This window comes from Perca fluviatilis, chromosome 11 (assembly GCF_010015445.1).
Source record: "Perca fluviatilis chromosome 11, GENO_Pfluv_1.0, whole genome shotgun sequence".
Taxonomy (NCBI): domain Eukaryota; kingdom Metazoa; phylum Chordata; class Actinopteri; order Perciformes; family Percidae; genus Perca; species Perca fluviatilis.
Window position 1 is genome coordinate 31,894,933 of NC_053122.1, and position 121,896 is coordinate 32,016,828.

The 121,896-nt window shown below is 40.9% G+C and overlaps 3 protein-coding genes across 4 annotated transcripts in view; all 3 read left to right on the top strand.

Moving 5' to 3' along the window:
- The window catches only part of pip4p1a (phosphatidylinositol-4,5-bisphosphate 4-phosphatase 1a), a 25,668-nt gene extending 6,025 nt beyond the window's left edge, over positions 1–19,643 (top strand). Inside the window, exons 3-8 of the mRNA XM_039814662.1 lie at positions 2,377–2,483; positions 4,493–4,598; positions 9,288–9,340; positions 12,463–12,553; positions 17,602–17,694; positions 19,626–19,643. Coding sequence (XP_039670596.1) covers positions 2,377–2,483; positions 4,493–4,598; positions 9,288–9,340; positions 12,463–12,553; positions 17,602–17,694; positions 19,626–19,643 — 468 coding nt within the window. The remainder of the gene's footprint in view (positions 1–2,376; positions 2,484–4,492; positions 4,599–9,287; positions 9,341–12,462; positions 12,554–17,601; positions 17,695–19,625) is intronic.
- Positions 19,644–34,212: 14,569 nt separating this feature from the next.
- On the top strand, positions 34,213–44,546 carry LOC120568893 (ETS domain-containing transcription factor ERF-like). Its single transcript, XM_039816640.1, has 5 exons — positions 34,213–34,270; positions 38,724–38,955; positions 40,178–40,322; positions 41,320–41,410; positions 43,976–44,546. Exons 1-5 carry the CDS (start codon positions 34,213–34,215, stop codon positions 44,290–44,292), a joined length of 843 nt encoding a protein of 280 aa, XP_039672574.1. The 3' UTR covers positions 44,293–44,546.
- Positions 44,547–47,270: 2,724 nt separating this feature from the next.
- On the top strand, positions 47,271–121,420 carry lig1 (ligase I, DNA, ATP-dependent). 2 transcript variants are annotated; one of them, XM_039816638.1, is made up of 27 exons: positions 47,271–47,441; positions 48,150–48,218; positions 54,369–54,552; positions 64,165–64,330; positions 65,855–65,992; positions 70,916–71,299; positions 71,469–71,577; positions 74,045–74,131; positions 79,814–79,870; positions 80,652–80,710; positions 81,192–81,305; positions 81,418–81,584; positions 81,976–82,052; positions 82,266–82,357; positions 84,736–84,835; positions 85,049–85,134; positions 86,029–86,144; positions 88,668–88,763; positions 96,684–96,794; positions 99,466–99,537; positions 100,793–100,937; positions 101,471–101,553; positions 102,653–102,805; positions 108,468–108,521; positions 115,555–115,698; positions 116,910–117,002; positions 121,227–121,420. In XM_039816638.1, the coding sequence occupies exons 1-27, from the start codon at positions 47,425–47,427 to the stop codon at positions 121,299–121,301; spliced, it is 3,048 nt and encodes a 1,015-aa protein (XP_039672572.1). In that variant the 5' UTR covers positions 47,271–47,424; the 3' UTR covers positions 121,302–121,420. The 2 variants fall into 2 exon arrangements, with proteins under 2 accessions (XP_039672572.1, XP_039672573.1); XM_039816639.1 differs by having other exon boundaries at positions 64,168–64,330.
- Positions 121,421–121,896: the final 476 nt, after the last annotated feature.

Sequence of the window (121,896 nt, forward strand, 5' to 3'; positions counted from 1 at the left end):
ACTATCACAGAGCAGGTGCATTTATACGGAGACTTGATTACACACAGCTGGATTCTATTTATCATCATTAGTCATTTAGGTCAACATTGGATCATTCAGAGATCCTCACTGAACTTCTGGAGAGAGTTTGCTGCACTGAAAGTAAAGGGGCTGAATAATTTTGCACGCCCACTTTTTCAGTTTTTTATTTGTTAAAAAAGTTTGAAATAGCCAATGAATTTCGTTCCACTTCATAATTGGGACCCACTTGTTGTTGATTCTTCACAAAAAATTACAGTTTTATATCTTTATGTTTGAGGCCTGAAATGTGGCAAAAGGTCGAAACGTTCAAGGGGGCCGAATACTTTCGCAAGGCACTGTATATCGATAGACACTCAGAAATTTTGTGTTAGTTGAAAGAAAATGCACTTCAAAATGGAACCGTCCTTTTTAGCGTTGCCTTTTAAATTCAATTCAATGTTCAATTTGTTCAATAAAAGGTTGTTTTTAATTCAACCAGCAGTTTGTTGTATTATAGCAGAATACTGAAAGCAGCAGAACTGAGAACACTTTAAGATCTGTTTGTTTATCGCAAGTAATATCGTTATCGCGATATTCAGCGTTATCGCATATCTCATATTCTCCTCATATTGTGCAGGCCTAATGCATACCTGGTCGTTAAAAGAATACACTCATTCAGTATGTCTATGACTTAAATTGGAGGATTGGGCTTAAATCAAGTCAGGCTTCTAGAAATATTATGTAACTAATGTAGAGTCTACATACAGCAACAAAAATCTTCTAATGTACCGTACTGTAGGAGCCTGCTGTACAGGATCAAGTCTTATCATACGGAAGTCACATGTTTGAAGCCTTTGTCTATATTTCCCTCTATATTGATATTAATGTTATAGGCAGTGCTAGATAAATCTATTGCTTTGCAGAAAGCCTCTAGAAGACTTTTACCAAAAAATGGGCTTTTGATTGTAAAGAGTGAGTGCTTGACTTAATTATTTGACAAAATAATTGTATGAACAGCAACAAGCAGCTCCTGAACAGTTAGGCTGGCCACACACTGCCTGCGTGGCGTGAACGTGTCTGACTGCTGCTGCTGCTAGCCTTGTCTGTACACATGGTTTCCCATTGATTTACTGCACTCAAGCAGTAGTATACTTCATGTTAAACATGAATATATGCTGATCTGATTACAGCAAAGACAACGTCGGCGGTATTGACAGCAAAATAGGCTACAGAATATTTCGTTCTGTATTGACAGGTGCAATATTTTAAAATCTTATTATTTTTTAATTACATTTATATCTGCATTTATGTCAAAACCTAGGGACTTTCAAACATGAACATGTCATTTATTATATGTGTTCGTTTCAAAATGACATAAACATCTTTTCCTATTCTATTTCGCCTGGAAACACTTCCAACACGCTTGCGCGTCGCATGAAAAATGGGCGTCGGTTCTATTTCTAGCATGCATGCGTTTTCGGCACAGCTCAAGCCGTGCCTGAGACGTGCGTGTCATGCTGGCAGTGTGCAAGCTTTAACCTGTTAACATGGGAGTCAAAATAAAAACGCTCACTCCACGCACCCAGTGTGAAGCCGGCCTTAAGGACATTGAAGCGCCAACAGTATCGCGATGTAGCATGAATGCCGTTCCTTGGTGCTTTACCCTGCAACTCCAAATAGAGCTGTAATCGGGCCTTAAAAGTACGGCCCGAAAACGCCCGAGCCCGACAGAGTTCGGCCCGAGCCCGACCCGTACATTTTGATTGACAGCTTTTTAAAAGCCCGAACCCGTTTACAGCCCGACTGTAAAGGCCGTCTATCAGCATCATTAGAGTGTCGGACACGCGCTTCGCACCGCGAGCGGGCTCACGCACCACTCGGCGGAAAAGGGAGAGAAAGAAAAAAGAGACTGCGCCGCACGCACAAAGCTCCTTTGTCTTTCGTAAAAAATGAGTCATTTATACATTTTTTAACATCATTTATTCATGAATAACGGAGGCTACAGGCCACTTGGAAGTTGGAACATAGAAATTAATTAAGTCCTCCAGAGACCAGCCTCCGTTTCACCTCCTCAGGATCCATTTTCACGCTAATCGAAACGCATCAGCTGACCGCTCATATAACATGCAGCCCGAAGTGCAAGCCCGAGCCCGGCCCGAGCCCGTGAAAAATAATTGAAATTAAGCCCGAACCCATCGGGTTCGGGCAAAGATCTTCAGCTCTAACTCCAAATATCTCCCAGAAAGCCTCTCTCCCCCACGTAGTGTTGGTTAATTCTCATCCATCAAGAATAATTGGCTTGTTATCTACTCCTATTGTAATCCGTTGTTCTACCGTCTTCTTATTTCTCCGTGTGTGCTCTGCCTCCCTCTGCAGCCCATTAAGAATGCCCCAGCAGGGAAGAAGTATGTCCGCTGCCCCTGCAACTGTCTGCTCATCTGCAAAGTTACTTCCCAGCGAATCGCCTGTCCTCGGCCATATTGGTGAGGTGTGTGTGTGTGTGGGGGTGTGTGTGTGGGTGTGGGTGGGGGGTGAGTGAAGCAGAGGAAACCAGGTGCATTGGGAGCAGCTGTCCCTCAATTAAGGCTCCCAGCGCAGTTTACATGCCGAGCTCAGCGAGCCGGATGAGGAAATAACAGCCTCATTAGAACAGCCTCATCATGTGTTTCACTTCTGCATATCTTCTGTATGGGTAATTTACAGTATGTATTGTGTGTTACATTGGGCCAGATTTCATTCAGGAATGGGGATTATGTTGAGGTTTAATTTTCAATCTGCACCTTGCAGCTGAAAAACATTCATTCAGCATAGCTGCTTCAATTATGCACTAAATTCCTGCAGAGTAGCTACTAACCCATAGAAATAAAATGGATTCAATTCAACAAAATCCACTTTATTTCTGTGTACTAACCAAATGCACACTAAGCGAATTCATTCATATTATAATATCAGGGAGCAAAATGAGCACACGTCTCACCAAAACAGCTTAAAGTAAACTGGAAAAGTTCCATGAGTTATAGTTAAAGGTCTCATGGCATGAGCATTTCACTTTATGAGGTTTTTTAACATTAATATGAGCAGTTGGTCAAGGCCATACCCCCACCATCCACCATGCCCCCCCCCCCTCTCTCCTCCTGAATAGCTACAGACACAGAAATGGCACATCCTAAGGAAAGCTCATTGTGGGACTGGCTCTAGTGGCTGTAATTCTGCACTAAGGCGGAATTTAAGGGAAAGAGACTTCAGATACAGTATTAGGGGACCACTAAGGTCTATATAAAAGCATCCAAAGAGCACCATGTCATGGGACCTTTTAATGTCACTTTTTTATTTTATTTTCTGTGCATAAAGAAAACATTACTGGGTTGCTGAAAGCTCCATTACAGTTACGGAAGGAAAAAGTTTCAGTTGCTTTCTGTCAGGGAATAACCTGAACAAAAAGCCGTTAAACATTTTCTACAGGTCAAATAGATGCCAGTGTGTTGGAATTTTTATTGTAAAAAAAAAACCGAAGGCTTATTTCAGTCTCTGTAAATGAACGGCTCTGGCAGCACTTCTGAACACCGTGCTGCTGCAGCTTAGTGTAATTGGTTAGTTAGATAAGATGCCTTTTTTAATGCCTGAGGCGTAAAATGTGCAAGAGCCACATTTTTAGCCATGCTGCTATATAAATATGTATAATTTTAAACTGTCCATCACAAAATAAAGATCTGAAACACATAATCCATCTGTCAGCCTCAGTGCAGATCATAAAGTAAGGCAGAAGGCTAATTAGAGTGTGCAGGTTTAAATATTTTGTCATGAATGCACAAGGAAAAACGTCCAACCAAATTGACATGACTTTTTGAGACTTACTCATTAACCAGTATTTTGCTTTCACATTATTGCACATTATTGCTCCTCAGTTACAAAGGAGAAAACCAGTTCCCGAAACGAGTCTCAGTTTGAACTTTCTTTGAACTGGAAATTTTGTTTCACAGACATGGTTAAAATTAGAAGAGATGACATTTGTAACATTTGTCAGAAAAACAAATTTGGGATTCTCAATGTTTTATGATGAAATTGTTCACATTCCTGGTTTTATTACAGTTGACCAGAAGTAACCAGTTTTATCTTAAGTGATGCATAAAGGTTGTATATATTCCTAAGAGGCCACTTTTCCTGCATTAATTGCTCTGGAGAGTTTACCTCCACGGTTACTGTTTTGCATTCAAACCAGTTATGCTGACTAAAGCAGGCACGTCTCTGTGCTGCTGTGTGATCCGTGATTCTGAGTGACTATAGTTGTCTGAGGAAGTTGGTTGGTTGTAGAAAAGCAGTGTTAGTGCTAATGAGAGGATTTGCCGCTGATGGATCCCAAAAAAGTCAAACTGTCGCCAGCCTTTTCCACACCGTCAGTGAGACGCCTGCTCAGGCAGGGATTATAATATCTGCAATATCTTGAGTAATTTGTGGCATGAATGTTGACTTTGTGTTTCTGTCCCTTTTCCAGTAAGAGGATAATTAATCTGGGTCCAGTTCATCCTGGTCCAGCCAGTCCTGACCCCCAGCCATCCGGGGCCCGAGTCTCCTGTGGACACTGCAGCAACACCTTCCTGGTAAGCACTCTCTCTGTTTTAAAAAAACAAACATACAACATAAACTTAAATGCCATTTTGTTTTTTAAGAAATACCCACAGGAGTTTTTTATTTTTACACAAATTTGCTTTTATGCTGAGAGTTAGAAGAGAAGATTCATTCCGCTCACATGCCCGTCTGTCTGCAGCTGGCTAGCTTAGCATAGCACCTTTAAAGCTCACTAGTTAACACATTATATCTTGTTTGTTTAATCCATACAAAAACTGCAGTGTAAAAACAACACAGGGTTTTGTTCCAGACTATTTCATAGCCAGGGGGCAGTGGCTTCCTGAATACTCTGCTTTTCTGTATTTTAGCAGTACATCTTGAAAACGGCAAAGTACTATCATTTTCTGAGCATAGGTTAGTAACAATTGCATCTGTAGCGTAGGATTTATTTAAAAAACCATTAATTGATTATTATTATCAGCCTCGATGACAATTGTCAAGCACTGTTTATTAAGTCTCTGGCACAGGTCCCCAACTCTTCGATCTCTTTTGAATGACATGTATCTGAAAAAGAGATGGGAAGTAACATACAAATACTTCGTTACTGTACTCAAGTAGATTTTTCAGATATTTTTACTTTACTATTTATTTTTGTGGCGACTTTTTACTTTTACTCCTTACATTTTAACAAGAATATTGGTACTTTCTACTCCTTACATTTTAGAAAATTGGCTCGTTTAGTTTTGTGCAAAAGGTCGTCTATCAGGAGTGATTGTGAGTGCATGTTGGAAAATAGCGCGGACACGCGCCTTACACTGCGAGCGGGTGCGCGCGCCACACAGAAAAAAGTGAGACAAGAGGATAAATCAATTGAGATCGTGTGTGTGCGTCCTTGAGAACTGTAAATCGTAAAACTTACAGTGCCTTGCGAAAGTATTCGGCCCCCTTGAACGTTTCGACCTTTTGCCACATTTCAGGCCTCAAACATAAAGATATAAAACTGTAATTTTTTGTGAAGAATCAACAACAAGTGGGTCCCAATTATGAAGTGGAACGAAATTCATTGGCTATTTCAAACTTTTTTAACAAATAAAAAACTGAAAAAGTAGCGTGCAGCAAAATTATTCAGCCCCTTTACTTTCAGTGCAGCAAACTCTCTCCAGAAGTTCAGTGAGGATCTCTGAATGATCCAATGTTGACCTAAATGACTAATGATGATAAATAGAATCCAGCTGTGTGTAATCAAGTCTCCGTATAAATGCACCTTCTCTGTGATAGTCTCAGAGGTCCGTTTAAAGCGCAGAGAGCATCATGAAGAACAAGGAACACACCAGGCAGGTCCGAGATACTGTTGTGGAGAAGTTTAAAGCCGGATTTGGATACAAAAAGATTTCCCAAGCTTTAAACATCCCAAGGAGCACTGTGCAAGCGATAATATTGAAATGGAAGGAGTATCAGACCAATACAAATCTACGAAGACCCGTCGCCTCTAAACTTTCAGCTCATACAATGAGAAGACTGATCAGAGATGCAGCCAAGAGGCCCATGATCACTCTGGATGAACTGCAGAGATCTACAGCTGAGGTGGGAGACTCTGTCCATAGGACAACAATCAGTCGTATACTGCACAAATCTGGCCTTTATGGAAGAGTGGCAAGAAGAAAGCCATTTCTTAAAGATATCCATAAAAAGTGTCGTTTAAAAGTTTGCCAAAAGCCACCTGGGAGACACACCAAACATGTGGAAGAAGGTGCTGTGGTCAGATGAAACCAAAATCGAACTTTTTGGCAACAATGCAAAACGTTATGTTTGGCGAAAAGCAACACAGCTCATCACCCTGAACACACCATCCCCACTGTCAAACATGGTGGTGGCAGCATCATGGTTTGGGCCTGCTTTTCTTCAGCAGGGACAGGGAAGATGGTTAAAATTGATGGGAAGATGGATAGAGCCAAATACAGGACCATTCTGGAAGAAAACCTGATGGAGTCTGCAAAAGACCTGAGACTGGGACGGAGATTTGTCTTCCAACAAGACAATGATCCAAAACATAAAGCAAAATCTACAATGGAATGGTTCACAAATAAACATATCCAGGTGTTAGAATGGCCAAGTCAAAGTCCAGACCTGAATCCAATCGAGAATCTGTGGAAAGAACTGAAAACTGCTGTTCACAAACGCTCTCCATCCAACCTCACTGAGCTCGAGCTGTTTTGCAAGGAGGAATGGGCAAAAATGTCAGTCTCGATGTGCAAAACTGATAGAGACATACCCCGCGTTAATTTAGCGCTTACCGCACAGCAAAAGGTGTGCTTACAAAGTATTAACTTAAGGGGGCTGAATAATTTTGCACGCCCAATATTTCAGTTTTTTATTTGTTTAAAAGGTTTGAAATATCCAATAAATTTCGTTCCACTTCATGATTGTGTCCCACTTGTTCTTGATTCTTCACAAAAAATTACAGTTTTATATCTTTATGTTTGAGGCCTGAAATGTGGCAAAAGGTCGAAAAGTTCAAGGGGGCCGAATACTTTCGCAAGGCACTGTATGTTGTCAGTTAATTTAAGCCTGTTGTTGTGTTGGTCTATATTTCTTGCAAACTTAAAGTAAGTTAGCTAGTGATTTTGTTGTTTGTGTTCTTCACCTGTTAGCTAGGTTGCACATTGCTTGATCTTATTAAAGCATCAAAAGAGAGAAGTTGTCTCCACCCGTGTTTTAACAGACACACCTGGGACAAAGTTGGAAACCAGAATCAGCTTTAAATACAGTCCTAATCTAGTCCTAACTAACAAGTTTCAAATAATTTCACTGGAGTTACCGTTATTATTTTTCGCGTCATCAATACCGATTGGATATCAATCTAATTGGATGGGAATATACTGTACGTTGCACTTGATGCAGCGACTCGACAGATTCAGTGGCATTCATTTGCGGCAAATCATTGTGGCTTGATGGTGGTAATGTTAGCACTATTAGTATGGATGTTTGTTTGTTGTCTATTGTTGTTTATGTTATTTGTTTAGTAATTCATATTGAATCCTTTATTTTCCTTCCAGAAGCCATATTTGAGCACACACACACAAACATACATGTAGATTCCTTTAAATGTTAAGGGGAAGATTAAAAAAGAGAAACTGGATCTGTGAATTCTGTCTTACTACTCAGTCAGAATCTTATTAACCTGGAGTCCCAGTCTCTGTCACAATGTTTTAGGCCTATTGGCAGACATCCATTTGAAATGTAGGCAATGGCATAAAAAGAGTTTACTGAAGTTTCTCAGGTACCACTCTAGTTATATTTGTGTGGTCCAGGCAGCTTTTCATAAAAAATGGTATTCATTCGCAAGGCTACTTTTACTTTTATACTTTAAATAAATTTCCAAGCCTGTACTTTGTTAATTTTACTTGACTAAAGAAGTTAAATCAGTACTTCTACTTTTACCAGAGTATTTTTTTAACAAAAATATATGTACTTCTACTTGAGTACGGGAAGTGAGTACTTTTGCCATCTCTGCTCTGAAAGAGACACAACCGATAAAATCACATTCTCTATAGGGAGCCAATATCCACTAGAAGTGTTTATGAAGAGGTGATGCATTACTATGCACAATAGTTGAATAATAAAACTGCTTTTGTATTTTCTTTTTTTGGCTTTTCTTGTGGAGCATTTATCATTTGTAGCTGAAGTATCTTGACAGTTAAAGTAGGCCTGCAAAGTTTCTGTTTTGAAACGTACTGTAGCACAGCCAGAGCAGTTAATTATCAAGAAGCCAAAACATCTTCGCACCAGGCCAAGTAAATGTTAAGTTATTGGTGTAGATAATAACCCCATCAAGTCTGTGCTGATGTATGCAGGCCATTTTGTGCTAAAAGGGGAAGTAGAATTTGAACTCACTGGTCTTTAACAATGCATGGGACAGGTAAAGATGGTTTGGATATACGGTGAAAGAGAGGAGGGCGGCCAAGTCAGATAAAGAGAAGAATAAGAGTTAGACGTTAGATGGATGATTCAGGGTGTTTAGCATTCAGTCGGATCTTTCCAACCTGCTTAAAGACATGAAAATACAAATCTTTGCCCTGGGTGGCGGTGCAGTGATCCTTTTGTCGCAGATCTAGTGATAATGTTCTCTGTGCTTCCAATACAGAGTGTTTTTTTTCTTCTTCTTCTTCTTCTTCTTCTTCTTCTTCAGAACAAGACGAATGCACAGTGTATTCTGCTCTGCAGGGTTTATGAATGTATCACACCCCAACGTTATTAGATAAATTTTTTAACTTAAGTTCTGATATTGCATCTACTTACTTTCCATTTAAAGTACTAGCCCCATCAGTGCATTTGTATTGATTTGAAATTAGTATTGGTAGAAATGTATCAACAGTAGATCATTTAAGTCATTTATCAAGCAGGTATGCCAAACATGCCATTTTCAGCTTGTGTGTGAGGTTTGTTGCTTTTTTCAATTTTCTATCATTGTAAATTGAATCTTTGTGTTTTGGATTGTTGACCAGAAGATGAAAAAATGACATCACCTTCAACTCAGGGAATGTGTGATGGGTATTTTATTTCTTCTTGTTCCTGGCATTTGACAAACGTCATAGACAATTAATTTGTCCCTTTTTAATGCAGTATCCATGTTTGATCTCTACACCCATTCTGTTCTATACAGAATGGGTTGGTTTTTGGCTGAAGCTGAAGGTGACATGTCTTTCTCTTTGTGATTTCAGTGGACAGAGTTCACAGACCGGACGCTGGCCAGGTGCCCACACTGCAGGAAAGTGTAAGTAGCCGTAAGCATCCATCCATCACGTCCCTTCCTTCTCACTGTACTTTTACACTGTAGATTTACATCCTTTGGCATTTAGCGGAAGCTTTTTACTAAGTTAAACCTACACAAGAGGGAGCAGGTAGTGGCTTCAGAGTCTGCAACACATTTTCCTAGTGGTGGAAGAAGTATTCAGATCCTTTACTTATGTAAAAGTACCACACTGTAAAAATACTCTGTTACAAGTAAAAGTCCAGCAATGAAAATGTTACTTAAAGAGTTATGATGGAGTTCGAAAATTAACTTTGTTCTTGCAACCATGACCTCGAGCCAAACACCATCCCAGAAACTTTTACCTGGTCTACATTTGGGAGTAGCTAGAGTAGTAGTTATCAGCTGAATAGATTAAGTTGCGCGGACCCATCGCTAGAGTCTGTGAATATTCCCACTAATAATGCCCAAATGATACCAAGCGTCTACAGTAGTACAAATAGGTTATGCACTCAACGATGCTGGATTGTAAAGTTTGTAGTACACCAGAAGTTTATGTAAATAACACTTGCCTGCTGGCTTCTGCTCTCTGTCATACATTGTTGCAGTAGCAGGGGTCAGGCCTTACAAATTACAACAACCAAAAGAGATGCAATAAAAATATTTATTAATTTAACTTTTTTTAAAGTAAGTGCTGTAGTATAACTAGCAGGAGACACGTAATAATTGAGGTAAGTTTGGAGACATTACCTTATTTAATCATTAAATTAATAAATATTTTTGTTGTAACTCTTTTCGGTGTAGTAATTTGTAGACGGCCCTAAGCACTCGTCTAACTGCAGGTAGCAGCAGCAGCAACAGAGAGCAGAAGCCAGCAGGCAAGTGTTCATAAACTTCTGGTGTACTTACAAACTTTACAATCCATCGTTTTATGAGAGCATAACCTATTTGTACTACTTGTAGACGTTTGGTATAATTTCAGGCATTATTAGTGGGGTAACTTACAAGATACAAACGTGGGTCCATTAGCCCCTGCGCTAAGCTATTCAGCTGATAACGCTAGTCTAGCTAACTCTCCCAATGTTAGGCCCAGGTGAAAAAAGCTTCTGGGGGGGTGTTTGGCTCGAGGTCATGGTGCAAAGGACCCTAGGGTGAATTACTCCGAACCATCACTTTAAGTAAAAGTATGTAAGTATCATCAGGAAAATGTACTTAAAGTATTAAAAGTAAATTGTACTCCTACAGAAACATCCTTACATTTTAGAAACTGGAAATGATCCAAACAGTTGTGTTTAACGGTCTAATCATTTCAGCTGGACTTACTGTACTGTATATTGTTGGGTAGTTTAATTTATAATAAAGCATCAGATTTTATAAACTACATGTGTTTTGTGTGTGAAAAGCTTAATTTGTAAAGTAACTAGTAACTAAAGCTGTCAGATGAATGTAGTGCAGTAAAAAGTACAATATGTCTCTCTGAAATGTTGCAGAGTAGAAGTACAAAGTGTCATGAAAAGAAAAGACTCAAGTAAAGTACAAGTATCTTAAATGTGTACTTAAGTACAATACTTGAGTAAATGTACTTAGTTACATTCCACCACTGCATATTCCTCACTGGCCTCAGAGTGTCTCATGACATCATGAGGTTTGTGATCTGTTGGATTTAGCTGTATGTATGTTTTTTGTACCTCATGAGTTTCATTATAACTTACTACAAACCACATTCCTATATCTCTATCTGCATACAGTAAGCTTCTTAACATGGTGAGCAAAGTTCATTGGACTTTGGGGACGGGAATTAGCAGGCATGTGATGTATTATCAATGCTTGAGATGCTAAAATGTATTGCAAATATGGCAAATCTGTGATATTGCAGTTTGATATTGCAGTTGTTTTTAAAAATTTTGGTTACACCTAGAATTATGAACAGAACCATGTAAAAGGTGAAAGTTTAACGTTTTTGGCTGTACATTTACGAATAATCAGAACAGAGTTTAGAGACTTGTTTCTGGAATCTGTCAAGCGCACAAAGGTTTGTCCTGGAACCTGGACAGGTATCACCATCATCATACTTTGTGTTATTTCAGCCCTGCACTTCCAGCAAAGAGTTTACCTGCTTTGGCAGCAGTGATAAAAAGGTTCTACATTCCCATTGATCCTGGAGTAGTGTTCTTGATTCAATGTCAAATTTTAACCCCCATCCTTATTTATTAAAAAGGACTAGCTGCTTCAGTTTCAGCATTCTGGTAGTGTTGGTGCTGACTCATTGTATCTTACTGGGACACTTGAAAAGAATTCAATTTAATTCATAGTGTCAAATCATAACTTATTATTTAATTAACTTAATTATCTCAAGACACTTTTTTTTAGATAGAGTGGGTCTAGACCACACTATAATTTACAGATACCCAGAAATTCCCCACAAGAGCAAGCATTTGGTGAGACGGCAGTGAGGAAAAACTTCCCTTTTAACGGGCAGAAAACCTCAGCCAGAACCTGGCTCTTGGTGGGCGATCATCGGCTGCTGCCGGTTGGGAGAGAGAGACACCGATGTACAGAAATATGATTCATAATAATTATTGCAGTCAGTATGATGAACAGTAGCAATTAAAGTGACAATAAAGATAATTGAACTATGACTAGAACTAATAGTAGATAATTGAACTATGACTAGAACTAATAGTAGCAGTGCAGGGCGTCAAGCAGGACCACAGCAGCAGCTGCAAGCTCAATCCAGGTGCCACCACAATCCAAGGAAAACTGCGAGGCGAGAAAACATAAGGACTCTGGGGAATAAGCTCCCCAGAACTAAGTTAGTAACTTGCATTAAAGAGACATTAATGCACACAGATGGAAAGAGAGATGAGCTCAGTGTGGCATAGGAAGTCATACAAACTATAGCAGCATTGCTAAGAGCTGGTCCAAGGCAAACCTGGGCCAGCCCTAACTGTAAGCTTTATCAAAGAGGAACAGAGACAACAGAACAGAGCCTGTGCAAAGCCTGTGCTTTTCCTACTATGACAAGTCAAAATGCCCGCTGTGAAAACAAGGTTTATACTTCAAACACAGGGTTATATCATTGTGTTGTATGTCATTTAATATCCCGATCAAATTAATTTCACCCTCTCTCCTCTGTTGGCCTGCAGCTCCTCCATTGGTCAGAGGTATCCCCGGAGGCGGAGCTTGTGGTGTTTTCTACTCTGCTTGCTATTCAGCATCTCCACTGCCGGGCTGATGGTGAGTGGACGCCAGCACCTCTTGTTCCTAATTAATCAAAGATTAGCAATAGCTGGCGTGTTGGTGTCAACCTTTTTAGCAGGCTAGAAATGAAAAAAAAATCTTCTAATCTTTTCTAAATTTGTCCTCCTTTTTTTTTTTTTTTTTTTTTTTTTATATCGCTGGGTATTGTTCAAATATTTTCAATATCGGTACCAATACCAATACTGGGACTTCGATACCAGTTCCTGAACGATACTTTTTTCGATTCTTATTTTATAAAATCCATTTTAACAAAAAGAAATTACAATATTACACATTAACATTACGTCAAAAATCCTTTATTCGTTTTTCAGCTCCTGCTACGTGAGCCCCGTCTCTCTGTGTAACGTGTCTCCACATCGTGTAATGTTAGACAGCCAATCAGCAGCTTTATTAGATCTTGGTAGAAGCATCTTGCATGCTTATTGGCTCACTGATGTTGATTAGATTTGCTCCTTAGGTATTGAAATTGGGTATTGAATGACAAGGCCTTTTGTGATACTACAGGGGCAATTTGGTCGGTGCCTAAAAAGTATTGAATTATGTACCCAGCCCTACTCTTTTTTTATTTTTATTTTTTTTATTTTATAATGTAAAAACGTTACAATTGCAGATAAAACAAAGGTAGTAGGAGGAAGCAGTAGGATTACAATCTCTCCTTTTGTCATTGCTTGTTTAACATGGAGTGGGTGCACATCGCAGCTGCTCTCCAGACACAATGTGACAGGCCTCTATTTGTCAGTGAGATCCAGTACAAACAAAACCTAGTCCCCCTGTAAGCAGTGTTCAGGTTGTGACACCCACTGAATAGCAGAGCAGATTCTATTATTCCTGGCTAGTATTCTGTGTTCCCTTTTCTTATTTCTCAGGTATATATGCATAGAACCAAGGCTCACAATGCTTTTTTTTTTTTTTTTTAAATGGTTAAAACAAGAGTGCAATAGAGAACAGTAGAATTATCTCCCAATTATAGATCACAATCAGTAGAATAAAAGACATGGATCCATAGAGAGAAGTAGATAGTCGATACATTGTGCTTTATGAACAGTAGAGGGCGCAAGATGAGAATGAAACAGCGCCCCACAGTATAGACCCACTGAGCACAGGATGCATACTTGCCTGCCAGCACGGAGAGCAGTTAGTAATGTGCAGACAATAAATATGCTGTATTGACAACATTGCATAATGCTGGTGTAGTCGCAATAAATGCAGCACTGTGAGATCAGGCTGTGTTTAATCAAAAAGGTTGTTTACAGTTTAAATAAAGAATGGCACAAGAGCACAGGTTTTGACAGTTACATTTCTACACCGCGTCAATAAACTTTATCGGCAACAACCCATCAAGCTTTATTTCCAGACTGCATTTAAATAGAAATAAGGAAACAGTGGTTTTGCAGTACATTAAGGTATTTAAGAATTGAGGGTAGTTAAGAAGATTCATCACCATAACAGCTGTAACTTAATGGAGCATTGGTGTATCCCTGCGTCAGCCACATGAGCCAAGAGTAGAGTTGGGCCGATGTAAAAATTTTCAAGCTGTTTTAATACTAAGCCAAACACCAGACTGGTATGCCAAATTTTACCACTAGGTGTTGCACTTTACTCAGCAGCCGCTCCCGAGTGGATTGAGACTGAAGGTGCATCTCACTTCCCTTAAATTGCATCCCCAGCTCCGCCACTTGCTTCCCTTCCCTCACATCTTAGTCCGTCCCACAGAGGAAATCATGGCAGAGATGCGAGGAAACGAGGAACTGTGTTTTAGAGGGATGAGACGTCCTTTCCACTGAAGCGACACGTGAATTCGTCAGCTGTATGGGCGGAGTAAGCAAGGGCTTTCAGCCACACGGCTTCTAGGAAGGCTGCTCTCTCTATCCTCGCTCATAGCTCCTTAGAGAGCCCTCCTCCATGCTCGTTCCCCTGGGCAGGAATAATATACTGTAGATAATAAGAGCTTTGACACGGCCTTCACGAAGGAGGGCTAGAACAACTTCCGGTTCAACCGAGGAGCAAGGAGATATCAAATAAGAAAAGTGAGATGCACCTTGAGAGACCCCATGAATGCACTTCTACGCTGGTTTGCCAACCGCCATTAAACACTAAAGAAGAAGTAGCAGATTGTTTACACGTAACTAGGGCTACACGATATGAGGAAAATATGCAATAACTTTAAGTATGGCGATAACCATATTACTTGCGATAAATAGATATTAAAGTGTATTCAGTTCTGCTGCTTTCAATATTCTGCTAAAATACAACAAATTGCTTGTTGAATTTCAAATAAATGAAAGGAAATCATTTCCAAAAACTTTTTATTGAACATTGAATTGAATATAAAGCAGCACTAAAGAAAGTGATATTTCCTACTGCCTAACACCTACTGCCTAACACAAAAAAACATATCCTGAGTGTCTATCAGGATATGTCGCAGCCTTTCACGATTTGTATATTGTGCCTGTTGATATTGCAATAATGATAAAAAAATATATATATATATATTGTGCAGCCCTACACATTAGTAAGTAAGTAAAGTTTATTTCTATAGCACATTTAAAAACAGCTTGCGCTGACCAAAGTGCTGTACATAGCGCATTAGCCACAAGGTAATAAAATAAAAATAAAACACACGTACAAATCAGTGATTTAGGCTAAAAAGGACATCGAAAGACAAGCACTTAATTACAAACATAGCAGGATAAGAGCATTAAAATGCCGGGAAGGCCAATGTAAAAAGATGAGTTTTGAGCCTGGCTTTGAATATCACAATTTGAAGGGTCATTTCTGATGTCCGGTGTCAGTCGGTTCCACAGCTGAAGGCCAGCAACAGAAAAGGCTCTGTCACCTTTTTGCTTAAGCCGGGACTGTGGGTCATGAAGGAGGCCTTGGCTGGAGGATCTGACCTGGGAGCTACGTGAAGATGAATGACAGCTATGTAGCTGGGGGCCAGGGCATGAAGAGCTTTAAAAACCATCAACAGTATTTTAAATTGTATCCTAGGCTGGAGAGTAGGACAGGTGTAATGTGTTCACGCTTTTTGTGTTACCTTCTCTATGTTTTTCAGCTCACCTCTTTTGCCAGCTTTGGATCCAAAATGTTGCCATATTGGTGCAGTTTTAGGCTACATTTACATTGCTGCATTTTGGTTTTTAAGCGGAGTTTTGAGCCAAAAGTGATCTCTGTGCACACAAGTGTTTTTAGATCCAGTAGAAGAACTAATCTCCGTTAAAACTAACCCACCCAAACCGCATGGTAATGTTAGTAGCTTAATCTCAGAGACGAGACGTCATGACCCAATCAGGCGGCGAAACGTTGGTGTCCGTGTTGCCAAAGGTCTCCGTTTGCGGCCGTTGAGACTGCAAAACAACCCTGCAGATTCCAAACTAAAATCGTTTCCAAATGTCTCCGGTTCAGAGGCTCTGAAACGCCAGAGCAGCGTGAATGCGAGGTGTAAACATAGCAAAAGACACTAGTTTTTAAACCAAAACGTAGCGATGTAAATGTAGCCTTAGTTTTTCTTTGAGACTAACTCTGCCATGTCTCATCTCATCACCCCAATAAAACGCATGAACTTTCTAGTGAACAAACATGCGCCGTTCCACCTCCCACCCCGACTGAAGTTTGATTGATTTGATTTCCAGCCTTGGCGCGGCAGTAAATTACGCACGTCCTGTCAGCCACTAGTGGCTCAGTTAGTAAGTTTTTAAACAGACCTATTTTTTTATAAAATATATAATCACGTTGACAGGTTTATTACAAGTTGGATTTAGCGCTGTGACGCCGTCAGCACAGGTTGCAGATGTTTTTAATTTGCCATTATAAATAAATGCCGTTTTGCATCAAATCAAACCGGTTTAAGCTTGTTCATCACCAGAGTGGTAAAACCGGAAATCGAGAAACTACTCAAACTTAGAGATCCCATTTCGGGAATCATTAAAACCTTACACGTCGTTTACAGGAGAAGAGGGAAAACATTCATTTAAGGCAGAGGCATACATTTCTTTTAAGCATATTTGATCTTTTTTTTTTAGCCTGCATGAGCTGTTTTGATGACCTCATGGTTAGATAGGACTGCCAGTCGCGCCCTCTTTAGATAATGATAAAGAGCATCTGCCTGACAGTGTAACCAACCACACAGACACCTACCTACTATAACATACACAAAACCTTAGCTGGATTCCTAGTCCTGTGCTTAAACATGCTCGGTGGTTTATTCTAGATAACTGTAATCATCTGAGCCAGGGGTGTGTATCAGGAGATCTCTGGGTGTCAAAACTGGAAAGAATATTATTTATTACAGGAATTAAATTATATTCCTGAGAGCAGTGCAATATATATGAAAAAAATGCCTCCTAAATCAAGTTTCATCATTTTATTTTGACTCTCTCTACCCATATTAGCTTTGCTCTAGTGTTGTGACTTTGAAACAGGAATTCATGTTTCAATATTCTCAGAAACTCCCTGTGGGTTCTCTCAAAGTCACTTTAACCATCTTCATTAAATAGTTTTCTTCTGAGCAGCTGCACACTCAATACTTGATGGGAAAGCTATTTTCTCTCTTACCCCCTCAGTCACTCTGGAGTATTAAATACTTCCATGAAAAATGTGTGCATTTAAAACCCTACAATTCAGTGTCCCTGCATTAGTCTGGTGCAGGTGGATTAATCACAGACTATGGATGCATAATTAGTAGTTAGAGTAAGTGAATTTGTGTCAGATAAAAAAAAGAAATACTGTAATGCTGTCATAATGAACCACTGCTTCATCTTTGAACTGTAAAAATCACTGGATACTTGGCTGGAATTTTGTACAATTTGCGATCAACATAAATGCATAATAAATGCTTGGAACATTTTCAAGTGTAATTGTAGCTTTAGCTCTCTGGTGCATGGTTCCTTGTTGCCTGATTGGACTGGAGCTGGCTCATTATAATCACCATACTCGGAATGTGCTTAGAATTCACTTTTTTTCAAAAGGCTTATTGAGCAACATCTGATTTTCTACCACTTCCTCGGTTGTGTTGTCGTCTTCAGGCTGGAACGTGGGCGAAGGCTCAGACCTACCAGGGGATCTACGCCTCGTGGGCCACGCTGCTGCTCCTGGTTCCGCCGCCCCGGGGGGGGGGGGCCTGGGGGGGGGGGGGGAGGGGGGGCCCCCCCCCCCAAAACTAAACAAAACCCCCTCCAACCCTGCCGCTCCCTCTTCCCAACCCGCCAGGCCGGAGGAGAAGATGGCTTTAAAGAAAAACACACCCACTATAAAACAGAATATTTATTTAAACCCAACCCCAGAAAGAGAAAGTTCTCCTCCTCCTGTCCCCTCCCTTTTAGTCAAATGTGTTTCTAAAACTGGATGGCTGCGACTGCTATATATCTAACGGTAACTATGATGATACGTATAGCCTAATGTACTGTTTATCTGTTCTAATCTCGTGGCAAGGGTGGGGTTCGTTTTAACACTGTAACAATTCTAACAATTATTTCTTCTTCTCTTTCCCCCCTGCGCTGTTTATACATTTCGGCTTCAGTCTGTGGCACATCGGTTGCACTCTCGCAACTTCTAAGATGGGGGCTTAAAGCTAAGTCTAAGATGTGAATATTGCCCTTGTTTTTGTTCAGGGGGGAACGCTCCCTCTTCAATCCTAATTTGACGTTAGGTTTAGTATTATTTGAACATTTAACATTTTTTAAATTGCTAAAAACAAATGATTTTGCGAAAGCAGCGATGAAGTCAGATGAAGCTAACAAATCGATGCCAGTCGAAGACGAGTGGCTGGAGGGACATCAGTTCCCTTTTTTGTGAAGCAAAAGATCAAGTAGGTGTTGAAATGTGTCTGAAAGATTGAATTCAGCAGTACGTCAGTGTTTCTGCTGAATTATCCCCTGGGACTGACTTTGATCCAAAGCAGCTTGAAAGCCTTAAAAGGTTGTGTGGTAGAAGGATTCAACACACACACACACACAGACACACACACACACACACACACACACACACACACACACACACACACACACACACACACGTGGCTGTTCTAATGAGGCTGTTATTTCCTCATCTGGCTCACTGAGCTCGGCATGTAAACTGCGCTGGGAGCACAGCCTTAATTGAGGGACTGCTGCTCCCAATGCACCTTGTTTCCTCTGCCACACACACACACACACACACACACACACGCAAGCCACATAAATGCAAACCGGCTCACAACAAAAGGAGGGTGCTCTTTTAGAGTTGCAACGGCTCACAAACCAGTTTGTCGAAGGCACCCCAGCCTCTCTTTTCAAAGACAGACCAGAAAACCGATTTTCTCCATAACGTTGTCCTCATTCTGGTCCTCTAAAGAGTGTAACCACACATGTATCTACAGCTTTCCTTTCTGTCAACTATAGCCAACAGGTTTACTTTGTCAAACGTTCATCTTTTTATTATTTTTATTTTCCTGTCATACCTAAATGCTCACTTCAATCGCATATCTCCAATTGACATTAAAAGCCAAATGTGGCATAATCCTCCCTCCCTTTTTCAAGAGACAGGTTTACTTTTAAACTTACTTTTAAACATATCTATATGACCTCGGTTCTGCTTGGCCTTCCAAAACACACCAAAATATGAAACCTGAAGAGCTATTTGCTGTTACAAAGTCGATATTTGCCACCTTTTACCCACAAAACCCTGAAAGTATGAGATGTTTTTTGGAATAGCTTTCAGTTGTTGGTTGTATGCTTTAATGCTTGCAAACCACACTACACATTTGTCTTGGGAGAGGGCTTTTAAGGGCCTCTCTGTATGTTTTGCTCTCAAGTTGAATCTGTGAAAACAAAAACAAAACGGTGAGCCCTTAAAAATACAGTGCTTCAGGCTTTGAGAGCTCCTGATAGCAACTTTGGATGTATATCTAAATGCATCAGAGCTCAAATAACAAAGTGCAATCAGTATGTAAGCACCATGTCGCTAAACTCAGTCAGTGTATTGCAGTTGGGACCATTCATGGTGAAAATATGTCCAGCTTTTGTCATTGAAGATTGAGGCTGTGTCTGAGCTTCTTTTTGGTCGGTTCCAGATTGAGCATCCACCTTAAGGCCAGTGGAATATCTGTAAAAGAGGAAAGCTCTACCTACCACACAAAGCCTAATGCCAGTCAGAATAGGTCAGTAACCTAAACACACACTACATTCTCACTCAGTTTAATCATGACTTCTCTGTCTGTGGTTCTGAATGTGGTAACATTTCTTCTGTTATGAATTATGTATTTTTTCTGTTTTGATTGTAAATATATATGTTGTTTATGTACAATGGAAGTGACTAAGCGAATTACGTTGCTCCGAGCTTAACACTAAATGCTGTGATCGCTGTGGACGTTTTTATTTGTTGTTTTTAAGAAGGTTATTTTTGCAACTCTTCACCTGTTACATATTTAATGATTTGATGAACTACTAACCTAATAAGCCTCTGGATATAAAGTCCAAATCTTTTACCACAAACACAACCTACTCGCACCAACAAAACATGACCCAGTCACATTTCGCACACACACACACACACACACACACACACACACACACACACACACACACACACACACACACACACACACACACACACACACACACACACACACACCTTATACAATAGTAAGAAACACTGCATACACAAAGTAAGATGAGAAGAAGCTACCACGTAGACTGAGGTCGCAAACCGTTCATATGTACCGTTCTATACGCTGCAAAAAGGCCACAAATAAGTCATTTATCCAGTCCTAAAATCATATTTATTGTGGAAAAGTCTGTTATGGAGTGAGATTATTTCACTTTCTTTTAAGACTGTACCAAGGACGTGTTTCCTTTTTGAAATCAATACAATGATCTGCCAGTTTCAAGTTATGGTCAGAGCATTACTTTTTAAGACTGTGATGGGGGGGGGGGGGAAATAAGGTTGAAGGACAGAATTAATATGACTTGTTTAAGGAAGACCTTTTTCTTTTTAGCAGTGGAGTGATCATGTTTTATCCATGACTGCAAAAGAAATCAATCATGTTAATGCCAATAATCAAGAACCTGGCTGATGCTCTTTTCAGAGTTTGTTTACACACAAATAAAGACATAATGTACAAAACAGCTAATGTGAGTTTTTTTTATTTACCCACACAATTTATTTGATGTTTTATTGAAGATAATGCCACTAATCTCAGTTTATTTGACTTTGTTCCATTTTATTTATTTGAAAAAAGCTGGTCCAATTTAGGCTTAAAGTAGCGGTACCTCAAATAATGTTTAAAAACTAACTTTTATGATGCAGTGTTTTGAATTAAACCTACCTGCCGAAGGTCTTGAAAGTCAAACTGTTGCATCATAAATATTTTGGTAGCTTGCATATTTTGGGAGCTTGCAATATTCAGTATTCAATATTGACTTTTTTTTATTTGTATACTGCTTTTGTCCTGCACCTGTGCAATGTTATTGGATTTGGCTTTTAGCCATTTATCTGTTGCTTTACCTGTTTCATCGTTTATCCATTACTTTTAGCTAACTGTTTACGGTTTATCTGTTACTTTTAGCTAACAGTTTTAACTGTTTATCCAGTACTTTTAGCTCACGTTAACTCTTTAAACAGTATATCTGTTGATTTTAGCTAGCTGTTTATCTGTTACTCTTAGCTAACTGTTAATCCATTACTTTTAGCTAACTATTTTCCACGTATCCATTATTTTTAGCTAATTGTTTACTGTTTATCTGTTACTTTTAGCTAACTGTTTAAACAGCTTATCTGTTACTTTTTGCTAACTATTTCAACTTCTCTGCTTGCTAATTAACTAGTTTTCATGCTGTCAATTGAAAAAAGGCAGGGGTTTTAATGTTATATAACTGAAGTTATTGGCGTGTACTGTGATATATTTTTTAATCTTCCCATTTTTTTTTTCCAATTAGTTTAGCTTCCCCACAATAATAATAAAAAAAATCTGCGTACAGAGTATAGGTGTGAAGATAGTGTTGGTTCCTGATTCCCACGATTACAACTGTCGTGCCCTCTTAATTGGGATAATTCAGAGTTATTAAAATGTGTGAAATCAAACCATTATGCTTTTATGCTGAACCTGAAGGACTCCAGTTTTAGAACCACTAATTTAAAGCTTTGTGATGTTCTTTAAAAATAAGCCCAATTTGTTTAGCTTTAATTACAAAGTAAAAAGAGCTTCTTTCTCCTATTCCCACAAAATGTTGGAAAGAAAGCTCATCTTTTTTTCTCACACGACTTGGCCCCTGTCGGCCTCTTGAGTTTCATGCGGATATATTTTTTGCCTGGACACAAAGAGATTGAGGGATTAAGGACATTGAGAAACCTTTCAGAAACCACAGCTCCCCTGAGAGCAGCACAAACCAGGGAGGCTGAGAGACCAGAAAGTGGAGGGGGAAAACAAAAAAAGCCCTAGGAAGTGAGGAAGACAATTGGTCCCATAACCTTCTGGTTTTAAGTGAGAGGGCATTAGCTTTCTTTTATTCTGAAACACAGAAAACACACACTCAGCCACTCTCTCACATGGACACATTGCTACTCAAAGTGCCTCAGGTCCATTTTATTGACTTAATTTTTCATTCATGATATCATACCGCTTTACCTCTTCAGGGAATGTTTCTGTTTCTGTCTCTGCTCTCCACTTTTGTTCTCTCTTCCATCTTGATAGTTCTCCCTGGTGAGTTACTTTAGTGACAATTCAGCTGATGTGGGAGTCATAAGATAGTGTCAGGCGGGAAGGAGAAAGGAAATCGAATTTGCTGTAAATCTTCTTATTTGTGCCCGTCTTACATTATATCACCACCAAATGTATGTGTGTACTGCAATATAAAACTGCCATGCTTTTTGCACATCACTTCACAGATGAGGAACATTTTGTATTGCTATTGGCTAACCCAATCTTTAGAAAAAAAAACTGTTTTTAATGAGAATAATTCTTCCAACAGCATGACTCGGGCCTTTGAAAATGCAGCAATACAACAAATCCAGTGTTTGAACGGTAATGGCTTTTGCATCATCCACATGTGACAAAGCTCTTTGTGTTTTATATGTGTTTCTGATGCCATAATTCAGAGAGAACATGGTATTAAGAGAAATCACAGCCTACACTAATATGTGACAAAATATTAGGTTAAATCACAGCCGGGCAAAAATGCTGCAATTACATTATGTTTTTAATAAATATTTTTCTTTATTACTTCACCCTCAATTTATTTATTACCTACTTAGCTATTTCTTTGTTATTCCTTTCGTCATTGATGCACACATTTTCTCATACAACATGCACATAACTTACATAGAAACAAAGAAACAAACGTGGTCTTTGCGTTAACATATACAGCAATTCCCCTCAAAATCTCCCTTTCCTTCCTTTATCATATAAGTGCCAGCATAATTTGTTGTTGTTTTTGGCTCCTTCTATGACATCTTGTACTTCTCCCATTCTTATTTCATTTGCAAAGTAAATGGGGGGGCGTGGGGGAGAGGAGGGGAGAGTTAGGAGAGAGGAGAGAGAGAGAGAGAGAGAGAGACCCCAGTAGTGGGATGTAACATTTACTCAGGTACTGTGTTCAAAGATTTTAAGCATATGCACTGTACTTGAATATTTTCATTTAATGCTTTTTTTTAAATTACTTACTTTACATTATGTTTATGTTACTTTGGAGATTAAGATTTCTTTTGTACAAAACCTAAAATCATTTTGCACCTCACAAACAGCTGAATCGAGCCTGCACACTAAATCTCTGTTCACATCTTTATTAGTCCTCAAATAACACCTAGAAGATTCAAAGTTGTTCGTCCTCAGATTTCCAACTTTCTTTTATAATGTTTGGTCACATGATTACAGCGTATGAACGTACGTACATATTTTATATGCTTGTAATTGCCTAATAATCTGTAACGTGCCACAATCGATACAAATTCATGCCATTTGTGCAGACATCACACTTAAGTACAATTTTGAGGTACTTGTACTTTACTTGAGAAGGTTCCATTTTTATGTCCATTACATTTCAGAGGCAAATATTGTACTTTTACTCCCCTTTGTTTAATTGACCGCTATAGTTACTTACTTTGCAGATTCAGATGAATGCAAAAATATACAAACAACTAATAAATGATAGATATATGTATATGAAGTAGTTTAAATTAGCCCCAGCTTTACCATCCGCAATATCAATAATTATAATCCAATAATATAATATTCCATTCTGCATGATGAGTATATTCTGATGTTAATACTGTACTTTTACTTAAGTAAGAATTTGTATGCAGGACTTACTGTATATTTGTAGTTTTCTACACTGTGGTATTCCTACTGTCACTTAAGTAAAACATCTGAATGCTTCTTCCACCCCTGTTTAAGAGGTTTATCCTGATACAATAAATGCTTCATTTATTTTATGTTGTATTAAATTGCCTTGTGTGTGTTTTTGATCTTATGTTATTACTGCTTTCATTGTTGTACAACCAATCCGAGTAGTGAAGTACTTCTACATGATCGTCTGCCTCTTTTTTATTGCTTATATTTTAACTGAGCTCGATTTAAATCAAAGTTGACACAGTTACATTGTAACAATTTATGTAAGTCCACTCGAAGGAAATAATTTACAAGGACATAAATATTATAGATGCAGATCATGGGGCATTGGCATGCAGCATGTCTTCATAATATTACAGTGTTTGCCGATTGCATACACACTGAAGTCAAAAGCATTACACAGTTATCAAAACCTTACACTCAAGGAACAAAACATTGGCCCAGATGTGCACCACTATAAGCACAATGTCAGCCTCACACATTTTGCAAAACTATACACACAGTGATTTGCAAAACACTAAACACACTTGCATACATTAGACACAGAAGTATATCATGATGTCACTTTCTTGCAGTTCCAAAGTGCTGACTGTCAAATTACCACACCTACAGTGCCTTGCGAAAGTATTCGGCCCCCTTGAACGTTTCGACCTTTTGCCACATTTCAGGCCTCAAACATAAAGATATAAAACTGTAATTTTTTGTGAAGAATCAACAACAAGTGGGTCCCAATTATGAAGTGGAACGAAATTCATTGGCTATTTCAAACTTTTTTAACAAATAAAAAACTGAAAAAGTGGGCGTGCAAAATTATTCAGCCCCTTTACTTTCAGTGCAGCAAACTCTCTCCAGAAGTTCAGTGAGGATCTCTGAATGATGCAATGTTGACCTAAATGACTAATGATGATAAATAGAATCCAGCTGTGTGTAATCAAGTCTCCTATAAATGCACCTGCTCTGTGATAGTCTCAGAGGTCCGTAAGCGCAGAGAGCATCATGAAGAACAAGGAACACACCAGGCAGGTCCGAGATACTGTTGTGGAGAAGTTTAAAGCCGGATTTGGATACAAAAAAGATTTCCCAAGCTTTAAACATCCCAAGGAGCACTGTGCAAGCGATAATATTGAAATGGAAGGAGTATCAGACCACTACAAATCCAAACGAAGACCCCCGCCCCGCCCGCCCCTCTAAACTTTCAGCTCATACAATGAGAAGACTGATCTGAGATGCAGCCAAGAGGCCCATGATCACTCTGGATGAACTGCAGAGATCTACAGCTGAGGTGGGAGACTCTGTCCATAGGACAACAATCAGTCGTATACTGCACAAATCTGGCCTTTATAGAAGAGTGGCAAGAAGAAAGCCATTTCTTAAAGATATCCATAAAAGTGTCGTTTAAAGTTTGCCACAAAGCCACCTGGGAGACACACCAAACATGTGGAAGAAGGTGCTGTGGTCAGATGAAACCAAAATCGAACTTTTTGGCAACAATGCAAAACGTTATGTTTGGCGTAAAAGCAACACAGCTCATCACCCTGAACACACCATCCCCACTGTCAAACATGGTGGTGGCAGCATCATGGTTTGGGCCTGCTTTTCTTCAGCAGGGACAGGGAAGATGGTTAAAATTGATGGGAAGATGGATGGAGCCAAATACAGGACCATTCTGGAAGAAAACCTGATGGAGTCTGCAAAAGACCTGAGACTGGGACGGAGATTTGTCTTCCAACAAGACAATGATCCAAAACATAAAGCAAAATCTACAATGGAATGGTTCACAAATAAACATATCCAGGTGTTAGAATGGCCAAGTCAAAGTCCAGACCTGAATCCAATCGAGAATCTGTGGAAAGAACTGAAAACTGCTGTTCAAACGCTCTCCATCCAACCTCACTGAGCTCGAGCTGTTTGCAGTGCGAAGTGGGGCAAAAATGTCAGTCCTCTCGATGTGCAAAACTGATAGAGACATACCCCAAGCGACTTACAGCTGTAATCGCAGCAAAAGGTGGCGCTACAAAGTATTAACTTAAGGGGCTGAATAATTTTGCACGCCCAATATTTCAGTTTTTTATTTGTTTAAAAGGTTTGAAATATCCAATAAATTTCGTTCCACTTCATGATTGTGTCCCACTTGTTGTTGATTCTTCACAAAAAATTACAGTTTTATATCTTTATGTTTGAGGCCTGAAATGTGGCAAAAGGTCGAAAAGTTCAAGGGGGCCGAATACTTTCGCAAGGCACTGTATGAGCCAATCTGTGAAACACAGCTATCAGGTGCGTAAACACATGATTGCTTAATTGTAGACACACCAGTCAGGCACTATAAAAATGCAGCAGGTAAGTCTAGTATTTTCTGTACTGTAGTTTCAGTTTGTTGTTTTTGTAATTGTAACCTGTACTGGATACAGTATTTTATGTGCGTCTGTCGTTTGCTGAGCTAACAGTGTTATGCACGCTACAGTAGTAGCTGTATGAAAACTGGGACATGTTTTGTTGGGATTCTCCATGTTGACTGATTTGGGTACATGGAGAGAAATAAATAAGTAAATAATAATAAAAAAAAATTGGTCTTGAGTAGTGTCTTATTGTATATTTGCATTTTCTCTGTGTACTTCATTTACAGTACTCTAATCACTGAGAAATAGAATTGCTAAAAGTGTTTTAGGTTAGTAACCGCAGTGTGTAACTGTGTGTAGTGCTCAAGCAATCAAAAAAAACTGTAAGCATATCCCTCTCTTCTTATGGGTATAAGAAACAGCGTCTTCGCCATATAAAGCAGCTGTCTATGATAGCAGACAGAGCACAGTACTTCGCTAGACGTTTAGCCCTCTTTTGGGGCATCCCAAGCTGACCTATCCCTTTTACAACCAGCCAGTGTGTGTGTTTCCTAAGCTGCCAAATATGAAAACAAATAGTCGGCACCTATAGCCTAGCTCTGAGATGGTGTTTAGTAGGGGTGGGAAAAAAATTGATACAGCATAGTATCGCAATATTTTCCATGGCAATACTGTATCAATACACAGACGCCAAGTATCGATCTTTTATTATATATGTGTTGGTCAGTTTGTCAGCTTGACAATCCCATTTTGCAGCAATAAAATTGAAGTGAGATGAGCAAACAGAGAAATGTATCTTTTTAGATAAAACAGATGTTTCGTTTTAGGGACATCGTTTGAAATTGGGAAAAATTTGAAGTTGGAGAAAAGGTAATAAATTGCAATATATCGCTAGACTCGTGAGACCATCCTGATCTCGCGAGCTCCAGTTTTCCACTCGCAGATCAGTCTGGCATCTTGAGATAGAGAAAATTTGGAGCCGTTAGCCAAACGACCGGGCCAATCAGCGTTGGTTTTGAGGTGGGTTAGGTGGTAATAGACAGATGGTTTATCCAATCAGCTAACCAGTATTTTCAGACAGCGGTAGCCCTAATTCTGTTAGCCGCTCGCTAATGCTTTTTTTCTCTTGGATCCTTCTTTTGGAATATGGTCCAGGAACCTGAAATGGTGTCTTTTATTCCTAAATTCTCGTTACACAAACGGCAAATCTCCTTTACCGACATGTTGCTTGCTTGCAGGAGCTAACGAGCTATGCTTTGCCTGCAGCAGCAGGGGCGGGCTTGTGGTTGTATTTTCATACGCTTCGTGGATCTGATTGGTTGATTTGGCCCGTCTATCACCAAAATAGGTGATAGACAGATGGTTCATCCAATCAGCTAACCAGTATTTTCGTCCCTTCCCAAAAGTTCTCCAACGGAAAGTTCCCAGATGGATATGCTGAGCAAATGCGAAGCAATCCATCTGGCGGAGTCAGGTTAATATATTGCAGAATATTGCAATATGTTTAAAATCGCAATAATCTCGTATCGTAACAAAGCATCACGATGATATCGTATGGTGAGGTCTCTGGTGATTCCCACCCCTAGTGTTTACGAGTGGTTGGTATTTATGACCTTGGTCAAAAAAGCATGCAACCTCCCAAACGAACACCTCACTGGGCTCCTCATCGATCACAACAACTGTGATCTGGTGTACAAGAAAGCACATGTGGGTATCAGAGTTACTATTGCAACGCTGAAACATTGATGGTTTTACACAAGAATTTTTGTATATTCTTACTGAGGGTGAGAAGTGGTTTGATGCACACACACACCCTGAATGTCTTACACACACTCGCAGAGGTCCTGTTGCACAGCGTCAGTGAATATTGCAGCAGTAAAAAAAAAAAAGGCAGCGCCTTGCTAAAGCCTTGATCCCTCTTAGTTCTAACAGGATTTGACCCTTAAGTCCTGGAGCATGACCTTCATCTGCTGCAACACCATCATCCTGTTAAACATACACTCACTATTGTCCTGACACACACACACACACACATTTACACATGCACTCACTGTACAGTATGATGTAACACCGCTTAATTTTACGCATAACAAACGACCTGATGGATTCAGTTAAATGTAAATTGCAAACAACCGCTCCTGGCGTCGCAAAGAAAGAGGAGGGAATGAGGAGATGACAAGGGATGAAGGATGAAGAGAGGAGGATGGGGGGGGGTTAAGTTGCTGCTAGAGGATGATACGATTGAGTGAATGAGAAAGAGATGGAGATGAAGGGAATAGAGAAAGGCAGGAAGGATGAGGGGATGCAGGGAGATGAAGGAGTGGAGAGATTGAGTAGTCAGCTAAGCACCAGATTAAACTCCGGGGTCGTCAGCTGTAAAACAAACAGTCCTTTTAGTGGGGATCAAATCCAGACGTAAACCCCCACCCCCCCACCCCCTCCTCATCCTCATCCTCTATCCACATGTAAACACACACACACAAACACACACACACACACACGACCAGAGTTTGTCACAGCGGAGATAATACCGCTCTCTGAAGGAGAGAAAAAAAAAAAAAAAAGAGGATGACAATCTCGGTGGAAAGCCAATTCCCGTCTACCTAAATTGCCCCTCAGGGAATGTGAAGTTTGATTATGCCCAGGCACAAGTCGTTCATTATATTTGTTTGTTTTTTTTCCATCCAAAGCTTCTGTTGGTTGATAGACTGGGCTAATATCTGCCACAGTAAATAAGAAAGAGGAGACGGTTTTCTTCTTCCAACTCTGTGTTTATATTACATCTTTAACAGTAATATTCCCCTGACAACGCTGCTCGCCTCGATATGTGTGTGTGTGTGTCTTTGTGTGGGTGGTGTGTGTGTGTGTTGAATGTGTGCAAAGATATATGTCTGTGTAAACTGATCAACAGCAGTGTTTTTTAAATTTTGTGTGTGTGTGTGTGTGTGTGTGTGTGTGTGTGTGTGTGTGTGTGTGTGTGTGTGTGTGTGTGTGTGTGGCGTCTTGTACTTCTATCTCTGAGAGGACTAATATGAGTTTTGCTAGTAGAGTTTGGGAAAATGTTTTGGACATTTTTGCTGGTCCTCACTGCTTCAAATGGCTGTTTGTTGAAGCATGTGTAAGCAGACATATCAATCTCCACACATGGTCCACATTTTGGAGCATTCAACAGTATCTCACCGTCTTTACCGGCAAGCTTTGCTCAGTTGCCATTAAAATGCAGATTGTCAAACCTCTTATTTTTCTTGTACATGTTGTCTGAGGACAACTGAGAAAACTGAGCATCTAATGATAAAGCGAAGAAAAAATGAATTTGACAAATATGTGAAACTGGACGCCCGGATAGCTCAGTTGGTAGAGCGGGTGCCCATATATAGAGGTTTACTCCTCAACGCGGTGGCCCTGGGTTCAACTCTGGCCTGCGGCCCTTTGCTGCATGTTGTTCCCCCTCTCTCTCACTCCTTTCATTTCTTCAGCTGTCCTGTCAATAAAGGCCTAAAAATGCCCCAAAAATAATCTTAAAAAAATAAATGTGAAACTATTTCTTACAGAAATAGGTTTTCAGGGCTTGGTATCAGGGGCGATTCTAGGATCAAACCTTTAGGGGGGCTCAGCCACTAATGAGAATGTGACACGGATAAAGTGCCTTGCAAAAGTGTTAACCCCCCTGCTAAATCAGTAATTTCATTAGCCGATAATCTCTGAGCTAGCTACTGAACAACAACGTCAGCTAAAGTTTTTTTTTGACACTATTAACACTATTGATGGAACTAAACCAGACACTATAAGTCACAGTAATAACGACCAATTTGACACAATTTTCTAACATTAAGCAATTTTAGTTTCTTATGTTTCAATTTGGGTTGTAATCTGCGCCATGAAATTACCAACTTCTTCTCTGGGGACTACCAACGTTAAACTTCACAACCGCACTCCTGCTCTCCATCTGACAGATCAGATAGAGACTCAGCCAAAGGCGGGAGTCTGGCACAACCACCTCCGACTGGCCAAAACTACATTTCTGTTGACCCATTCCTTGACTGGTTGACTGTTACAAGTGCATAGCATTGGCGACAGCGACACAGGACATTAAACCTGTTTCAAGCCCTTTGAACCTGTAATTGTTTGTCCTCTGTCATTAACACACAAGTTCGCAAACTCTTTTTAGGGCTAAAAAGGGTCTAAAATCGCCCATGCTGGTTATTATGGTTAAGGTTAAAATTAGGCCTATGGGAGGGTAAGGGTTGTAGTTGTAATGGTTAAAGGACCATACCAGTGTTACCATGCATGGATTACATAACTCTAGCAGGTTAGGGTTAGAAAGGAAACATGGTTTGCATAATACATATCAGTGATATATGGTTCTCTTAATACGTAATAAATGGTCTTAAAACACGCAAAAGGAATGCTACAGTCTACTAAGATTAAAGTAAGAGGAATGCATGATATCAATTAGGGTCCTCACAATATACGTCCAAATCTTTGTGTGTGTGTGTGTGTGTGTGTGTGTGTGTGTGTGTGTGTGCGTGTGTGTTTGGTTTCAAGCTTTTTGCATGTGACCCAAGGTCCCCTGGCTGCTAAAAGCACAACATTCAACTCAATTAGTGGCATGCATAATTGATAGCTGTCTGGGAGAGTATTTGTATTTACACTGGAATTAAAAGCCTCCGGTGTCAGCTATCGCATCTGATGGGCGATAAGTAAGTGTGTGTGTGTGTGTGTGTGTGTGTGTGTGTGTGTGTGTGTGTGTGTGTGTGTGTGTGTGTGTGTGTGTGTGTGTGTGTGTGTGTGTGTGTGTATCTTCTAGGGGAGGAATGTATAGGGATGCATTTATATCATGAGCCTAAATGGATTGCTGCTGGGAGCTTCCTAGTCTGTCTCCTTCTCAGCTGCAGTGAAAACTAAATCACAGCTAATCTGATTTGTTCTACAAAATCCTTTAACAAAAGAAGTACTCAAATCTTAAAGGTATAGTTTGTCATTTTGGGAAATACCTGTATTTGCTTTCTTGCCAAGAGTTATATCAATAAGATGTACGGTAAATATTAGCATAATTTGTTTATTAGCATTGAGAATCCAGAGATCTAACCTGGCACATAACCCCTGTATAACTACTACTTGTCATTTTTACACTTTGGTTTTGTATTGATTTGACAAATGAGATATATCATGTTAATTAATAAACTTTAGAGGTGTTGCCAGAGCCAGGCTAGCTGTTTCCCCCTGTTTCCAGTTTTTGTACTAAGCTAGGCTGCTGGTGGTGTAGCTTCATGTGCTTATGTACTGTACAGACATGAGAGTGGTAGCAATCTAACTCTCAAGAAAGTTAATAAGCATATTTCCCAGTCTATTGTTCTGTACTAATACTTCAAAACTTGTCGCCGTACGATAACTTTGCCTAAATAGAATGGTCTGAGCCTTGAGGTATTTTTGACAACTATTTTCTAAAAAAGTTTGTACAACATCAACCCTGTTCTGCACAGTCAATCTATAAACACCAGGATAAACTGGACTATTAGAATATTTGTGCTGCAGTGATCACTAAAAATGTAAAAAAATAAATGTATGGGACCATAAAGACAAATTAATAAAAAAAAAAAATAAAACGGAAATTGAATCTCACAGATATGTATTGATATCACACAGAAAGCAATGCAACTCAAGCATTTCTGCTGTCTAAAAGAGTTCTCCTATGTCTTAGGACTCAAACAGTGAAAGAATAAACATTATAATAATATTATAACATATACAGTGGACAAAATATTTACATTTCTTCAAAAAAAAGTCCAGAGACTTTTGCCCTCATGACATTCACTTATGCCAATACTCAAAATAGTAATGCCATATTTATTGATATAACACACACAGCAATTCTACATCAGCATTTGTGTTGTCTAAAACAGTTCTCCTATGTTGATTAATGGCTTTAATGATAGATAAAACTGAAACAATTAGTGCCTTCATGGATTCATTGATTGAAGACAAACTATTTTGATCATCAATTAATGATTGGGCATTTTTCAAGAAACATGTCAAAACATTTTCGGATATTAATGCCTCAAAAGTGACGATTTGTAAAATATAGTTTTGTAATGCTCTGGGAGATTAAAATGGGTATTTTTCACTATTTACAGATATCAAATCATCAATAATGGGAGAAATCATTAGTTGCAGCTGTAGATATATATATATATATATATATATATATATATATATATATATATATATATATATATATGGATGATGAAAAGGGTTGTTGGTCACATTTCCGTTCCTCAACTAACTGATTGGACCAACAAATTGATTCATCACAACTTTTAAGAAAACAATTATTGGGAGGATTTGTTTGGGCTTTTCTTTCAAGAGTTGAGATTTTCTTTTGTGTGCAGTATTTTTCTCAAAAGGCATCGCTAATAGTCAGCTTAAGAACTGTTATTTTGTTATATGGGGGAGAAAGGGAGGGATGTAGGAAGTGTATGTGGTTGGGGGTGAGATGGGATACAGGGTTTAAGATTCGTCCATCCATCCATCCTTCAGTCCTCCCAGACTCGGAGTGGGCCGGCAGAAACACTGATCATTGTTATTCATCTTACGGAGCTTTTTCCAACTCCTGCTCCAAACCAAGGTAACAGGACCAATTGAACTATAACACTTATACAGGAGTCTTTAATTAGCTCGGTCTTTGTAAACGAGAGGATTGTAAAGGAGAATTCTTGTAAGTGATTATTTGAATTAGACCTGGAATTTGTGTCCTTTAAAAAAAAGAATCTCCTCTCTGTCGACCTTCTGTGCTTGACTGACGTGCTGATTCTTACTCGTTGTTTTTAATTGTAGCATTCAGAGTAATTCTGGCTCATCAATCATTAGATTGATGGGGGGGGGATTTAGATTTTGCATGTTCAGGCATTTAGCTGGCGCTGGTATCCAGTAGAACAAGCTTCAATTTGTAGTTAACCAACAAAACGTCCAATCAAAAGGGAGGAATACAAATCAGTCTGAGCCAAAAATTTGCATAGAATTGCAAAAGAAACACTCAATTTAACTCTCATTTGTTTGCAAGCCTGTTTCAGCGTCATTGCATTTTTATTGTTGTGTCATGTTTTAATTAGTTTTTCGTTTAGGCCTTTTGAAAGCAGAATCTGATTTTGTCTAAATGGCGCCCTAAAAAAAGTAGAATGTCTTTGGCTCAGCTGATAATGTCCCTGTGACCCTGCAATGATCATGTGGGAGTGGATTGCTGCATGGGAAAAGGAAATAAAATAAGCGCTAAGGGGAGACATCGTTTTTTGTTGTTGCTCCAAGATAAGAGGATATTACAGCTGGTGGAAGAGGACTTATAGGAGAGGAGACATCATTCAGTGGGGGAAAAGGGTTATGTGAAGTACTTCTCGGAGAGATTAGTTTTCAGCCTTCCAGGGAAGATGGTGGCTGCCTCGGCTGCTCCAAATCACCAGGGAAGGTCATTGTGTCTGCGGGTGCACCATGTGTGTGTTTATGGGATGAAATTGTAGGAAAAAAAATATAGAAAACACTAAACAGTATCTGCAGGGAAGCGATGCTTTGACAAATTTACTGTTACTGCAAATGAGTCTGATTAGTAAAGTAGTAGATGTGATTTCAAGCACATTATGAGGCGAGATATATAAACCTTATATCTATTCACAATGATGTTGATAGCGATGTAATGTACAGTCTGGAGATCAGGAGACTTTGTTCTTTAGGCTTAGATCTGTCATTACAATGAACGTGTGTGAAGATGATTTCATTTTTTATAAGTGATATTAAGTGCAGAAGTTGCTACAATCAGTCACATCTGCGCCTTGTTGTGATGGCTAATTTAACACTGCATGACAGCTAATTAATATTTCTTTTACTGTAAGTGTTTCTCTTTTTTTCTTTTCTCGCCTCTCTCACTTCACTCTGATGACAATCACAGTGATGAAGATTTTTTTTGTTTGTATTGTGTGCTGTGTTCTCAGATGCAGTACAGCTGTAGCTCTTCAGCAGGACACCTTTCCTCGCCTTACTGGAGTAGAAGTAAGTGTGTGTGTGTGTGTGTGTGTGTGTGTCTTTGTGTGGGTGGTGGGTGTATGTGTGTGTGTGTGTGTGTGTGTTTATGTACCTTCATTCACAGCTATTTACATGTGTGTGGGTTTGTGTGGGATGTCATTTGTGTGGGATATCTTTCATATTTATGTAAGAGTTATTATATATTCATTCTGTGCAGTGTGTATTCGCCTGTAGCACAGGGGCATGATAAAAATAGATATAATCATAAGAAGCAAAGCAACAGTCATCATGTCATCACTGACAAATGATGCCGCCCCCCCTCTTGACCAATCAGCAACCAATATTGTAAGGTGGCCTGTTTCAGTTTTAGCGCCCCACTTTTCTCTACTTTGATTTATGATATAAGTTTATATGGCAGGTATGGTGTCCACTACGGAGGGCCAGAGTGGACATTAATGTTGCATTTCACTGCTGTACATGTTTAAGGTTTAGAGACGGATTAAATGGAAAGATTACACTAGGTATACTACATTTTTTCAGGCTCCCTCCAAATGGATACTTTGTTATTTTATAATATCCACGTTAGGAGATGCATCTATAAGGCCTAGCTCTCGGAATGTCTGATACATGTCCATGTTTGTTCATTTTTCAACATCAACTACAACTTGCAGCAATAACAGAAAACCGAGCCAGTAGACTGCAAGTAGGGTATATTAACTAATCCTACATCAGTATTTCTCTGTTCCGTTTTTTTCCGAAATAAATGTTCCTTAGTTAGGTTACGGTTAGTCTATATCCATGACGTTCCACTTCTGGGATTGCTCCGGTGCCGCCAGAAATTCCGCCAGATGTCCCTCTTTTCGGCCAGATGTCCCTCTTTTCGGCCAGATGTCCGTTACCTTCCTCTTTCTTTGTGTTGGCGTACTAAACTCCGGTGGATTTATGAGGACTATGGTTAACTGCTCCTCAGTTTTCTGTTGCACGAATAAAACAACTTTTGAACGTACACATGTTCCACCAACACAAGTTCCTTCCCGGTGCTATTTTGCAGCGGCACTGTGGCTCTGTCTGGTGCTGAGCACCGCCCAAGACGATCGTGATTGGTTTAAAGAAATGCCAATAAACCAGAGCACGTTTTTCTCCCATCCCAGAATGCTGTGTGCACTGGCCAGACCGTCCTACCTGAAAAGTAACTAAAGCTGTCGGATAAGCACACAGCAGAAGTAGCTTGTAAATGTGCATACAATGGAAATACCGGTACTCAAGTAAAGTACAGTGCCAGTACCTTGCATTTGTACTTAAAGGGGCTGTACTCGAAATACTGAAAAAAACAGCAGGCCTCCACATGGCTCTCACAGACTGTTTTCCAATCGTGAAATACCTACGTTCTTTTAGAGCCACATGCAATGAAGGTCTTTCCACACGGGGAGCGACACTTCACCTGCGTAGTCGCTTGGGTCCGCGGGGTCTCACTGCGCTCCTCATGTGAACAGACAACGCTCCGCGAGGAAACGCCCGGCCATCAAAGCGTGGTAAACATGGAGATTCACTGCACTGCTGTATCCCTGCTGTAGTGGTAGCCTATCATATATCCCTTATCACAGGTCGATTTATACCAAATTGTGGCAATCCTAGTCTTTGCTAACTACAGACTGTTTGAAGCTGAAGTTATCTAAATTAGCATTGTCATAATTCTATAGCCTCATTTCAGTTCAAAATATAGGCCTACGTGATATTACCAGATAAATCCAGTCTTGTGCAGTCTGACAAGCAGAAGCCTCACGCAGGGACGCCACAGTTTCATGGGATTGCGCATGTCCATATACGCGTTGTTTTCACGGATGGGATCGCCCCGCTTCCCAGCCATTCCCAGCATTGCACGCTAGCGGGCTTGCCACCAGTTTCTCTTCAATGACCACTGATAAGCAAAGAAGACAGTCTCCACCCTCCTGCACCCACGATGGCTGCAGCTGATTGGACGAACGCTTCACATGGAGCTGGCTGCTCCCGGCTTGTTCAGAATACGATCTCATATTTAACGAAAATAGTTCACCAAACCGTGTTTCTGAAAACATTTTAAGCGGGAAATAGGCCATGCAGTTGCTGACTCTGTCTTCATTTCAGATCGACAAATGTCAGTTTAAAAGATTTTCATCAGCTTTTGAGAGGCGGCGAGCCTCATTTGCATAAAGTTGGCAGATTTTACTTTATGCAAATGAGGAGCGGGCGACTCGACACCCCGCTACTCCAAAGTCCCTGCGACGCTACCAGAATGCATTGCAGGGCTGCTCCCATAGAAATGAATGGGAAGCAACTGCATGACTTATATACTATATCTTTACATACATATTTCTTTACTGCTATATTGTTGTACTGAATGTCGAGTACAGCCTGTTTAAGTACTGTACTTGAGTAAATGTACTTAGTTACATTCCACCACTGATGCTAGCTAAGCGCAGAGCTAATCACTATTGTAAATCATCAAGTCTTGACCCACACTGAATTTCCAAAAAATATTTGTTATTAACTTAAGACAGGAAATAAGATTATAAGTTCTATGTTTGTTTGAAGAAACAGGATGTGAGGTGCATACACTCCATAAAGGTAAAAAAAAAATGAAGAATTTACAGATATCTGTTTTGCTGCAGAAACTTAGACCTTTGTAACAAATAATCACGTTGTGAACTCAACATAATGAGCTTGAAATTGTTTTCTCGTAATGAAGGAGTGATTAGTTTGTGCTTACAGGAAAACAAAAGCTTCATGATCACAAACAAAAAGATAATGGAAGAAATAATTACACATTCTCTGTGTCCTCGCTGGTACTAGATAAAGTTTTGCATAATTACTCCTTCTTGAGTGGTGAAATGTTTAATTTCCCCATGTTTTAGCGATATCCAAGTAATATGTCATTTGTGACAGATAAAAAAAAAGGACAAACAAAGACTTGATTTGGAATAAGAAGGAAGGAATCTCTGTACATTAGCATCTGAGGCCGGATCTGGAATGATGAGACCTGGAGTACATAGTTATATTCTGAGCTTTTTACTACTAACTAACTAACTCAGCTATTGCCTTTTTGAAAATGCCATAACACTGACGTGCCATGATGGCAAGGGCCTAACTTTGAGTTCAACATTGGGGGTAAAGATCTCCAACTATTTAGGGAGGACGCGGGACATGTCTGCATCTATTAACCCCCCCATCCCCCCCGTAAATTACACATATGCATGGTGGCGTAGGGGCTCCAGGGTTTTCCAAGTTCCCGGTTTGAGTCTGACCTTTGTAAAATGGCATAACATACACCTCAAAGTACAGAAAGGTTCAGTATTTTGGGAAATATGCTTCTTCACTTTGTTATCAAGTAAAGCAGTCAAGTAGCTACAGTAAACAAGAGGATTGATACCACTCTCATTTCTGTGTGGTAAATATGAGTCTACAGCCAGCAGCGGGATAGCTTAGCTTAGCATAAAGACTGGAAACGAGGAAACGGCTCTGCCCAAATGTAAAAAAATCTACCTAGCAGCACCTCTAAAGCTCACTAATTAATTTTTATCGCGTTAGAGTGGTATCAATCTTCTCATCAGACAAATAAGCGTATTTCCCAAAATGTTGAACTAAACCTTTAAAAAAACAGTGATGCATAACCACCCCAAGCTTCATCCAAATCTGATATGTGGTTTTCCAAGACAAACTACACAACTGACAAACACAACTGACAAACAAATGAATAAGCAAACGAACTGGCAGGGACTCATCAGTACAGCAGCGCTTCAACTTGAAGCGATAAGTAGCATTTCAGTGACTTCCCAGCAGAGATGTCGACTTTAGACTTGGTGACTTGCACTCGAATCTACTTGACTCACCGTTTTGATAACAAAAAATAAATGACTTGAGACTCGTCTCAGACTTGTAAATGAATGGCTCGAGACTTGACTTGAGGCATGATGACTCAGATGACTTGCATGTATTCATAAGTTTGAATGTTAGCTGAACTGAATTGTTGAATGCAATACCTGCTAATCAAGAATTTCAGCCAGACTACAACCTCAAACTTTGTTTGTCATTTGTAAACTCATTCTGATCGGTAAGTGTCTGCCACGAGGTCTGATGGGTTAGGGTTAGGGTTAGGGTTAGGGTTAGTTAACGTTAGCCTGATACGATCTGTTCACTCACAACTAACGTTAGCTTGCTAACTAATGTTAGCCTGATATGCAAATATCAGAACTGAATTTGCTGGTTCACATTTAGCGAGGTGCTTTATCTTGGGTGTAAAAATAAGTGACTTGATTTGGGACTTGCCTTAACTAAGGACTCGACTACACTTGACTTGACATAACCTGGGCCTTGACTTGACTTGCCCCAAAAAGAACTCGAGACTTGGACCAAATGACTTGAGACTTACTTGGTACTTGAGCAAAGATGACTTGGTCACAACACTGCTTCCTGTCATTTACAAGACTTCCTGGTGTCTCTACAGCAATGCTCTTCCCTGACTGGGCCTACAAACCAGCCTGGTCACCGGGCTCCAGGCAGGTCCAGCTGTGGCACTTCCTGTTGGAGCTGCTGGGGCGGGGGGAGGGCGGGGCCATCGGCTGGGGAGGGGAGTGGGGCGAGTTCGTCATCCGGGACCCCGAGAGGCTGGCCAGGCTGTGGGGGGAGAGGAAGGGCAAACCACACATGAACTACGACAAGCTCAGCCGGGCGCTCAGGTGATGGACATCAGTCGACGTATTCATAGTGACACGTATACAACACACGCGCGCGCGCACACACACACACACGCCCACATGCGTACTTGCTCACACACGCGCACTCGCTCACACATGCATGCACTAAACCTGTTTGAGTCGTGACTCACTCAGATCTTTCACCCGTGTCTTTAAATGAACCCATGAGTCACGAGTCTCTAGTATCATTAACTTGGATCAGTTGAGTCCTACTACAATTCAATCTAAAATGATAACAGCGCCACACACACGCCACAACATTAGCGACTAGCCTACTAGTCCTAGCCATCTTAGCTGCCAAAAGCTTTATAATTTACAATTTCGTAGACAACCACAACTCCACAAGTCTACTCAAGCGACTGGATGAGCAGAGACAGTCCGAGATTAGGAATTTCCCGCAGAGCCGGAAACATTGCAAGCTCGTAGACCATGGGACTGATGAGTCATAAGCTCTTGAGTCCTTGAGTCAGTCAGTCAGTAGCGAGAATCAGCCGGCTACATTGTCATGAGTGGATCTGTAGTCTCTCCTCGAGTCAGGGTGAAAAAAAGCCATTCTTTCACTTCTGAAATAACATACTTATAGGTTATAGGTTTGGTGTATAGATGTAGCATATCAAAATTAGGTTGATCTATTTAAAAAGAAAATGTATTCACTGCGGGCATTTCTCCGTTCCTGTTTCTATGTCTACATTGAAAGCCTATATATCAGATCTGAAATAGTGTCTGCACCGAGTGAATCCACAGAACTTCCTACAGAACTTCCATTAGAGACAATGGGCTAAGACTGAGTTTCCTTGGCGATTTAGCAATACTGACTCAAGTGACTCACACAACCCGGATCAGTTTAGTGAGTGAATCAGAATAACCCGAATCCTTAAAAGGAATCAAGTTTGCCAGCCCTAGCATGCATGCACGCACGCACATACACACATACACATACACACACACACACACACACACACACACACACTCACCACACACACACACACAATACACACACACACAACACACACACACACACACACACACACACACACACACACACACGTGCGCATGCATGCACACACACAGTTCTTTAACTGTAAATGTGTGGAATCCTCCCTCTCTGTGCAGCTTCTGCCATTTGGGCATCCCATAGACATACTTTCCAGTCCAGTAGACCCAGTCAGAGTGTAGTCTGACACAGAAAACATTTGACTTCCAGATACTACTACAACAAACGCATCCTGCACAAGACCAAAGGGAAAAGATTCACCTACAAGTTCAACTTCAGCAAACTCATCCTGGTCAACTATCCAGGATACCCACCACCTCCACCACCACCACCACCACCACCCCCGAGCCATCAGGTCATCACCACATCTACACATCTCACATAACAATGGACTTCACTGAAAACTAATGATATTAGGTTGCATATCAAAAGATTAAAAGAGCAACTCGTTTGTCTTTAGGAGATACCTGTCATTTTTATTTCTCATCACATAAGCTGCAATTTGATCAGTTTCCCAAAACATGGGTTGAGTCCTTTAAGAAGAGTTTTATTCCAAAACACTATAAATACAATAAAAATGGGCCAACTTTATTGGAAACAATTATTTCAACTTTATCATTTAATATAAAACTGGCTGACTTGAATAGAAATCAGTACTGAAACTTTATCATTTAATATAAAATTGAGTGACTGATCCTCCAATGTAGAGGGGAGTCAGTGTGTTACAGTAATATGTTCACAGGCAAACCAAGGGCTTAGGTTCCCTTCTATCCTTAAGAAAGCACCATTATTCACAATTAAAGTAGAAAAGTGCTGTATAAGTGCAGTCTATTTAAAAATCTACCATTAGTTTTTGTAAATTGAAATCCCAGTTTGGAATAAAACTCTTTATATCATGTATTATAATAACTTTTTTATTGTATTTCAATTTTAAATGATGCCACCAGTGTACAAAATATCAGCAGCATCTCTGAAGCGCTTGTTTCCAATTACATTTTCAATTCAAGGGGCTTTATTGGCATGAACGTTTCAATAACAATGTTGCCAAAGCATCAGACAAAACACAATAAACAGTTATATGTACATTAACACAATATTAAGATGGCTTTATATCATTTCATAAATGTATTTGTATGGCAAATATAAAAACAAAAGTTATTAAGCAATACGAAACAAAACGTATATTCTTATAAAAATGTTAAATTTAACATTAGATATGTAGTGATCCTGTCCGCTCTGCTGTGTGTTCTTAATGTTTTGTGCACACAACACACAGTCAGACTGTATTGTATTGAAAGATCCATTTTCTCATTTCAACCATCCTTCCATCTCTCCATGTGTCCATCCTCCAGCTGGTGCCGAGCGGCCCTCTTCCCTTTCCTCTCCTCCCCACCGAGAGCGCTCTGCCCCTGTGTGGAGGAGTGGGCTCGCTGATGGACAGAGGTAAGAACACACCCGGCAGTGATTCCCCTGCAAAGCAGCAGGGTTCAGGCATGTCTCACAGTGAGCCTGTTATGATTTGCAAAGGCATTTATTCCGTTTTCTTATCCCTGTGTTGATTTTTTTTGCAGTCTGAGAGTGAATGCAAACACCGAAGGGAGATTTTTTTGCCCGAAAAACCAATTGGATATAAGAATGAAATGGCAAAATATTTTTCTTATAGTCTACAAATGGCATGTAAATACCAAAACAAACAATATGTTGGTCCTGTCTGTGGCTCCTAGCCCCGAGCCCATTGGTTCCTACCATAGACATAAACTTTAAAAATGGGCCATAAGGTTCATGGTTCAGCTTTATAGTCCTTATACAATACAGGATTGCACAATGAGATGCAGTTGTAGCCCCTTTCATGCTGCACACCAAGAAAAGGTATGAACAAATAATTAAATATGTAAATTTGAATAGAATAAAACAATAAAATAGAACAATATTAGCAATAAAGGAAGGAATAAAAAGGAAAACTGCATTATATTTACATGGAAGATAAATAAATATGGAATTTGATACGACTACTACAACAACAGTGCTATATAAAGAAAAGGAAAAGATAAAGTGCAAATACAAAGTGACACATTGTGAGAAAAGTATATCCATAAACTTTTTCATCTATCCATACAAACATACATGTTATTACATACAACCTAGGAAACCTGCAAACACCCATTAATGCAAACAAATATTTTTCTAAATGGCGTTGTAATTTCCTGAAACAGCTGAGCTCTGTAGTTTTTTAGTAAAGGCTACTCAATTAGTTAGGGACTATTCTCAGCTGCGGATTGATACACATTTGGTGTTCATCACAGCAGGAGGATATATTTACTTCAGGGACCATTTCAGGAAGGAGGTTTAACAAACTCAGAGTTTTTACTAAACCTGCTTTCTGAAACGGGCCTCATGGAGGGATGTGTGGCTCATTAATGTGTTTTTAATGGTTTTTGGAAAACAGTGGAGCTCCATGACACAGAGGAAGAAGATCCACAAACAACACCTTTTATGAGCAATCCATCGTTGGATCCTTTAGGCCCCTTGATTTGGTATTCAGTAAAGTAACTGCAGTATGAGCTGGATGTCAGGTTGCTTTCCATCTACTTTTGCCTTTAAAATATATCACTTTTCAATTCTGCTCATACTCACTCAGTTTACATCACTTGACTCCTAACTTAAATGCTTGCATGCTGCAGATTTAAGTCCTGAAGTTTCTTTCAAAAGGAAATTGCCTTTTTACTGTGTCTCACTTGTATCACTGTTTTCTATTTCATCGGGAAACAAGATGTGTGTGGTGGGAAATAATGCAAGGATGCGGTTCAATCCTGACCTTGAAGACACATTTTGGAGGTTTTCAAAATGAATAAATTCTGTGATATCTTTTTAGAGTCAACACCAAAATGTTCTACCACTATGTACCTTGGAAATTGTAATACCGCAGGTTAATTATTTAGTATTTATTGGGTTATTGGTTGGAACTGTGGCGGTATCTACCCATCCTTCTTCATCACCATCATCCTCTTCCCCAGCCAGTACACCTCCTGCACAACTGCAGCCATATCCGGGCTAACATTCAGCAAGCAACGGTTTAAATGCAGCAGTGGTGGAAGAAGTATTCAGATCCTTTACTTAAGTAAAAGTACTAATACCACACTATAAAAATACTCTGTTACATGTAAAAGTCCTGCATTGAAAATGGTACTTAAGTAAAAGTATGTAACTATCATCAGGAAAATGTACAGAAACATCCTCACATTTTAGAAACTGGAAACGGTCCACAAGAGTTCTATCAATCAACTATCATTTCAGCTGGACTTGTGTTTTGTGTGCAAAAATCTTAAATATGTCAGATGAGTGTAGTGGAGTAAAAAGTTAAATATTTGTCTCTGAAATGTAGCGGAGTAGAAGTAGAATGTGGCATGAAAAGAAAAGACTCAAATACCTCAACATTTGTACTTAGCACAAATGTACTGTAGCCTACTTGGGTAAATGTACTTAGTTACATTCCACCACTGAAATGCAGTCATTGTGTCAAAGACATAATGGAAGAGGACTAGGAATGGTTTTGACTAATACGTAAAATACCATCCAGATACACAATTCAAAAATATACTCAATTAATACACTTGCAAAACAGACATCAAAAGACAGGACACAACACTAAATCTCTTTATTTGAAAGATAATGTGTGTGACGTGTCCCTTCGTTGTTACCAATTATGTGGCGGTACTGGAAGAAGCCTGCCAACCTGTTCCCAACTACACAATACAGAAAATATTTTACCTGGAGAAACAGATCTCACAAGTGCCTTCACAATGAACAAATGCCTTTTGCTGTGAATGACTTGATTTAAGGCCCATTCAATGCTTCACGTTCCTTCTGGAAAAGAGTTTATGTATGTATGAATATTAAGCAAATGAATATGTATCTGAGCTCCTGTTGTCTTTTCCATACATGAAACTCTTGAAGACAATTTTGTTTGCACTTTGCGATTAATGTGACTCTCTTTCTGTTCCCTGACAGGAGTCCAGTCTGTGCCTCACCCCTTCCTGCTCCCGTGCTGCCTCCCTAAGTCCATCCCGACCCCCAGGGGGGCTCTCCACGGCCACTTTCCCTACATCTCCGCCCCTGCACGTCCGGGGGCCGACATAAGGGAGGCAGGCCTCCCGCAGCTCCCCTCGGCCCTCCATGTGAGCGCCAACGGCTGGCCGAACAAGAGCCCTGCAGGGTGGGATCTGAACCACATCAGTCGAAGCCTGTTTAGTGGAGTGAAGCAGACTGAAATTCAAGGAGAGGAGAGGAGAGCGGGGAATAACGCACAGATGGGGGAGAGAGAGTGAGAAAGAGGAACAATGTACAACAGATGGACTGCTTTGCCTCCTCAAATCTCTCAAATACTGCTTTTTTAAAGTCATTGAACAGTAGTTTATTTATTGAGTTGGGCCATGGTGTGTGTGTGTGTGTGTGTGTGTGTGTGTGTGTGTGTGTGTGTGTGTGTGTGTGTGTGTGTGTGTGCGTGTGTGTGTGTGTGTGTGTGTGTTTGATAGAAATACTGAGGAAGCGACTTTTCTTCTGTCAGCACTTCTTGGCACAGTAGGGGAATTGCACTTGTTAACAATTAACAACATGGTACTTGCGTTTGAGTAAATAAAGCATTGCACCCAACTTACATTATTCAGCTGTTTGTCTTGCATTCTCCCTCCTTCTTCATTACCAGAGCTGCATAAATGATGCATATAAACAGACACTGAAATTTTCATGTAAGGAGCCCAGGGTTTTGCAAGCCTGGTGGCCCACCAGGCCTAAGCCACTGAGATTTAGTTTTTTAATGTATTTTTAAGACGTTCTTTTAAACTACAGTTACAGTGGGGTGGCTCTGTTGGAAACTTTGACACGGTCATATTTTAAAATCTCCAGTTAGCTTTTAGCACTGACTTAATGTAGGGCCCTATGGAATCTGTATTTTGTTTTTTTAAAGGAACACGCCGACTTATTGAGACTTTAGCTTATTCACCGTATCCCCCAGAGTTAGATAAGTCCATACATACCCTTCTCATCTTCGTGCGTGTCGTAACTTTGTCTGACGCACCCACCGCTAGCCTAGCTTAGCACAGATCCTGGAGGTAACCGGCTCCAACTAGCCTACTGCTCCCAATAAGTGACAAAATAATGCCAACATTTTCCTATTTACATGATGTGATTTGTATAGACACAGCGTGTACAAATAACAACGTCACATGAGACAGCCATATTCTAACCGTATACATACTGGGAACTATATTCTCAGAAGGCGAAGCACTGCTACTTCTGCTACTTGGGCGGAGTGATATTACTCCAAAGCGAAATCCAGGCGAACTCTCCGCTCCTCACCATGGGGCTTCTCAGATGCTGCGAGAAAATGTCGGCGTTATTGGGAGCAGTAGGCTACATGGAGCCGGTTACCTCCAGGATCTGTGCCATACCTGTCAAGTATCCCGTTTTGGCCGGGAAAGTCACGTATTTTACCCTTCTTTCCCGCCGTCCTCCCGTATTAGTATTTTCCCGTAAATCTCCCGTATTTTAACCTGCGTTATTAAAAAATAATAATAGCCCGGGCCCGAGCGGAGTAAAAAAAAAAACATTCCCAATCTGAGCTCTGTCACTAGCCTCGCGATAACTTGCAGTAGGCAGTAGCCTACTACAGCATATATCTATGCCTACTACAGGTACTGTAGGTGGCAGTTGACGCGAGGTTAGTGTGTGAGGTCAGATGATGAGTGACAACGCGGGGAAAAAAAAGAAAAAAAAACAGAGGGAAGATGGACACTACGACAGAGACGGTGCGCTGCCAAAACTTATGAAGGCTTTACTATGTATTCCCCATAGTAATGCAAGTTGAGAAAGGGTGTTTAGCATGGTACGAAAGATTGTTACAGAGAATAGGATGACGTTAGACAACAGAACTGTCTGCGCTCTACTCTCATGTAAAATGAACTACTCTGGCCCAGCCCACTAATACACTCCTTCCAAAACAAAATAAACTCCTTCCAAAACAGTCTTATGCAAAGTCTGCAACAAATTTGTACAATAACTCACTAAAAGAGTAAAGAAAAGTTATGTGAAATGAAAAGAAAAACTGTAAAAGATAAGCATGAAATTAAAAGAATGTGTGGAATGAAAATAAAATGTAAACGTAAAGATAAGCAATGTTTTAAATTGTAAATGTTTTCAGCATTCTGCATCAAGTGGTGATTTTAGCTTTCTTGTACACCTGTCTTAAAATGTAAGGGATACTGGAGCTTGGTTGGGGGGGTGGGACTGGTCGCGGTGGGCGCCGGAAAATTTCCCTTATTTTTAAATCCAAAACTTGACAGGTATGATCTGTGCTAAGGCGGTGGGTGCGTCAGACAAAGTTACGACACGCACGGCGGTATGTAGGGTATGTATCTAATTCGGGGGGATACGGTGAATAAACTAAAGTCCCAATAAGTCGGCGTGTTCCTTTAAATTCTCAATTTCGCAATTCCATCCATGATTCTGTTATCGCAGAAACTATTGGGCTCTCCATTAATGCTGCCATCAATCAAGAGACTGGCCCCAGCCGGGCCCTCGTCAAAAAAAGACACTTGCAACCGGGCAAAACCACTTTTCTGGGGGAAACCCTGGAGCCTTCATGTCTTCTTTGCAGCATCAGGACCAGGCGCTGATGTCTGCAGTTTGCACTCCGACACAGTAGGGGGCAGTAGCAGGCTGGGCATCCCACACATTTTTCACAACACAGCTTTTCCCGGGAAAGTGTCAGAGCAGAGATGTGTTAAAAAATCAGATGTATCACTCTGTTACGGCACCCTAATTCCATATCAGTTTACTGGTAAAACTATAATATATGGGTTAACATGGTTTATGTATTTATTTTAAATAAACGTTGTCATGTTATTACAATATTATATGTTTTTGTAATTTAGGTTTTACCAGGTTAGATTTTTTTTAAATTGTATGTGATTATTAAATTGCATCTAATTAGACGCATAGGCTAATTTATGCTGTTTTGTTGTTTACCACATTCTGTATTCAATATGTTATCTTTAAATATTGCAAACAATATCAAGACACCTGAACATAATGAACTTCCTTACCATTTACATAAGTGAATTACAATGGTGGTATGGTATGTATCACAGTTTCACTGTTTGTCAGGGCTTACATGTTTACTTTTTCCTTTTTACACGGTGCCAAGTCTAGCAAGACTAGACCAAAATCCAAAATGACCAAATTTGCAGAACGGAAAACGGCTCAGATTTTAGCTAACGAGTGACTCTGCGTTTCTTTTTGACGATCTTTGGCTGGGATGTCACTTTGGCGCCGAATATTTGTCATTCTGCAGCGCGGGAGTTAGTTGGTGTATTTTTATGTGGATGTTGGATCCTGTGCTTTAATTTAACCATTAGTCTTAATCTAGTATCTATTAGGTGAAGGACGAATTTGAAGACAACATGCAGCGGAGCATCGCGTAAGTACAACGTTGATAACTAGGAATTGTTTCTATTTAGCCTGCTATTGGTGGTTGCCTTAGCTTGGTCAGAGAAGGATCTTTGGCTTGGTGACTGCAGTTAACGTTAACTAACTAAACCTAACATCAGCTAACGTTAGTTAAGTGTATTGTGAGTTGTGTTAAGGGTTCTAAAAATGCCTACAGGGGTGTAACATTAGCTGTGTTTTAGGGCTAACTAAGTTAGCATTAGTATGCATTAGTCTGCAACGTCTGATGGGATTCACTTTTTGCCTCAACATTGGAAACATATCTCAATCTGCGTACTTGGTATTCAGAAACGCCATACTCTCAACTATTGTCATATAACGTAACTTTACTGTGTGTGCTAACTTTAACGTTAATACTGAACCTTAACCGTTAGCTAGCTTATTTGTTTTGACACGACGGAAGGAAAGGTTTGAGCAGATCCAGACAAAAATACCGTAACACTAAGCTAACGTAACGTTAGCTAAATAAGACTCGCTAACTTTAACTTTTGTCTGCTAAGTTAGCAGATGACCATCAGCTAGTTACGCCCTTAACGTTAACGTAATTCTGACCGTTGAGCTTACCAGCCCACTAACCTAAAGTTACACACACATCAGCTTTCATCGGCAAAATATACTGTTTTAATGACTGTATTACTTTAAACCATTAACGTTAACCGTTCTCTTCCTCCTCCATCAGATCCTTCTTTCAGCCCAAGTGCAAGGACAAGGATATGCAGAAGAAATCCACAGATGGACCAGTGAAAAAGTAAAACCTTTTTTTTTTTTTCTTAAATCACAGAATAGGAGGTTGTTACCAGGGGTTAAATTGGGATTTGGGGATTGTTACATATGGATTGGGGCTCTTTTGCCATAGGTGCACGTGTATGCGCATAGACTACAACATCTGATTGACATTATCAGAGAGGGTTTAGAACCATGGATGTTTATTAATAACTGAGGTGCCCCAACTCGGTCATTTCCCGTATCTGTGTCAGGTGAGTGGAAGAAGTGAACGGGAACACAGATTATGAGCGATTCTTTCACCCCATTTGTTTTCAGAAGGACAGATAAGGAGAAAGACCTGTTTCTGTCTCTGCAACAAACTCTTGTGAGATCAGGACACAAGGCTAATCATCAACTAAGGTTCACAAACGCCACAGATTAAAAAAAATGTTGTCATGCTAGATATGGCTTCAAGTTTAAATGTGTAAATATTTAATGTTGGCAAAAGAAAATATGATTAAATGATGCAAATATAACTTCATCTATCCGCACAACGTTCACTACACTTACAAATGATGCAACGCCCACACATAAGACAGGAAGTGTAGGCTATATACAATTTCATACCATTGGCGCAGCTTGAAATGTGCCATCTTTAGTTGTAGAGTCTTTGATATCATTTGACAAACTGTAAATAAAATATAACATGGTGAGACAACAGTCTGCTCTGAACACTTAAACACTAACCAAAGTTATAGTATCATTTTGTAAAAGCCTAACATTGTTAAAGGGGTGATAGAATCTTTACCGATTTTTACCTTGTCATAGTTGAATAACGACAGTTCGGTGGGTAAATAGGACATACATAGTAGCTCAAAATCCCATTGACACCCCTTTACTATGAAAATCTCATGTTTTGAAACTGCCGCTGAAAACGGGCAAATCTCAACAAAGCTGGAAGCTTATGTAAGCATCACAAGACCTGTACCTTTGTCACGCCCATGGATGTATTAAGAGAACGGTGATGCCCCAACATTTACATAGGCTACACAACTGACCTGAGATCAGGTAGTCTTCTGAATCTAGGTCGCGCAGATCTCTGCTATTCCATTACAAAATTCACATCTGAAACTTTTTTATGCAAGAAATCAACTATGTATAGGTCAAATATGGGCTATTTTACGAAAATTTATGTCTAATTGCAATTTTTGTCCGACTGTGTGTAAGAGTTCAGCGGCCGGTGCTGCCTGTGTCGCTGCCTCGCCGCCTGGCCTATTGGCTTTGTAAGACCTTGGGATAGCTGTGATATAAGTGCCGTGACGAAATTCAAACGGTAAATATAGCTACTATAGTTATGCCGAAAGTGTAGCTAGCTAGCAGTGATCTTTTCCCATTGTATTGAATGGGACATATAGCTAGCTAGCTGCTCCTCCTAACAAAACGAGTGACGTTCATAAAAATGCCTTACATTGAAAACGAACACAACGTTAGCTTTGTAAGACCTTGGGGTAGATGTTATATAAGTGGCGTGAAGAAATTAATTATATATATATATATATATATATATATAAAGTCCGACATGTCTTACCAAATTTGCAATTAGCCATCAATTTTCGTAAAATGGCCCATATTTGAGCTTTATATAGTTGATTTCTCGCATTAAAAAAAGTCTCAGAAGTGATTTTGGTAATGAAACATTGCAGTGTTTGGAATATGAGATTCTGTCGCTTCTCTAATGTGTGTGTATGGGGGATTCGCTCAACCAATCAGCGCGCGTCTCTAATGTGTGTGTATGGGGGATTCGCTCAACTAATCAGTGCGCAGCTCATCTAAATATTCATGACCATACCATATTTGGAAGAAAAGCTCTTGTTACAAATAGGGCCAAAATACAGGGATGCATAAGGGCCAATAAAATATCAACCAGGCCATTTTCAGCCCAACCAATGTTACATACCTCATTAGGAGACCATAAGGAACAGTGTGAATTACCCTATATAATCATTCTATCACCCCTTTAAATCAAAATATCATAGCAATACATTCAGTAAACAAAGCAGTCAATTTCTGACCTATTCAGGGTTACTGCGGGGTCTTAAAAAGTCTAAAGAATTTCAAAATTTTAGGCCTTATGAAGTCTTACATTTCGCTGAAGTATTGTGTTCTAGGTCTTACATAATTTAAAAAGGGTATTAATTTTCCTACGTCTATGCAAAGTTACCTCTAATGCTCATTGAAATTATTTCTCTTGTTTGATTCCGTGGTGTTGTAGTTGTTTATTTCGCTAGTCCAAATATAATTTGCTGTATTACGACCACCAACATGCAAATTAAATTGCAGCCAATCAGCTTTTGTGTTATTGGTGCGAGTCTCTTTCAGATTATACCACAGTCATAAAACGGATTTCTCTCTTAAAGGAATATGCCACCGTTTGTTGAAATAGCGTTATTCACCGTCTCTTCTATATTTATATATGTGGGCAAACGCATTTTCGTCTCAGTGCATGCATTGTCTTAGTCTGGCAGCCCTGCCACTAGCTTAGCTTAGCGTAGTGAATGGAATCCTATGTTGCCGGTTGGCATGTTGTGAGTAAAAGTGACCCAACAACAACAAAAACAAAACCTAATTACTTCTTGTGGCTATTTGTTACTTCAACAAGTACAAATAGCAACGCAGATTAAAGTGATGGTTCGGAGTAATTTCACCCTAGGGTCCTTTGCACCATGACCTCGAGCCAAACACCCCCCCAGAAGCTTTTTTCACCTGGGTCTAACATTGGGAGAGTTAGCGTAGAGTAGCGTTAGCCGCTGAATAGCTTAGCGCAGAGGCTAATGGATCCGAAGTGTCTCTTAACATTACCCCACTAATAATGCCCGAAATGATACCAAAGGTCTACACTAGTGTATATATAGGTTATGCACTCATAAAACGATGGATTGTAAAGTTTGTAAGTACACCAGAAGGTTATGTAAATAACACTTGCCTGCTGGCTTCTGCTCTCTGCTGCTGTTGTTGCTGCTGTAAGACGAGTGCTTAGGGACATCTACAAATTACAACACCGAAAAGAGATGCAACAAAAATATTTTTTAATTTAACTTATTTTTTAAAGTAAGTGCTGTAGAATAACTAGCAGGAGACAAGTTATAATTGAGGTAAGTTTGGAGACATTACCTTATTTAATCATTAAATTAATAAATATTTTTGTTGCATCTCTTTTCGGTGTTGTAATTTGTAGATGTCCCTAAGCACTCTTACTGCCCGGTAGTAACAGCAGCAGCAGCAGCAGAGAGCAGAAGCCAGCAGGCAAGTGTTATTTACATAAACTTCTGGTGTACTTACAAATTTTACAATCCATCGTTTTATGAGAGCATAACCTATTTGTACTACTGTAGACGTTTGGTATCATTTCGGCATTATTAGCGGGGTAATGTTAAGAGACACTTCGGATCCATTAGCCCCTGCGCTAAGCTATTCAGCGGCTAACGCTACTCTACGCTAACGCTCCCAATGTTCGACCCAGGTGAAAAAAGCTTCTGGGGGGGTGTTTGGCTCGAGGTCATGGTGCAAAGGACCCTAGGGTGAAATTACTCCGAACCATCACTTTAAGACTAGACAATTTCCTAGGCAGATACTGACTAGGGACTATATTGGGTGGAAGTAGGCTGCAGCCGAAGCACTGCTACTCGGGCACTGTTAGTCATTTCTCGACGTATTTGGTCAAAAATATCAGGATATTTGATTTTCTACATATCGCCCAGCTCTACTTCAAAGATACCTGTATTGTACCCAAACAGAATGGCCAATATGGGCGGGAAGACTAGGCATAAAAAAAAAAAAAATTGTTTGGTTCCGGTTTGTTGTCAGATGGGTCGATAGGGAATTTATTTTATTTTTTATTTTTTTTCCCTGTGGCAGCAAGGGATATGTAGGATTTTTTTTTGCCTTTACAGTATCGATGGATACTCAATATTTTCATAACATAGCCTACCTGTTACTACATGTACAGTTGTCGCTTGATAAATTGAAAACATGTAATTCACGTGCATATTAAGTAGCCACATGTATTTGTTTTGGTCTTATAATACAGCCACAGGTTTACCGCTCCAGCGGAGAGGATGGTTCGTTTAGATAGCAGCTACGTTTACAAGAGTTTGTCCAAAAATCAAGATTCGTTGCAAACTAAGAAACAGTTAGACTACAAACTGACATCTTTCATTTTAGCTTGTTTGTAAAGTCGCTATTTGCAGAGTAGAGCTTTGTTTGCACAGCGCGGTGGACAAGAGTGGACAGCGCATGCAGAGCAGACTGAAATATGGGTTTCTACATGTTTAAATTTGCCTGTAGAACAGGTAGGTGGTTATTGATAAATATTGACTCTTTAATCATGGAGGGTTTATTGTAGGCTTCTTACAGTTAACGAGTGTAGCGTTAGTTCATCTGCGCCAGCGGAAGTAAATAATGTATAAGCTGTAGATATCGTTTCCAGCCAGTTACATGTGCTGCGTGAAGTAACGTGTGTGTGTGTGTGTGTGTGTGTGTGTGTGTGTGTGTGTGTGTGTGTGTGTGTGTGTGTGTGTGTGTGTGTGTGTGTGTGTGTGTGTGTGTGTGTGTGTGTGTGTGTGTGTGTGTGTGTGTGTGTGTGTGTGTGTGTGTGTGTGTGTGTGTGTGTGTGTGTGTGGCGCGGGCATCGCTGTTCAGAATCCCGTCTATCTTCCATAATGCAACGCTTGTATCCAAATGAATTGTGTTGTGAAGTTGTCATTAGCTTCACTGCTGTTAGCCACCTCCAATGAGCCCCAGGGACTTGCTGTAACGTTAGAGCACTCTAAAGGGTGTTTACCTTTCTTTTGATCGTGTTTGCTTGCTACGTTGCCATCCTCTTGAACAACATTAAACTGCAACATATAGTTCATGAGTGGTTTCATCTGCCCTGTTTAACGTGTTGAAGATCCCCGCGGCGCAGTAGCGCTGTAGCTGGCCACCGTGTCCGGTGAGGGCTGGTCGTAGGCGCCGTCCTCACGCTGCTGCTGCCGTAAAACTGGACACGGCAACGTTAAGTGCCGTTGCTGCGACATCGGGTCCCCTTCCAGCATTGCTGGAGGAAAACGGGCATCTTGCATCGCAAGAGTGCTGTACAAAAATGTAATTATAGTTCGCCTTAAACTTTTTATTTGTGTATTTATTTAATTAGTATAATTTCTTCCCCAAGCTCATAAAATAAATTTGGGTCGCACATTAATTGACAGGGTCGGTCGGAAACCGGAACTAAACAATTCATTTTGTTAGGCCCTAATCTCTGATACATCAGTAAACCATATCTGTGCATCAGCTTAATTTCAAACATACTTTTATGTTGAAACTTCAACTGACAGCTTGAATATGGGCAATTATCTCTGAATCCTAGACCTTCGTTGCTTAGTACAACTTTTCGTAGTAGTTAGAATCAAAAGAGACTTCTGTTTCGCATCTCATAGCTGCTTTGATGATAGTGTTCATTATCTGCAGACTGTATCATCTTTAATGCATGTCTTTAAACCCTCTTTAATACTCTTGCTTTTATGTAATGGTCTTTTCGTCATTGCTTTGACCTCTTTTATGACTCACTCAGCAGTGATTTTATATGTCTGACACTCTGTTGTATTCTACTGCTCTTGCTATTGACTTGATCCTTACTAGAATACATATTATAGAATGTTGTGGCTGTGCTTTTGAACGCTACTAGGGTACTGTACTACTACACTAGATACTGGGTTTTCAAAGCTGATACCAACACCGATTATTAGTAGTTAATGAAACCGATAACTGATTTTTGGAACCGATATGCATTTACAGTGAGTGAAAATGAACCTCTTTAAATTAAGATTTTGGAATGTTACAAACTCCAACCCAAAACCTTGTTTAAATGCTTTGAGCAATTATTAAATTAATGATAGTCAGATAGTGTTGTGGGCGGGACATTAAGTCAGACTCAGTGGTGAGTGAAACAGAAGAAGAGGGACAGACACAGAGCTGTAGCCGAGCCAAAGTAGTGCACTTTTTAATTCATCAACTTTATCGGTTATCAGGCAAATAAAACGGCGATGCAGATAATCGGCAAACTGCCAAAAAACGGCCCGATAATTGGTCTATCCCTAAACGGTACCATATCAATGAAGCTTATGGCTTTACTTATTTCTTGTGTGCTCCTCTTCAGACCTGTGAAAAGCCCTCTCAAGGTGCAGAACGGTGTTCAGAAGGCTGATTCACCCGTCACCAAGAAAGTTGCCAAACGCAGCCGTCAGATCCTGGACAGCGATGATGACGACGCGCCGGTCATTAAAGAGCAAGTCGCCACCAAGGGATATGGAGACAAAGAAGCTCTTGGTAAAACTGAAAAGGTAAAAGCCACTTTACATTTCCTAAATTTTGGACATTAGAGTTACTTCTCTGTAATCAAAATTTTTTTTTTTCTTCAAGCGAGTTTTTTTTTTTGTGTGCATATAAAGTTTGATCGAATTCTGACATTTCCATCCAGCTTTTTTTTGAAATGATACTGCATGCGCATGTACATGAATGGAAACCTGCCAGTGTGTAACCCATCACATGTTCTTAATCTCATTGTACCCACACAAGCTGAATCTAATAGGACTGTTAGAGCTCCTGTAGGCGTATCAGGGCCTGTTGTTTATTCATTAGTGGCAAAAACACTGTCGCATAAAGACAGAGTAATTGTACGGTGAATCACCATGTTGAATAAATTTGTCAATAAACCACATAATGAAAAAGACCTGATTATGGGCTTTGGCTGGCTCTCCACCACCTGTTGTTTTGATCAACACCTCCTAACCGGCCCGCTCATTTAGTGCGTAATATGTCAGCAATTATTCATTATTTGCTGTTTTGAGGAAAGAGATTATGATGGATGCATGGTGTTTGTCAGCATGACCTACCCCACATCACTTTATACATGGTTTCAGTAATTGAATATCTTTTTTGTGACAAGGTACTAATACACGCACTCTTGTAGCGTTGGACACGGAGCACCTCCACCAGCAGATAAATGTAGCGTAGCAACTGTGATCATCGGTGATTCATGTTTCTTTTTTTCTTTTTTTTTGGGGGGATTTATTGTTGGTCAGTAAAAACGATAAAAAGAAAATGTTCAAAATGCCCATCACAAATGGAGGACTTCATGGGGACAGCATTTTCGAGGTTGGGTCTCAATAATCAGGAATAAAGGAGACTTGGAGGGCCTAATCACAAGTTTTCCAGATCCAAGCAGAAAGATTCTTTTATTGTAAAACTTTATTTTTCGTACCCTAGTCTATATCCACGATGTTCCACTTCCGGGATTGCTCCGGTACCGCTGGAAATTCCGCCGGATGTCCCTCCTTTTAGCCCGGATGTCCGTAACCTCCGTTTGTCTTTGCGTTGGCATTTTAAACTCCTGTGGATGTCTAGGACTAACTGCTCCTCAGATCTCTGCAGGGTAAATCCAGACAGCTGTCCAATCTGAGTTTTCTGTTGCACGACTAAAACAACCTTTGAATGTACACATTAGGGGTGTGAATCTTCACTGGTCTCACGATTCAATTAGATTCCGATTATCCTGTCAACAATTTGAATCGATTCAATATCACGATGAGTAGAGGTGTGAATCTTCACTGATCTCCTGATTCGATTACGATTCGATATCATGATGCGTCAAAAACATTTTTCTCTTTAAGCCATATAGGATATTTGACTTGACAAACTTGCATTATCAAGTGCAATGCCCAAGCTGCAATACGTAACTTCAGACTGGAATGATGAGGTGTTTGGGTTCATTTCTTTAAAGTAGCTACCACGAAGGTTTACCTATTTTGGATTAGTCATATACCATCCTACTTTTAACCTGCAAATCTATTGTGCTATATTGGAATAACTGACCCCAGACAACTCTAACAAAAAAGGTATTGTTTACTGAACAATAACTTAAATGTACAAATAATGTTTAGCCGTTAGATTGAATAACAAAAAAAAAAAAACACAAATCACACCTTTCAAATATGCTAACTGCAATATTTCTTCAAATGATATTACACACAACTACCCCCTTACCCGTTTCTCTATCAGTTTCCACTTAAAACACTCCAGCTACACAAAATGATTCCTCCTTACGGCAGTTTCAATGTAAAACTTACTCAAACCCTATTCAACCACTGTGTTAACACACACCTACCCAACCACACATACCCACACACGCCGAGAGGAAAAAGAAAAAGAAAAGTTGCGGACCGGATGGTAGCTCATGTGGACGTGCAGCAGGACGTTATCTTCAGTGAAGCAAACGCACAGAAATTCAACTTACAGTTAGCTGTTAGTCCAAGAAACACAGCTCAAACACGAAAACCAGTCACCAGCTACAGCAGGGAAACACGCTGTCGTCCTCTCCAGTCCAAAATCGTCGTCCTCCGAATCAGCAACTCTCCGCCCTTAGCTCCAACTTTAGCTAGTCAGTTAGCTCCAACTTTAGCCAGGCACACTAGCACAACGTTTGTTCTAAACCACTGCTGTTAGACAAGAAAAGTGCCGCAGTGTAGCTACACCGCTTCAGCTTCGTTATTCCACTTAGATTGTCGCCAAACTAACTATTCGTGTGTGTGTGTGTGTGTGTGTGTGTGTGTGTGTGTGTGTGTGTGTGTGTGTGTGTGTGTGGGTGGTGTGGTGAGTGTGTGAGTGAAATGGGTTAGGCTATTGAGAATGTTATTTTTATTTGAATATTTATGCCGCGGCCGGAAAATTAACGAGCGACGTCATTGCGTTATAATCGACTATGATGGGCCACTGCATCGATGCAGCATCGTCCATGTCCGCATCCGGATTAGGGTTGGGTATCGTTTTTTTTGATTCCGGTGCTAAATCGATACTTTTAAAATGGTGCCGGTGCCTGAACCGGTACTTTTCAATAAAGTAAAAAAAAAAAAGAAGAAAAAAAATAAGGGTAGTAAAAAACAGTCAGTGACTTGTTTATTGCTAAGGCCATGGTCAAAATTAAAGATTTAATAATAACTATAACAATAACTTATTTCACCAGTAAATTGCTGTTGAACCCCAGATGGGAAAAGGGTATTTTACAATTACTGTGAATGCACCACGAGGCTACCTGTTTTAAGTGAATGCACCGTCTGTGTTGTTTAATTCCGACAACGGCAGCTGCAAGTGAACGCACCGTCTGTGTTAATTCCGACAACGGCAGCGGCCGCGAAGTGAACGCACCGTCTGTGTTGTTTAATTCCGACCATATAAACATACTGTATATCTATGAATTGCGACAACGGCAGCTGCTGCTGCGCTGCATTGCAGACTGTTACATCCCGCTGTTGAAGTCCTCCACAGTGAAATACAGTCACACTTTACACTGTTTAACGTTAGCTGTCAGCATTTTACCGGTGTTTAATCCAGCTGCAGCTAGCTAAAGGTAGGCTAACGTTACATGCTGTCAGGTGTAGTGTAAAGTCAAGCACCGAAATGAGGCACCGAAACTTTCGTTCTTATTCGGTCTCGTTACTACCGTTTACATCGGCACCGGTTCCCTATTGGCACAGAGTTTCGGTACCCAACCCTAATCCCGATGCATCGATTGTTTGATTAATTTCAACACCTCTAACGATGAGTCAAGTTTTCAGTATTATTATATATTACTACACATGGTTTTCATCGACAAATTCAAGCAGTCAGATATATATGAACTTCCCTTTTTATTGTACCTGCTCTTAAAAAAGACACTTCTTAAATATAATGGAGTCTGAACACAGCAGACAAGCAAAGGTAAAAACAATAAAAGCAGCGACCGGAAAATCAACATCATTAGGCAATAATCGATCATGGTCTTTCACTGCATCTCCCTTATTTTGCAGAGGCACCGTTGCTCTGTCCAGCACTTGGCCTCGCCCAAGACGGTTGCAGGGCTTAAAGCAGGGGTCTCAAACTTTTATCCCGCCACGTACGCATCACTTTGATTTATTTTGTCAGAGAGAGAGACCTCATATTAACACTGTAAGTGCCATTGACGTGTGTGTATAAATATATATATATATATATATATATATATATATATATATATATATATATATATATATATATATATATACACATACACATACACATACACACACACACACACACACACACACACACACACTTATATACAGGTTAACAAATTGGGATTTGTTATGTGGGGGGGCTCTTTCTACGGGGGTCCGGGGGTATACCCCCCAGGGAAAAAGAATTGAAAACTAAACCGTTAAATGGCACTTTCTGGAGAGTTTTGTGCAAAGAAATGGAGAAATTGAGTCTTGAGTCTTGAGTCAAAACTGCAAGGTTAAGGTCCTATACTCTGCATTGTTGTAGTATAAACAGGTATTAGGGCATTTAGCATTTACATTACTGTTAATCAGTCATCACTTGATTACACACTGTATTACCTTGTTATGATATAAGAAGTGACCCATACAATGTGCCAAACATAATGTGCCACATGAAGAGACAGTGCAGCATGACAGTAGCAACAGCTGAGAAGATTTGGGTCTGTGGTGACCTGGGGCCTGTTGCACAAAAGTAGAATAAAGAAATCCAGGATAAGTGAAAAAGCGCAGCTTGACTTAGTGTGATCCACTCATCGCGGCTTAATCGGTTGCACGTTTGCTGAGCCAGGATAAGTAGGTGAAGCTATGTCAAGCCAGGAGTAGATAGCTGGGATAAGTGCACGTTCACGGCTTTCTTAAATAGACCATGGTATCGATCACAGATTTACTGATGCAGAAATGGAAAAGACGTGTGCAGCATATGTTTCACCCGCTGAGCAGCAGCTTCTAATGGAAATTTACGAGGAGGTGAAACATATAATATGCAAAAAGGGAAATACGGCTGTTATGAAACGGAAAAAAAAGCCCAACAGACAATAGCGGACCGACTAAATACGTATGGATTTAAAAAAAATCTACTTAGTCACTCCACATTTTAATTGCTTTAATATGCTTGTTTTATGTGTTGGTTTTATTGCTGTATCTGTTTTTATGCGCTAAATGTGCTGGTTTTACTGTAAAGTGTCTTTGAGTAGCCTGTAAAGCACTATATAAATGAAATGTATTATTATTTAGTCTACTTCGCCTTAAAAGTGAGCAGAGGGTATTCTTGTTCCTGGGAAATTTATAAGGACTAGGCTTAATTTCAAAGCTTATTCATATAGCTTATTCATGCGAGAATATGTTTTACAACCATATGCACAAATCTCCATAAGCTGTCTAATTCTAAATATCTTTCTACAATTAATGTTCATACAGAACAAGCATGACTGGACAAAAACTTGAAAAAGAAGTGACTTCAATACACACTGTAAGCATATCTGTAAAACAATGTAGCCTGTTATTATTCATGTTTTTTTTTGTGTGACAGCCCCAAAATAAAATGATTAAGAAGCTTTGTGGCATTCCAACACATTCTCACTCCCATTTGGTAAAAAAAGGACGTTTGATCAGGTGCCATTGTCGTCGTTATTGATGCTAAAAGTCCGCTTTTAGAGTCCGCTGCGCGGTGTGGGAGGATCCCCCTGCCTTATCTTGCTTTTGTGCAACAGGCCCCAGGTCCACATCACACAAACTTCTTCTCCCATTCTCTCTCTTTACTTACACACACACACACACACACACACACACACACACACACACACACACACACACACACACACACACACACACACACACGGTACCGAGAGGGGCTCTCCGATGCTCGGAGGCGAGCCGTGGCCGGCTTGGAGCCCTACCACTGGCGGAGATGCGACAGCGAGGACCGGTCCCATGGCTTGGTCAGCGACATGAACTCGTAGCGGCTGAGCACCGAGCTTCCACCGCTGCGAACAGGGTTTTTAGCTTTAGGAGAAGGCATTTTATCTGTTAATCCTACCGACGTAGACACTTTGGCGTTATGTAGTTGACCCGCAGCGGTGAACTGTCTGCAGTTCTGGGAGGGTTGTTGCCGTGTTCTGATTGTTCTCATCTCAGCTCCTCCGACACAAAATAGACATGCCATTTCAAAAACAATTCATTTATTCATGTATCATCATCATTCAAATATCATGTTTTCAAAAGCATCACTTTCATCAAATTTTTTGTGACATATTTAGACTGCAAGCAGGCACATCCGGACAAACGAGCAGGCTTATGTTTCGGGGCTGAGCCCCGGAGAGCCCCGGCCCAATTTAACCCTTTTGTATGCATGTATGTATGCATGTATGTATCCTATGCATCCATCCATCATGTCGCGCTGGGCAGCAACTTAAGAAAAGTGAAGTGTTGTGAATGCAGCGCGCTGGGGCGAATGTCCGCCTGTGCCCAATAGAAACGAGGCAGCCAGCCAGGCACAGAAGAAAACACTCCATGGCAAAGCTGCTGTAACTTTGACTCATTGAGGAATGTTTCTCTGCTTGCATCAAGCCCGGCCGATGTCCCGCCCCCGAGAGCCATATACCCCACCGTGATTGGTAGGTTCATTCAGCTCCGCACACAACACTGTAAAGTACCATACATATCAAACTCGCGGGCTGCACTAATATTAAACTTTCATATTAAGGCGGGGGCCACAAACTATCGTCCCACGGGCCACAATTGGCCCGCGGGCCGCGAGTTTGAGACCCCTGGCTTAAAGTATTCCGGCACCGTGCCGGATCTCCGGCGTGCAGCCGTGAGAAAAAAGAAAGGAGAAAAAAAAAAAAAAAAAAAAAAGGGAACTTGCATGCGGTTTAATATTTTCGATATTGATTTCACCTACCAATCGTATGAGAGGAACCAGCTCTAACTAACGCAGGGCTTAAAGTACTCGGGCCTGGTGCCGGATTTCTGGCGTATGACTATTTTAGAAAAATAAATACATAAAAAAGTTCACATAGGATTTGTTTTTGATGCGCTGGGTTTATCCAATCATCGAACTTCCACCTACCAATGAAACGAGTTCTAGCCAATCAGGCGCTCTGCATGAAACTGGTGGAGACGAGAAGCCGTTTAACACTTGGTGCCTCCAATTAAGTGTTTGCTTCTGCAGTGTATGTTCAAGGAAGATGCTGTAGGGCAGCAGCGGTAAGAAAGTGCTTGCTAGTCATTAGATGCTAGTCACAAAGCTCTGACCAGGGAACAGCGATCCGCCGATTTAACGCAGGGTTGTGCGGCGATGGGAGTGTCACTGAAACCATTTGTGTGACGTCCTGTTGTGTTAACCCCCCAATGTAGAACAATTAAAGTTTATAATTCACAAATATAGTTTTCTGTCAGATCGTTTATAGATCTCGAGTTTCCGACCACACTTGAAGGAAGCTTCATTTCACTGAGAGATAAAGAAAAGAGGCAGCGGGACAGTTCAGTGCTTGCGTTTCTTGTGGCAGCGGTAGAGGCAGTGATGTTTCCTGTACGGGACTCTCACACTGTCTCAAAACACACCAACAAGTCTGATCTACGGCTACATGATTGGCCACCACAACGTAATGCGGGTTCCATTTATCCAAAAGCTGAGTCAGTCTCAAATTTTCGCTTTCTTTGGTTGGGATACCTGGTATAAAGAACAACTTTATCAACTGGCGCAATAAACACATCGCAAAAGGCTGCGATGCATCGCATTTTTTGTGTTGGTTGAAAGAACATATCAGCAGAAAACTGCTATGTAACCATAATTCTTTCTTTAGCGGTGCCTTTTATATTTAATTCAGTGTTCAATTTGTTCAATAGAAGAATGTTGGAAATTATTTCCTTTCATTTTTTTTAAATTCACCAAGCAATTTATTGTATTTTAGCAGAATACTGAAAGCAGTGGAACCGAGTACACTATATCTGTTTATGTATTACAGGTAATAATCATTATTGTGATATTCAACAACGTTATCACATATCGCATATTTTCCTTATATCATGCAGCCCTTAGAATACCAGCTACGTGTACATTACCAGCCTTTTGCCACGGTGCTCAGGTGGTACGGCATAGTTGTTAAGGGCTTATACAAGGGATTGTGGAGATTTTAGTTTATGCAAGAACAACTCCACAACAATGAGTACTTGGAACTATTGAGACATTTGATGTGCAGTACTGACTTTTAGCAGTGGTTGCCAGCATGCCTGCTATAGTGTTCCCTGCCTCCTCTGGTTTTCTTTTCTTCTAGCAGCCCTCTCTCAGCGACGCGCTTCACTGAACAACAGATTTGTTTCCTCACTGATGGAGGTGTGTGTCCTTCAGGGTTTGCAGTATTGTTTTGCAACACTTGCTGAGATACTTTTGTTGAGATTTTCTGTTTGGCTTTCAGCTGCTCAATGTTGACAGGCCATTGTATGACTTTTCTTAAAGGAATACGCCACCGTTTGTTGAAAAAGGGTTATTCACTGTCCCCTCTATATTTATATAGGTGGGCAAATGCATTTTTGTATCAGTGCATGCATTGTCTTAGTCCGGCGCCGCTAGCTTAGCGTAATGAATGGAATCCTTTGTTGCCGATTAGCATGTCGTGAGTAAAAGTGACCCAACAAACGGTGGCGTATTCCTTTTAAGTCCCTAAACGTATGAATTTAGTTTTTCGTTTTTTTACAGCACATTTAAAGGTGCAATATGTAATACTAACAGCTAGTGTTTAAAGTAGTTACTGCAGTACAAATTAAAAATACTGGAGAGAGTCGTCTTCCCCCGCCCCCTCCACCCCATACTTGAAGTTCACAGGGGTTGCCAGGCTGAGACCGCAGCATCCACAACAATGTTGCTAGACGCTTGTCTCACATAGCCAGACATTACTTCACAGCACAGCGGAGGAGCTCTGTACCCAACTGACAGACACACTTTTTTGGCTTAAAATTACTGTAGGAACCGCTAAAAACACCACAACCTCGCTGTCCTCGCCACCCGACGGACAGACACACTCCTTCGGCTTAGAATTACGGTAGGAATCGCTAAAAATGCCACTACCTTGCCGTCCTCTCCACCCGACTGAACACACTTTATTGGCTTCCCGGTTTACAGCTATAACTCACCGTTGTCGGCTACGCCCACGCCTGGTCCTTCTGTAACATTAGCAGTTAGCAGGGTTAGCATGGCAGCGTTAGCCAGGACCAGTCGGGATCCCTTTACTGGCTGTGTCTCAATTTGTTTTTGTGAGTAACCAACTCGGGTACTCACTCAGCTATATAATTCAATGTGAGTACACGAATGTTGAAATGACGTAAAATGCCCGTCCCTTGTAGCCGTGATAAATAAGTCTGAAGCTAATGCTTACCTGTTCAGGAGGAAATAAGCCAACTCTGCGTCCTTTTGGGCTCTAAGCTGTCTCCATCTTTCAAATACATCTCCAATATTTACACGGGGTTTGTTTTGTCTCTGGTCACGCAACTCTTAGAAACATGTAGTTTTTTTTTTTTTTTTTTAGGTTGGGTAGAATTTATCGTCGTTGAGCCTGTTTGTTTGTTTGCTGCTTTCATGGCTGTACTAACGTTACAGCTGTAGTGCGCTGGGTTTATGTTTTTTACAGGTATATCTGGCAACCCGGCCTGGCTGTCAAACTGGGCAGTTGATAACAACACACAGGCCAAAAAGCCAACAGAATTTTTCAAAATTTCAAAAGGAAAAAATACTGGCATTAGCATTGGTGTCAGAAAAGATAGTATTTCAACTTAGCATGTTTCCTAAATATCTGATGACACATTGGGGTCATTTTTGGATTTATTACAGTAAAAATATTACATAGTGGACCTTTTTAATATGAATATTCTTGCCACACTGAGGGTGGGTGATACAAGCCGTCCACAGTGATCCAGGCCTTCTTGTTTTGGACAGCTGTCATTGTCGGTTCCTGGGATTTTGATGTCCGCTCAAGATGAAAATAGTCAAGATGTTAATGTAATTTAAAAAAAAGGATGCAGTAATTCTAGCCATTTGAGCCTTTGTTTCTGCTGCCTCTCTTTACAATGATTCTCAACACCATTACCAACACTGCTTGTGTTTTTCAGAAGGATGCTGTCTTTACGGCAGTTCCCACCCCCCTGTCTCCTCCACCTGCCCCGGCCACCCCTGTAACTCCCGCTACTCCAGCCACCCCAGCTTCTTCGGCTTCACCCGGGACCCCCGGCACCCCAAACTCCATCTCCCCCTCTGGCATCGTTAAACGCAAGACTGGTCAGTATCTGATCCCATTTGATCTACTTGTTTTTTCGTTTGTTTTTCCCCACTCTAGGCTTACTCTAAATCTGTGGTGTGGTGTCTCCAAAATTGCAGCATTTTTCGAACTTTGACACCAGCCGAGGATTGATAGTTCTTCTGCCTCGAGCTGTTTTACTTGATTACTTATTAGCAGGAGTCTAATGGCTCCAAAATACTCATTATTTCACAATGAGGGAAAACAAGACATTCATCACAAACTGAATGCATGAGAGGTTTCTTCTCCAGAAAGCAGCTAAGTGCACTTTTCCCCCCCTCTTGTTTCATTAATCTCTTGATTCTCTGGAAGGGCCTCAACCCTTTAGACTGACAACCAGTAGTCTAGATTGGGTTGCATTATTTTTCATTTATCTCATCTGCTGAACCACGCGTACACACTCTACAGGCCTATATCATTATTCTTCCGTGTGTGCTTGCATTGTGATAATGTTATTATCGCTGCGTTGTCTTGTGGTGTATCATTTCTGCTGACTTGGCTTTAATGGAACCAGCAGAGCATATCTTGTTGTTATTGTAGCTGATAGTCAATCTTTATTTGGTTCCTTTCTAGCTTGCAGGCTTTTGGTAACTTTCTGGAAAAAAAAAGAAGTGATTATTATGCATTATCGCTCCAACATTTCACATGTGCAAGAGAAGAGCGTTGCTGCTGTTTTTTCTCTGCCATACATGTTCATTATCGGTGAATTTTAAATAAGCTGTATGTGTAACTGACTTCATTGAACATAAATAGATCGACCAAGTGCTTTTAAGTGGGGCTTTGTACTCGCTGTACTTTTTCATGTCAAATGTAGGATTCTGAATAGAGAATTTTAGCTACTTGGAGCTACACAGATTTCTAGTAATGCAGCTTGTTTTCATTTGGGAAGCACCTCCGCTCTCACTTTGTTTCCTTCATCCTACTTTTGCAGCAGGGAAGCGGCTCATTATCTTGCCATTCTCTTTGTGTCTGTTAGATGACTGCGTGTTGCGTTGCCACAGTAAGAGCCCCGCCACCATCACCACTGGAGGAAAAAACATCACTAAAATAACGCTAATTTGACCTGCAATTGCATTCTTAATGTCCTGGGTTAATGCTTTCATTATAATATATCTAGAAGAAAACCATCAGCGGTGCTACCTGTGCCTAGAACCCTACCAAGGACCAAAACAGAGGCGCATGCAGAACCAAAACTAAAATATACCCTCAAGCACCACTGCTGCATAAAATTAGAGAGGGAAATTACACTGAAACCCTATGCTGTGCTGCATAATATCTTTCAGGATGGAATTAGTGTTTTCATTATGAAAGTACCTATCTGTGATTCTCTTCTTTTTTTTTTTTTTTGCCCTACATCCGCAGTACGAGAGTAGACTTGTCCTGTTTTCATCTTCACATCCTCTTTCTGTTTGATCACGACATCATTTCAGTAAGGATGCCTCTCACTGTTTTTCTTTTTTCCTCCTCCTCCCTTTTTAATTGAACGCCCGTACTCCCGTGTGCAGCGAGGAAGATGTTCCCCAAGAGGAAGCTGGATGAGAGCAGGAGCGGCAGTGAGAGTCAGAAAGACGAAGCAGAGGCCAAGGAGGAGCAGGGTCAGCAAAACAAACGCGCCCGTGTGGAGAACAGCGCCAGCGGCACAGGTACGCCTTCACTTCTGCTGTGAGTCTGAAAAGTCTTGGTCAGAATGGAAAATTAACTGGAGACTTTTCAAAGTTGGGAAGTTGCACAAATGCAATCAATAATGCATTATTCAGCATGATTATTAGACTATTTGGAAATAAAGAACTGCACATTTGTATAAGAATAGATTTAATGTCATTGCACAAGCTTGTGTACAACATTTGCTATGTAATAAATACTCTAACATACACTCTACCACACACTTACAGATAGATATACATACATACATAAATACATATAGAGATAGATATTAAGTAGACAAATACATCTGATTGAAATGTAACACTGTTCCCACAGTCATCCCAGTCTAATATATGAACGATGATGGCTCTTATATTATTTTCAAAATTGAAATAAAACAAAAACTATAGAAGTGACAAAATCCATTACAACTCATTTTGTTTTACGATATCAAATACAATTCTTGCCAGTACTAGCTTTGGCATAAATGTTGCAACAACATAGTTTCTTCATCACCGCAACACGGACATTCTCCCCCAGCCATTCATATCAAGGTAATACGCTGTGTGTATAAAGCGTATGTCAGTGTTTCCTCTTTGTTGATTTGACCGTGGCGGCCCCCCACGGCAACATTTCTGCCCCCCACGGTATCAGAAATAGGGCTGCATTGTTAGAGTGCATGTCGGAGAACGTTAGTATTTTAGGTGCATTATTTACATGCTGAAGTAGTTACACTGCATTAAGATAATGTAATTGATAGTGGGTGTATTGTTATTTGCTACAGAATGCTTAGCCTATATGTCAAGATCAAAGTTGGCCTATATAGTAACTCTTGTTGCAGCAAAGTGTCAGTTCCGTTTCATTGGAAGGGTGGGGGGAGGGGGGGAGTTCAGACCTGCCCCCACTGCTAAAAAAAATCCTAAAGGAAACACTGTATGTTGTGGGTCCAAAGTCTGCATGGTGTTGTATAGTGGATAAGTGGCCACAGTGTCTGTCAGCACTGTATTGCAAGGCACCAGCTTAATGTACCTGCAGTTGTAGATAAACAAAGCATTCAGAGGTTCTCTAGCATAAATGCGCTCTTTACCTTCCCAGGAAAAAGTCCAGTGATGCACACAAGAATTTGGATATACAACGCAGGCATTGTTAACAAATTTAAAATATTTTTACTCTTTTAAATCCACATAGCAGTTTCATCACATTCACTCCCCAGATTGGCACATCCCAGGTACCGTACTGCGACTACTTTGCTTGTCTGCCACAGTTATATGGGTATCAGTAGACACTGAAATGGTTTTGTGCATTCTCTTAACAGTGTGGAAGTGTCATTGCTTTTATGTAAATAATTTATTTGAACAAGTTCTGAAAAAATCTATGTACTCCTAGCTCTCGATGTAGATGCTATGATGGTTGACAGTGTTTCCTCTAGAATGGTTTTCAGCAGTGGGGGTGTTGAACGTCAAAATTAGGGCTGCAACGATTCTTCGAATAACTCGAATAATTCGATTACAAAAAATCCTTGAAGCAAAATTCTTTGCCTCGAAGCTTCGTTAAATCAATGTAATTAAGGTTGTACGGCTCACTGTGTTTCCGCACGGAGGATTATTACTAGCGCACAAGAGTTTTGCGCTTCTGCGGACACAAGACTGACGGCCCATATTACAAATGAAGGAAGACGAAAATAGCGATGGTCTAAAAGGGAGAGACAGGCAAGAGAAAACGACAGAAAGTTTGGGATCATTTTAAGCTGCAAACATGCTGCTACATCACCTCTGTAACAAACCTCCAGTGTACTCATCCATTCCACGGAGCCAACCCGACACAAGGTAGCTAGCGTCTGCTGCGTCCCGCACGCTGTTTACACAACTAGCCTGCAGCATGCTATTTTACTAATAGCGATGTTTTACACAACTAGCCTACAACATGCTACTCTGCTAATAGCGATGTTTTACCAAGCTAAAACGAAAGCTGTCGGTTTGTAGTGTAACTTTTTATTAGTTTGCTTCTAATCTTTGGAAATGTAGCTGCTGCCGGAGACAAACCGGCTCCCTCCAGCATGGCTACTTAATATGCACGTGAATGACGCGTCATCATGCATTCTTTATTCTTTCTCCTCACCATAGATATATCTATGCTCCTCACGTATGTGAGGCTTCTGAAAATGTGCCCCCCCAGAACAGTGTAGTTGAGTAGCCCTGCTGTAAACCCTCTGGTCAGTGAACAGCTCTTTTGCATATCCAGTGCAAAGAGCCAGAGGCAAGAAGGGGAATTGGGTGAAAAATATTAACATTTGGGCCACCAAAAATGTACTATTGTAATGTATTTCTTTTAAAGGTCTCTTGGAATTTGGCAATACAAAATTTAGCTTTTTCTAAAGAAGGAAACCAGTCTTTTGTATATATACAAGCGACAGGTTTCCTTTTTTTTAGTAAACAGCAATAATAAATATTTACTATTGCTGTTTACTAAGTATTTCTTACTAAGTATTTCTTATCCGATTACTCGATTAATCGATGGAATAATCGGTAGAATATTCGATTACTAAAATAATCGATAGCTGCAGCCCTAGTCAAAATTGATGTTACCTTAAAACGGCGTGTAGATTCTTTTTAGCATCTCACATCACACTTTCAGTCACAATGACCACTACTACTACAGTCAGAAACACTGATTGTGCCAAAATATGAAAAATAACGTCGCTGCCGCTTATCTGCTAATGTTAGCTACCGACCGTTAGCTTAAAACCATCCAGCAAATAGACGGTGCCGTTACCTGAAACCGGTGATTAACGTCACCGCTCATTTAACACACAGTTTAACAACAAAACAAAACGCTGAGTAAACATTACTAGCTACGTTTTTCATGTTGGTTTTGAGCGGTATGCACCCCTAGTGGGGAAGAAAAAGCAGTTACCATGAGATCGCAGGTTCACATAGGCTATGTTCACACCGCAAGTCTTAATGCCTGATTCATATTTTTTGCTCAGATCCGATTTTTTTGTTTGGCTGTTCACATTACCTTTTAAAATGTGGCCTATATCAGATTCCAGTGTGAACTGTTGCGGTTTTGAACTGACCCGCATGCGCAAAAGAACACTAACAATGACATCAGACACAGCACGCTGTTGCACTAAAGTTAGGGAGGTTATGGAGGAAATCAGCATTTTCGCTTTTATTTATTTATTTTTATTTTATTTTTATTGAAATGTTTGTGTAATGGCAGCCATAACATTAATGCGCAGATGCTGAGGAGGAGAAGACTGAAGAGAAAGCGAGACAACTTTGCGGGATTATGGCTGCAAATTCACTACAGAGGTCTGTGTGACCGGCGGCCAATTTGCACGCTCAGGACGCTACGACGCTCCACCACTCTAGCCGGCCCCACACACGCTCTACCTCCCGGCGGTGCGGCGACTTCGGGCGGTGGTGCGCCCGACCCGAGGGACCGGGATCCCACCTCAGGCGGCGCGAGCCGGCTTTCACTTTCATTGCACACGCACGGGCGACCCCGACTGCGCAGCGTTAAACTCCTTGGTCCGTGTTTTACAGACGGATTCGGGGGTTGCCGACATCACCTTTTTACGTGAGTCGATCCCCGCCCTGGCGATGTGACGCGTGGTTGGGGAACACTGAGGTCCTCCCCGGTTAACAGCCGCACTGGAAGCAGCGGGCCCCGCCCCTCCCAGCGGGGAGAGTGGCCACAGCGAGGGTTTTTGAGGTAAAAGTCACATCAAATAAAAATCTGATCTGGGTCGGATTCAGGAACACATGTGGAAGTGGCCTGAATCTGATCTGAAACAATTAGATCTGGGCTAGATTTGAGTGTTCACACTACTTCTGAAGAAGCCTGACCTGGTCACTTGACCCCAAAAAAATCGGATTTGGGCCACTTTGGCCTGCAGTCTGAACGTAGCCTTAGTTTCAAATGGTTAGAATGGCATCACAAGTTCAAACGGTGAATGCTTGTTTGCTTGTCTATATGTATGTCTGTTTCCTTGTATTTCACTTGCCTCATGGAATATTTTCTATGTGTACTCATTTGCGTGTCTGTACATACAGAAAAAGGTTCACTTAGTTTTAAGTGGTTATAATGGCATCAGTGAATGCTTGTTTCTTTGAACTGCTTTAATTTATAATTTTATTTCATCTATTAATTTTATTCTAAAGGTGGAATAAATGCAAGATGGGTTAGGGTTGCAAGATGTTGCCAAAGTCAGTGATTCTGTTGACTTTCCCTATCTGCATTGTTCTATTGGCCTAGGGTGTAGTTTTATAAATCTCAAACTCTGTTCAATGGTTAGAAAACGTGTTGCCGTATAAACCTGCAACTCAATGGCGTGTTGGTTTTAAAACCTATTGAAAAGGTATTAAAAATGGTATTAAAAGGTATTGAATTCATCTCCAGAATTTCTGTATATACCCTGAGAGAGTAACAACGGTGCTTTTCATGTGTTGCGCTAATCACTCCGCCCAAGTAGCAGAAGTTGCAGTAGCACAGCAGACAAAACGTCCCCTCTTTTTTTATTTTTATTTTTTTTTTATTTTATAAATTGGCTGGTAAAGTATCAAAAGGGACTGTTGAATTCGGCAGTCGAGTCCATCAGTCATTTTAACTTGCGGATGAGAAAATGAAAGTTTGATGTCCGTCTCCTCGCCCAGCCATATCATGACCCCAGCTCTGTGTGCTGAGACTCGGCACTACAGCTTTGTCAATAGTCATTTCTCCCTTACCCGACTCTCGGGTGAAAAGGAAACCTCAAAAATAAAACCTGCAGCATTTTATTGAAGAAGGCTGTTGTTTTGAAAAACCATCTTCAAACACGGGGTTGCAAAAAATGAAATAAAAGCTGGGTCGCCCTCAGTAAACCTGCTGACATTTAGCTCTTCAATGACTCCACTCCCTTTCTGTCTCACTCTGTGCAGGGAACACAGACAAACCCATGGACGAGGACACAAAGGAAGAGAGAGTTGAAAAGGCAGTGGCCGTGGCTAACAGCCCAGATGAGGAGGAGGTGAAGAAGAAGAAGAGAGAGGAAGAAGAGAAGGCCAAGGAGGAGGAGCGGGTGAAGCAAACGAGCTCTGATGAGAAGGAAAAAAAAGCTGAGGGGGCGGAAAATGAAGAGGAAGCAAAGGAGAAGACAGATGATGAGAAAAGGCCTGCCACTGCCAAGAAGAAGGAGGCGGTTGAAAAGGACACGCAAGAGGGAGAAGGGAGCCCAAAAAGTCAAACGGCGAGAAAGCAGAAAGAAGCAAAAGAGCAGAAAGATAAGGAGCCGCCCAAGAAAGCCCCCATCAGCAGTTTCTTTGGTGAGGAGGAATTTGCATAGCTCTGTGCTTGCACACAAAAAAGAAGAAAAGTGTCCGTAAATGTTCTATGCTTTTATCAGTTAGGAAAGACAAGCGAAATATTTCGCTGCCCCAACCCCTGCTCCACCCTCACCTTCTTTTATTAAATTGCTTTACTTTTATTCAATAGCTCCAAGAAAAGCTGCAGTGAAGACGGAGAAAGCAGAGGAGAGTGAAGGGGAGAAAAAGACGAGTGCAGAGAGGAAGCCCTCAGCAGAGGACAGTAAAGACACAAAAAGGTGAGTCCGAGCACAACAGGAAGTTCCAGACAGCTCAGGACAGGCTGGGTCAGGCCCTACCCTATCTGAGTTTTTTTATTTTTTTTTTTATTTTTATTTACGCTCATGGCCTTAGCTGCCTGTTTGTATTCTCGTCTGTCTTAACAGAACTCTTAACTCAACCACATGTTGCACTGTTCAGCCAACTCTGACCTCTTTGGTAAAGCACATGCATGCCTGTGGCAGAGGGAGGGAGAGGACACTGGAGGTGCTATTGACGGTTGTTTTCATTATTGATTACTAGAGCTGGGACCATATGCTTTTGTACCGATTCCATTCTTTCACAATACATGGGTGCCGATTGGATTTGGATTGCGATTTTCATTTATTGCGATTCTAGAAGTATTGAGTATTGGGATTTTCTTTTCCTTATTTAACAAAAGCAAAAGTTGAATAATAAACTTCTAGAGACAATATATCATGAGACGTTGCTAAAAAATGTGTTCTAAGAAGAATGTGAATGTGACTCATTGGTGAATCATTGGTAAATAAAAAATAAAGATTCTAGGGAAATTAATCAGTTTTGAAAATTGTATTATATAATACATACGACGTGAATCTTTCACCCCTACTTATTACCTTATTCTACTTGATTATTTTGAGTAATTACTTCCACCAGGAAGGTTATGTTTTTGATCAATTTAGTTTTTTTTGTGCTTTTTTTAAATTAATCTTGTACGTTGTGTTAGCTCACACTTGGCTTTTTAATTGGCCTTTCTGCACTGTGGCTGATCACACTGTGGCTGCTCACACTGTGGCTGCTCACACTGAATGTTAACACCTTAGCGATTTTGTCCATTGACAATTCCGGTTTAGTTGAAATTAAAGCAAGATGACCATGTACAACAAGGCTGACAAACCGAGAAAAGCAGAAAAACTTTGTACTTTAATTTGTAAGGAAAGCAGGAAGAAAGGAAAAAGAAAAAAGACTGGAGCTTCAGGTGGCTGTGTGAAGTGCAAACCATAGTTTAATTTAAATTACAGTACCGTCTCAGTCAAGACTGCAGTTTTATCCACAACGTGTGAAATTATACTCCAGTAATATTAAAAGAAGCGCCTAATCCATTCAATTGTCCAACAGACAGCCAGTTAACAAGGCGCTGTGTCTCCATCTCAAGCTGAAAGTTAATCCACAGCCAATGTAGCCAAAATTCTGCCTGTTTTTAAAAATTATTTAAACCACTAATCCGTCATCTTGAAATCATTCTTAATCTGGACAGTGTCCGTCAAACATTGGTTATCAGGGTATTGACAGATAGGCGTGTTTTTTATTTCTTTTAAATGAGGCCATGGAAAAGTTTTCTTAACACTCTGTGGTCAGGCCTTTTTATTGTTTATTAAGGATCCCCATTAGTCATCACCGTAGTGAAGATTATTCTTCCTGGGGTCCAACACAAGACAAATATAAAGCAAAATACATGTTGTTATATCAGAACAATGAAAACATCCTGGATTTTACAAAACAAAAGGCACAATAGCATGTTTTTCATGTTGTAAAACCAATAAATCAGTAATAAAATCACGTAAAAAAAAAACGAGTTTAAAAAAAAAAAAGTCAGTAATGTCACATTTTCTCAAAATCTTCTGCTCTGCCCATATCAAGTGATTGTTCATCGTTGTCTGTATTTGGATGCAGTTATAAAAAAAAATTAGCTTTTTTTTTTTTTTTTTAGCCTCTCCTAAAGGATGCTCCCTTAAGTGCTTTAAGCTGATCCGTTTCTGTATTCATTAAAATTATTATTATTGTTATTATCATACCTTTTTATTTGAGTCTTATTAAATGTAAATAAACCAGCAGCAGAAGCAGTGTATTGCTGCTTTGTCACTTTGAGGTCATGATAACTATAACGGCTACAAACTATTTTTAGCTCTAGACGACTAGAAGGGAGGAAATACGTTTTTCATCCTCCTATTTATTTTTTTATCACTGCCTTGTGTGCGACAGTGTTAGGAGTGATAGGCAATGCATACCATACAAAGTTCACAGCAAGAGTGCCTCTCCTCTTAATGATTTCAGGCAATTATTTTTAGACTCCAGTGTTTTGCACCTTGTGAGAGGAAAGGAAACGCTTGTACACATCTTGCAAGTACTGCAGTTAAAAACTTTAACTTTTTTCGACAATCCTAATTTTTTTCCCCCCGCAAGAATAAATAATTATATAACCTTGCTGACGTAGTAAACGCTTTTCTATAATTCCTAATAGGTACTGATATTTTTCTTCTTTACTGTAGTAGTTATAACTAGTGAAGCTTTCTCCCAAAACACTCATTACATTTCAAAGTATCTATCTCCTTGTTATGATAATAGTGTGCATGACTTTCTGTCTCCAAAGTGATCAGAGATGTTTTTTTCAGTGACTATAACCGCTGTCTCCATCATTCAGTCAGACTCTTAATTAGCTCTGTTTCTCGCTGTGTTCTTCCTCAGTGAGTCGACCTCCGGACAAACGGACTACGATCCGTCCAGGCCCAAATACCATCCTGTGGACCATGCCTGCTGGAAGCAGGGCCAAAAGTAAGTCCAGCCCACTCTTGAGCCCCTTTCCCACTGACTACAACAATCCACTAACACCCACTAACATATGGCAAATGATGAAGATGTAACCTACATCGAAACGTTAGTCACTGTTACGCACCTTAAGAAATAAAACCATCAAGTAAGAAGACCTCTGTGTTGCACCGGCAGTTTTTGTTATTTTATATGGCATTTGTTGTTTGTGGGAAAAGTTAAAATCTGCATTAATTTCCGGGACAAATTACTAGTAGTAGTCATGGGTAGTTTATCGGCAGTGATGGAAACATGACACCCGGGTGGTCATGCTAATTCTTGTCCCCTTTCCGGTGCGATGCTAAGACAAAACTAGCATCGCTCTGTCTGATCAGTAGGGCTAGATATCGTTCAAAAAGGTTTGATACAGTGAAAGTGATACTGGTTCCTAAATAATACTTTTTGCAATACCAATTTTATAAAATCCATTTTAACAAAAAGAATCTACAACATTACAAATCACTGTTTTTTTTTTCTTCATTTTTCATCTCCTTTACACCTATGTGACGCACGCTGTAGTCAAGCCTCTCTAAACGCCACAACACACACACACACACACACACACACACACACACACACACACACACACACACACACACACACACACACACACACACACACACACACGAGCCCCGTCTCTCTGTGTAACCTGCATGCCTCTACAACGTGTAACGTTAGACAGCCAATCAGCAGCATTATTAGATCTTGGCAGAAGCATGCTGGAAGCTTATTGGCTCACTGACCCTGATGAGATGTACTCCTTAGGTGTTGAAATTGGGTATTGAGTGACGAGGCATTCTTCGATACCATGGAGGAAATTTTTTCGGTGCCTATAAAGTTATTAATTTTGGTACCCAGTCATAATAATAGCGTTTTGCAAACCTGCAAACACACAGCTGTCTGATCGTGGCCTTTCTCAGCCTACACTCACCTTAACGACCAGGATGCAGAAATAGTCTCAAATATATTTTACCAACCAACCTATGGTTCCCAGTGGCTGTGATATTTTGCAGGATTAGCAGATTTCGGGGAGTGTGTGAGGATGTTAAGTAAAGAGGTTACTTTACAGGAATGTTCCATACATATTTATTACTTATTTCTAGAGCTGCAAATTGATTGTTTGATCTATAAAGTGTAAGAAAATAGCTGAAAATATGTACCTCACAATTTCTTAAAGTCCATGGTCACGTCTTAAGATTGCTTGTTTTGTCCGACCAACAGTCCGTAACCCAAAAAGAGACAGTTTGCTATCGCAAGAAATAAAGAAAAGCAGCAAATTCTCACAACTGAGAATCTGGAACCCGAGAACGATTGGTATTTTATCTTAAGTTAGTTAAACAATTAATCATTAAAATAGTTGCCAATTCATTTTCTGTCGATTGACTAATCGGTTAATCCACTAATTGTTTATTTTCTACACATTTTGCATATTTCTGCTGTTTACCGAAAACACTCAACTGTTATTAAAAAAACGTATTTTGCTTGGATAATAAAGTTTTTAACTTAATGTTTTGAAAGAATTTGCATTTTCATCGTGTAGTGAAGAATCCTCACATAAATACAGAATCCTAGAGGACGCCCTGTTTGGTGTTTGGTTTCTCACCTTCAAACCTAACTGTAGTAGAAACCAGCCTGCCTGTCTCTGTGCAGCCTTCCAGAGTCAAACATTTTAAGCTAAATTCAGAAGAAATATAAAATTTTCAGACCAGGGAAGTGCTCTGACTTGGTAATGGAAAGTCATTGAAAATCATGGAATTATGCATCAATGGTGCAAGTCAAGCTGCTTAAACTCGGGTCAGCCGCTGTGAACACTGATGTGTTGTGTGTAGGGCTGGGTATCATTCAAAAATCTTCGATACCAGTTTCTGAAAGATACTTTTTTTTCGATACTAATTTCTATAATATCCATTAAAAAGAAAAAGAAAAAAAAAAAAGAAATAACATTACACATTATGGCACAAATCTTTTTATGAATTTTTCCCTGTCTCTGTTTAATGTAGGGTTTTCCTGCATGTCTCTACGACATGTCTCTCTCTCCCAGTCGTTATTAGAGCTTGGTAGAGAATATACAACATTACATTTTTTTCATTTTTCAGCTCCTTTACGCCTATGTGACGCACGCTGTAGTCAAGCCTCTCTAAACGCAACAACACACACATATGAGCCCTGTCTCTCTGTGTAACGTAGAGTTTTTCCTGCATGCCTCTACGACGTGTACCATTAGACAGCCAATCCCAATCATTATTAGATCTTGGTAAAAGCATGCTGCGTGCTTATTGGCTCTCTGACCCTGATGAGCCAGTCAGCCTCAGGATGTCAACGCCGTTTCCATCGTCTTCTCATTCCCTCGAAATTTTCAACCTTTCATTCCAAGTTGAACTTTGAATCGATTTTCTACTATGGCAATGAACACTACTTTTGAGGTCAGTCTTGTTTGCTGGCATTACAGTGTAATATGCTGTTTAACTAACGTAACATTAGGTAACTAGTTGCTAAAGTAACGGTAATCTTCCAAATAAAGTTCGTAATACGAAAAAATCCGAGCGGCAGTTGCTGGTTGTATTTAACCAGTACTGAGCTCCGGGATGTCGGTTACCAGCGGCAGAAAAAGTGAGCGTCATGAGGCGATACTAATTAAGGTTAGAAAAAAAGATTGTGGTTTGGATTTAAACACTCCTGAGGAACGAAGAAGCGTTTCCTGGGTGAATGTATTTTCGCCGCAAAGTGAACTCCGCTCTCTCGTTTGAGAGCGCTGTATTTATGTTGACACCATGTTGTGCCGAGTGGCACCATATCCATGGTATTGAAAGAGGGATTTCATTCTTGCATGTTTTGTTTTGTTGTGCATTCACAAATCGCACCCTGTGTAACATTACAGTTCAGACTCAGAATAATGTGGCTGGGCTAATACTAGCGTCCACAGCCTCAGAACTATGTGCAATGTTGACATCCGTTTTATATATTACGAGAATTTGATTATGATGATAAAAATGGTTACAAAGCCTCTAATGGCTGGCTCCGGAAAATTTATGAAGCCATGTTAATTAAACCCCAACAGCAGCCATACACTCGTCCATAAACTGTATGACAATTAACTGCAAGTCTTCACCAACTTTCTTGCCCACTTTGTCAAATCAGAACACCTAAGTACGGTTCACAAAGCTCTGGCCACTCTTGACTTCAACAAGTTTGAATCTGGCTTAATCCAAAATTCAGATTTTTTCTTTTTTCTTTTTTTTTCTTTCTGGAAATGTATGCAAATGAGCACATATTTAGTAAGATAAGGCATAATTTTTATATTTAAACATAATTTCAGAAAACTTGTTAAACAAAATATATTTGTCTTAATGTCAGTAATCAACTGGAGAAGTTTTATGGTGATATCACTTAATTTATGTCCTTATTCACCTGGGGTGTTTCCCCTTAAAGGGATATTTCACCGCTGGAAAGATGAATATGTATTAAATTGGGTCATTTATGTAGTTGAAAGGTGAATTTGTTTTTAGAAGTTGGTGCATTCTAGACAGAGAAAAGCCAGAAAATTTATTTTTGGCTCATGTGGATGAAAGACAACAACTTCCAGAATGCACTTGCGTCGCTTTGCTACGAGTCCACTCCCAAGCCACGCCTACCGTTTACAGACATAATAGACAGTGAGACAGTCAAGTCAACTCAAATGTGTTTTATTGTCATTTCAGCCATGTACACGAAACAACGTTTCACCGTGGCTCAAATGGTGTTACACATTTAAAATATATAAAAACGACATTATATAAAAACGACATACGAAACAGGCTACATTTAGTGCACACAAATTAGACTCCATAAAGTTCAGCTAATGCATTCGTAGCATTAGCGCTTGGTGGCCTTACAACGCAGAGTATAAACACAGCTGTGAATTTGCGTGGAATGTAGAATGGTCGGCATCTAACAGTCACAAACTCCACCAGCGGTTAGCAGTAGTTGGATAAAAGCACCCCATTTCTGCACCAGAGCTGTAGCTTAGCTCCAAGATGGCTGACACTCGACTCACTTCGGCAAGCTTCGGGTAAAAACGACAGTCCAACCCCCTATGGGCGAGTTGAAAACATGCTGAACTAGCTGGCTGTAGTCCACAGACTCTGGGCAAAAATGACGCTAAATGACGATTTTTGCGTCATCGGAGTCTTTTATTTTATTTTTTTTCAGACCCACAATACAGACAAATCTAGTCTCAGGGGGACATGAGGGAGGGAAGCATGGTCATTCGAAAATACTACCGGGTTTCTACTGATACAACGCTTAATGCTAATCGGTGAAGTATCCCTTAACAGCAATTGACTGGTTAAACAAGTTGTCCTTATTGTTATTACATTTTAAATAAATCGTTTAAATTTGCCCATATAGCAAATAATCAAGCCGTTCCTTAATCTGGAATTTTCATTCATTTCATTGTTATTTAAGATAAATTAATATTTCAGTGGTGCTTTTGAAAAACGGTACGCATCTGTTGTTTTGCAGTTTATAGCAAACGATGGGAAAAAAGTCAGTCATATTTGCAGCTCATTCTGTTAAAAATAAAAAATAAAAAATCCTGATAAAATTGTTTAAAAAAAAAAAGAAAAAAAAAAGTGACTTAAGAGCAGAAACACTGCAATAAACACTGAATAAGAAATGTTTTTGCCTGAAGTAAATATTGTCCTCCTCCTTAATTGTCTTCTCAGAGTACACCAGAGTGGTACGGACAGAGAGAGTGACATATACACACACACACACGCGCACACACACACACACGGCCACATATAGGCTACAATTACCACAATTTCCCCCACTCATCCTGTCTATTATCAGAGGGAGGGAGAGAGAGAAAGAGATATGCACGATCAGACACGTATCTATGCTACGTGGCACTTGCGCGCCCGGTGTGTTCCAGCTGTGAAACAACATTTGAACGTACACATGTTCCACCAAAACAAGTTCCTTCCCGAGGCTATTTTGCAGAGGCACCATGGCTCCGTCCGGCGCTTGGCGCCACCCAAGATGGTTTTAATCGCAGCGCTGTGGAGGAGGGTCTGGCACAGCGAGACTAGGTATTGAATGACGAGGCACTTTTTGATACTCGATACTACGGAGGTAATGCGGTCGGTGCCTAAAACGTATTGAGTTCGGTACCCGGCTCTAGTTTTGTGTGGGTTTTAATCTGCTTAGAGTACCAGATTGGTGAGTTTACTGAAACTTTATGTCAGTCACAGAAAAAGTCACTCAATTGACTTATAAATGCTTTTCTGTAATTGAATAAACGTTTTCTAATATTGCAACAAAAAACATCAGCTTCAGAATGTATAAAACACATTTAAATCTCATGATTTATCTGAGCAAATATCTACAGAAAAGGTCTCCTTTGGAGGCTTTTTTGTAAAAACTCTTCTGTAGATTTCTTTTTGCATATCAAACGTCATTGTAAGGACACTTTTCCCGCCGTGGCCGCTCTGACCTGTGTCCTCCCTGCTGTTGCTTTAATGGAGGTCTGATGACACTCAATCAAAGCTCATTCTACTCTTACACTAATTGCTAGCCGCTCTGAACAGCTGAGTCAGTTAAACGCTGTGAATTTAAAAATCTGTCGGTGTGAATGCTTCGCCTGCTAACTATGTGCTCATCACTCTCCAGAGTGCCGTACTTGGCGGTGGCTCGCACCTTTGAGAAGATTGAAGAGGACTCTGGCAGGTAAGAGCTCCATATGGAGGAAAAAGGTTACTTTTTTTTTCTTACTGAATGAGGTAAACACCATTTGGGAGAACATGATCCCTAATATGTTCAAAGGATATAGAATATACCAAAGCATTTTTTTCTTTTTTACAAAATTACCACTCAGGCTTCCTGCTGGGAATTTCTGCAATATAATTAGACAAGTATGTTCCAGCCAGAGAAAGTGAAGAAATTGCATTCATTTTCTGGGGAGGGCAGGGAACATGAAGACATTTTTACAATTAGGTCACTTTCTAGGAATGCTCAGGAATGTATTTTAACAACTTGTTTCACACTTGGGTTTCATTTAATTTGGGTTTTCAGCTTTTATTCTCCAGAAACTTGGCTGATGATTTATATAACAACTCTTGAGCAAGAAACTAGAAACTGAGAAGAAATACAGTTCTTTGTTGAAGGAAATCGATGTGATTCTTGACCTTACCAACCACAATCATAATTGTGATTTGTAACTTAAGTCTCTTGCCATCAAATTGAAAACACCTTTACAGACTTCCTTTTTTACCTTTTGAGGATATTGAATTGCAAACGTCCCGGTGATGACTATTTTCCCACCCACTCCAATTGATGTATAGTGTTCCATAAATTAAATTAAACTGTTCATCTGCCTCCCCAGCTTCCATTTCCGATTAAAACCTCCAGACAAATCTCATTTCCCGCCTCCCAGTATTTACAGGATGGCTTTAAAATTCGTTTAATTCGTCTTCCTTGTCTCAAAGCAATCCTGTTGTCACTTTCCCAGGTTGAGAAACATCGAGACGCTGTCGAACCTGCTTCGCTCCGTGCTGCTGCTCTCTCCAGGTAAATAGTATTTTATCTCTCCCATAATGCACGCTGATGTAGCTACACAGGCAGCTGGCTGCCAGCCACTCTATCAAGGAGATGATGATGAAGCCAGGTTGCACATAATAGTGGGAGGATGAATCGTGTGTGTGTGTGTGGCTGTGTGTGTGTGTGTGGCTGTGTGTGGGGGTGGGTGGGTGTTCTGGTTTTGTGGCCATGTTTTTTTCAGAGTGTGTGTGTGTGTGTGTGTTTGGTGGTGTCCTGAGAGAGTGTTCCTGTGTCTCTATGTCCATGTGTTGTGTGCGAGTGTGTCTTTGTATGTGTTTGGTTGCGTCTCCCCATATGTCCTTGGTTTAGTGTAGCAGTTTGGTGTGTGTGGCGTTGTTGCTTTTACTTGTGCATCTGTGCTTCTCTTTGTAGGCCTGTACTTTAGTTTGTGTGTTGTATCTGTGCATGCTTATGTGTTCTGTGTAATAATGTGTGTGCGTTGTTTTTCCAGATGACCTGTTGTGCTGTGTGTACCTGTGTTTGAACCAGCTCGGTCCTGCCTACCTGGGGATGGAGCTTGGTGTTGGAGAGACGGTGCTAATGAAAGCTGTTGCTCAAGCAACTGGTACACACACACACACACGCACACACACCAAACACTTACTTGTGCATTCTCAGCCTAACTGCTCATCAGCCAGAGAGGCTGCTGCTATTTACCGTCTCGCTCTTGTTTCCAGGGCGACAATTGGACAAAATCAAGGCAGAGGCGCAGGAGAAAGGTGATTTGGGCCTTGTGGCCGAGAGTTCCCGTAGCAACCAGCGCATGATGTTTCAGCCAGCCAGTCTGACAGCAGGGGGCGTGTTCAGGAAATTGAAGGAAATTGCCAGCATGAGTGGGAACTCGGTAAGCCAGAGAATAACATTTTCATTAGGCGGAAAGCAGTCCTGGGCAAATATTGTTTTCACTCTATTTGGCTCTCAGCATTGTGGTCGGGGGAGGGAAAAGAAAGGAAATGTTAATGTGATTGTGTATCGAACTAGGAATTATTTGTACATTTGTCTACTTCAGAGGGAAGAGGGTAATCGTTCAGCCTTTGAATAAGTCGTCACCTGGCTGGAATCTCCCAAGCAATTAGTTCCTTTTTCATCCCCGTAGCTGCTGGGTCTTTTTCTCTTTATTTTTTACACTCTGGATTGAACATGGAGTTTGTACTCACTGGTGACCTCAGCCTTTTTGCATTCTGTCTCTTCTCACTCTTCCTCTGTGAATCTCAATTTCCTCCCGTCTGCCTCAGGCCATGAATAAGAAAATCGACATCATCAAAGGCCTCTTTGTGGCATGCCGCTTTTCCGAGGCCCGCTATATAGTCAGGTAAAATTACACTCTCACACACATACATAGACAGGCTTGGCTGCGTGTGTGACCACAGGCACGCACACACACCTGTATGTATATATACACAAAGATATCGCAGTGCCTTCTTAACTCTGTGTATGTACGTTGAAGTATGTAGCATTTGTCGTAGGCAGCAGGAAAACGAGCGTCAGCCCTGACAGCTGTTGGTCTTGTGGTTTTGATCAAAAGGTCTCTGGCTGGGAAGCTGAGGATAGGCCTGGCTGAGCAGAGTGTCCTATCTGCACTGAGCCAGGCTGTGTGCCTGACCCCCCCTGGACAAGGTAATCTTGAATTTTAAGGGATAGGTTCACAATTTTTATAAGTCAGTCTTAAAGGGTTAGTTCGGACTCACCAGAGACACACAATTAAAAACTAAAGGATCGAGGCAGCGTAAGACCTGCAACTCGTGTTCCTTGAGGTAGAATTACTGTTTTTGTTAAAGGAGTCTGGTGGCTTTTAAGAGAGAGTAGAATGATATAACGGCTTCAGTTCCCCTTCGGGAAGGGCTGTCTGACGACAAGATAATGTGGTGAAAATATTATAAATATAGCGTAGACCTAAACTGATAGTGATTTTGATTGAGGTGGGCCTTCTTTTAGGTGGCTAGGTGTTTAGCTGCTGCCCCCTTCCACAGCAGGACATTGCTTAGCTTCTGTGTCAGTACTCCTGTCTGCTTCCCCAAACTGGGGGCATGCAGACCGCCATCTACTGTAGCTAACACACTGACTATGGAGAAGTAGTCTATATCGACGACATTACATTTCTGGGATTGTTCAGGTGCTGCCGGAAATTACGCCCTCATTTCGACCAGATATCCGTTACCTTTCTCTTTCTTTGTGTTAGCATTCTAACCTCCGGTGGATTTCTGAGGACTATGGTTAACTGCTCCTCAGATCTCTGCAGGGTAAATCCAGACAGCTAGCTAGACTCTCTGTCCAATCTGAGTTTTCTGTTGCACGACTAAAACAACGTTTGAACGTACACATGTTCCACAAACCCTGTCCAGTAAAACCACAAAGAGGGAACTTTGTACTAAAAAGACAACAAACTTGATTTGTGAAACTCAGACTGCTGAAACACTCAGACTGCTGAAACCTCATATTAGTGTGGATTTTGTCCCCATCTCTGGAGAAGCTGGTGTTTCACCCAGTTTACTTGATAGAAGTTCTGGTTGTCCCACTTAGGCCGGTTACACACTGTGAGCGTGGCGTTTCTGTTGAGTGTCAACTACGTGGATTTTTCTGTGTCTTTACACACCAGAAACGTGTCTGATGCGGCGCTGCTGCTGCTAGCCTTGTCTGGACACATGTATGTTTCCCATTGATAAAATGAAATACCATGTTAAATATATACTGATTTGATTACAGCAAAGACAACGTCTGCAGTATTGACGGCAAAATAGGCTACAGAATATTTTGTTCTGTATTGACAGGTGCAATATTAGAAAATCAATTAATTTTTTTATTACATTTATATCAAAACCTAGAGACTTTCAAACATCAACATGTCATTTATTAATATGTGGGTAAGTGTGAAAGCTCTAACCTGTTAACATGGGAGCCAAAATATAAACTGACACGCCACTCAGCTGACACGCTCGCGCAACGCATCCAGTGTGTAACCGGCCTAAAGGAGAGGCACATGGGGCGTTAGAGCAAGTAACCATAACTTTAATTTCGACAACTTGTTAAAGCTACAGTATAGTGCGTAGTTTCTGTCTCACCCATGAGGAATTCTAAGTAATGACAACAAAACTGTCGGCGCGTCCACATGATACAAGCCATCCGTGATCGCCTTATCAAAAATGGCAATCTTTAGGTATGTGATCAGGTATGAAATTGACGCATCACCAATATGCTGATTTCATGACTTTCTGGAGGAGGTTTTGACCGCCTGCCGTCAGCACTGATCCGACCTGCTCTCACCAATGAATTAATTCCTGACTTATTAGTGTTTGTGGCTTTCCAGTGACTGGAGGTATGCTTTAATAAAAGTCAATTAGACCAGAGGCTTTGTATTGATCTGTGGTCTGCTCTGGAAATGTTTTTCTTAACATTTAGTGTTTAATTTATTCAACCATTATTTAATCACGCAGGTCAACTCAGAGCAAATAGCTTGTAGCGCTGAAGTGGATCTTTACAGTGAATAATTAATTTAGATAAATTAGTCTTCAGTCATATTTTCAATTTATCGTAAATATTAATGTTGAATTGGGAAACAAAATGTTTAATTTTCTTCACTCTTCAATATTATCTCAACCCTTTTAACCACAGTGGGACTGCAATTAGAAAAAGAATAGAATGCCTTTATTGTCATTGCATCATTAAAAACGTACAATGAAATTCAGAGTGCTTCACCTGTAATGTGCCGCTAGTTAAACCAAAGAAAGCAACACATTCTCTCCTCACCTTCATCTATACATTTCACATGATGAGAATAAGTGAATAAATAAATAGATAAATGAAGTAGTTAAAAATTGAATTGAAGAATATTGCACACTGGTTTGAAAACACTGACGTGCAGCTGTACACAAGGAATTGCGTGCCTGTAAGTCTTGTGTATTCCTGGGCCTTTAAAGTGCCTCTGAACTTTCATCCAGTAAATGTTGGCACTTACACATATCTCTTTGAAATGCTTTTTTTCTTCTTCTCCTTTATAGGTTTCCCTCCCGCTGTGATCGACGCAGGGAAGGGTATGAGCACTGAGAGCAGGCGGGCCTGGATCGAAGAGAAGAGTCTCATTCTCAAACAGACTTACTGGTAACCCAAGCCTAAACAAAACCATCTCCTTTCACTTTATAGTCTCTCCTCTGCGCCACTACAATGCCTCATCCCCCCTCAAACCCCATCCCTCATTCTGCCTTACTCATTCTCCTCACTTCCATTTTGGATGATATCGATTTTTTTTTTTCTTATTTTCTTCCCAAATGCCGCGCTTCATCTCCCACTCAATCTCCATGCTCTCCCGTCCAGCGAGATGCCCAATTACGACGTCATCATCCCTGTTCTGCTAAAAGAAGGCATAGACGAGCTACCCAATCACTGCAAGCTCACTCCAGGTAAGCGACCAATCAGGAGGCAGAAGGGCTATGAGATCCAGAACGGTGACTGGTGTGTGTTTATTGATCCGTTTAGTGGAGTTGAGTGAGTTATTTTAGTTGAGTCATTTATCACGGAACGATAAAGGACAACACTAAACTAAGGATTAGCTCCTAATTACACTGTTGTCAAGCAATTTGTGATAAGGAGCCTTGGCACCAAGGTAGCAAATGAATACCACCATCTGAACGCTAAATTGAGGAACTAAATTGGCCATTGTTGGTCAGCGAGACACATCTAGCAGCTATTCTGACACAGAAATAATCGTTACTCAGAGGGCTGGTCTGTTCTAAAATGCGAGATGGTTGTTAAAGGAGCTGGTGAATTTTTTGGACCGACCAGTTTGAAGAAAACGTTAACTGTCCTGTCATATCTGGTGCTGTAAGCTCCAATAAAAGGCATTTGGTTTGGTGTATTTCATTATATCACTCCTCTTCTGCTTTTGAAGCTTAATTTAGCTGTGTAGCCCAAGGGGATGTGAGTCAGAGAACTTTCATATTAGGTCCAAATGAGTATGAAAACAAAACAAATTTTAACTGTGGTTTTGTCACAGAAACAGTTGTGGGTGTGATGCTGATGTGGGAATGTGTCATTGACGCACATTTCAAAGTTTCTTTTTTCTTTTTTTTTTGTTGCAAAAACGGATCCGAGATCTGCCTTGCTCTCCTAACCTGGAGGCCTGTTGGAGAGAGCCCTGCCCCCCTCCTCCCTCCTCTCCACAAAGTGGCCAATGAAGAAAACTTCTTCCGGGCACTTTAGTTTCGCAACTATTTAGAATTCATGAAAAATGCATGACACTATTTTTGTCTTTATGTTTGTTTTCTCGAATTCTCACACCACCTTTCTTCTCCCAGGTGTGCCGTTGAGACCCATGTTGGCTCACCCCACCAAGGGTGTCGGCGAGGTGATGAAGAGGTTTGACGAGGCGGCGTTCACCTGCGAATACAAATACGATGGAGAGCGAGCACAGGTTTGTGTGCACGTCAGTGGCCAAAGTGACAAAGTGCAACTGTTTGTTTTCTTTGCGTTTGGCACCGAACATATGCCTGCTGAATTTTGCATGCATAAACCTTTGGGCTGTGTTCTTGAGTATGAGGTATTGCGTGTGTGTGTGTGTGTGTGTGTGTGTGTGTGTGTGTGTGTGTGTGTGTGTGTGTGTGTGTGTGTGTGTGTGTGTGTGTGTGTGTGTGTGTGTGTGTGTGTGTGTGTGTGTGTGTGTGTGTGTGTGTGTGTGTGTGTGTGTGTGCTCCTGTGCCTAGTCTTTTAAGATAAACAGTAGTGCTGCTTTTGCCCTGGGCCTGTAGGCAGAGAAAGCTACTTCTGCCATCGTGGACCAGGGAGAGAGCGATAGAGAGGGTAGTAGATGGGGAGAGGTGAGGAAAGAGGCTAGAGACAGTGAAGGCGAGACATGTAAAAAGGAACACGAACACAGAACGGGAGACAGCAGTGGGGCTGAGGAAAATTTCGAGAGAGAGAGACATAAAGAGACACACAGCAAGGGAGAGATTGTAATGTAAACCCCTTCAGCTGTATTGTTAATTTTGGACAGTCATGCCAATAAAGTGCCTTTGAACTGAGTTGAATTGAGAAGAAGAGAAATGAGCAGAGAGAGAAACAGAAACGGAGAGAGGATGGACACAGAGTGAGCGAAACAGATGACATCCTCTTTTCTCTCTCCCTCTCTCTCAATTCAGTTTCCTTTATTGGTATGAACAAAGTAAACATGTTGTTGCCAAAGCAGGTTATAGAAAATTAATATATAGTACATATCACATATTAAATACATAGAGTAGGTGAAACATAGATTCCATACTGTACTGATCACTATCTCTCTCTCTCTCTCTCTCTCTCTCTCTCTCTCTCTCTCTCTCTCTCTCTCTCTCTCTCTCTCTCTCTCTTTTTCTCTTTCTCTTTCTCTCTTTTTTTTTCTCTTTCTCTCTCTGGTCTCACTGCAGTGAACATTACCTCAAACAGCCAGCAGAGGGACTCTTGATACACCACTTAGTTAAACACTTGTGTGTGTGTGTGGGGTGGGGGTGTGAGAACGTGTATATCTGTGTGTGTGGCATTTGATGAATCAAAAATAACTATGTATTCATGGTAGTGTGTGCCCCTGCTAATGAGTCAAGTTAGTGATTGTGGGTGTATTTCTTTCTATTGTATGACTCTGTTTATCACTGACAGTGCTCATTGATCAATGGAAAAATTAGAAGTTATTTGTTGTGCCTGGCCAAGTGTTGAATAATGCACACTAAAATAGAATATAACGATGTATCTTGTGAAGTTAATGTATCTTAAGTAGGAACGTGATATCAAACATGCACACGACAGTACAGTACAATTAGACCACTGTAAATCACATGGTAGTTGGCTACAGTTTACATTATGAAAGGACAAATGATTAAAGAAAGAAAATAACCTGCTAGGAAAGGAATAGCAGAGGACAACGGGACAAGACTGACCACAAGCTGGCCACAACTATTAGGGCTGTGTATTGGCAAGAATCTGCCGATACGATACGTATCACGATACATGGGTCACGATTCAATATATTGCAATATATTTTGGTACTCTGCGTAAGACGATATATTGGGATTGTAATTGGTAACTTATTGGGAAGTATAGTTTTAGAAAAACTAATACTTAAAAAAACGACATGATGTTCAGTACACAGAAAATCAAACCAGTTTTAGGACCAGTTTGGGATTGTGGTTCACAGGTTCTTAGTGAGCTAATGTTTATATGCTAAAGTAGGCCAAAGTTCAGCCATAGCTACAGTCTCAGCATAGCCATCTAGCGGTAGGGGGTTAAACACAACATAAACATGAACCACTGTCTTACATGAATATTTTTTTATGTTAAAAAAAAAAAAAATCTATTGCCTTTTTGAAAATCGATACAGTATTGCGAAATAAAATATCGCGATATTTTAAGTGTTGATCGAATTGATAAAATTGTGATTGAAAGATTTGTGATTTCACTATTTCGACACTTTATTAATCAAACAATGAATTGATTCATATCAAAGCTTGTTAACAGATGTATTGTTGGTTGCAGCCCTACTATGCAAAACACTTATTTACATAGTGAAACTACCTTTGTTGTTGCTGTCGCCTGGGTCAGTGAAGTGGACCAATGTACCTGATACAGGTCGTGACAGAAGCTTTGATTGGCCCGGCTCCAACTTGTAGTCTGCCAAAACTTTATCACCATGTGATTACCCAATCTGACACAGTGACCCTCTCAAAGGACAAAACCGTTGTGGTGTCTTGGCATGTTGGGCACTGGTAGTGAATTAAATTTCATTTAGATTTTGTATTTTTCAAAGGGGGCTTTCATTGGCATGAACGTTTCAATAACAATGTTGCCAAAGCATCATAATACAATTTGTCCACATATTCAGAACACAATATTCAATAATATGAACATTAACAAAATATTAGGATTAGATGTTAATTTTATTTATTGTATTGTGCCACCCACCCCCCGACAGATTCACATTCTGGAGAGTGGCGAGGTTCGCGTATTCAGCCGCAACCAGGAAGACAACACCAGCAAATACCCCGATATCATCTCTCGCATTCCCAAGGTAAAAGCTTTGAACGCGCGGAGCGCTGCTGCTCAGCCCTGCAGGAGAGAGGACACTCGATCTGAGCTTTGATTGTCAGATGAGGGCTTTTACAGCGCTGCAGGCTAACAACTGCACACATTTACCTTTCTCACTCTTGTCTTTCATTTTGCCTATTTTTCTCAACCTGTCTTGTCATCTGTCTGGTTTCCATGTGTCTCAGTTTGAAACCACTCAAATTGTATTTGTTCCTTTGCCTGTCCTTACCCTTACTTGTAGGACTGCACGATATTGGGATATGCGCTATATATATATATATATATATAGCGATGTGAAAAAAGATTAGATAAATAGCTCTATTTGGAAATAATAAATCATTCTCATTCTTTTTGCAGGGGAGTAAATAAAAATGAAAAAATAACTTTTCTTATTTGAACCATTCTTTGTTGAACGGTAATGCTTTACAAACACCAAAGCAAGTAAGCGCTGTGACGACTCTTCTGAAGTGATTTTGAAGAGGGAAATTAGGTAGTTAAATACACTGGTTGACTCACATGATACCATTGTATTCATATAATACTATCAATCCAGGCTAACGTCAATGATATTAATAATGCATGCATGTTGCTTCCTCAAAATTTCAGGTTGTGGTCGACTAGTGGGGCCTAGCCTTGTTTGTTTGATAAACTGATCAACATTGATTGTGATTGGTGGTTGGCTGTGCATGCAGAGCCTGCATGTCACGCACAAGCAACAAAGATCACTTAAATCAGTGTAATTTACGCTATATCAGACACAGACTTATGTTGTAGATTAGTGTTATGTTTCCAGCTTCGCTGCTCTGAACCGTAACGTTAGTTGGGCCAGACCCCTTGATTCTTTAGGCTATACTATAAACTATATTAGCTTTAGCCTGGCTGGTAGCAGCTTTTTGGCAACTTTGCGGTGAGAAATGGCCGGGAGCCGTCGCGATAACGTTGCGTTAATCAGGAGATATATTTTGTCTTTGCAGCGAACATAAAACCCTAACTACTGTAGCTTCACTATCCCTGTAAAAGCATGTGCAAAACAAACCCCGTCACACTAGTCTCACATTGCCAGACCTTCCTCCACAGCGCTGCGGAGGAGGGAGGTCTGGTTAGTCCACACTACATTCCGGGGATGGGAGAAAAACGTGCTCTGGTTTATTGGTATTTCTTTAAACCAATCCCAATCATCTTGGGCGGCGCTAAGGTGTCTGCAAAATTGCCTTGGGAAGGAACTTGTTTTGGTGGTGGTTTTAGTCGTGCAACAGAAAACTCAGATTGGACAGATAGTCTAGCTAGCTGTCTGGATTTAACCTGCAGAGATCTGAGGAGCAGTTAACCATAGTCCTCAGAAATCCACCTGGAGTTTAAAATTTCAACACAAAGAAAGAGGAAGGTAACGGACATCCGGCCGAAAAGAGAGACATCCGGCAGAATTTCCAGCGACACTGGAGCAATCCCGGAAGTGGATTGATTGATATAGACTACCGTCAGACTAATGTTACGTCACATACACACGTTGCCCACATGGCCACCTGTCTTAAAGGGTAAGGGTCAGCCAGTAACAATCATGTAAAAGGGGAACGGTAAAAGTTAAATTTCAAGCAGCAAAAAAAGTTTACCTTGCACGTGCTGCGATGTTACTATCGCACATGTGCACATCACGATGTAGACGATGAAACAAAATATCGTGCAGCCTTACTTCAGCTCTGGATGACTGAAGGGGGACATGAGCCCCCTTCAGTCATCCAGAGCTACCACTGGGGTCCGTGTACTTTTTCGTTCATTCGATTTTCTTTTCATAATCAGACTTCAAAAACAAAAAACGAATGGTTATTTGATTTTCGTTTTAAAATACAATTGAAATCGAAATACAAGGCATTTTTTTCCTTTTCATTGTCAAAAGGGGATGGGAGAAATTAAAAATATGCTGTGATTTTCATTTTCTATTTCATATAACAAAAATAAAATCACTCGGAAATAGAAATGAAAAAAGGTTTGTTTTTTTTATATTCAGGGACCGGATGTTGTCATTTCCAAGGCAACAGCGCCAGCCTAGCCTACCAGTGTTGCTTTCAGCCCAGGCTAAAATTACTTTGGAAACCTGTGCTCTTGATAATGCTTGGGGGGATTTTTATTTCATAATGCCACATTTATTTATTCCCCTCTCTCCCTGCCTCCCTCTGACTCTCTGTCTCTACCCGCCGCAGACAACTTCGCCCCAAGAGAGTCGAACCAGCTGAGGAAACAGACTTTCAGTTCACGGCTGTAACGTTACCGTTACGCCACCGTTAACAATCCCAAACGTTCTGTTGCTGATCTGGCAGAGTCACCGGCGGTTCGGGATCAGATCATGGGGATCAGACCTCCGGTGCTGGGTCTATTCTAATATTAGCTGCTGCTGCAGCTAGCTAGCAGATAGCCACCAGCCCTGTGACCTCGGTCCCCGTGGTTCGCCCCCCAGTGCTGACTGACTCTGGTCCGTCTGCAGAGCTGCGTTACCCGCTCTAGCTGAGCTGGGAATCTGCCGCGCTCGTGATTTATTCATATTTTATTTTATTTGCAGATAGTGATATGCTATGATGCACTGATGTCAGGCAGGCTTGCTGCTGCTTTTAGTCTGAGTCTGTGAGATAACCAAACTTCCTTTAAATATAACGTGCATATAAATAGATGGAATAAATAAAAGTCCCTCGAAATACATAGTAAAACATACATGTATTTAGGCTATTGAACTATTATGACTAAAGCCTGTATTTCATGATCTATTTCATAGCCATATGTATATTTATGTAAAGGGGGGCAAAAAACGGAAGTTAGGCTACAGATTCCCTCAGCAGCAGCAGGGACATTCTAAAACGCTTAACGTGAAAAAGCTTAACTTTAATGTACCTAAACAATGATCAATCAAATATCAGTCAGTTATCAGTCAGATAACGACTTTTTTGATCACTGTTTATAAACAGTGATCAAAAAATCGCTTAACGTGAAAAAGCTTAATGGTTAACCACGTTAAGCTTTTTCCTTACAATTTCCCTTAATGAAGCAGAAACCCTTAATGTCAGCTAACGTCCATAATAATTGTACTTTGGGTTAGATTTTTTAGTTTTTCAGTGGTTATGAGGAGCAATATGAGAGAGAAATTTGGTAATCCTTGATCATTGCTCATTGATCATAGAGCGGGTAATGCCAGCTCTGCAGAGTCAGTCGCGGGGAGCGAACCGCGAGGACCGAGGTCACAGGGCTGGTGGCTAGCTGCTAGCTAGCTGCAGCAGCAGCTAATATTAGAATATTAGACCCAGCACCGGAGGTCTGATCCCCATGATCTGATCCCGAACCCCCGGTGACTCTCTGCCAGATCAGCAAGCTTAACGGCAGCAACAGAACGTTTGCTGGGATTGTTAACGGTGGCGTAACTGTAACGTTACAGCCGTGAACCGAAAGTCTATTTGCTCCGCTGGTTCGACTCTCTTCGGGCGAAGTTGTCTGCGGCGGGTAGAGACAGGGAGGCAGGGAGAGAGGGTAATAAATACATGTGACATTATGAAATAAAATTCCCCCCAAGGATTATCAAGAGTATAGCTAGCTAGGTTTCCAAAGTAATTTTGGCCTGGGCTGAACACTGGTAGGCTAGGCTGGCGCTGTTGCCTTGGAAATGACAACATCCGGTCTCTGAATATGAAAAAACAAGCCTTTTTTCGTTTCTGTTTTCGAGTGATTTTATTTTTGTTATATAAAATAGAAAATGAAAATCACAGCATATTTTAAATTTCTCCCATCCCATTTCGACAATGAAAAAGAAAAAACGCATTGTATTTCAATTTCAAATGTCGTGTTTTAAAACGAAAATCAAATAACCATTCGTTTTTTGTTTTTTAATACCTGTTTATGAAATGAAAATCGAATGAACGAAAAAGTACACGGACCCACTGGCACTTACATTTCTTTTCTTTTCTTTTTTTTTTATTTGGAGAGAGGCGTCTACTTTGGATGGAAATTTGAAACCAGCTTGTCAGGAAACTTCCTCTCTGTAATAGATGGCTGGAACACTTGTCGTTTAATTGCAGCTGTGGGTAGGCTTGCCAAATTAGCGAGCTTGTGCTTGCGTGGGGAGAGAGGAAGAGATCACCGGCACCTGAAGCTGTGGCATTTTGCCCGCGGTTATCTGAGCGCGCTCACTACCTTGGCTGCCTGCTCTCTCCTATCTTATTCACTGTTACGGTTTGTGTCAAGGCTGACATGAGTTGTCACAGATGAGACTTTAAAATAGTGTGGGATGAGGTGCCTGGTGACTTTATTTCCACATTTTCAAAATTGGTTAAGACGAGAAAGAGAAGCATAATGTTGCAAGATGGGAGGCTGCAACTGCAGGTTGAAGCAAAGCAACCGACGTGCAACTGTCACAACAAATGTCACAAGCGCCAAAACGTCTGATTTTCAGCAGCCAGCCTCCCTCTTATCCACAGCCACTACTGTATATACTGTACATATGCGGCTGGCGCTGATTTGACTGGATGTGAACGCTCCTGTATAGCGCTAATAGTATCTCCGTTTGCAGAGTCAGGCTGTACCGGACTCTCCCGTGACCATGCCCCACAGCTACAGTTTATTGGAAAATAGCATTGTGGAATTTGATGAATTTACGGTTTATCAGACCCCAGATGAGACAAGAAGCTAACGTTAGCGAACGTTGCGGTCCCTCTGCCTTTGACTCCCCGCTGCAGGAGACGCTGTATTCGCTGTATTAACGTTACGGTTTTAAAACTGTTTTCCAGGTTAGTGGGGGTGCATACCATTCAAAACCAACATGAAAAACATAGCTAGTAATGTTCACTCAGCGTTTTGTTTTGTTGTTAAACTGAGTGTTAAATCAGCGGTGACGTTAACTCACCGGTTTCAGGTAACGGCACCCTATGGTACCGTCTATTTGCTGGATGGTTTCAGGGTAACGGTCGGTAGCTAACATTAGCAGATAAGCCCGTTGACAGCGACGTCATTGTTCATATTTTGGCACAATGTTTCTGACCGTAGTAGTGGTCATAGTGACTGAAAGTGTGATGTGAAATGCTAAAAAGAAACTACACGCTGTTTTAAGGTAAAGTTAAATCTTGACTCAGTCTCGCCCTGCCTTGGTCTTAGTCTTGACTCGGTCTCGCCCTGCCTTGGTCTTGGTCTTGGTCTTGACTCAGTCTCAACCCCTCAGAGTCTTGGTCTTGACTCGGTCTCGATACACTCTGGTCTTGGTGATGACTTGGTTTAGGTGGTCTTGACTACAACACTGCCATGAACCGCAATGTCCGATTCCAGTCTGGGACTTTTCTCATTTCCTCCACTGCCATCTTTTTTAATAAAGCCATAAAATTTCCCCAAAAATACTAAAAAGAACCCTTTACATCGGCAAACCAGCGGGCTATAGGAAATGCAATGGATTTTTCATCAAGTACCTTGCCATGCTGTCCTGAGGAAAACCAATAGCTCTGTGCCAGCAGGACTGGAATTCATGTGGTTGCTCATGGCTCGGCTCGGTGCCCAACCTCCCCCTACTATCGAGAAATGGCATTAGGCCATGCCAGCAAACTAAAAGTTTACTTTTCAGTGCTACCCGCCCCTAGCCTGACAAGCCAGACCCACATCAAGGTGTTGGGTCTGGGAACTCACCATTGACAGGGCTCAATCCGAAGGGGCGGGATAAACGGTTGTCTTTCACATTCTTACTGCACGCAATAGGATAGCGCTACAACCAAGCAGCGCAACGAAGAAGGTAGCCAAGCTAGTTGCTAGATTAACCTTTTGCCGTATCCGGTCGGCAAAACTCCGAACACATCTTCCTCTTTTAAGAATGACTTCAGTGCCGTTCGTTGTTCTTTTCTCAAAGAAAAGCTTAACTCCAAGTCTTCCAGAGTTGTGGCCAAAGCCGATTCGAAAGACCGCTGTTCCCAGCAGCAGCAGCCATAAGCCCGCCCACCGACTCTATACACAATGTGATTGGCCCGGCCAGAGTTTGGATTTTCCAGCTCGCAAGCCAACGGAAAGTTGCTAGACCCCCTGGCTGCAAATTACATTTGCTGACGCTATGGTGCGTCTAGATTTCTAGGCTAACCCGCCCCATCTTTTCATTTTTATCCATCGTTCTTTCTCTCTTACACACGGTTTCTCATCATATCACATAACACAACTTAAGTTTCTCTCACACTGACTTTCATTTCTCCTCTTTTTTTTGCTCCTTTTCTTTTGCAGAACTTTAAAAGTTACACGGCTCTTTGTCTCTCCCTCTCACCTTATTGCTCTCAATGTCTACCTGTCTCTCTGTCTAATCACCTCTCTCCTTTCTTCTTCATTACTGTTTGATGATACCTGTTCGTTCTCACAGTACTCACTGCTCTCTTTTCACCTCTCTTCTCACTTTTGTCTTCATCCTTGTCTCTCTCTCTCTTCCTCTCATCCTTTTTTGGCACTTTGATACAGCCTGTCTGCAATTTTTTACCTTCTTGGTCCGTCTCTTATACCCTTACCCTTTCACCACTCCTCTCTCTCCCTCCACACTCCTTACATATCCACGCTCGCTCTTTTTCACCTTCTACCTGTCGATGCTCCTGAGTGCTGTCTTCTCTCACCTTTTTGTTTTTGCTCTCACTGCCTCATTTTCCTCCGTCTCCAAATTTTTAAACCTTCTTTCTTTCACACTCTTTTTCAACACATTCCCCTCCCTTTTTAAAACATTTTCTTTCACGATTTTTTTTTTTTTTTGCTGTCTATTTGTTCCTGCTCCTCACCGTTCTCCTTATTCTCTCTACACTCCCTTATCTGTATTTCTTGTAATTTGCTGTTTCTCACCTGTCTTTCTCACCATAACTTCTGCCTAACTGTGAGGTTTTGGATAAAAAAAACAAAAAAATCAACCGTTAAACAGAGTGAAAAGTTTGGGTGCTTGTGCATCATTTGCGTGCTACGAGAGCGACACAGCATTTTGAAGTGATGGCATCATTTCTTTAATTCTGTGCTTGAAACTTTTTCCCTGTTAGTTTAATGTGTGAGCCTTATGGCATTTATTTTGGAATAGCTCATGTCTGTTTTTAAATGAAGCTTTCAGCAAGGAAATCCATTGCTAATCGTAGACGTGACCGACAATGGATTAAAGATATAGCTTGAATTTAAAATTTGCATCCTCAGTCCTGGCATTATGGTGTCATGGGTGCATCTGTGTGTGTGTCTGTGTGCGTCGATGCATTCCCATAAACACAGTACATGAACTATGCCTGAGTGACACTAACACACATTCCCTGCATAGAGGAGATGCTCTGATGAGATTTTATAGCACCTTGCTGCATTATTTTGCATATTAATGAGGGAAAACTAATTTTCCCAGGGAGATACCACAGTGCCCTAATGCTTCTAATTATGAATTAATATTAATGCATTACCCAGATTAATACAAATACATACATTAATGTATTACTTTGCCTAATGGCCATACCAGTATAACTGGTTCTGTTTGATATATTTGACTGTTTCCAAACAACCTGTTACCTCTTAATAACCCAGATATCACTGGGTTAGCGCTCTCTGTCTGATGAAAGTGTTGACTTCCAAAGCGATTGGCAACAAATGGGAGGGCAGCTGGCAGTCCTGAAACAGCCTCAACATGCCTAAAATGGAATTGCTTGTATTCATGCCTTTTTTTAAAAGCTCCAAGTTTGGACTTGTACTGAATATACATCTCCAAGTTGGTTGTATTTACTGCAATGCAACTTCCTGATACTCCTCTGATTGCTGAAGCAGATGTTGCTTATATGCAGATTGGCAAATAATGTCATCTATCTTTTCTTTTTTATCCCGAAAAGCCCTCCCTACCTCCCTTGGGTCTTTATTCATTTGTAATTCCATTTTGCTGTATCTTCATTATTTTCTTCAACAGGTGAAGAAGGACTCTGTGGTGTCGTGCGTCCTGGACTCTGAGGCGGTGGCCTGGGATCGGGAGAAGAAACAGATCCAGCCCTTCCAGGTCCTAACCACCCGCAAGAGAAAGGTACGGGCGGAGAGGAGCAGAATAAGACGGGAGGCGGATGAAGGAAATGCTCGGGGTGGTTTTAAAAAGGGGGAAGAAAAGAGAGGAGAAAATGGCAAGTGAAAAGGTTGATGAGAGAAAACGAGACAGAGATAAAGGCCAGAAGGTAGGGGGAGAGGTAGATAATGGAGTGAAATGATCCGGCAGACGGAGGGAGAGGGACGGAGAAGGAGCAGACAGAAAGAGGGGGAGATTGATAAGTGTGGGGGGGGGGGAGAGAGAGAGCACATGTTAGCGAGGCGTTTTTTTCAGTTTAGATCAGAATAGTGGCCTTTTCCTGCCACACCAATCACATTAGAGTGAAAGCGCTCCTTTTTTGCCATGTCTTTTTGCCTGTGTGATGACCTCCTTGAAAATTAGGAAAGGGGAAACGTAAAGTGCCAATACGGAGAACATGATGATGAAAATGATTATCCTGATGATTTTTTTCGCTAGATGCCATTAACGCCACTACAGAATCCTGATTATTTGTGATGACGGTTTGATGCACAAACTGATTGTACTGCCCTTCTGGCATTTTGTAACAACATCTCCGCGTTTTTTACGACCTAGAGCGTTCTTGCTGAAATGAAGTATTTCAGATGAGGAGATGAAACCCGATATGGATTAATTAAACCTCATTAGGCGGGGAAAGTAATGAAGGAGGGGAAAAGCAGAAGAGGGATAAATTAAGAGAGAAGTCTTTCAGGTTTGAAGACTGCAGGTTTTACTGACACTGGCATTTAATTTTGTATTCCTGATCACTGCCCTTTACCACTCATCACTGGACAAAGAGGCTTCGCAACTAGGGGTGCACTGAATATTCGGCCACCGAAATACTTTTATCACCGAAACAATACGGCCGAAATGTTGTGATGACGCAAACAGAAACCGCGACCTGCACGTGTGTCAGTACCCGATCCGTTCCACCTGCAAAGCGTCTCCTAAGCAAAGAAGTTGAGACGGACCACGGAGTGAAAACAATGAAAAGTACGCTCTTAGAGTCTGTCAGCACACGTTTCAGTGAGATCTATTCGGATCCTCTGCACTTCATCGCGACTGTACTTGATCAGCGCTATAAAGACCATTACTTGGATGCGGAAATAAAGCAGGGCGCACGTGAAATCAGGCCGCGATGGATGCGGAGAACCCGAGTGGAGACGGAGCGCGCACGGAGCAGCGCCCAGCGCAGGAGGAGATCAGAGCGCAGAAAAAACGATTTTAGTAAAGTTAGTACACAGTCATTGCCATAAATGCAATGGTACTAATAATTGGCATAATTTCTTTCGGTGTTTCAGTTTTCGGTCTTGGTTTCCTCTTTTTCGGTTTTCGGTTTCGGCCAAGAATTTTCATTTCGGTGCATCCCTATTCACAACATCATCTAAAATGTTTTTTTTTTTTTTTTAAAGTTAAAAGCCGGTTGTTGAGCCTAATTATAACAGAAGTGTTAACTACTGTACAGTAAGTGGAGATTTGGGCATCATAAGTTTAAATATATTGCTCTACAAAAACTATTTCTTAACCCTTGTGTTGTCTTCCCATCAACCTTGAAAAAAAACACTTATTTTTCGACGTTTGTTTTTGCTTTTTCCAACGTTTTAAATTTTTACATTTTACAATTGCCCATGACGATTGTGATTGGTTTAAAGAAATGCCCCAAAAAAAACAGAGCACGTTTTTGTCCCATCCCGGAATGCTGTGTGGACTAGCCTCACCCTCCGCAGCGCTGTGGAGGAAGGTCTGGCAAAGCGAGACTACCTAGCAACTGATTTACACACAAAGTTTTTACCAGTTCAGACATTTATTTTTAAGAGGCCCTGTGGAGTTTAACATTCAGTGTTACTCCAAAGCACATTGTGTATCCTTGAAACATGTTGAGTGCATTTCCTTTCTTATAAGACATGATCAAAAATAGGATTATTTTCAAACCTGCATTGTTTGCATCCATATTGACTTGCTAGCAGTACACTTCTTCCTGGCCTTTGTTGTTTTAATGGCACAACCTGATTCAGTAAATCATTCAGTTTTGAAACCATCCTGTAGCCATGAAGGCAGGAACATGGTAATGGATGTACAAATAGCTGGTGTGTAACCCAATCTTGGAATTCAATATTGCTTCGGCGTAGTTCTGTACAAGTCATGGAATTGTACACCGGGGCCGAAGGGGAAACGCTGTAATAAGGCAGTGTGGAGAGTCTAGAGACTGACAGGGAGTAAACAAGTTTGGAATAAACAGGATGAAGTGCAGGAGAAGTAGGAGATGGAGAAGCAGAAGAGGTGAGTGAAGGGAGTCAAGGAGCAGGAAGTAATATGCTAGAAGAGAAGGATGAACACAGCAAGGAGGTGCGATGCTGTTAAAAAGTAGAAGGGATAGGCGCAGCGGTTAACTTTCAACATGAACAGGAGGGAAATCAAAGAGCTCTTTGTAACAAGTCTCAAGGTTGGATGTAGCGATTTGTCAATAAGATGCTTCTATTTGCATATTTTTATCAAGGAGGAAATTTTGTGTGTGTGTGTGTGTGTGTGTGTGTGTGTGTGTGTGTGTGTGTGTGTGTGTGTGTGTGTGTGTGTGTGTGTGTGTGTGTGTGTGTGTGTGTGTGTGTGTGTGTGTGTGTGTGTGTGTGTGTGTGTGTGTGTGTGTGTGTCCCTGCAGGACGTGGATGCTTCTGAGATCAAAGTCCAGGTGTGCGTGTACGCCTTTGACCTGCTCTATCTCAACGGCGAGGTAAGACCTGGTGCTGATGAGGCAAATATTACCCCGAGATCTCTCTCAACGCTCCTGTTGTCATTTAGAACTGGCGTGTCTTGAGTGTGTGCGTGTTTATTGTTTGTGAGCGTGCCTGGATTCACGCCGCTCTGCCGAGATGCCGACAGCGTCCCTGAATGCCAATGATGGTGCTACTGGAGGCCGTAACTAGATAATGATTGTAACGCTCATTGTAATTCCAGCCGAGTGTGTGTCTGAGTGTGTGTCTGTCTGTCTGAGACTGACTCTGAGTTTGTTTGTGTGTATGAGAGAAAGAGTCTGTGCCCTTTTTGTGTGGGTGTTATTTGTGAATGGGTGTGAGATTGAGAGTGTGTACGATTCCAACCAAATAATACACAATTTTATACGCTAATTTCCTAAAATTCATATCGGCAAATGTTTCCATCAGCCAATGCTATGCGAATGTTCCCAAGTGGACGGAAAACAAAACTAGAAAATGAAAAGAGCACCAGTGACTTCCAACCTATTGTGGCATTTATGTAAATCTTATGAATTAATTTCTCTCTGTGCGCACATACTTTCTCTATTTTTTTATGATTCTTTCCCCCACCCTCATATGTATCTTAAAGGTTTACGGTTTTAAGGCAAAATATAAATAAAAAGAAAATAAAAGGGGTTTTGTGGTAGTGTGGGTGAAGCAAGGGTTGTAGTGAGGTGCTGATCACTGGAGGTAGACTTGAAAATTAGAAAAACGTGTCGCACACTCTGGCTCCATATGCATTTGCATATGCTCTTTTTATTCTGATGACGTTTCGTTAACATACCTTGTTGATTTGAAGAAGGCCTGAGGGCCGAAATGTCTTCAGAGATATGCATATGGAGCCCGAGTGTGCAACACTTTTTTTTTCTTATTCCCTTTTTTTGTTATTATAGATGTTTAGGTGCTATTGTGGCCCTTTCATTCATTTCTGCACAAATTCAAAATACCCACAAACCTACCGTAGGTGGTGGTTGGAAACCATAGTGATTGTGCGCAAAACTGTGTGTGTTCTGCTGGTTTGGGACTGTACTTGTGTGTGGGTGTTTGTATTTGTCCAATGCTGTCGTGACTGTGTATCTGTGAGCATACTCTGAGACTGTGTGTTTGTGTGTGTGTGGGTAGCTAGCTGAGACGGCATTTCATCCTTGTCATTGCAAGGCTCCAAGCTATAAAGAGGAAATTGTTGTAATGATGCACATTTGTAATTGTGTGTGTGTGTGCGTGTGCGTGTAGTCTCTAGTGCGACAGCCGTTGAGTCGGCGTCGGGCTCTGCTGAAAGAAAGCTTCTCAGAGGTGGAGGGAGAGTTTGTGTTCGCCCGATCCATCGACTCCGACAACACCGACGCCATCGCAGAGTTCCTGGAGCAGTCTGTCCGAGGTGTGTGTGTGTTAGACGGAGACACACTTTCTTACTTCTTTTCCTTCCTGCTGTCTCCGTTCGCCTTGAACCTTTTTGTGTGTGGGTGTATGGAGTGCCCATGCTTGCTGCCTTCATGTGTAAATTGTGTGTGTAGTAGTTGCCTGCTTGTTTTCCTGCCTGCTGTGTCTTTGTTTGGCCTGTATGTTGGCTGTATTCTTGTGTGTGTGTGTGTGTGTGTGTGTGTGTGTGTGTGTGTGTGTGTGTGTGTGTTTGTGTGTGTGTGTGTGCGCAACAGAGACCGAACCTGTGAGTTGCGTAATTGGGTTTTCGTGTGTGTGTGACTCAGTATACGAGAAAGAACACAGAAAACGTTTCCCCATGTGTATTATGTGTGTATGCGTGTTCTATTCCAGTGACTTTGTCTACTGACTTTCTTTGTGTCCTGAACCTGTTTGTGTGTGCGTCTTAGAAGGATACAGAGACCTTCTATGTATCTAGAAGATAATCTGTTCATTTCCTTTCTGCACGCCGGGAATCGTGTGTGTGTGTAGACTCCTGCGAGGGTCTAATGGTGAAAACTCTGGAGAAGGATGCCACCTATGAAATTGCCAAGCGCTCTCACAACTGGCTCAAGGTGCGTGTGACACAATGGGAACTCGCATACACTCCCTGATCGTAAACATGGGCATGCACTGACCCCAACACGTGTGTTACACACTTGAAAAGCATTTGTTTCATTATCTGACACAAACGCATACAAGTGATCACACATTAATGCTTCTCTGACTTTTTATTAGGGGTGGAGGAAATAATCGATTCACGCATATAGCGTTTTTTTTTTTTTATTTGCGCCGATTTAAAAAAGGTTTCTTTTTCCCAGAATCAATATTTATTTATTTTTACCGATTGTTCACCTGATTATTTTCTGTTCATACGGTACTGCCAACGGCGAATCCATCATCTGTTTCCAGCAAAACCGAGCGAATGCAGAAAATCCATGCTATGTTCTTCTTTACAAATGAAATAAGAGTGATATGCATTCTTCTTAGAAAACAATTAATTTTTAGAAATGTCTCTAGAAGTGTATTATTCAAATTTAGTTTTTGTTAAAGAAGGAAAAGAAAATCTCAATACTATTGAATCGCAATACTTCTAGAATCGCAATAAATGAAAATTGCAGTACAAATCAAATCACCACCCATGTATCGTAAAAAAAAAAAATTAAATCGGGACAAAAGCATATCGTCCCAGCACAAGTGGGTATAATAGTTTACCATTTCACTATTCTTGGTCACTTGGTGCAAAATGCAAATCATAGAATATTTTTAAAGGAAAAAATAAAGCAGCTTTTTTAGTGGAGGAGTTTGATCTACATTCATCTAAACCATTCATCTAAAAAAGGTCCTGACTCTTGATAAGGATAAAGAGCAAGTTTCAGTGGTTTTAACACAAACTGATTTCATATTTCTGGAGGACAGGAACATTTTGTCAACATTTTCAGGCAGCCGTTTAGACCTCTGACAATAAGTTACATGTAATTGTGCTCTCTGGTGCAAAAAAGCATAAGCATATTTTTTGTGCCTTTTTTATTTTTTTAGACTTTGTAACTGATCCAATTGTGTTAATATTGAGATGCATTTTTCAGCTCCATTAATGCATACCATCACGTGTTTTTTGTGCTTCATCATGTTCATCAGTCCCATGTCTGACGTGCTGTTGTCCTCTCCCTTCAGCTGAAGAAAGACTACCTGGACGGGGTGGGCGACACAGTCGACCTGTGTGTTATCGGCGCCTACCTGGGAAAAGGCAAGAGGACGGGCACCTACGGGGGCTTCCTGCTGGCCTGCTACGACGAGGACAACGAGGAGTTCCAGTCAGTCTGCAAGGTGTGTGTCTGTCCAGTGCATGTTTACACAGCTGCGACTATGCATCCCACACAGAGATATACGATACGGGGGAATCACAGTTTGCATCTCTGACTCATATTTTTTCCATTGAATGAAAACAGCTTATATAGTGTAAAAGGTGCAAAGGATTTTACCATGTCAACAAAAAAAAGATTTTCAAGGTTCACATTTGCCGGCCGGCTGTTAATTACTTTATTTTATTAGTGAAATAGTGCACATCCAAATGCATTTTGGTCCCGCTCAAAGGACCCAAAATAAACATCTCCTGGGAAACTCATTTGAAATTTCTGGCCTGGGCATTTCCATCCTGAAGTTTAAAATTGTTAAGGCACGTAATTTAAAATGGCCCTCTGGAAGTTTATGTATTTATACATTTAACCTTCGGGAAGCAAGACTGATAAAAATGTGTTAATACTGTGCCCCATCTTCAGCTCCAAGATGGCCTATTTTTAACATATTTAATGTATTGTTACACCCCGAGCGTGTTATCAACTTGTTGTTCTCTTTTGTGCAATAGGCTTTAAAGATATTTGTATTAGGGGGCTATAAAGTGTTGACTGTTTTCTGTTTACGTCGGTTTATAGTGTGTCTGTGCGTGTGCGTGCATGTATGTCTGCGCGCGCATGCTGGAGCCGACGGTTAAAACCATTCGATCACCGTGTTACCTTTTCAGGCAGTGCTAGTGGTTTTTCTCTGTTCACACTATTTTGTCTGTAAATAAAATCTCCCTGGAGAATGTTTTCACACTTGAGATGACTATCCTAGTCAGTGAGGCAAGGATGGATGTTGCGTTGTAAGTACACCAGAGAAGACACCACTTTCCCTGTAAAATGTGAGCTGAAAAGCTCCTGTCGTCTGTTATTGATTTTCATATCAATCTGCCTTTGCTTGGATAGCTGCTAGCTGGAGTGTTTGAGAGACATTCACTTTTCCGATATTCTTTAAAGTAAGAATAGTTTTTTTTTTTTTCATTGTCATAATTGTTTAGCTTTCAGCTCTAAACAAATGCTGACTGAGCTGCACAATGGAAGATTCTGTCCCATGTGTCAGTCACTGTCACCTGGTGCATCCAGTCCCAGCAGCTTTTATTAACTCAGGTATTCACACTTTGAGCTCAGATCTTGGCCACATTAAGATGGAGTCTCAAAACTGCGAGGTGAGGTGTCCTGGCTGGCATTCCTATTTGATCTCAGTCATGTTTGGATAAATTGGCAGTTACACCTTGTGCTTTCTTAAAGTTGTGTTGGTGCATCACCTCCCACATGCACAGCAACTTTAGGAATATTTAAAAAGTATACAGAGGCCTGCAGCTTCTTTATTTTTGTGATTAACGTGTATTTATTTTTTAAACAACACGCAAAACATACAATTTGCAACATGAACGTTTGCATCCATGCATGATTTTTTAAAATATACATATAAATCTGAGTTTGCTACTCAGTTTGCTAATCATTTCCTAGAAAGCAGCTAGACAAAGTGTAGATTTGATATACACTCAAAGGATTATTAGGAACACCTGTTAAATTTCACGTTAATGAAATTATCTAATCAACCAATCACATGGCAGCTGCTTCAATGCATTTAGAGGTGTGGTCCAGGTCTGGACAATCTCCTGAATTCCAAACTGAATGTCAGAATGGGAAAGAAAGGTGATCTAAGCAACTTTGAGCGTGGCGTGGTTGTTGGTGCCAGATGGGCTGGTCTGAGTATTTCACAATCTGCTAAAGCCTGGTACAGACGGCAGGATAATTAGGCCGATTTTAGCCCCGATTCACCCCTCCCGACAATCTTAAGGATGCTCCGATTATCTTAAAATAATCTGATCAGATATTCCTGCCGTGTGTGGTGTGTTAAGACTGCTCTCGTCTGCTCGGAAGGACGTCGGGACCGCTCCGATCTCAAATCGGGGATGTCCAAAATGTTGGATTTATTTGGCCCGATTTCTCCTCGTGTGTGGTGTCCCCCGGGGACAAACGAGCACGCAGCCTGTGTACAATAAATAAAGTCGATGGGCATAACTACATCCACAACTGCAGTCCACCAGAGTACATGGAAACGAATATATGAACGTTTATTAATCTGTGTAATACCTAACGACATTTCTATGAGAAAAAAAAAAAATCACCTCCATATCATGATGTAGCAAGTATAGTCCATGCTCGCGTTGTCTTCTTTGACCATCGCCTTTTCTTTTGATAACGTTTCTTTTCGGTTAAAAACACACTACAAACTATCGCCACTGCATCCTCTTCGTCCGCAATGATTGTTTACTCTGAAGTCACATTTGATCTCGAGGGATTTTGCGAGATTTCCCGTCTGACCTGGGAATGCTCGGGAGTCAAATCGGTTCGTGTGTGATGTGTTGATTTTGCCGTGTGCTGCGCACCACACACTGTACGACCAAAACTGTTAGACCCGTGATTTTTTAGCACCGTGTGTGGGGTCTCTCAGGATTGGAAAATCGGCCGACAATTTTAAAATCATCCCGTGTGAACCAGGCTTTAGTTACTGGGATTTTCACGCACAACCATTTCTAGGGTTTACAATGAATGGTGTGAAAAAGGAAAAACATCCAGGATGCTGCAGTCCTGGGGGGCGAAAATGCCTTGTTGATGCTAGAGGTCAGAGGAGAATGGGCCAACTGATTCAAGCTGATAGAAGATCAACTTTGACTCAAATAACCACTTGTTACAACCGAGGTATGCAGCAAAGCATTTGTGAAGCCACAACACGCACAACTTAAAGCGGATGGACTACACCAGCAGAAGAGCCCACCGGGTACCACTCATCTCCACTAAAAATAGGAAAATGAGGCTACAATTTGCACGAGCGCACCAAAATTGGACAGTTGAAGACTGGAAAAATGTTGCCTGGTCTGATGAGTCTCGATTTCTGTTGACATTCAGATGGTAGAGTCAGAATTTGGCATAAACAGAATGAGAACATGGATCCGTCATGCCTTGTTACCACTGGGCAGGCTGGTGGTGGTGGTGTAATGGTGTGGGGGATCCCTCTCAACTTCATAATTGCCTTAATTCTTTGTCTCATTGATTCAACAAGGTGCTGGAAGCATTCTTTAGAAATGTTTGCCCATATTGATAGGATAGAGTCAAACACGGTATTAGTATGGTGTTGCTAATAATCCTTTAGGTGAGTGTATATTTGTCACACACAAGTTTTAATGAAATGTTTTGTCTACTAAGGTTTTTGTTTTGTAGTCATTCCATGCTTAAGCCTTAAACATGCTTGTGAAAGTAAACTTCTCTCACACTAATCTTCCATGTCAGAGGCCCAGTCAGGTTTAAAGGTGGATAATTGGCTCTTAGAACATGAAACATGAGGTGGTCGATGTAATGTGATAAAGTAGATGAACAGCCTACATGTGTTTTGCCTAATTATTTTATGTATGTCTTATTAGATCATGTGTTTTTTCAAAATGTTTTTTTCCCTTTGGCCATTTTTTTTTAATGTTTTTGTTTTTTACACTCTTGCCTAAACTCTAAGTTGTTGTCCATTATCCCATCCTCTTTCCGTCACTCGGTTTTCTGATTTGTACTTTTAAATAAAAATCAACACATTTAAAAAAATGTACTTAAAAAAAATAAAATTAACTTATCACAATCGAGCATCGAATTGTTCTAGAGAGAATCACGATGCATCTAAGAATCGATTATTTTTCCCACCCTTAATAAACGACAACACTATAAGCCCATCATGCTCTCCCCAGCACATAGCTTTTTAGGAGCCCTCCAGAAAGCTCAGGTACTTTCCCCATTTTCCTGTGTAGGGCTGCATTCACACAGCCTGCGTCGGCCATCAGACGGTGTGGGGAAAACGCAGGTCTTTCCATTCATTTCAAATGGGGGGTAGTGCGGTTAGGTGAAAAAAAGACACAGCAGGCCTGCGGCGAAAAGTTGAGACCGACTCAACTTTTGGAGAAACGCAACCCAACGTCACGCTGCGGTGGCCAGTCATGTAGCCTGTTTTTGAGCTATGGTTGGAGGCAGGCGGTGTGAGAGTCTCGTACAGTAAACCGGAAACCTCACTGCCTCTATCGCTGCCACAAGAAAGTTTGAAAACACTATTGAGGGTAAAAAAAAAGTAACAAAAGCACGGAACTGCCCGGGAGTTTGCGTAATAGCTGAATGTTTCCTGCAACAACAAAGCACTCGCTCGTCTCTTTTCTTTGTCTCTCTGTCCCTGTAAAATAAGCTGCCTTCAAGTGCAGTCGGAAACGTCATCTATAAACGATCTGACGGAAAACAGTAATGGTGAAATATAAAGTCTACTTGTGCTTTGTTGGGGGGTTTAAGAACACAACAGGACGTCAAAAAAATGGGCCGTTTCATTGACACTCCCAAATGTTATATCAACTTTACGTCCTGCTGAAATGTCCTTGTCCTCCTAGCAGATCCAGGAGCAGCGATGCTGCAGTGAGCTTCTTTCCGTCACAGTTCACATAGACGGCCCTCACAGGGAAAAACGGGCACACTAATAAAACAAAGATAATTAGGTTACAGTCAAAGCAACAGTTTGTTTGGACTCTCAACGTTGCTTTAGTCTTTACAGGTGCCTATTGTATCAGTGTGTTTGGGTTTCCCAGGAGTCCTAAAAATCACATACTCATTGAATCATAAATTGATTGGAATCATAAATTGATTGGAATCATAAATTGATTGGAATCATAAATTGATTGGAATCATAAATTGATTGGATATTTGGTTGTTATCTCACATAGACTAATATCACTCCAGACTACTTCTGCTTCACTTTGTCGTATATGTGCTACCTTTTCCCATCATGACTATTGTCTCGTTAAATGATTGTCTTGCCCAGTATGATGCCTTAGAACAGACCTTACCTCTTGCTTCCCTCAGAAAATGTGAAAGAGTGACTCTGAGCGACTAGCAAGCTAGTTTTGTTTCAAAGAAGAAAAGTCGAGAAGCAAATCAGAGTGTTCACATAGTGTGTAATGGCGTCAGTTCTAATACAACCGCAGCATAAGCCCGGAAAAAACAAGACATTAAATTGCAAACAGCGGTATAAATGTTTCTCTATGCTTTACGTACCATCCAAAATGTGTTTGTAGAATTGCCCCACAAGTTGGCTTGGTAGAGGACTTGGCATGATAGATTAAACTTAATGCCAAGGGTAGTGCAGCGTCTAGTTGGGCGGCACGGCTCTCCCCATAGGAAGTCAATGGAACGGCCAGTGCAGAGCGGTTTTGGCGCCTTTCATGTGTAGACGGCTTAAAGGTGCCACAGTTGAATGAAACCTTGGGAACATAAAGCTTCCTGTAGACACCTGCAGAACACACCTTTTAGAATACATCTGTGAACTGGAAAATGCTATATGTGCACGATATACCAGGCTGTTTTTTTTTTCTTTTTTCTTTCCCTTTCAGCACATGTCAGCCTGTTAGGTAATTCTCGTGTCTCAGCGGGTTCAGGTCTTTTGAGAAGTGACACAGCGCTTCAGGCAAAGCACGGAGACGTTGTGTAGGGGGATGTGCTCGCTCTTCTGTGTTCTGCTGCTCGCTGCCAAATGTCTGCTGTCTCACCATAAGGGAATATGTATGTGTATATCTAAGTTTGTGTGTGTGTGTCTGTGTGTTTCTCTTATCTCCTCTCGTTTCTTCCAGATCGGGACAGGCTTCAAGGATGAAGATCTGGAGCAGCATTACAAGTTCTTAAAGGTAACGTGGCACAGCGTGACTGTCGCACAAACTTGGTCGGTGAAAATCACCGGCAAAAAACAGGCAAAACTCCACACGTTGCCTTTTTTATACATTTTAAATTCATAACTGGGGTTTCTTAACATTCTGCAGCCACAGGTACTTACTTGCTTAATTTCTTTTAACAGATTCAGAGTCACTATTACTGTAAGGTTAAAAGAGCCCGAATGAGTGTGGCTGAGGCCTTTTCATTCTGCAAATAATCATTCCCTCAGTTAACTCTTCATTCATTCCAATTTTCCAGACCTGAATGGACACATTTGTGGACACCCTTCTACTATTCTGGACATATTGCCTAAAAGAAATTACAAAACTATAAATAATTTGGCTTTATATTACATGCATTTGCTTGCGTGCGGAAAATATTGGCCAGAGTACATAAACGTACGTCTGCATTTGGAGTAACTGTGCAGGCGTGCTCTGTTGTTAGGTAATGAATTGCTTTTTCAATTTACATTTGAAGAGGTTCGTTCCAGAGCAGCAGAGCAGCAGCATTTGAAGATATTGAACTGCTCTCTGAAAACGATAACGGTTGTGAGAGTCGAAATTCGTTTGAGTACTCCTGTTGACTTTATCAGCTATATTTAGAACCCGCTTTTTTAGAGCAGAGAGGCTTTTTAAAATGCCGTCATTTGTTTTAGGAAAGCGGCTGATTGTGAGTTAACCTTCACTGTACAAACATGCTACACACCGTGGAGTAAAATAACCTTAAAGTAATATTTGAAAGGTTACGGCTTTAGATTCAGTGGTACAAACTGCTGCACAGTACAGAATCCCAGTGAAACAGTGATTGAGAAGGTGGTGTAACCTCCCCCCCCCAAACCAATCCTGCCTGTACTGTAGTGCTTTGTAATGAGGCCCTCCATCTGAAAGTGATGGATGGTGAATTAATGCAAGTTGCCGGTGTGGCCGTGCTGCTTTGGTTGCAGAGCTGCAGGCCGATGGCAGTCCAGACACGGAGACGATTGCCTCTGTTCACTCTCCTCTGGGTGGCCAGCCACTGGGCTGTGTCCACGGATGCACTGATCCTTTTTTTAATTTCCTTTCCATCCTTTGTTTATTTTGATACTTTAACTCGTTGATCTTAGCTAGGCTAGCTCAAGTCTTAAACCAGTAGTGTTGCTTTTTTTCCTAAAAATTCTCACGCACTGAATTTTTTTTAAAGGAAATACACATACTATGAAAATTCACATACACAAAATCAAACATTAAAAGCCGCTCTAAAAAGGTGAGTTTTGACTTGTGATTTGAACATGATTGACAGATTGGTGCGGATGTGTTTGTCTATGATAGAAGCCTGAATATCCTTTCAGTGTTGATGGGACAAAGCAAGCAACTTATTAAGACCTCACCTTGTGTCATTTTCCACAATTTTCTGAAATTTTATGGGCTAAACGATGAATCCAGACAATAATCAGCAGATGAATTCATAATGACAATAATTGTTAGTTCCAGCCTAAACTACACCTACTTCTTGAAGACAGATTCCTAGTTTATTAGAACGTACTAGAAGTGTATTAATTTTGCCTCCATTTCTATTGATTATGTACAACATTGTTCTCACCAAGTAAATAGCTGGGCTCTGTTAATATGGCAGCGTTGCTACAACAAAAGTCACACCGCAAGAACCCATAACAGGGTTTCCGCAGTGTCTTAAAAAGTCTAATATTTTTTTGATATTAAAAACATGAACATCTAAGCCATTGCCAAGTGAGTTGCTACAAAGCTAATCAAGCTATCAGCTCCACCCAACTCTCTGTATTTCTCAGTATGGCTATGTTCAGAAGATTGTGTCGTCCGGTGACTTTCCCGCGCAGAAACTTGAGATAATTACCTCCTCTTCTGAAGAGGCCATCATGTTTTGGGCGCTGCGGCTTGTTGTCATCACTTAGAATTCCTCATGGGGGAGACAGAAACTACGTACTATAGCTTTAAGTAATTTTAAATGGGTCTTAATTTTCCTATGTCCATGTAATGCTACCTGTAATGTAGGGCTGGGATGATTCGTCGACGTCATCGATTACGTAAATGTGTCGACAAAAATAATTTGCGTCGAAGCATCACTAAATAAAATAAATAAATAAAAATTGCGTGCAAATTAATTAGCGTAATGTGGAACTAATGTAATGCGGAACTACTGTTAGATATGTGGGTTCTAGGAACACCTGATCTGAAGCTAGCCGAGCTCCTCCGCCTACATGCAGTTTTTTGTCAGGTCGACGGTCCAGTGAGTGAGTCACAGATAGCAGCACGAAAGGACGAGTATGGCGACCCACAAGAGTTAGAGGACCTGCCGGCCTCTTTAAGATCGCAAGTTTGGGAAAACTTTGAGACTTTATGGCTGCAGCCTGGAGCCTCCCGTCTCATGTCCTCTCGTCTCATGCCGTCCACGCCTCAAAAACGTTGGTCTTCGGGTCAGTTCCAGTAGTAGGCTACAGGTGAGAGAGTGGTGGATAAGACGAGGACTGTGTGTTGGCGTTGTTCAGCAGTTGTTGGGTATGTGAGTGGAAATACATCTAACATGCTAACACATATCCAACGCCATCACCCAGATGTGCCAATCACTGGAACAAGACAAAAAAAAAAAAACTGTCCAACTTCTCCTCCCTACAGTGCTTAACCAGCCTTTAGATACAAATAATTAAAGTTAAATTAAAGGGAAAAGAGCTTGGATGTTAAACAAGAGATTATTCATTATTTTACCTACTGTTAAAGCAAATACAGGCTACTTTATTTTGTGGTTGGATTGATAGCCTACATCTGGCTTCAGGTTGCACTATAAATTCATTTTACTTGAACAGTGCAGTGTTAAACAATTTTAATAGATTTGAACCTTATTGAAATTAGTTTTGTGGAAATTGTTAATAATTGAGCAATGGGAAAATAATCGCTAATTGAACAATTAATCGTTAATGGAAAAATTAATCGTTAGATTAGTCGACTAATTGAAAAAATAATCGCTAGAGTAATACCGTCAATGCTCAAATAGTGGCCTTGATAAATTCAGTATAATGTACATTGCGCAGCACCAGTTCCATCAGTACAACAGGCATGTCACCCCCAATTTCCACCTGTTGCGGAATGTCTGCGGATCCGCTCCGGAACGGCGGCGGAGTCATTAGGTTTCCATTAAAGTCAATGTGTGTATTTCCAACGGCTGCGTTCCGACTCCATCCCAGCTCGGGCGATCCGCAGCCCTCCAGAGCAGATACGCAGAGCTTCTATTTTTGTCGGAGAGCTCCGCAGCAATTCAGCACAGGGCAGATAGTGTGGGACAGGAAGTCGAGCACAGAAGCAAAATTATAAACAAAAATATTTCCCTGCACTACACCTTGAAAACACAGCACATAGTTGTTTCCCTTCTACTCCTCTGGATGGAAACTAACTGTTGTTGGTTTTGTGGTTCTATTCTACCTGAATTCGCGAGATCTCGTGGGTCCTCGTTACTTCAGCTGTCAGTCATGGCTGCAGCCGTTCCACAACAAATCCGGACCTGGTGGGTATTGACGGACGGCGGAGCACGGAGCAGACACACAGCGGAGCCGGTCCGCAGATGTTCTGCATTCGGTAGAAATTCCCAGACATACTCGCCACCGCTGCAGCTTTTCTTCCCTAAGAAATACTTTTCATGGACTAATGTTTCGGAGTGCTGTTAAGCTACTGTCAGTGAAACCCAAGACTTCCTGCTCAGATGTTTCAGATAGAAAGTCTCCCATGCTCTGTTGCCTACAATAAAAAGTCACAATTAGCGCCTCGTAATTGAGTTATTAAAAAACGTTGTAAAAGATGCTGGATTTAATGGAACAGATACTTTGACTGCACGCTGGACTCCCAGTCCCAAAGTGCACATAAAGTGTTTGCTATGACATTAACATTATTTAACTCTGAAAACATTTATAGGAAACATTTTATTTTTTTCAACCGTATTTAGTAATAAAGATCAGAGTTTAAAGGTGCGAGGTGTTGCTTTTCATTGTCAATAAGCCTTTTTTTTTTCAAGGACTTTACGTTTTTGGCGTAAGAATATATGTTATGATGACCCATGTTGTAAGAGATCATTTTGTTTACTTAAGTGTAGGGTTGGGCATTGTTTGGATATTAACGATTCTGATTCCAATTCCGATTCTTCCTTTCGATTCCGGTTCTTATCGATTCCGATTCTTTGAGTGGTGGAGTTGAAACGGGTCACATGCTTTATTTTTTTTATTATTATCTAGATACCAGTCCTATAATGCCAATGAGGAAATTGGGGAATTGTTTCCGACAACGTTTCCGGACTCACATCTGACTGTTTTTTGATGTCATGATATAGGTCTTCAATTTCATTCATAATGGTCTTAAAAGGGTCTTAAAAAGTCTTCAATTTGACTTGTTTTTCCAATAAACAAGAAGTCAAGCTTTTTCTTTTCTTTTTCAGCTCGCCGTTATTGCTGCGTAGTCTGTAAAAACGATGCTTTCCCCCAGCAACAACACCTGTACCTGATTATAATTGCCCTCCTTGAATAAGTCTCTACATATGCGGAGAAGGCTACTTCGCCATGTGCTCGGAGGTGTAAATGACACATATTTGCATATAAGTGAACTGGCTTCTGCACATTTTATAACGAAGGTGGTTTGCAAAATTGCATCGTTTTAATTTTCTAACCATAAGGACAAGAGCCTAGGTTGAATGTGGATCAAGTCTAGCTAATGCCTGACCTGTCGGATAAAGCATATCAGCATTTGGCTAACTGGTGTCGATCTTCAGCCGTGTTTTATTAGACTCTGCACGCCTACCAGCTCACTTGGATAAGAGAGTCACTTGAATGCCTACAGTATAAATAATGTGTGAGAGAAAAGCAGCCCCACTGCTGCTGGAGCCTTCTTTTTCCCCAGCATCACTTAACTGTGACCCAGTTTTGTGGACACTGCAGCAGTCGAGTTAACACAGCGCTGTTCCAGAGTCCCATTCCCCCGAAACAGTTGTTTAACGCCAAAACACGGTGGGTATCATTTTGAAGAAGTGTGACACCTGCGCTGACAGAATGATTGGTTTATCTGTGTTTTAAGCCCCAACGTCTTGCACTAGGATTAGGCAATGGTTAGGGTTAAGGTTATGGTTAGTTGCCTTGAAGTCAATGGTCGCAGCACTGCCTGGAAGGAGACGTTGGGGGCTTAAAACACCATCGAGCGAATGATTGCTTGTGTCAGAGTTAAAAAAGGCACTATTAAGTATTGTAGAAGTTTGCTCATTTTTCCAAACAGAACAGGAACGGTGTGTGGAGGCCTGGGCTCAGCTGCAAGGTTATTTATGATTTTGTTTAGAGAATATCAGGTAACAAAAAACGTGAATAGCAAAAGGGGTTTCTGAATGAAATCTTTCATGTAGGCGTATGATACTGTGGTTCGATCAGCAGCCTCTCGTGTTAGCCCTGAGGCAAGCAGGTATGATGGGAATACAAGTGTTGAGACTCGGTGCTGTCTCTTGGGAAGCAGTTGGGAGGCAGCGGCAGGTTCAGCAGGGCAACCAAGGCCTTTCTGTCAGGGTCTCTTTATCCGCTTCTCTGTGAACGCATTGCCCTATTTATTCTACATTATGAAAGTCTGTTTGTATATACAGTGTATATACTATGTTTATTTAACTTTTTCAAAATGTGAGGATTAACTGCTTTTCTATTTCATGTCATCATAAATAGAATATCTTTCCGAAATGATACGTTGCAGCTTTATTGTATTTTTAACACTGAAATTCATTTTACGTTCCCAAGCAGCTCTGCTCAAAAAAAGAAAAGTACACAAAGAATTGGATAACACTTACACATATAGAACATCACTTGAGTTTTGTGACATCACTTTAAGCTCTTGGAACTGAGCCTGGCTTTTTTTGAGCCGTTATTTTAAAGCACAATAAACCTTAAAGGGGTGATAGAATGCAAAACCGAGTTTAACTTGTCATAGTTGAATAACGACAGTTCGGTGGGTAATATGGGCATACAGAGAACCTCAAGTCCCATTGACACCTTTTTCCTATGCAAATCTCACAATTTGAAGCTGCCGCTGAAAACGGGCGAAGCTAATAGTTGACGACAACTTGGTGGCTGTACATTAATTGGCTCTGCTCTGTACCTTTTTGTCACGCCCCAAAATTTACATACAGACCAGCGTAGATCTCAGACCCTAGTTTAGCTGCGCGCTGCTCTGTGTACTTACGGGAATTACAAAGAGGAAAGTTTGGAAGGTTTTCAAGGATATTGAAAATTAACCATGGTCGTAAATGCAGTGTTCCGGGCTGTGCAGGGAACACTTCACATTTCATCGCGAGCTGCCGGTCGTGGTGCTCCAGGTAAGCGTTAGTTGGTGGTTCATTTACCTCAGCATAGGTGACTGTGCGCTGGTTACAGAGCACCACGAGCTGCCGGTCTTGGAGCTCCGTCAGGTCGGCGGTAGTTGGTGGTTCAGTTACAGGCTATGCGCTGGGTACAGAGCACCGCAAGCTGCCAGTCGTGGAGCTCCGTTAGGTCAGCGGTAGTTGATGGTCTAGTTACCCCAGAAAAGGTGACTGTGCACTGGGTACAGAGCAGCACGAGCTGGTTGTGGTGCAAGTAAATGCTAAATGACAAAACTTACCACTCTGAAGTAGTCATTTCCAATCTACGGGCGACTGGTTGCTCCTCTACATTAGATTCTTCCTCTGATTCAGGCCCAAACATATACGGTTCAACACCTAATGTCTCCAGCTTCGTTCGTTGTAAACCAACCAATCAGCACGCAGCTTATCTAAACATTCATGAGCATACCATAAAATGGAGAAAACCTCATTTCATTCTAGGGCTATTTCACAGGGTTGCATTAGGCCGCATAGAACAGCACCCGGTCCATTTTCAGCCCAACCAATGTTACATACCCTATTCAGAGACCTTAAGGAACAGTGTGAAATACCCTATATAATCATTCTATCACCCCTTTAAACTTAATTTGTAATGAAAATGGTCATTATCTGTTCTCTGTTCTGTAGGAGCACATTCTGCCCAAGCCCCGTGCCTACTACCGCATCGACCAATCAGCAGAGCCCGATGTGTGGCTGGACGCCGTGCAGGTTTGGGAGGTGAAGTGCGCTGACCTGTCGCTGTCGCCCGTCTACAAGGCCGCTATGGGAATGGTCAGTTCAGTCTGTTACCCCCCTTCCCCCCCCCATGTGTTTCCACTGATACATTCTGCCTGCTATGCTCTGTTGCCTACAATAAAAAGTCACAATTAGCGCCTCGTAATTGAGTTATTAAAAAACGTTGTAAAAGATGCTGGATTTAATGGAACAGATACTTTGACTGCACGCTGGACTCCCAGTCCCAAAGTGCACATAAAGTGTTTGCTATGACATTAACATTATTTAACTCTGAAAACATTTATAGGAAACATTTTTTTTTTTCAACCGTATTTAGTAATAAAGATCAGAGTTTAAAGGTGCGAGGTGTTGCTTTTCATTGTCAATAAGCCTTTTTTTTTTCAAGGACTTGAATGTGAGATAGCTGGATGAGTTGTAAACAATTCCTAAGACCATTGCTAAGAATAGTATCTGTGCTTTACATTTTGTCAACCACCAGGTTATTAATTTGTCTTTAAACATCATGTAGCTACGTCTATTTTCCCTTCAGTCGTAGGAAACAATGTTGAAGGGCCAGAAAATGAATGAATTCAGAGGGCATACGTTTGATGGGAAATTACAGCACTAACAGCAGCACTCGTGTGAGACATGGGCTACCAGTCATCTCAACCATTTTCACCGTGTCACCACAACGATACCAAAGAAATTCACAAATGAAATCCTATTTCTTCTAAAGAGGAAAGAAAATTAGCAAGGCATCCATATTTAAGAGTAAAAAGATAAACTGAGAGGCAGATGAATGGAAGTATGACAAAAGAAGAGTTTTTGTCCTAGAACTGAAAAAGGGTTTCAAAATCCTTCAATTGAAAACATTTTTTTTCTTCAATCTTTCTAACCCTAACTGTTAACTAATGGGGATTTATTAAGTCTGACAGTCAAAAAAAATAAAATGATTCAGGACATGTAGGGGTTAACGTTTTCATTCCAGTACTGTGTGGGCAGCACGGTGGCCCAGTGGTTAGCACTTCTGCCTCACAGCAAGGTGGCACTGCAGAGTTTGATCCCCGGTCTGTGCAGGGCCTTTCTGTGTGGAGTTTTCATGTTCTCCCCGTGTTCGGTTTCCTCCCAACATAAAGACATGCATGCTAGGTAATTAGGACTTCATTTTAAATTAGCCGTCTGGGTAACACGTGCATTGTCCTAATCAAATAAATAGATCTTACTGTACTGTATACTGACTGTGATCCTGTCTGCCTGCCTGCCCACAGGTGGATCCAGAAAAGGGCATTTCTCTGAGGTTCCCTCGCTTCCTTCGGATCAGAGACGACAAGAAGCCCGAGGACGCCACGACCGGAGCTCAGGTACATCAGATCCCCCGCACTGGCATGGAACTTGTTGAAGGCTAAAAAAAATTAAAATTTAAAACAGGGATGTGAAATCAGCAGTTAAGTATAGAATAATGTCAGATACACATTTCAAGCATTACATACCATCTGCAGAGCATTTGTGGAGGCCCAGAAGGTCTAACAGGTCAGCCTTGTGCAATACAATAATGACTGTAAATCTGTAGAAACTCAACCATATGTTTGCCCGGCCGTGTAACTGGAAGTGCCATGTGGAGATAGTGCATCGACATCATAGCCGCCTTTACAAGAGCTGTCCTGTAAGTAATCTCTAAGGGTGAATAGCGCTGCGAGGACAAGCCTTTTTTCCCCTACTGTCATTGATTCATGTAGTGGCCTCCCACTGCACGGAGAACAAAGCTACAGTATATAACCGCCAGGTAACGCAGCAACTCTGGAGTTCAGTGTTGGAGTCTGGCTAATATATTGTGCGGCAGCAAAAAGTGAGTGAATAATATTCTGCAGTAGAGATGTGCAGGTCACCTGGTACCTTCACCTGCATACGCACCTACTCAAGCATCCAACAACAAACGCGGCAACCTGTGATTATATTCAACATGAAGCCCTTATTTTCATGGCTTTCTCTTATTTTAGCTCAGCAAAGGAATAAACACCACACCTGGTACAGCGACGATACGTTTTAACCAGATAAATACACAAAGTTTCAATTCGATTTTAAGATGTTTTTCTTTATTTTTGTTTGTATTTCCCCGACCTTCCCGCTGACCCACCAGCACATCATTTATGAATGATTCAACCCAACCGACCTGCATTACAAGTCATTGCACACATCGCTACAGTATGTTAGTGTATATGATATGAAATATCTTATACAAACTAACTCTAACAGTTTTTTTTGTTGTTTGTTTTTTTGGCGACGCAGTTGAGATTCACGTTTTCTCAAACTAAAAATACTGAAACAACAACAAATAAAATGGTCTACAACAAACACTGTCATTAAGTATTAGTCTGCTGGTTGTTTTCACCATTAGTCGCGAATTCATTGGGCCTATAAAACCTCAATAAACGGTAAAAAACAGATGTGTAACTTTGTATCATGTTAGAGAGGAGAGAGCAATGGGTTCTCAAATTGGAGAAGCCGAAACCAGCAAATCTTTGGCCTTTTTGCCTAAAAAAATTCTTGTATTAAAAGTTTATTAGAACAGTTAAGTCTATTTTTATTGATAGACTTATCGACTCATTGACTAATTGATTAAGTAAAAAATTGCCATTTCATCTTTTCATAAAAGCAGATCACCTTCTGTAAAGTTTTGATAGGCATTTGACTGTTGACTGTAATTACTGTCAGTGGTGAAGTATTAGTAAACCACACTACCACACTGTACAAGTAAAAGTCCAGCACTGAAAATGTTACTTTTTTAAAAGTATGTATAATCAGTAAAATGTACTTAAAGTACTAAAAGTACTCAATGCAGAAAAATCCTCACATTTTTGAAACTGGAAACGATCCAAACAGTTGTGTGTTTAATGGTCTAATCATTTCAGCTGGACTTGTAGGCCGTTATATTGTTGGCTAGTTTCATTAATAATAAAACATTGTATTTTATAAACTACATGTTTTGTGTGTAAAAATATAAAAAAAAAAAAAAGTATACAAAAAGTACAATATTTCTCTCTGAAATGTAGCGGAGTAGAAGTAGAAAGTGGCATGAAAAGAAAAGACTCAAGGTAAAGTACAAGTACCTCAACATTTGTACTTAAGTACAGTACTTGAGTAAATGTACTTAGTTACATTCCACCATTGATTACTGTTGGTACACAGTAATTGCTGTAGGTACCATAAATGATGCCATTGTCCAAAGTCATTATTAGCAATCCGTTCTGAATCATGCTCTCCTGTGCTAACATCTGGACTGACTAGATATCTGAGGATTCTTTTATGTCCGTTTTGCAACCCAGAATAAGAAATAAAAAACAACAGCCTGACAACAACCCGGTAACGCTTAGCTTTGATTTGTAGACGTGTTCACTTCCTACCACTTTGTCCACCAGTTAAGACTCTACTAAAAGTTTTAAGACACTCTCGCCAGCATCAAGCGTTGCCCTGGATGTCCAAACTCTGATGACAGCCAACAGCTTCTTCTTAAAGTCAACCCAGCCATCCCACAAGCATTGCACAGCGTTGTGTAACAGCACACTGACATTCTCACAAAGATTTAGAGTTTTGGCCCAAACATGCCAGCTGGATTCTTTTTTTCTTTTCTTTTTTTTTACCTGAGCCTAAACAGGTGTAACTTTCATAAGGTCTGTATCATATTATACAACTTTTACTGACTGGAATTAACAGCCATCTGTTAACTGTGGAGACAGGTTTGTGCTCATTACTGTTGGGAGTCAGGTTGGAACATCGGCTGCATCTAAATGAATCTTCCATCGGTTATCTGGGAGGATGAACACACACTCCTAGTTTCACTCTATGTGATTTAGCAGGCAATTTATAAGAAGCTTGACCTCCTTCAAGTCCAAAGGAGTCAGGGCTGCACAATCTATCGTATTTTTTTTTTTTCTTTTTATTGTCATCGCGATATTAGTCTCCCATTGCCAGACCACAGCGCTGCAGAGGAAGGTCCGGCTAGTCCACACAGCATTCTGGGATGGGAGAAAAACATGCTCTGGTTTATTGGCATTTCTTTAAACCCCTGCTAAGCCCCTGACACAATGATGGTGCCTCTGCAAAAAAGCCTTGGCATAGAAATTGTTTTGGTGGAACATGTACATACCCTGCAGAGATCTGAGGAGCAGTTAACCATAGTCCTCATACTGTAAATCCTCTGGAGTTTGGAATGCAAACACACAGAAAAAGGAAGGTGACTGACATCGGGCGGAATTTCCCGGGGGCACCTGAACAATCCCGGAAATGAAACGCCGTTGATGTAGACTATCGCGATATCAACTGCCGCAATAAACCCATCGCGAAAGGCTGCGACATATTGCTAATAACATTCAGATTTTTGTGTTAATTGAAAGAAAATATAATTACAAAACTTCACTTTAAAATGTAACATTGTTTTGTGTGTCATTCGTTTTTAGTGCTGCCTTTTATGTTTTGTTCAATAAAAGAAAGTTGGAAATTTCCTTTCATTTGTTATAAATTCAACAAGCAATTTGTTGTATTTTAGCAGAATACTGAAAGCAGCAGAAATGCAGAACTGAGCACACTTTAATATCTGTATATTTATCGCAAGTAATATCGTTATCGCATTATTCAACGTTGTCGCGTATTTTCTCATGTCGTGCAGCCCCAGAAGGAGTTAAGGCCCTAAACACCCACACAGGTGTTTCCAGTGAATCTGGCTGATTAGCCCTCGTCCCAGGACTGTGTGGGTGTGTATAGACTGATTGATTGACATCTTCCGCAGTCTCCTGTTAGCTTTGTTGCAACTGTTAGGGCAAGACATCCTTATCATTCTTATTGATAGAAATGATTTGTGACCTAATAAATTCCCATCTAAGCTCCAGCTCACCTTCAACCTGAGCAGAGGTCTAATCATCCACAATAACTGAAATCACCTGTGTGTGGAAGTTCGGAGGCTTTAAACCTTGCGTTGTCTTCCCGTCCACCTTGAAAAAAACAACGTTTGTTTTTTCTTTTTCCAACGTTATAAATTGTTAAATTTTTCTTCCACACATTTTCAGCGCTTATTTCTACGTCCCATATTTTCTGATATAAAACAAAAATTGAAAACGGGTCAATGTGACCCGAAGTCAACACAAGGGTAAAGGAAACATGCAGCCTGAACACGTTGGTCCCAGTCAGTTTCAGACTGAGAATGAAAGCTTTACCTTGGTCCCGTCTCCTAGTTTTCCTCCTGACTGTGCCACCGTGCTGCACTGCAACTGATACTGCTGATTCTGGGTGGGCCCTGCTGTTCACACATTATTCATTCTCTCACCCCCCCTCCCTCCAAACCCCGAGGAGCAAGTGAACACTACCTCCGTCTCCCAGTCGGCAGCTGGGAGTCACTGACTTCAAAGCCCCGTGATATGAATAATCAAACTGTTATTTTTAGCTTTTTCCTCTTCATGTTACTGACCTGACTTCATGATCTTCTCTCCCACCCCCCCTCCCTCCCTCCTGCCATCTCTCTTTCATGCATGCTCTCTCATGCCAACTCTTTTCCTTCTCTCTGTCTCTCTCAATCTCTGTCCATCTCTCTGCAGATTGCTGATTTGTACAAGAAGCAGCAGCAGATTCAGAACCAGGGTGAGAAAGCTGACCCCGAGGACTACTACTGATCAATTGTAGTCATCAGCAGAGAATAATAAATAATGGCAATTTCAAAAATAATTGTAAATAGCTTCTTTTCTTTATGTAATTTCAAATGAAAATAAAGGCTCTTTGCCAGTTTTAAGCATCCTGTCATTTGTGTTATTGATTTATCGAAGCAGCTCCATTTCTGATGCCAAAAATTGCGTAAAACATCTTGCTGCATACCACGCACATAAATTCCAACAAGCCCAAATTGATTCAGCATTTACAGCTTACCTGCTGGTAATAGATCCCTATCAACAATTCACTGTGCAAAAACTGCCAAGCACAACATGAAATGTGCAGGGGGCATACCAATATAATACTTTGAGCTGGCCTGATTTCTCCTGGAGCACTGGAAAAGCGGCCGCAAAGTGCGTTCAGCGTGCGTGGTAATAAAGAACATGCCAAAGAGATTGCCGGCTGCCTGAAACGTTGTTAGAAGTAGAAAAAGAGCCGGCAGCTGACAGTTGCTCAAACAGCAGGACAAAAGGCACTCGCATCTTGCATTAGATGATGGAAATCCACTGTCCAGCCTGAATCAATCGGGGACTGTATTTTTGGGGGGGGAGCGGGTGGAAG

Bases quoted from the DNA above. Each gene is read 5' to 3' on its own strand.
- LOC120568893 (XM_039816640.1), top strand. From the start codon at position 34,213: ATGCAGTACAGCTGTAGCTCTTCAGCAGGACACCTTTCCTCGCCTTAC. The intron at 34,271-38,723 runs GTAAGTGTGTGT...GTGTCTCTACAG, and splicing joins CTCGCCTTACTGGAGTAGAA to CAATGCTCTTCCCTGACTGG. The intron at 41,411-43,975 runs GTAAGAACACAC...GTTCCCTGACAG, and splicing joins GGGCTCGCTGATGGACAGAG to GAGTCCAGTCTGTGCCTCAC.
- lig1 (XM_039816638.1), top strand. The intron at 74,132-79,813 runs GTAAGTCCAGCC...ATCACTCTCCAG, and splicing joins TGCTGGAAGCAGGGCCAAAA to AGTGCCGTACTTGGCGGTGG. The intron at 108,522-115,554 runs GTAACGTGGCAC...TCTGTTCTGTAG, and splicing joins AGCATTACAAGTTCTTAAAG to GAGCACATTCTGCCCAAGCC.